General features: G+C 32.4%; 6 protein-coding genes across 8 annotated transcripts; 2 read left to right on the forward strand and 4 right to left on the reverse strand.

The window, feature by feature from the left end:
* Positions 1-5,562: 5,562 nt before the first annotated feature.
* LOC132716051 (uncharacterized) lies at positions 5,563-10,535 on the reverse strand. The gene is made up of 4 exons (XM_060699197.1): positions 10,377-10,535; positions 9,699-9,900; positions 8,481-8,563; positions 5,563-7,553 (listed from the first exon to the last, which is right to left on the reverse strand). Exons 1-4 carry the CDS (start codon positions 10,495-10,497, stop codon positions 7,366-7,368), a joined length of 594 nt encoding a protein of 197 aa, XP_060555180.1. The 5' UTR covers positions 10,498-10,535; the 3' UTR covers positions 5,563-7,365.
* Positions 10,536-10,603: 68 nt separating this feature from the next.
* On the forward strand, positions 10,604-23,346 carry LOC132716058 (dol-P-Man:Man(5)GlcNAc(2)-PP-Dol alpha-1,3-mannosyltransferase-like). Its single transcript, XM_060699209.1, has 8 exons — positions 10,604-10,788; positions 13,364-13,463; positions 14,387-14,534; positions 16,592-16,752; positions 18,269-18,514; positions 19,339-19,409; positions 20,523-20,664; positions 22,203-23,346. The coding sequence occupies exons 1-8, from the start codon at positions 10,623-10,625 to the stop codon at positions 22,366-22,368; spliced, it is 1,200 nt and encodes a 399-aa protein (XP_060555192.1). The 5' UTR covers positions 10,604-10,622; the 3' UTR covers positions 22,369-23,346.
* Positions 23,347-31,586: 8,240 nt separating this feature from the next.
* Positions 31,587-36,825, reverse strand: LOC132716052 (ankycorbin-like). The gene is made up of 3 exons (XM_060699199.1): positions 36,703-36,825; positions 34,819-35,043; positions 31,587-33,501 (listed from the first exon to the last, which is right to left on the reverse strand). Exons 1-3 carry the CDS (start codon positions 36,813-36,815, stop codon positions 32,628-32,630), a joined length of 1,212 nt encoding a protein of 403 aa, XP_060555182.1. The 5' UTR covers positions 36,816-36,825; the 3' UTR covers positions 31,587-32,627.
* A 10,308-nt stretch (positions 36,826-47,133) lies between these two features.
* On the reverse strand, positions 47,134-53,987 carry LOC132716059 (uncharacterized). The gene is made up of 6 exons (XM_060699210.1): positions 53,800-53,987; positions 52,634-53,163; positions 52,223-52,350; positions 51,449-51,488; positions 50,707-50,942; positions 47,134-48,867 (listed from the first exon to the last, which is right to left on the reverse strand). Exons 1-6 carry the CDS (start codon positions 53,985-53,987, stop codon positions 48,721-48,723), a joined length of 1,269 nt encoding a protein of 422 aa, XP_060555193.1. The 3' UTR covers positions 47,134-48,720.
* On the reverse strand, positions 53,835-65,790 carry LOC132716060 (uncharacterized). The gene is made up of 15 exons (XM_060699211.1): positions 65,513-65,790; positions 64,833-64,911; positions 63,851-64,032; positions 62,600-62,863; positions 61,824-61,952; positions 61,499-61,612; positions 61,036-61,155; positions 60,427-60,609; positions 60,097-60,269; positions 59,685-59,794; positions 58,977-59,083; positions 57,255-57,389; positions 56,887-57,003; positions 54,681-55,211; positions 53,835-54,458 (listed from the first exon to the last, which is right to left on the reverse strand). Exons 1-15 carry the CDS (start codon positions 65,700-65,702, stop codon positions 54,220-54,222), a joined length of 2,673 nt encoding a protein of 890 aa, XP_060555194.1. The 5' UTR covers positions 65,703-65,790; the 3' UTR covers positions 53,835-54,219.
* Positions 65,791-92,199: 26,409 nt separating this feature from the next.
* On the forward strand, positions 92,200-107,346 carry LOC132716053 (protein phosphatase 1 regulatory subunit 7-like). 3 transcript variants are annotated; one of them, XM_060699201.1, is made up of 9 exons: positions 92,200-92,329; positions 94,407-94,567; positions 97,488-97,553; positions 98,301-98,431; positions 100,806-100,968; positions 101,612-101,728; positions 102,994-103,098; positions 103,855-103,941; positions 104,698-107,346. In XM_060699201.1, exons 2-9 carry the CDS (start codon positions 94,415-94,417, stop codon positions 104,905-104,907), a joined length of 1,032 nt encoding a protein of 343 aa, XP_060555184.1. In that variant the 5' UTR covers positions 92,200-92,329; positions 94,407-94,414; the 3' UTR covers positions 104,908-107,346. The 3 variants fall into 3 exon arrangements, with proteins under 3 accessions (XP_060555184.1, XP_060555183.1, XP_060555185.1); XM_060699200.1 differs by having other exon boundaries at positions 92,264-92,374; XM_060699202.1 differs by having other exon boundaries at positions 92,281-92,344.
* The last annotated feature ends 3,430 nt before the right edge of the window (positions 107,347-110,776 follow it).

Below are 110,776 nucleotides of genomic sequence, written 5' to 3' on the forward strand. Positions count from 1 at the left end.
TACGGCTAGCCAATACAGTGTGTCCTGGCTAGTTGTACGTGACTCAAGTACGGCTAGAACTTTTGGCTAGCCGTACGGGCCCGTACGTCGAGCCACTTCCTTTCACCTTTCTATAACTATAATTTTGATAGTGGAAATTTTTTTTATAAATATAATTTCATCGGTGGTTTTGTATTTGGTACCTTATAGTAAGCCTTAGAGTGTTGAATTTTTTTTCAGGGTTGTAGTAGGGGTCCAGGGGCAGATAGGGGTGGGGTGTCCAAACACTGATACTGCCGCCTGTGATTAAGGAGGGGGTGGGGAGAAATGTTTGAATTAAATTAAGATGCCAATGCAAACCTACATATTTCTTTGTTCAGGCACAGTTTGCTGCTGGCTGAAACAAATATTGTGAATTTCACGGTTCTTATTTTTTAAACTCGTAAATGAGTGTATATAGATTCAATACTGAATTTATTGAACATGTTGTTTCAAATAGTAATATAACTTAATTTATACAACAGGTTAAATGTATTAAGAAATGAATCTGCATATTATTTTATTTACTGTGTACCCAGCATGAGAACTGTTTACAGTTAAAATAATCCTTTTTTTATATTTACACGCCTATATAAATAAATATAATGCAAGCTAACATTTATTTCATCTTTATGTTATGTTTGTAAAACACAAATCATTTCACGTCAAAATATCATGCATACATGTTTTTACAGAGTGGCTTAAGCGGCATGGGTATGTTATAAAACACTTTATTAATGACTTGATTTTTTTTTCTATTTCAGATCTTGGATTATACTATAAGTTGAAGTTTGAATTGCACACATATAAATATATATAAGTACATCTTATCTTCAAGCAATTGACAGATTCAAACTTAACAAAGAAAAAAGTGTTTATAGTATCAAGTATGAGTACCTGACATTGATAGAGTAAATGCAGATCAGTATTTTCTACGGTGAGAACTCAATGATCATCAGAAACAAATCTACAAATCTTTGACAAGTCACTATGAATCATATCTGCAATGATTCATTCACTTGTGGTGTTTGTAGCAAAGAATTAAGTTCAATTTGCCTGCTTCACCAGCATTTAACAGGACACAGTTCAGGTGGATCTTATCATTTTGATAATGTGCTCAGAGTTGCATTCCCAAAATATGACTCAACATGTGCGTCAACCCAGACACCAAGGCAACAAGATTACTTTCTAGATGAAAGGTTTGCAGCAAAAGTTGGTCTTCTTGAAGATATTAAAGAGAAAAGGGTGAACAATGCTAAGAATCATAGAAGCAAGGATACAGAGGCTGTTAAATTTGTGAAAGAACTAGAGAAACCTTTTAAAAATGTAGTAAGAGTTGAAAATAACAGCGCTGGCTTAAGCTCTGCAAATACCAGTAATAGAGATTTAGCTGAAAAGCAACAGATAAGGGAATGTGCTAGCACAGAAAATGAAAGCAAGTTTGCAAGTAAAGGGAGCAAACTAAGTAAGAAAATGGACAAAAATTCTGAAAAACTTATTCTTAAAGCACCTGATATTGATATGTCCAATTTTGTTAATGATAACGATGACAATACTGTTGGAGATAATGATAATGTTGATAGTGATAACAGTAATGATGAACAGAATATGTTTAGAATTCCTAACAGTTTTCCTTATAAAAGAAGAAAGAGAATGGCTGTGTCAGATCTAGTGGACAAAACAATGAGAAATAAATCTGGAAAAGAAACAGTTTTGAAAAGGTTTACTAAAAAGGAAAAGAAAAAGCCAAATAAAATTAAGACTGAGGTTGGAAGTCTAGAAACAGAGTTCTCCAATGGTGATGAATCTGATTGTGATAAAATTGATACTGTTCATGATAACAAGAATAAGACTGATTATTTGGAAGACAATAACTATTTCTATGGAAAACTCATTTCAAAAAGTTTTACTATTGAAAGACAGAAATGGGATGAAATACTAGGTAAAGGTGAGATGAAAAGTGAGCCTGACCAGATTGTTGTTGATGGTACATGGTATCCGGAATTTGAAGAAAATTATTCTTTGATTCCAATTGAAAAATCTGGTCATGATGAATTAGATCATTCAAAAATGAAAGCGTTTTATGGGATAGACACTAATGTTGATCTACCAAAAGAAGAATTTAAAAAAATGAAAAAAGAGTGGAGGAAGGAGCAAAAATCAGAACTAAATTGTAGTCAGTGTGGCAAAACATTCAAGCATGTCCGTCATTTTGAAGGTCATATGAATTTTCATGCTGGCTTAACACCTTTTATGTGTCAGTATTGTGGAAAAGCTTATGCAAATTTGACTTCACTACAGATGCATGAGAAACTAATACATTCTGATAAAAGTACATGGTTACGATGTCCTGTATGTGAGAACAGTTTTGCTACACCTGGACGACTTCGAACTCACCAGCTTACGCATTCTACCGATTATTCATATATATGTAACATATGTAATAAATCATATAAAAATCATACACTTTTAAAACGTCATCAATCATACGCACACAATAACAAACAACACAGATGTCAAAATTGCAGACTGTCATTTCATACTCTTGAGGAACGTGACATACACCAGTGTACAAAACATAATAAGGAGATGAAATGTGAGACTTGTGGAAGGCAGTTTACGAGTGAGAGAAGTAAAATCAGACATGAAAAAATTCATTTAGGTGTAAAACCACACGAGTGCCATATATGCCTACGAAGGTTTCTTCAAAAAACACCATACTGGGTACATATGGAGAAACATCATGACTTGACGAAGACCGATTTGATCAGGTTGTTTCCGGAGAAACATTTGGGCCCGAACCATCAACATCTGATTAAAGAGATGACCCCTACAGACAACTTAGACAAACCTGATGAAATTTCTGACGATTCTTTTGTTGATGAAGAAATTTCTAATGACCCTTTTGTTGTTGATGATGAAATGCTATTTGCTTCACCAGTGAATTTGACAAAATTATAGTAAACTAAATTTTGATAAGAATAAATACTAAATAACTGTGTTTCTTTCTTATGGTCAAATCTTAAGTTATTTAGATGATGTTTATTCAAAGATTTGTCAAAGTATTTTACTCTACATTGACAGTGTTGATATAGAGGTCACCCAAGAGGTCACTTAATTTATATAGACTTACATTTGCATTTATTTTTTTTTTAAAGTTCAAAAATCTTGGCGGAAGCATTAATCATAAAAAAAATTAAATGAAAATTACAGACTCGGTTTAATCGCATCTTAACATCAAAAAGTGCAACAGCTCTGTCGGCTTTATGGATGTCATGTTTATTCTAGATATCGTAAAAATTAGAAACTGCACAACATTCTGAATTATTAGAGCTCGCCAATGATTGGCTGTTTGAAAGGTCACAAGGTCCTCCTAATGATGCCCCTCAGATCCTTATGCATAGTGTTAATGAGGAGCTGATATATATCAGATTGTGATATTATATAGCATCACCCAGTAATCTATAGAAATTTGATGAATCATGCACCACTTAGGTATAAAATGTTCCCAGCTTGGAGGTCATGTAGCTTCATAAGAATAATTAACTTAAAACATTTTCCAGACAAGTTTCTTGATTTGGTCCCTTTCCTTATTGAAATGCTATTTTTTATTACTCAAACAAATGTACATTTACTGCCCTATCTATGCGGTGCTCTTGTATATGAAATAACAAATTTTTCACCTATCCGAAAATTTCCTGCATGACTTTTATATTCTATGAGGAACTGAGAAGAGTTGAATATATTGAAGTTAACCTATAGCTCAGTGCTTCTTATGTAAAATTCTTCCAAGTATAATTTCCAATAACCGTAAATTATACCATACCCAGACTATGGTATAATTTTCAGTTTTGAAGATCGAAGGAGTAAGTATTTCTGGGCGGAGCTATAGGTTAAAACAGATACACCATTGGTGGGATGACGATTTCTGGGTTTGCGTAAATTATACCATAATCACTTAACTTTTCTTATGAATCCTCACTCGACTTCGTCTCATGAGGTTAAGGCATAAGAAAGGTCCTGTGATTATGGTATAATTTACGCAAACCCAGAAATCGTCAATGCAGCAATGGTATATCTAATACATGTTGATGAAATCTGTTAAGTTAGTGACAAAAAAACCTTTATTTTCAGTTTTGAAATTTTATTACTAAAATATGTGCATTATTTTATCAAACTATAACATAAAAAAACAGTCCAGTATAAAAATGAATGAATCAAATGTAAATCTATGTGTAAAAGTGAACAGAAAAATTCTAAACAATCTGACTAGAAATATTAGACAAAAGTAAACAACCAGTTCTATTAAACATAATAAAAGTAAACTAATTATGGCATTATGTAACAAAGGGTAAAATTAGGTTAATAGATTAATAAAAATTAAGTACATGATCAATATACAAAATTCTAATGTAAAAGTGATATTGACATTATAATTTATGTTTATTTTTGTAATGTCAAGCCGAGATAAATTTGATGTATATTTTTAAAGATTGACTATTTTAATGGTGGATGTACAATAATTGTTAGTTACAAATATTCAATAGGATAAAATAGAAAAGGGACTGTGCCACTCTTTTATAAACTGAACTTTTTCAATAATTTCCAAAAGATATTTATCAATATTTTTGTTGGTCACTGGAATTATAAATTACTCAGGCAACATTTTTTTATTAATGTCAATTTATTTTAATTTTACCTGAACACTCACCTTTTACTCTTAAATAGGCATGATGTCACATGGAATTATATTGTCAATAATAGAAAAAGGGTCTGTAGATGTAGACGGAATTGAAATGTGAGGTTATAAAAATTTTACAGATATTCTCCAGGACAGAAATGTCTTCTATATGAGTTTTGGATAGTGTATAAAAGTACAGCAAAAATTTAAAGCTTTTAAGAAATAAAAAGAAAAGTAATAGTAATATACTATTTACCACATTAGTTAAGCAAGTAAGTAAATCATAAATAACTGCTGTTAGCCAAAGTAATACCTTCAATGTTACAAAAATATTAATATCAAGTTAAAAAAGTATAACACTATATAAACATGTTCAACAATATATAGAGGATATTTGTTTGTTTTGCATGTAAGATTGAAATATAATTTCACTGTAATATTTTCACAAGTGGCGTAGCCACGAGTGAAAATAGAATAGCTGGTGCTCACAAATGAAATATATTTCAATCTTATATGTAAAACAAATTAATTTTCTTTTAATTTCATGCTTTTTAAGTGATTTTATGTATTTTTCACTGATTTTGCCGCGTAACGTCCCACACGATGTATGGTGACGTCGACTTGCTTTTTCTAAAGAAGCCAAATTTACGTATGACAGCATTTATGTTTGCCTACTATTTCATTTAGTTATGATTTTTCTTTTCATACGCATTCAGATATAGTCCGGCTACAGTGAAAATGATATTTAATAAAATTTCACTAGTGGTTTATCAGAATATAATCATCTGATATATTGCAATAAAACACTAGAAAGCATGAAATAAATGTCTACAAGCAAACTTTTTATCTATTAATATGTCCAACAATATATGTCTTAATATGTCTACAAGCAAAATATTTATCTAACAATATATGTCTGCAAGCAAAATTTTTATCTAACAATATATGTCTGCAAGCAAAATTTTTATCTAACAATATATGGCTACAAGCAAATTTTTTATCTAACAATATATGTCTACAAGCAAAATTTTGATCTAACAATATATGTCTACAAGCAAAATTATTATCTAACAATATATGTCTGCAAGAAAATTTTTTATCTAACAATATATGTCTGCAAGCAAAATTTTTATCTAACAATATAATATCTGCAAGCAAAACTTTTATCTAACAATATATGTCTACAAGCAAAATTTTTATCTAACAATATATGTCTGCAAACAAATTTTTTATCTAACATATGTCTGCAAGAAAATTTTTTATCTAACAATATATGTCTGCAAGCAAAATTTTTATCTAACAATATATGTCTGCAAGCAAAATTTTTATCTAACAATATATGTCTACAAGCAAATTTTTTATCTAACAATATATGTCTGCAAGCAAATTTTTTTATCTAACAATATAATGTCTACAAGCAAAATTTTTATCTAACAATATATATCTGCAAGCAAAATTTTTATCTATCAACTAAATAATACATGGAGTATTTTTGCTATTTCTAACATACATTAGCAGGCAGTTAAGCTTGTACTGATATACATGTAAAAGAATGAAGTTCAGTTCTTACAAAAATGAAAAATTGATTTTCATAATTTTAAATACACACTACTTTGCAAAAAAATGATACAAGTTGAATTACAGAAGCTTGTTATAAATTGTACAGTGATCAGAAGTAACAGGTGCTTGTGCTCATACTTAACCATACACATTGAATTGCATAGACTCAGAATAAATGCTTAAGTTGTGTACCCACTGTTAAATAACTGCAAAATCAGAAATTTTTGTGAGGGATTTAATTTTAATTTCTTTTATTACTAAAACTTAAGAATACTTGAACCTCACTTGAGTCAACTAACTGGAACTAACCAGTACTGGTATTACAAGCACTTTACCTAGGTGCAATAATGGGTAAACTCCTATTAAATGTTATAAGGAGTTAACCAGTTACTGCATAGCCTGGGTTCCAGTCTGTCGATTTTTATGAGCTTCTGTTCAGCAATCAACATTATGAAAACACAAATGAGTATGAAATAGCGCATATGTTATGAATAAGCAAAAATATCAACGCCTGAATCCCAGGATAGTTACTGCACTAAGGTTACAATAATGAAGTAAGGTTGTATCCCAAAGTAAGGTTTCGGGATATTGATCCCTTGCTTGAGAGACAGACATGACTACTAGTAAACCACCCCCACCCTAACTCCCCACCCCACTACCCCTCCCAACCGCCCCTCGTTGTTAGTCAATGGGTAAATAAAGAAAATATAATAATGTTACAGTAAATACTTGAAGACTTTAGCAGTATCACAGCAGTAAAACTCGAAAATGGCACTCAATTTACTTCCCCTTATTTTTTTACTTTACTTTATGACAAAATTTGAAGTATTTAAAGAACTACCCTGAATCTTATCAAATCCAACAAATATATAAATCTATAAAGCTGCGTTAACTCTTACCATGCTAATCACATGTACATATAACTGAAATGGACATGAGCACCTTTCAATCTGGACAAAACCATTCATTACTTTGGGGGAAATTTTCAAAATATACACTGACTGAATAGCCTACAGTGAAGACCATGATCAGACAGCACAGATGTGCCAGATGATCTTGGTCTGCATTGGTTGCATGCAGTCTTTGTCAGTCCACTGAAAGTTAAGCTATAGCAAGTCAACAATGAATCTGGTAAAAAATGCCGAGATCGTCAAAAAACAGAGTAACAAATCTGATTGTTGTAAGCTTGTGGCCGCATCAAACACTGTGGGGTCGTATTTGAAACAGTATTTACTATTGACCACTTTGAAATTCTGTGTCTCACAAAATGATGTACCGTTTTTATATGATTCCCCTGAAATGAAAATTAAAAACAATTATACAATGTATACTCATTTCACTATTATTATTATTATTATAAGGGAGTTTAAAATTTACCATCTTCCTGGGTGAAAACTGTTTAATATTTCCTTTCATCTCAAAAATCGATCCCTAACCACTTTAAATATCTGAAGTGGACAAGTCCATCTTTCAATCTAGACATGGCAGAGAAACTGAAAGTTTCAAATATTTATTGCTGATAGCCCAGTTTTTTATGCTAAAATCCATTAAACTCCAAATGGACTATTCCAAATTCAAAGGAGGGCAAATCCTACATACAAATTCAGCAGGTTCTGGTTTGAAATACTAACTTTTATATTAAAATCCCTTAAACTCCACATGGACTGTTCCACATTTAAAGGATGGCACATCCATTACAAAAATACAGCAGATTCAAAGTCAGCCATGTAAAAGATAATTGCTGCTCCCTTTATTTTCAACTCAAGAATTTTACTTTAAAACGGGGGCTTTATTACCGTAAAATTCCTATTAAATGCCCCCGGAAAGGGGGTTATTATTACAACACGTTTTTCTTAAATCCAAAAATAATTGAAAATACATTTAGTGTAACATGGGTTGGTAATAACATTAAAATGTGTTAAGATTTTAAAGTTCATGTGATACATTTTTTACTATGAAATAAAATGAATTCTGAAGGATTTGAATAAAATTACGGATTTATTAAAGAGTTCACCACTCATGAGCAGATTTTTTTCCATATCAAAAAGCCTGGGTGGGGGGGCTTTTTTTAGGGGAGGGGCATTTATTAGGAATTTTATGGTAATTGCTTTGTGTCAATGAAACCAGTTTTTCAAGCTGTAAGTAAATTTAGGATCAACAATTCCAAATGAATTAATCATTTGTGTATGTAGTATAGAAATAAAGAAGTAAATATTGTTACCAATTCTAGTTCCATTGTAGAAAGCATCTTTGCAACTCGAGTATACTGACTGACAAAACTTCTCACATACATTTACCTTCCCACTGTAATGATAATGAAATAATACTTTTTATCAAATAATAGATCTACATTTGAGCCGCGTTTCAACAAAACTAACATAATGGGTTTGCGACCAGCATGGATCCAGACCAGCCTGCGTATCCGGATCCATGCTGGTCACAAACCCATTATGTTGGTTTTGTCATGACGCAGCTCATTTTCTTTAAACACATAGTATGCATTAGTTAGATTTTTAAACTGACAAAAAGACTTTTACACTGACAAGCACACTCAAATTTTCTCAAGGCTGGGAAGAATAATCATAATACAAGGAGCTAGATAGACTTACCTCAATACCTGCCCTTGACAGTGAAGAAATATTTCAAGTTTAAACTGCAATTCTTATATTTAGAGAAAAAGAACATAAAAAAATTAAGAAAATTCATTTCAATTTAATGTTTTGATGGTGAAATACTGGTACTCCAAGCTTAAAGTGTAAAGTATTATCTTTTATCTGTAGTTTTTAAGGGGAAAATTAAGGGGGAAATGTCATAAGGGGAAAAATTTGAAAAAAGGACATTTCTTTGCAAAAATTAATATGCAATGAACCTGAACAGTTAGAGTCAATACAAGCTGGCTAATTCCCATAAGTAATTTTCATCATCTGCCATTAAAACTTCATAGGCTTGTAACTTGCTATACTTTACTTTGCCTATGCTTATTGATGTAGTAGCTCAGTTGATAACTTGATACATTAGGTTTAATGATGTAGTCTGCTAGATAATGTAGAGCGTTACATGATGTAGATGATCAGATGATGTAGAAGATTAGAGGATTTATGTTAGATGATGTAGCAGGTTAGATGATGCAGTTAGACAGTGTAAAAATCAGATGATGTAGAATGTTAGATGATGTAGAAGGTTAGAGGATGACAATGTAGTAGGTTTGATTATGTAGTAGTTTAGGTAATGTAGTCAGTTAAATAATGTAGAAGATCAGATGATGTAGCAAGTTAGATAATGTGGAAGGTTGGATAATGTAGAATGTCAGATGATGTAGAAGGTTAAATGATGTAGAAGGTTGAATGATGTAGAATGTCAGATGATGTAGAAGGTAAGATGATGTAGAAGGTTAGATGATGTAGAATGTTAAACAGAATATTCTAGAAAAAAGACTTACTCTTTGTACCAATGGTATTGGTCAGGACTACAGAAGTAGCACATCATATAGTTGATATGATTACGACAATCTTTGCTTGCCATATACAGTGGTAGCATATTGGAGAACACAGAGGTTACTTCAGTCCTTTTACAGCATGCATTGTGTGAGTACCAGGAACAGTTTACCAATCCACCTTCAGCTTTCGCTACTCGAGTGTTTCCTAAAATCAAAATAACTGGAGATTTACTTAACCCTTAAAGCATACATGTAAGTAGGGCTGGAGGCTCCTATTATAGTTATAAAATGTACATGTAGAATCTAGTTTTCTTTTTCTTTTTTAAACTGCATTAAATATTATTGGATTGACCATCAAATGTATCTCTTTATAATTATTAATATGGTTAATGATCCCACAGCTGTTATTAAACAACTGTTAACAGTTAAAACTTTAAGACATGTAACTTACTGGGAATCAATTAAGTTAATTTGTAACTTATTTAATTAGCATCACCACTGGTGACACATGATTGTTTGTTAATTAAACCACAAAGAAACACTAGTTTTCCTTAAATTCATTATTTCGATCAGTTACCAATTGATTTTCTTTAATGTAAACTTGCCTTGTTAATATCATAATCAATATTTTTAGCCTGTAATTTTTGCATTTATTTACATAGAAAATGATCTAAAGCTTACCAAAATATGTGCACGGTTTTGTATCTTCATGGTATTCAATAACAGCATCTTTGCTTATAACGCAAGGTATCAAAACAATTATAAACAACAAAAAATATATAAAGCTGCCCCAGCCTCCCATATTTGTTACTATCGATCCCTTCTCGGCTATTTCCGTCACACTACGCTTAAATTTTTTCCGGAGGTTGACGGAAATGGCCGAACAACAAAAAGTCGGAAGTAAATTTGACACGTGACACATTCAAAATGGCAGCCTCCATCAAGAAACAGATGTGGAGAAAATTCAAGAGGAATTTAAAGCCATCAACTTTCTTTCGCTACCTTTTTGATCCAAATTTATGTGTTCCTGTTATGATTTTGCTATTCTTAGCTGAATGCTTCGTGTCAATATTTGTTATCAATAAGATAAAATGTAAGAAACGTTCTGAAATCATTTTTATTTTCTGCAAGTTTACTGTACTTTACAGTAAAGGGAGACAACCAGTACATACGTCTTTAGCAAATAGTCCAAATACCTCTTTTAAAAGTCTTGAAAATGATGTTTGGGCATCAGGAGGATTTAAGTCTATGGGCAGGGCTAGCATATTTCGAGACGTTTCGGCCCCAAACTACCCAAGACGTTTCGGCTTCTACCAAATCGGCCCCATAATAAGTACTGTATTTTAAACCGATATATTAATAGCATTTCATTAAAAAAATTAACCAATTAATATGAAATTAGGCAAAGCTTATGAGCGGGGAAGTCGTTAAAAATTCCTTTCATTCTTTCCGTTTTAAAGGTGTCATTCGGTATTATATGCATTGCTTCCGTTTTCACTCGGAACACTCGACCATTATCATTTATCCGAAAAGTTGAGATTTGTTCCGTTATCGGAATACCCTGCCTATTATCATTGCATTACATTGTAAATGGCGGCACCCGACTAGAACTGACACTGAAAATTTCATTGATAGGTATAGAATTCTATATATTTTTTAATTGTTTTTTATTTCATTTTCTTTTAAATATACACGTGTAGTCTATAGCCGGGCAAGCCAAAGCCTGGACCCGCTTCGCGGGCCCGGTCTTTGACTTCCCCGTAATATATATATTTAATCATTTTGTATAAAAACCAGATTATTATAGTAGTAGGGGGAAAGTAATCAATACAAACAGAACAGAACATAAACTTTATTTGAAAAAAATATAATACACAAACAAACAATTATCAACCATATATAGATAATATTTTATTTGAATGATTAAGAAGCAAGACACAAAACAATACCGCCAATTAGTATTAAGTATAAATAGTTAATTAGTTACACTTTGGAAAAAATTACGTATAGTTTAATTAAGATCAAAAGATAGTGTTTTCTAAGGAAAAATTGTAAGTAACTTTCTTAATCCAGAAGTTTTAGTGGTTTGTTTTCTAAGTAAGTAACCGGCCTTTATTGTTTGTTACACCTTTAAAAACATTAACGTATATCTAAATGGTTCAAGAGATCAAAAGATAATAAATAATTATTCCAAGAATTAAAGTGTCATAATTGTTTAATTGTAATTAAATTTATTGTTGTAAATCAATCAAGCAATACACTACAGTGGGGCCGAAAAAGTCTCGTGGAAAAGGGCTGAAACGTCCATGGGCCGATTTTTCGACTGGGGCCGAAACGTCCTGTTTGCGCCAAGCAGACCAGGTCTTTAACTTCCATGTATTATCATGGGGTCCACAATCATATTTCTACAAGCTCTGATTAACCAGTGTGTTAGAAAACTAAAATCAATTGAATGTCAAGAAAATTTCGCTACAGCATGTGTTTGTTACTGGTTGGGGACCTCCAACCGGACACTTTTTGAACATTTTAATTTCCATACAGATTTTATAATTTTAAAGCTAGAGATCTGAAAATTTTACACAGTACAGTTAGGTTCTTCTCCGACCAAACATATTAGTTTGTTTAATTCTGATTCTGTTGACACTTATATCTGAGGCCTGTGAAGGAGGGTATCAAATTGACCTGAATTGTCCACAATACAGTACCATGGCATGAGTCCGGACAGATATGTCCGTGATTCTGATTTAATTCAATAAAAGCTTTGGTGTTTTAAATTTTCATTTTTAACATAATTAAATAAAAGTAAAATATTTCAGCAGCAAATGCTGAAGTTTTGGATATTCTATTATTTACTCTACAAATGATTACAGCTAGTATAAGTGGTCAGGTATTGCTTAGTTCATTCATAATCATTGTCACAATTATTATGATAAAGGAGATAATCTACTGTATTTCATTTTGTGTTCATTTGCATTATTTTATAACCATATGATATTTGATGTTTTTGTATATCAGCATAGATATAGCCTAATTAATTCCGCGTGAACAATTTGACTTTTTTTTAGACACTTTTTTTCATGCTGTCAAACCGTTGGAAAAAGACATCGCCCATCCAAAATGATCTTGATGTCTCTTTGACAAGTCTAATTAGTTGGACTGTTGTGATATGATTTAGACAATCTTTAAACTGACTTAAGCGGTAAAAAAAAAACTTGAGAGAGTTTATTTTTCATTACAAAACAAGATATACAAAAAATTATTGGTATACTATGTTCATTCATGAGTGAAAAATTTTATCATAGCAATTTATTGATATCTATAAAATTCTTACAGAATTCAATATGTTTAATTTGAACAAAAAAATGAAAAAAGCAATGTATAAGAAGCTTTGTCCCCTATAACATGTCATGTAAAAGTCACTTAAGTCTTAATACTTCCTTTAAAAACAACTGCCAGTGTTTTAATGACACTTTATATTTATATTGTGCCTACCTATAGTGTATAACAGAGTTTTAAACACAACATAATTTTATACTGGTATATTCTTTGTGTGAAGTCAAAAGATGTTTATTTTATATTTACAAAGAGACTGTGTAGCAATTATCAGTATTATCCAATATCATAATCAAATTTTAGCATAGTTTATCTTTAATAAACTGTCATTTCAGACACAGAAATAGACTGGGTTGCCTATATGCAGGAAGTGGAAGGTGTTATAAATGGAACTTATGATTATATGCAGTTAAAAGGGGACACTGGACCTTTAGTGTAAGGTTTTTTATTGACTAATTTTATTTCACTTCTACTTGAAAGTGTTTACAGCAATATTATCTACCGGCTGTAGAATTTTGAAAAAGAATGATTTCAAAATACTTGTATGAAAGAGACATGTTTGACAACTCTATTAAGAGTAATTTTTGGTAGGAAATCATTGCTTTACAGGTAAAGCCCAAATTAAATAGCTTGATAAAAAATTTTTATCACAGCAGTGTAACAAACCCATTTAATAAAAACAATATTACACTTGTATTATAACACTTTGACATGACATCATTTGCCTTTAATATACAAACACAAGATCAGGTTTACATATGTACAGATCAAATTTATGTTGGTTTGTTTTGCGGGTATGCCCACTTGTAATTAATTTAAAAAGCACTTTTCTGAAAATGTCAGACAAAGTGAACAGAATCTGTTTCAGTTGATTTCAATATAAAGTAGATCTATCTTTTAAAGCAGCATGCCTCAAAATTCATGCTTATTTTCATACAAAACTGTTGAAATTTGAAAATATATTAATTAAGTAAAATATTGTGAAATGAGCAAAGAAATTAATTGAGACATAGTAATTGGCACATACAATTCACTACCAAAAAGAGGTATAAATATGCAAAATTAGCCCTAACTGTAAGTAACACAATAGAAATATTGTGATATATACACCAAAATAAGTCATTTCCGTAATCACATTTAACTTGAAAATAAATTATAAATTGACTGTTGAATCTTTTTACTGTTATTAAAATCTTAGTACACTTTTCAGGATTAATTCTTTTGAAATGTTTAGCTCATCTTGAGGCATGCAGCTTTAAAACTTGAATCCTTTTTATAGCAATATGTTTATTATGTACTGCTTTATGTACTACAATCAGAATGCCATTATTGATACATGTATTATTTTGTTTGTACAGGTACCCAGCTGGTTTTGTGTATATTTTCTCCGGACTTTACTATCTGACAGATCATGGAAAAGACCTCAGGGCAGCACAATATATATTTGCAGTGCTCTACCTTCTATCGCTCTTTGTCATATTTGATATTTACAGGCGTGTTAAAAAGGTAGGTATTAATTTATTATACTGCACATGTAACTTCATGGCACCTTACGTGGAACTTCCCTATGGACCAATAGTCTAAAAACATAAAAATTTGAAAATTTGAATTTTTAGCATAGATTATTCAGGGCAATTGAAAGGGAAATATTTGCAAAAGATGATAATAAATACCCCTATTATGCCTCAGAAATGCTTTTATTTCCATTTTTCAAGCTTTTTATTTTTGATGCCTGGTTGTATTGTCCAAAAAGTTCATCATTGGCCAATATTTCTCCTGTTGCTTTTTGGCAATAAGTAAAGTTATTGTGATTTAGTATTCTGTATGGGTGTCAAAATACTACTTTGTTTACATTTAGATACTTTTATGACCAATAATTTTACATTCAGCAATTCGTTCTTCAGGTTTAAGCCTGTAACATTCTCTTAACCCATTACTTCATATACACGCCTTTTAACGCCTTTTTCACCCCCCCCCCCTTTTTGTTGTCTCAAATGATGAAAAAATGCCTTATTTAGGCCCCAACACTTGTTTTTGTTTGAGAAATGTTGTTAAAAAAAGTGACCTTTTTTCCGGCGCGGCCCCCCGACCAAAAGATACATCAGGGGATTGCCAGAAGGGGGATGTGCCCCCTTCTGTTTGGGGGGTTTGAAGGGGGGCGGAGTCCCCCTCATCGCCAAGAAAATTTTGGACTTGTGAGAGGCTGTAAATGACCCCAGATTGATCATAAGGTAACGTGTAACCAACGCTGAAAAGCATTTGACTCTATCTCAATCCATTGAGAAGTTGCAGCACTTTGAAATCAATTTTGATGGAAAAAATCAATGCAAAATAGTGATTTTTGGCAATTTTGAGATGTCCCCTCGTTGCCATGGTAACAGAAAATTTAAGCCTGAGCATGTTGTTGCAAGGGCAATGGTCCAGTCAACATTTGTGCCAAGTTTGATTAGTGTTGAAGCAGTTTTTATAGTATTATAGCAATTTGAACTTGTAACGGGAGACTTTTCAATGAAAACAGCCATTTTTCACAAAATGCTCATGAAGTAATGGGTTAAACCATATTAAAGCATTATAAAATTCATGTTTTTCCTTTCTAAAGAAGTGAATATTTATTTGGTTCTGAGGCTTAATCATAATGTACCTTTAAACATTACCTTTATTATTTGTTTCTGAGACATAATGTGCCTTTAAGCAATATATTATACTTAAAAGTTAATTGAAAATTCTATTTTTATGTGATTAAATCAGTCTGAGAATCACAAAAAAAGTTTTCAAATTTTAATGATTTTAACTATAATCATTTGAAAATTAAAATTATTCAAATGCTTTAGTCTGGACCTACATCAAGTTGTAGACAAGGCTGAAAAAATATTTCCAGTTCCATCATTTAAAAAATGTCACTGGAGTTCCTTATAAGCTTCCATGTTATTCTGCTAGTTTAGGCAAACTTTGACTCATTAACTGTAACTATTTTTTTGTTCATTTGACAATGTTTTACTTATAAATTCATTTTAAAACTTTTCACAAAAATGAGCATTAATCTGGAGGCTTGCTGCTGTAAAGCTGAACACCTCCAGATGAGCCAAAATATTTCAAGAAAATCAATATTGAGAAAAATGTACTAAAATTTTAAGAAAGGTAAAAAAACATTCAAAATCCAAGTTATATTTTTCAAGTTATGTACAGTTTAAGACTGATTTTGACCAGTATTTTATTACCATATTTCTACTGCGTTACTAACACAGTGAGGGCTATTTTTACATAATTATGTTGACGTCTCTTTGTTAATTTTCTTGTATTGTAAGTGCCGATTGCAATATGTATATTACTTAATTTGTTCGCCTTGCAAATACCTTTCCAAAATTTTCACAAAAAATAACATAAATCTGGGGGCTTGGTGCTTTAAGTGGAGATACTTGACATGCTTGATGTATAAGAAAGTAGTATGTATTTTAAAAGATGCTTTATATGATAAATCTCTTATAATCTCTTTCCTGTAATAACAGTTATTATTGAACATATAAATTAAGATTTTCACATATTGAAATCTTTGATATTTTCAGGTACCACCTTTTGTGTTTTTCTTCATGTGTTGTGCCTCATACAGAATACATTCAATCTTTATACTGAGGATGTTCAACGATCCAGTCGCCATGTTGTTTCTATATTTAGCAATAGATCTCTTCCTTCTTAATAGGTGGTCACTTGGATGTCTGATGTTTAGGTAAAATATGGTTATTATCCAGTAGATAACTTTCATTGTTCTTAAACATAAAATTCTTGTGGGAAATGACAATATTTTATTAACAAAATGGGTAACAAATGTTTTGCAAGTGTTTGCAAGTGTATACTGTTAAGTCACAAAATGTTTACGTTTACAATTGTCCAAAAACAAACTTATTATGTGCGGAAATATTTGCGAAAGTACGAATTCCGGAACTCCCGTCATATAAGCACGGCAATTTATTATGAGCCTTTTGCGTTACTATTTCATAGTGTGAAATATTAAACAACCATTAAATCATGTTAAATGTTGCTTGTATTTATATTAACGGGATATATTTACAAAGTAACTGAAGCACCTGTGGAATGGAAAAATGATAAATGGTCACCGAAGACTTTTCTAAAGTTGATGTATTTTTTGCGGGCTCAATAATTTGTGAATTATTTTGATTCGTTAAAGTCACAAATATATCCATATCGCAAAATGAATCACTTATACAGTAACCTCGCAATATTTTTTCAACAAATTTCATTTTAATGTGAACTATTATAGTATCATATTTCATATCATCAAAATGTTAATTTATATTTGCATTGTTAAAAGATATCCTGTCACATTTTACAAACATTCCGTCAACTCTTTAAATTTTTTTGCTTATTAGGCCAAATGGGAAAAAATTATTTTTTTTGGCATATTTAAGGAAAACATTTTATATTACTCAAAACAGTTCCCATTTTAAAATTTTTATACTTTTAGTTTTGGGGGGTTTCCCTGTGAAGATGAATATAGTTGTTTCCCCCGGGCTCTTTTTGTATCTACAAATGGTCACTCGGGGAAATGATGGGAACCATTAAACTTTCTGACCAAAATGCGCTTTTAAACAGGTAATTTAAACGGACAGAAAATTTATATTTGCTCTTATCAATACCTGTCCTTTTTTGGGCCCCCTACGAAAAAAGGGTATTGCAGGGTTTTTGCATATTTTTTTGACGGGGACGCTTTTGGGTTTTTTAATAAAAATAGCATTAAGAAAACACTAAGTATTAGCGTTACACTATGGGACATCAATGAAAAATGGTTCTTTTGTAGATTTATCTTATAATAAAAATCATTGTTGGTAAATGGTAATACCAAACTGTATTTAGCATTGAACGTTTTTCATATGCTTGAATTGTCTTTAAATGGTAAATTAAAGAAGAGATTGCTAGTTTTATTATTAGTTTTATTATTATATTATATGTTACATATCTAACTATTTAGGCCAATATTTTATGATATTAGTGTTTCAAGATGAGAAAAATGTGCTGTTTTATTGGGACCTACTCCGAGACCCTCAGGAAACCATTGTTTCCAACGACTGAGTTATCAAGCTGCTTACACATTTTCTCCTATGTTTGGTTAACAGTTCTATACTGTGAAATTAGTGCAGATTATTCAAACAAAGGTATATATTGTGCCATTAGGTAAGGGGTCAAAAACACAAATGTTTTTATTTTATTGCCTGTTATTAAAACAGTGACTATTTAAATAAAAGATACATTATATCACATTTTCAGGTTGTTTTTGCATTGCCATTTTTACTGGAGAATCCCTGGGCGTACATCAAGATGTCTTTTAACCTCGGGCGCCAGTTTTTCTATAAATGGACGGTGAATTGGCGCCTGATTCCGGAGGATATTTTCCTGAATAGAACCTTTCAGATGTCATTGCTGCTAGCTCATATAGTAATACTCCTGGCATTTGTGATGATTAAATGGAGAAGGTTTGTGAAAGTTATTCTTATTTTAGAATTGATTGTGTTGAATTTGATCAAGAAATGTGTCATAAACTGATCTTGTTTTGGATTTATAATAATCAATTATCAATATAAAGTTAAAAGTATTTTTAGGGATTTTAATATATTAGAATACAATGAATAGGGATTCAAACAAGTGCTGGCATGGCTGAGTGGTTAAGGCATCAGACTAATCTAATGATTGCTAGCCTCATTGGTTCAAACCGGGGCAAGTTGTTTATTTATTGAGCAAGCCAAGAAACATTACACTCATTGCTCGATACTGGTTGGCTCCAGGAACTGATTTGAAAGTGTGCCTTTTAGCCTTTAGTTTCCTACATAAGCTATCTAAAATGAGTTATAAATATGAAATAAACCAAAAATATTGTGTCTAGTCTGACAGAATAGATGTCAGGCTGATCAGACTTTTAATTATTTTCATTTCTAGCACTCAAAGTTTTACTTGACTCTTTAACAAATCCGTGTATTTTCTTTTGAAGAGTTTACTTTTATAAATTGTTTTAAACTTTTTAGTAAATGTGAAAGATTGAATGTTCTTCAAATTTGTTGGTACTTCCATTTATCTGATTGTCTTTTTTGTTTTGTTTTTTTTTTTGTTTAAAAAAAATATTTGAAAAAGCACATGGCAAATTTTAATATTACAACACAAATTAATATCTAGTTCATCATAGTAATAATTAGCATTTTCAGGACCTGCAGAATAACTGTTTTTATGTTAAGTAATTAAATTTATGCAACAAATACATGAAATATTCCTATAAAAGTAACATAGTTTATTTTCTCTGTTTCAGATATTTACCAAAGATGGATGTCAGTAGCTTTAAAAAGCCAAATATTCACCTGCATCAGATCATAATCCTTTGTTATATAAATGCCTGCTAGCTTGCATAACTTGGGTTTACATCATCGCTTATAACGAAGTAAACCAGATAACTTCTTATATAATTTGATAGGAGTTAACCTGTTACTGCACTGAGGTGACAACATATCTATTAGATATTATTAGGATTATACATGACCCTTACATTTCTGAATTTGTTAGAGGACTTGACCTTGCTCTGTGCTAAGCAGCTGTCAATACAGAGGATTGTCAGTCACCCAGCTTAGCTCATTAGGGAGAGCGTCAGATTTCTTATGAAGAGTCGCGGGTTTTAATCTTGGGCAAGGTGCAGTGTCTATTCTAGGTGGGGCATTGGGGGATTCAGTCATATTTTTGAGAATTCCCCCCTACTTTTTCAGAGGCAGGGGGAATTTTTTTATAGAGAAAGAAGGAAAAAGATCAACAAATCGAGGGTTGACTGCAAAACTGCAGTAACTTATATGAAATAAAGGACTTACAAGTGTTTGTGTTCAACCCTGGAAATGTAATAAATTCTCACTTTTCGATAAAAATTCCCCCAGTTTTTCAAATCCTAGAATAGACACTGCAAGTTGTGATTTCTTTATGACAGTTAGTATTGTGCGTTGAGTCTTTTTATCGTTTCATCTCTCACTGCTCTATTTGGATTACAAATAGGCCACTTACAGAGAAATTAGTAATTACTGTTAAGCTGTCCAAGAAAGTCATTAAAGTGGACTGACTGTTGAGATATGATAAAAAAATGGGTTGTAATTAGCGTAAAAGCTAAACAATTTAGGGCCAGTTTCTAATTTAACTGTCTGTTAAATCCACTAATGCACTGTTAAATTTAACCATTGTGTTAAATTCAAGTGTTGTTACATGTTAAAATGGCAGTTAAAGTGAGCGTTAACAGCAACATAATTTAACTCGATGGTTAAATTTAACAGAGTTTTGAGAAACTGGTCCCTGTAGATGTTCATACTGGACAGATGTGTAGGTTGGATTAACTGTATTGGTGTTGTTTATGTCATTTTATCATTTTATCAAAGAATCTAAAACACTAACAACTTTAAATTTTCTAAAAGAAAAACAAACAATTTTTATTTAAACATTTAGTTTAGATTCCTTAACATTTATTACAGATATTATTACCATTATTTACAGCTAATTTTATAGGAATGTGTTTCAGTAGATCTTTACATTACCAGTTCTATGTGTGGTATTTTCATGGTTTACATTACCTTCTCTGGTCTACAAATTTACCTGTAGTTTTAAGGTATGTATACACACATGTACAATATATTTATATCATTTATTACACGGCAGCAATCCTTCACTTGTAAATATCAGAAATACAAAAAATATGTGATAGTTTTGATCAAGTTTGTTATACATGTTAAGGCAGTCTTACAGTAATTAATGCTTTCCTGCCAAAAAATTCTAACCGGCCAATATCTTAGCAAATCTGTTATTTCTAGAATGTTATTTTTTCAAAATCTTTGACATTAGATTATTTACAATCGCTCATCTTGTACAGCTATGTACTAAATTTTGCTTATAAACAGTTTAAAATTATTGAATACTGAAGATATGTGAAAAATAACGTTCCAGAATCACGATTTATTACGATATTTGCCAATGTTAGAATTTGTTTGGCAGGAAAGCATAACAGTAAGACTACCTTAAGTGGTAAATCTTCCAAGCATGCCCCAGGTAGCCTTACATACACAAGATCTATAAAGAAAAGATAAGATGCAAGTTGTGAATACAAAGTTTTCTTGTATCCTACTTGCATTTCTAGACATTTTTTGACAATTCTATAAAACATATACCTCTTCAAGAATTTTCTTTAAACTTGGCTAAAATGTTTATCTCAACAAACCATGCTAATGCTTTGCTGGTCCATAGTCAAGGTCACCCTTGAAGGTCAAAGATCAGATACCAAACAATTTCATATCCTCTCAATGAATCCTGTAAATCCTGTACCCCTTGAAGGATTTTCCTCAAACTTGGCTCAAACCTCAACAAGGCAGTGTGAAGAATCCATGCCACCTCTGTGAAGTACCAAGGCCATATTCACAAACAGAGGTCATATGTCCTTTACCCCTGACAGGACTTTCTTCAAACTTGGCTCAAGGTGCAAACTCAATGTCAAGGTCATCCTTGAAAGTCAAATATCAGACAATTTTGTGCCTGCTCTTTAAATCCTTTGAGACATTTTTTGCAATTTTGGCACAAATGTTAACCTCAACAAGACAATGTGCAAAACCCATGCTGTCACTGTATTGTCTCAAGGTCACCAATAAAGGTCAAAATTCAAGCATTTTATATCTGTCTATAAAATTTTTAATGTTTATACCTTTCAAATGACTTTTTTCAAACTGAACTCAAATGACTGGTTTTTATAATTTGAAGCAGCATGCCTCCGCATAAACCAAAATGTTTCATGAAAATCAAATTTGTGAAAAATGTACCAAAATTTTCAAGAAAAGTAAAAACATTCAATATTCAAGTAATAATGTTCAAGTTATGTAGCATAAGTCTTTGAGGCATGCTGCTTTAATATCAAAGGAACAGAACATCAATTTAAACTTGATGACATTACCCTAATCTTGTGCCCTGTTATGGCAAAACTTAGTGGAGTCCCTTTAAAATCTGAGTACCATACAACCTTAGTAAAATATCATCAGAATACATATATAAGATTATGATTGAAGCCTATAGATACTGCTTTAGAAAAATTAAACTTATGTTTATTTATACTGGAGGAAAAATTGAAATTCATCAAATAAGACTTTCTGTTTATATTTTCAGGATATTGTTATTAGGTGTTATAGAATTATGTTGGAACACATATCCATCTACAGAATTGAGTAGTTCTATGTTACATGTATGTCACCTTGTGACATTAATTGGACTATGGATGTCTCCAGCATATACCACGCAGAGAAAAACAACATCTGTCCAGAAAATAGAGTGATTCTTGTGAAAATTAGAAAGATAGTATTCAATATATTTGGTTTAATGTTAACACCTACCGGAAAGAAATTCTTTGAGGCAAATAACATTGTAGTCTTCAAAATGAATTTTTGCATTGAAAATCTTACTTCCTTGGGAGATGGATCTGAAAAAGTTAATGTTGATGTAGGGAAGGTTAGAAAACGAGATGCAGGCATTCTTGCATGGAGCTGTACATTACAATAAATCAAAGTTTCAGATTTTTGTTGCCATTAACCTGTTATGGAATTGATTTTGTACAGAGAATATTTCATATACCGTGAATGAGATTTGAGATCTTTAAAGATTGAAATAAGGGTACAATAAGGGTACAAGAAATGGCACAAATAAAATTTGTTTTAAGGTATTCACTACCTTTAAAATGGTTGTAACATGGACTAGAGCCATGACATAATTTATGTGAGTGCTATGTTGTCTTTGTGAAGTGATTTAGAATACAATTCTTTGTAAAGATATGTGATTGTGAATTTTCAATCATAAGATATCTTTTTGGTTTGTTTCAGGAACAAATATAAGTGTTTAAATAAGCTTATATAGCTTCCAACACAATCAAACTAAAATAAATTTGTATAAAATATAAACTCAACTAAGATATCTTTTAAATTCATATCTTAATGTAGAAATTAATTTGTTGACCTTTTGACAGGTATATTTCTAGGATATTTTTAAAAAGTAAAATTTCACTTAAAACAAATGATTCTTAGGAATGCTTTGTAAATTTTGTAGATATCTTGTATATTTATTTTTTGGAAAGGATGTAGTATGTATCAAGATTTTTCAAAGAAATCTTTTCTGTTTTACCAAATCAAAGGATTGACTTTTTGTGGTGTGCGTTTATATTCATAGTTTTATGGTAACTTGATTGGCAGTATTTTTTGTGTTTTAATTACCAGTTGTGTTTAACAAAAGAAGAATAAAGAAGTGCAATAGTATAAATTGATTTTAAATGTTGTTTATTTTTCTTTTAATACCACATCTCTTGTCTACCTTTAAGTAATATGTATTAGTTCAATAAGCCTGGCTCTTTACCATTGTGGCAACATATCATTCCATTGTGGCAACATATCAATTAACACAATTGTCTTTCTACCACTGTGGTGACAAATCACTCGTCTCCATTTTGTTTTACCAGGCTTACTGCTTGAAATAGACGTTATCAGGAACTCGGCAAATGTGGGTTTTTCCAAGCTAATCTGTACTAGGTACAAACTAACTTTTACTGTTATAGCTTCACAGTGCAATACTCGTCACAATTGATAAGTCGACTTGTTTCGCTTATATTCGAAGCTGTAACTGTAAAAAGTTTGTACCTACAGATTTGCTGGAAAAACATAATCACAATTTCAGTTATGGTCTATAACGAGGGGTTTTCAGAGTTCAAGGTAGGAAACACCAGGTTACGGTATATAAGTCATGAAGATATTTTACCATTCCCTTTTACCACACAGAATCATGATACAACAACTAACAAATACATTGGAGTTTGCACATATGGCTTCTTGCGTCATCTGCTTTAGACCTAGTTTGTATCATAAACATTATTCTATAAACTAAAGCCTTCATACTTTCTTGAGGCAAGTTATAATAGGTTTGTTTTTTTGTTTGTTGCTATTATTTTTCTTAGAATAATCCTAAGAGTCAAGGTCAAATTTTCATATTGAAAAAAATGCCTCAACAATGGTGAGTAAACTGTCACACAAGTCCACAAGTATTGGTAAGTGAATAATTCAGAAAGACTGACAAATATTTCTGTATTTTTATGTATTAAGAATATTATAACAATGCTTTATTTATAAATAAACATACAAAAGTAAATGAACAACTAATAGCCAGTACAACAATAAACACATCACAGATTTAGCTAAAATAAAACCAGTTAAAAAACAAGAAAGTCCTGATGGCCCTAGAGTGCTAACCTGAGACCTGAGATCAATTGCTTGAACTCTAGCATGGGGCAAATTTTAAACCCAGGGGCAAAATTTGTACCACTTTAGGAGAGGAACACAAGGTAATGCTACATGTCAATTTATAAGCCTTTTGCACTGTTGTTTCTAAGGAGATTTTACTACAGATTTCATTTATGTTTCACATCGGAACAATGTATATAAGATTTGTTGCAGGTCACCAAGAAAGTTTTCCTGTGAAGTTTGTCAAAATCTTCCATGTGGATGAGCAGAAAATGTTGTTTAATGAAATATCATTCAAAATTTGATGCATGTGATCACAAAAACTCACTTTTGAGCACTTTAGTGCTCAAGTGACTAAAAAAGCACTTGGCAATTATAAAAGAACACATATTGTCAAAATTATTTCTACCGAATAGTTTCTTTAGTAGCATTATTTCACTGAGTCAGCACTGATTGCTATTTATTTCTACAAATGAGGTAGCTACACATGAAAAACACAAGAAAACTTGTGTTTGAAAGAAAAAAATAACCTTGCTTTTATATTATAATTCTAAATCAATAAAAAATTGTGATTTTAAAAATCTTTCAAAATAAATAATTACATTTCTGCAAAAAATTTAATTATGTGGAGAAAATCTAATCGGAATATTCTGTTAAAAAATTTCAATGTAACCTGAAAACATTGGAATTAAAGCTATTCTTACATTAACGATGCTTACACAGGTGTTACAATAATGTAAAGCAGAAATAAGAGTTTGCATTAATTGTACAAAGAAAAACAATTTTCCTTTCCTTTTTAAGAAAGCAATATTTCTGTTATGAAAGCAAAGTTCTTGTTAAGTAAGCATATTTTCTGTTATAGAAAGCAATGTTCCTGTTCAGGAAAGAAATGTTCTTTTTTAAAAAAGCAATGTTCCTGTTTAGGAAAACTTTTTTTCTGTTACAAAAAGCAATGTTCCTGTAAACAAGAGGGCCATGATGGCCCTAGATCGCTCACCTGACTTATCAAACTCATCCAAACAATTACCTAGACAAGCATTCTGACCAAGTCTCATGACAGGTGAGTCAAAAATGTGACCACTACAGTGTTAACAAGAATTATCCATATTTGAGCACTGCAACCTAGTTTTTTACCCAGGTGACACATATTCAAACTTGACCTAGAAATCATTAAACAAACTTTCAGACCAATTTCCAGGATACTTGGATCAAAACAGTAGCAACTAGAGTGTTAACAAGATTTTTCTTTTTTTTGCTCCGGTGACCTAGTTTCACATGCGATTTCGAACTCATCCAAGCAATTACCTAGACAAGCATCCTGACCAAGTTTGATGATAATTGAGTCGAAAATGTGACAACTAGAATGTTAACAAGGTTTTTCCATATTTGGGCGGTGTGACCTAGTTTTTCATCCAAGATGACCCATGTTCGATCTTGACTTAGAAATCATCAAAACAAACTTTCAGACCAATTAACAGAATATTTGGATCACAATAGTAGCCACTAGAGTGTTAACATGATTTTTCTATTTTTAGCTCCTGTGACCTAGTTTTTCATCCAAGATGACCCATTTTCGATTTATTTCCAGCAATGACATAGACAAGTTTCCTGACCAAGTTTGATGACAATTGAGTCAAAATTGTGACCACTAGAGTGTTAACAAGGTTTTTCTATTTTTAGCTCCTGTGACCTAGTTTTTCATCCGAGATGACCCATGTTCAAACTCATATGAGCTATCACCTAGACAAGCATCTTGATCAAGTTTGATGATGATTGATGCAAAAATGTGACCGCTAGAGTGTTAACAAGGTTTTTCTATTTTTAGCTCCGGTGACCTACTTTTTCATCCAAGATGACCCATGTTCAAACTCATCCAAGCTATCACCTAGACAAACATCCTGACCAAGTTTGATGATGATTGAGGCAAAATCGGACCTCTAGAGTGTTAACATGGTTTTTCTATTTTTAGCTCCGGTGACCTAGTTCTTCATCCGAGATGACCCATGTTCGAACTCATTTGAGCTCTTACCTAGACAAGCATCTTGACCAAGTTTGATGATGACTGATGCAAAAATGTGACCTCTAGAGTGTTAACAAGGTTTTTCTATTTTTAGCTCCGGTGACCTACTTTTTCATCCGAGATGACCCATGTTTGAACTCATCCGAGCTATCACCTAGACAAGCATCTTGACCAAGTTTGATGATGATTGATGCAAAAATGTGACCTCTAGAGTGTTAACAAGGTTTTTCTATTTTTAGCTCCAGTGACCTACTTTTTCATCCGAGATGACCCATGTTTGAACTCATCCGAGCTATCACCTAGACAAGCATCTTGACCAAGTTTGATGATGATTGATGCAAAAATGTGACCTCTAGAGTGTTAACAAGGTTTTTCTATTTTTAGCTCCAGTGACCTACTTTTTCATCCGAGATGACCCATGTTTAAACTCATCAGAGCTATCAACTAGATAAGCATCCTGACCAAGTTTGATGATGATTGATGGCTAGAGTGTTGATAAGGTTTTTCTATTCTTAGCTCCTGTGACCTAGTTTTTCATCCGAGATGACCCATTTTCGATTTATTTCCAGCAATGACATAGACAAGTTTCCTGACCAAGTTTGATGACAATTGAGTCAAAATTGTGACCACTAGAGTGTTAACAAGGTTTTTCTATTTTTAGCTCCTGTGACCTAGTTTTTCATCCGAGATGACCCATGTTCAAACTCATCCGAGCTATCACCTAGACAAGCATCCTGACCAAGTTTGATGATGATTGATGGCTAGAGTGTTGACAAGGTTTTTCTATTTTTAGCTCCGGTGACCTACTTTCTCATCCGAGATGACCCATGTTCGAACTCATCCGAGCTATCACCTAGACAAGCATCTTGACCAAGTTTGATGATGATTGATGCAAAAATGTGACCGCTAGAGTGTTAACAAGGTTTTTCTATTTTTAGCTCCGGGGACCTACTTTTTCATCCGAGATGACCCATGTTCAAACTCATCCATGCTATCACCTAAACAAACATCCTGACCAAGTTTGATGATAATTCAGGCAAAATTGTGACCTCTAGAGTGTTAACATGGTTTTTCTATTTTTAGCTCCGGTGACCTAGTTCTTCATCCGAGATGACCCATGTTCGAACTCATTTGAGCTTTTACCTAGACAAGCATCTTGACCAAGTTTGATGATGACTGATGCAAAAATGTGACCTCTAGAGTGTTAACAAGGTTTTTCTATTTTTAGCTCCGGTGACCTACTTTCTCATCCGAGATGACCCATGTTTGAACTCATCCGAGCTATCACCTAGACAAGCATCTTGACCAAGTTTGATGATGATTGATGCAAAAATGTGACCTCTAGAGTGTTAACAAGGTTTTTCTATTTTTAGCTCCAGTGACCTACTTTTTCATCCGAGATGACCCATGTTTAAACTCATCAGAGCTATCAACTAGATAAGCATCCTGACCAAGTTTGATGATGATTGATGGCTAGAGTGTTGACAAGGTTTTTCTATTTTTAGCTCCGGTGACCTACTTTCTCATCCGAGATGACCCATGTTCGAACTCATCCGAGCTATCACCTAGACAAGCATCTTGACCAAGTTTGATGATGATTGATGCAAAAATGTGACCGCTAGAGTGTTAACAAGGTTTTTCTATTTTTAGCTCCAGTGACCTACTTTTTCATCTGAGATGACCCATGTTCGAACTCATCCGAGCTATCAACTAGATAAGCATCCTGACCAAGTTTGATGATGATTGATGCAAAAATGTGACCGCTAGAGTGTTAACAAGGTTTTTCAATTTTTAGCTCCGGTGACCTACTTTTTCATCCGAGATGACCCATGTTCGAACTCATCCGAGCTATCACCTAGACAAACATCCTGACCAAGTTTGATGATGATTGAGGCAAAAATGTGACCTCTAGAGTGTTAACAAGGTTTTTCTATTTTTAGCTCTTGTGACCTAGTTTCTCATCCGAGATGACCCATGTTCGAACTCATCCGAGCTATCAACTAGATAAGCATCCTGACCAAGTTTGATGATTGAGGCCAAAATTCGACCGCTAGAGTGTTAACAACTAAATGTGAACGGACGACGGACGGACGACGGACAATCATTGATCCGAAAGCTCACCCTGAGCATGCTCAGGTGAGCTAAAAACAAGAGGGCCATGATGGCCCTAAGGTCGCTCTACTGTATACAGGCCCCCCCCCCCCCCAACGTTGCAGGGCCAATTTAACCCAAGGGCTTTTATTTGCACAAACTCGGTAGACACCCATAAGAAGATGTTACATGCTAAACATCTAAGCTCTAGCTCATAGGGCTTTTTGAAAGAAGATTTTTTTTTAAAGTTTTTACTATACACATATAGTTAAAAACAATGACACCCCTGGGGCCGGACAAGTTTTGACCCCAGGGCTTTTATTTGAACAAACTTTGTAGACACTTACTAGAAGATGTTTCATGCTTAATATCTAAACTCTAGCTATTTGGGTTTTTTCAAAGAAGATTTCTTAAGATTTTACTATACACATATAAAGAAAATCAATGATCCCCGGGGCGGGGCCAATTTTGACCCCAGGTCTTTTATTTGAACAAACTTTGTAGACACTCACTAAAAGATGTTTCATGCTTAATATCTTAACTCTAGCTATTTGGGTTTTTTCAAAGAAGATTTTTTAAGTTTTTGCTATACACATATAAGGAAAATCAATGACCCCCCGGGGCGTTGCCAATTTTGACCCCAGGGCTTTTATTTGAACAAATTTGGTAGACACCCATTAGAACATGTTTCATGCTAAATATTTTAGCCATAGCTCTTTGAGTTCTTTAAAAGAAGATTTTTTAAGTTTTTAATATATGTATATAGGGAAAATAAATGACCCCCCAGGGCGGGGCTAATTTTGACCCCAGGGCTTTTATTTGAACAAACTTGGTAGACACCTATTAGAACATGTTTGATGCTCAATATCTTAGCCATAGCTCTTTAAGTTCTTTAAAAGAAGATTTTTTAAGTTTTTACTATATGCATATAGGGAAAATCAATGACACCCTGGGCGGGGCCAATTTTGACCCTAGGGCTTTTATTTGAACAAACTTGGTAGACAACCATTAGAACATGTTTCATGCTAAATATCTAAGCTCTAGCTCTTATGGTTTTTTAAAAGAAGATTTTTTAAGTTTTTACTATATGCATATAGGGAAAATCAATGACCCCCGGGGCGGGGCCAATTTTGACCCAAGGGCTTTTATTTGAACAAACTTGGTAGACACTTATTAGAACATGTTTCATGCTAAATATCTTAGCTTTAACTCTTTTGGTTCTTTAAAAGAAGATTTTTTTAAGTTTTTACTATATGCATATAGGGAAAATCAATGACCCCCTGGGGCGGGGCCAAATTTGGCCCCAGGGCTTTTATTTGAACAAACTTGGTAGACACTTATTAGAACATGTTTGATGCTAAATATTTTAGCCATAGCTCTTTGAGTTCATTAAAAGAAGATTTTTTAAGTTTTTACTATATGCATATAGGGAAAAATCAATGACCCCCCGGGGCAGGGCCAATTTTGACCCCAGGGCTTTTATTTGAACAAACTTGGTAGACACCCATTAGAACATGTTTCATGCTAAATATCTTAGCTGTAGCTCTTTTGGTTCTTTAAAAGAAGATATTTAAAGTTTTTTCTTTCGGTTGCCATGGCAACCAGAGTTCTGCATGGAATTAAATTCTTTGAACAATTTTTAAAGGTGACCACCAAAGGAACATTCCTGTGAAGTTTGGATGAAATTGGCTTAGTGGTTTATGAGGAGATGTCATTTAAAGTAAAAGTTTACGGACGGACGGAAGACAGACGGACGCCGGATGAAAAGCGATCACAAAAGCTCACCCTGTCACTTTGTGACAGGTGAGCTAAAAACAATGTTCATGTTTAGGAAAGCTTGGCAATAAAGGAACACATATTGTCAAAATTATTTCTACAGAATAGTTCCTTTCGAAGCATTATTTCACTGAGTCAGCACTGATTGCTATTCATTTCTACAAATGAGGTAGCTTCACATGAAAAACACAAGAAAATTTGTGTTTGAAAGAAAAAAATAACCTTGCTTTTATATTATAATTCTAAATCAATAAAAAATTGTGATTTTAAAAATCTTTCAAAATAAATAATTACATTTCTGCAAAAAATTTAATTATGTGGAGAAAATCTAATCGGAATATTCTGTTAAAAAATTTCAATGTAACCTGAAAACATTGGAATTAAAGCTATTCTTACATTAACTATGCTTACACAGGTGCTACAATGATGTAAAGCAGAAATAAGAGTTTGTATTAATTGTACAAAGAAAAACAATTTTCCTTTCCTTTTTAAGAAAGCAATATTTCTGTTATGAAAGCAAAGTTCTTGTTAAGTAAGCATATTTTCTGTTATAGAAAGCAATGTTCCTGTTCAGGAAAGAAATGTTCTTTTTTAAAAAAGCAATGTTCCTGTTTAGGAAAACTTTTTTTCTGTTACAAAAAGCAATGTTCCTGTAAAAAAAAACAATGTTCATGTTTAGGAAAGCTAAGTCCTCATTTAGGAAAGCAATGTTTTTGTTTACGAAAGCACATTTTCTGTGACAGAAAATAATATTCCTGTTAAAAAAAAACAATGTTCCTGTTGATTAGGAAAGCAAATGTCCAAGAAGCATTTTTTTCTGTTACAGAAAGCAATTTTCCTATTAAAAAAGCAATGTTCCTTGTAAAGAAAACAATGACTGTGTTAAATAAAAACAATCCAGAAGAGGGCCAATAATTATGCTGTTAATACTTTTGACCTAACTTTTCAAGTTTTGTATTTCCTCTTGATGAATATGTATGTAAAGTTGTACATTGTATATAAATGTATATATAATAAATATATTTAAATGAAAAAAGATAGCAATTCCAATTTTTTAAGAAAAATATAATGCCCATCTTAATGTTATATTCTTAAACAGAATTTCACTTAATCCAAATAATAATCATCTTTAATGCCTTTAACTAGTGTATTAAGATTGCTTGAACATTCTTAGGTACAGTCAAACCTATAAATGAGCCGTGTCACAACAAAACCAACATAGTGCATTTGCGACCAGCATGGATCCAGACCAGCCTGCACATCCGCGCAGTCTGATCAGGATCCATGCTGTTCACTATCAGTTTCTCTACTTGTAATAGGGTTAGTAAGCGAACAGCATGGATCCTGATCAGACTGCGCGGATGCGCAGGCTGGTCTGGATCCCCGTTGGTCGCAAACCCATTATGTTGATTTTGTCATGACACAGCTCAAATAAATGAGAGACCATAAAGTTATTTGCCTTTACAGACAAGTGGTCTTTATTCAGAGTTTGCTGTTGTATTTTGGTAAAATAGATGTCTGTATTTACATATTGGCCTTTGATCAAAGGCGGTCTTTAACACACATTAGACTGTATTCATTTAGCTGGCTTTTAATTACTCACAAAACACTGTCAAATCAGCTAAGAGAAATAACATGGAATTAATATGTGTATAATTACCATTGAAGTTTTACTAGTATTAATAAATATTTTCCTAAATAATCTAAATTACCAATTTATCATGCTTAAGTTAAATTTCATATCTACTCATAATGAATCATATCCTGTCTTAATAACAGTACTCTGTACTATGTAAGTGGAGTCAAATATGTGTGACAAAAACAACTGAACAAGCTCTCAAAGTATATTGAGCTTGGCCTATTAGGTAAACCTTGCACAGTTTGATTTACACAATAAACTTGCTCTCCAGTTTGGAAATGAATTTGAACACAAGTAGCCAAAAATATAATTATGTTTTCAGGTCAGAGGTCATATATGTGTAAGATGGTTGAACTGTAAATATATCGCATTGGTAAGTCATTATTATCAATGCCTTAATTACTGGCAATGTAGTACATGTAATCTTAATCAAGATACAGTAGAACCTCACCAATGAGGCCATTTGTGATTCTGAAGAAAAATGGTCTTAATAGTTAAGATTATATCACAATTATTTCAATCATATATTCAAATATCTGACAACAACACATTGTTATAATAGGCCATTACTTTTCATAAAACATTGGTATTATAGGCCATCAATTTTCATGCTAGATTTGTATAATGGACCTGTCCATTTTTATATCTGGGGGTTTCCATATTGGAAAGCTAAAATAGACCAGGTAATGGTATGAAGTATGGTGATACTTCACATACAGGTAGGCTTCCCTGACTTTATGCTGGTTACACTGGCATGTCTTTAACGTTGCCTCTAGCAACCACACAAGTTATGTATTGTTAATGTCATCAAGGCAAATAAACTTCTCAAGGGACACAGGAAGCTGAAGTTCTGCCGCCGTTTCCAGAATATTTCCTTTAATAGATTTACGTACAGCGATCCTACACGCCTGCCTCAATGACATAGGATTAAACACCATTTCTTCTAACATACTCTTCATCCCCGGAGATGCTGATTCAAGGAAAGTCAGAATGTTTGGTTCCCGTGCCAACAAGTGGTACTGGGCACCAGCTGCACATAACATTTTCACAGAACTTGCCTGAAGGCGGGCCATTGCAATGTAAAGTGGGAAAAGAGAGGATTGTGACCCTGCAAGATTTTTATGAAAGTAATATGGCATTCCGGCATTACTAGCTTGCGAGCAGTTTTCGATATCACAGTTTAATTGTAACAATCTTCTCACAGCTGGCAAATTATTTGATTTCACTGCATATATTAATGCTGAATTACCATAGACATCACCTTTATTAATTTTAATACCCCCATTAACGAGCAAATCTATACATTTTTTAATGTCTTGTGGACTCGCATTTCTGCCTTTCCAAAATGCCCTTTCTTGATCGACAACAACGTGAAGACATGTTATTCCCTTACAAAAATCAATACTGTCAATATTGCAACCAGCGTTAATTAAAACTTCCATTGCTCGCCAGTCTCGTAACCTTGCCGTCCATAACAACGGGGAATATCCACTACAGTCTTTTATATTAAGATCTATGCCCTTGAGATTCACAAGATATTTTAAACAATCGTGTTTGCCGTTTTCAACAGCTACGTGTAATGCTGTAGATCCATTCTCACTCTGGTAATTAATTCCGAGACCACACGATAATAGGCATTCCAACATTTCTATATGTCCATACCTGAAATAAAAATATTATACAGGTTATCTCTAGCCCTTATCATGTTTAATATTATGTTAGTTTAAATTTTTTGATCTGTTCATTATGTTTTCAATGGATTTTAATATTAATATACACTGCCCTCCAAAAATTCCTTCACACACCTTTTTTTTCACTGTTTTTCCTAAGTATTTTTATTTGGAAATCAGTACAGATGCTTCAGTGGTTAAAATTATAATAATTTACATATTATCTCCCTTTTTAAGAATAATTTAACTACTATAGTTAGTAAAACAGTAAGATGGGTCAGAATATTAAGTATTTTCTTAGGGTGGTCAAAATCATTGCAAAGAGTATCTTTTCCATAAAACATTCATCCAGTTTGACACATTTTCATAACCTTAATGAAATAACATTTTATTATTTGGATATAAGAGAATGTAAGTTAAAGATTTCAACATTGTCATCATGGTAGCTTTAACTCAAGAACAGCGGGTCACCATCAAGGTTTTACGTGATCAAGGCGTCAATATCAAAGACATTGCAGACCAAATTGGGTGCTCAAGGTAAGTTTTTTTTTCTCTCACTCCATTTTATTGTCTCACTTCAAAGTAATTTCTTTTGCTGTGAAATCTTAGAAATAAGATTTGTTTGAATGTTTGTCTTGGTCTTACTTAGATTTCTTTTATTTTCTTGCAGGCATTCTGTGTATGCTGCTCTGACAGGGTACAACAACCAACCAACATTATAGGTTATAAAATGTCTGACAGGTCATATGTTTCAGTATTAACGATTATTGGCTTATATAACCCAAGCTGGTTAGTGAGGGTTATATTGCAAACAAAAAATGACAAGGTGCAATACTAGTACCTTATAATTATGTCAAGGTATGGCTCAAAAACAATTTTCAAGAATCTAAGAGAATCCTTTTTTTAATTATAATACAAAACTCAGCAAAGGTGGCGCGATAGCTCAGTTGGTTAGACCACTGATTATCACTCCTGAGGTCCTGGGTTCGATCGCAGGGTTATAACCTTGGGATTTTTCAGAGACATTTTCAGTGTTTCCCACCTACCTAGAGGTTTACTGGTAACTTCGGGTAAGAAATCCAGGTAATCCTCGCATGCATCAGTGCTATACACTGGGCATGTAAAAGAACCAAGGGGTCTATTCAATAATAGCTAGGGACTGGTTCCCGGATTCCCTTGTATCTCATAACTGTCTCTTAAAAATGTATACAATGTATACCTGCTTAGAGTGATCGTAAACGTTCTAAAGCAGTATGATGTAGAACTAGAAGGCTAAGCCTTTGGGAGGAAGGAAAGTGTATTATATTACCTGACTGCATGCATAATTCCATTTTCTTCAAACATGCTATCTGTTGCATGAACATCTATCCCATGATTTAGAAGTATCTTCAACAACTTCACATTATTCAACAAAACCACCTGAACAAATGCCAATGACAGTTTATCCATCTCTTGTAAATGTGCCACAAAAATTTCATCCTTTAACAGGTCTTCAACTATATTCTCCTCACCTTCTTTTATAGCCTTGAAAAATCTGCAAAGAAAAGGAAAGACAACATATAACATTTTAGTAAGTTTTTCCATCCTTTTGGGAGTAAGTCCTTGGTCACCAATTCATGAATTCGAAAACCTAGCTTAAGGTATTAGGACCCTAATGGGCACTATAAGGAACTGAAAAATTGACATCATAGGTCAGATGTATACCTTAAAGTACACCTGTATGCAAAATTTAAACAAAGTTTACGGTACGGAAATCAAGTTATGGCCACTTTTCTTAACTCAAGCTAAGATGTTATGAGGGCCCTTTTTTAGAAATGAGGAACCTTTAAATAATCTGTAATAACTTTCTAATGAAAAATGTTTTCCCATTAATTTTTGGTAAGAAACAAATAGTACCATTCAGCTAACAATCCACATAAGCAAAATTATGGTTTCTACATAAAATTTATGAAATCTGTATAAAAATGTTACACTACCCCACCCATTTTTACCACGTGTCTGACCATTTTTCTACTTTGGGAGCCTAATTTAAAAAATTCTTAAAATTTACCCAAATGAGTGCCTGTTTTCAAAGTTTCCCTAAATTTTTAAAAAAGTATATTGGTTGATCTTGTAAAATATGAAATACTTTTACCGTCTAGTTTTGATTTTATTACGCTTTGAAAATATCAGGTATCATATTCATTACTAGATTTAGCATAATTTAGCCAATAAATACCTATATTAATTAAAAAATCAAAATTAAACACTTTTTTCTTTCCAAATGGGACATGAGAAATACATAAATAATGTTAAAAGAAAAAAAGAAAGAAAAAAAAAGTTGACCCTTCTGGGGATTGAACCCATGGCCCTCATTTTCAATGTAGTTAACAGTAGTTCTAGCCTATTTGAATACTCTTCAACGCGGAGGTAATGCATTAGAGTGCTAATACCTTAACACCGTTTTTCGGTACTTTCTGTACACAGCTCTAGGGAATTCATGTAAAGGGCAGGGTGTTCATTAGCCATGAAATCCTGAGGGTCATTTTGACTAAGTTTTACCTTCTACATGGTCAAATCCCCATGATTTTTATAACAAAATTTGACCCTCTAGTTAAAATCCTTAGGGTCAAATCAGGCCTTTTGGAAATTTGAAGGGTCAAAGAGTCATTTCAAGGGTAAAACGGACACTCTCAAAGGGTGTGTATGTTTTTGGCATTTTTTGGATTAAAGTGTAATAGAACAATCATTTATTTTAAGAAAATAATTAAATATCACTTATGAATAATTCAATGCAAAAAATAAAGTAAATTCAGAAGTTTATGCTGAAAATATCTCTTTTTTTACTGTGGCAGATGCAACAACGACTATTTAAATTTTCCAGATTTTTATTATTAACAACTTTTTTTTTATAAAATTTGCGATAGATCGTACAGGAACATTATTGACAATTTTCAAACACATCAAGTTTTTCAACCATAAACGGTAAAATAATGATTGGAAAAAATGGAAATATCACATAATAGTGTTATATACTTCATTGGGTGTAGGCTAATTCCTAAGAGGTAAATCCGTAATATACCGGAAAACAGTCTTTAGCTAGGTTTTCGAAAAGGTCAATGAATTATTGATATCCATAAATTTGATGTTTATTGGTAGATAAACTGATAGGTAATATTTGAAGCTTTTGAGGACTTTCTCTTACATGTCTTACCTGGATTCATCCTGTTTAAGTCGAAGATTTTCGTCAGCTCTCTGTTTTCTTTCCTTTTTAAATTTCCTCTCCATCTGGAATACACTGAATGTCATCAATAAAAATATACCCATCAAATAAAAAATGTATTCACGAATTCGAAAACCTAGCTAAACGCCGTTTTCCGGTACTTTCTGTACATAGCTGTGGGGAATGCACCTAATGGAGTGTAATAGCGAACTCGTTGTGTTCCGCCTTTTTTCATTTTAAATTGAAATAAAACAGTTATTTCTTTATAAGAAAATAATTAAATATCATTGTATGAATAATTCCGTATAAAAAATAAAGTAAATACACAAGTTTATGCAGAAAATAACCTTATTTATTATGGAAGATTCCACTACGTCTGTTTGAATTTTATTGATTTTCATTATAAATAATTTATTTTTTTGAATAATTTGCAATAGATATTAAAGGAATATTGATAATTTTCAAAAACATCGATTTATTTCACCTTAAACAGTTAAATAATGATAGAACTAGAAATGTGTCCATAGGACACGTGTGCCCCCACCATGACACTGTTCTGTCAATCTTTTTACAAAGTCAAGGGAAATAACTCTACAAATACTGGATAAATCCACAAGCAAAACCCCAGGTGCAAATCTAAAATATGCTGAGCAACCTGCCCATAAGGTTTAATGACTATGTCAAATCCTTTTTGAGAAACTTGCAACACAAGCTGAAAATTGCAAAAATTTTCTAAGTGAAGGGCAATAACTCTAAAAATACTAAATAAATCCAGACGCAAAATACCTGGTGCACAAATGCACATGCTGCTCAACATTCCTGTAAAGTTACATGACTCTAGGTCAAATACTTTTTGAGTTACGTGCGACACATGTTGAAAATTTCCAAATTTTACTAACTCAAGGGCAATAACTCTGAAAATACTTAAATTATCCAGAAGAAAATACCCAGCTGCACAACTACACATGCTGATCAACATTCCTGTAAAGTTTCATGGCTCTAGGTCAAATACTTTTGAGTTATGTGCGACACAAGTTAAATATTGCAAAATTTTACTAAGTCAAGGGCAATAACTCTGAAAATAGTCATAATATCCACACAAAAATACCCAGGTCTACAACAACACATGCTGATCAACATTCCTGTAAAGTTTCATGACTCTAGGTCAAATACTTTTTGAGTAACGTGTGACACAAGTTGAAAATTGCAAAATTTTACAAAATCAAGGGCAATAACTCTGAAAATACTAAATATATCCAAACAAAAATACCCAGGTGCACAACTACACATGGTGATCAACATTCCTGTAAAGTTTCATGACTCTAGGTCAAATACTTTTTGAGTTACATGCGACACAAGTTGAAAACTGCAAAATTTTACTAACTCAAGGGCAATAACTCTGAAAATACTAAAAATATCCAGACGAAAATACCCAGGTGCACAACTACACATACTGATCAACATTCCTGTTAAGTTTCATGACTCTAGGTCAAATACTTTTGAGTTACATGCGACACAAGTTGAAAATTGCAAAATTTAACTAAGTCAAGGGCAATAACTCCGAAAATACTAAAAATATCCAGACGAAAATACCCAGATGCACAACTACACATGCTGATCAACATTCCTGTAAAGTTTCATGACTCTAGGTCAAATACTTTTTGAGTTACGTGTGACACAAAAGTGAACGGACGGACAGAAGGACGGACGGAAGGAAGGACAGACGGACAAGGGTAAATCTAAATGCCCGCCACTAATGTAGGGGCACAAAAATAGAAATATCACTGTAACTGTGTTATGTACTTCATTTGGTGTGATTCCCCAGAGCTTAAACGGTAACATACCGGAAAACGGTGTTTTGCTAGGTTTTCGAAAAGGTCAATCTTAACAGAATTTCCAAAAATGATGTTAAGTAAACATTTGTATGTAACTGTTTTATTGTATATTTTATCATTGATTTGTTTTTGTTGAGTAAAATAATATATATGACACATATAAATGATGTATTAAATCTTTACTGTCAAATGAATGAGCAAATGTCAAAATGTTCTAATAATTAACATAGGGAATGTTGTGGACTATGCCAAAATATTTTAAGACCCTGACGTTGACCAACTCACATTTCTTATAAAACATCAGATAAAATGACAAGTTTATTAATATTAAGCTGCCGGCACGTATACTGTCAATGTCAACATTCAACTATATATTTGAAAAAAAAAAATTAAATTTATGACGAATTATGTCGTATCCGAAAAGTAGTTCACTTTGCTTTCCTTGAAACTAATGACAAACAAATTTCTGGCAATAAATATAGCTGTTCAACATCAAAACTTACTTTTAATTTTCAATTGGTTTGTCAATATACTTGCTTCAGTGAATTATAAACCTTTAATTGGAACATTTTAATCATTTTGATCCATTGCCTCGATAAATGCCGTGTCAACTTTCCGTATGCATAGCTAAACTCTGGTATCTAAATACAAAATTAGACGGGCATCCAAAATTAGTATTAAAAATTCTTTGTTGGAAAATAAACCATGTTAAATTTCATGGAAATTTTGAAAATTTATTTACAAGTAAAATCTTGTGAGGTGAACAAATAAAGTAGCAATCTGCACTTGCAATCCAATGAAATTACCAAAAAGTGGTCCACAAAAAATATGCAAAAAAGTGCTTACTGTATTAGTAACACAGTAGAAATATGGTGATAAAATGCTGTAATATCACGCTTAAACCGCACATAACATGTAAAATATTATAACTTGGATCTTCAATATTTTAACCTTTCTGAAATTTTAGTATATTTCGTAATATTGATTTTCTTGTAATATTTTGGATCATCTGGAGGCGTGCGTCGAGATCTGTAAAGCCATCATGGCGTTCTACTTTTTATTTATTCATTAAAATGGTTATAAGTGCAGTGTTATTGTGATTAGAATAAACCATAGAAATGCACGGTTTGATTTATTGATCCAGCAAAACAACCGTAAACATGCATCCAATGAAATGGGTATTCATAAAATAGATAGATAATATATAGATCTCAGCTAGTTCAGAACCCTCCATGTTCAATTCCAGAAAAAAAGCTTTATTGTGTTTTGTAATGCAACAATTCACGGATATTGACATTGATAAATAATGACTGCTGCTAAGTGACTTAAAGATGCAAAAGGTGCATATTTCAATTAATTGGAAAGGCAGCGCTTGTTATATATAAATATGTCGTAATATTAGTTAAGTCCTTATTCACCATGGACCTCTACACACTTATACGGCCTCGGAATTCATTCCGAAAAAAACTTATATGAACTGTTTTTTGGGTAAACTATTTATACACTGATAGAGAATGCTTCCAGCGGCACTACGGGTTTCGAACCGGCGAAGGCAAGATATGATGTATGGATTTAACCAATTAAGTCACAAGGAGTGAGGTCGGGACTAAGCAGGATGTAGCAAAACCTCAGTTTTGTGCTGTTTTAAATGAGCTTGAACCAAGGCTTACCGGTACGAAGGTGCATCATGGAGGAATATGATCCTGCAGACCATAGGTCTTCTCAGGCACAGCGACACAGGCCGCTATTCCATCTTAAAAATAGAGCGTACATAACTCTTGAAGCTCGCTGTTTTCACCTACCCACATTTTGCTACTGGGTTTATTGTCGGGCTAAAAAATAGCCACGTTTCATCCCCTGTGACAATTTCTCTTAGGCGTCTGGGGTCTTGATCTCTGAACCTAGTCAATAAATCAGAGGCTCTTTTCAACCCACTCTTTTAACTTTTTTCTTTCACGATAGAAAACACATATGACGCGCTAAGAACTGATATGTCACTGATCTCCTCCACAATATATCAACTATAGCTTTGACAGTTTCTTTTTTCAGAGGTAGCGCCGACATGGGGGTATCATTTTTATCATTAGTTCTAACTTCGTTAAACATTGATACCCACTTGTAAATTTTAGATAAGGAAGGGCATTTTTTCCATAGACTAAATCTAGATCTGTTTTTATTTCTGACGCACATTTTTTTGCAATAAGCTCTGCTCCTCTCCCAAATCACAATGCAAATAAGCCATGTTAACAACCAGTATACAAAACCACATGTTTTTAAATGAGCTGCTAAGATTTTGTGCACGTGCAATTCGTGGGAAATTGTAATGTTGGCTAGAAAACCCGATAATCTTTCCAACTGTATCTTATCCATGTATTTTCATATGCAAATCATTATTAAATTGATTCGTTGCCATTAATTATTAAAATATAACCCTCGTATTTATCACATGACAGCTGCTTCGTATAAGCTATCTTATTGTTTAATTTAAACTTGGCAAAGCTCAACAAAAATCTCAATAACTTAGCCGTTTGCATGTCCATATTTGATGATTGTTTAATTGTGATGCTTCCCACAATACTGTTTGCATCTTTAATAACATCTGACAACGAACAGCAAGCTAATGTAAGAAAGTGACGACGCACAAAAATAAGAAAAGACGCTATACGCAATATATAAACGGATAAGTAGAATCGTGCAACGGTTCAAACACAGAACTACCTAAATTCAAATAAAGAATGGCTGGGTTACTTTACTATTATTACAAACGCCGAATTGTTAGCTGCCAATGAAAAAATATATTCATGTTAGGGAAAAGAAGTGTTCATGTCCTCAAAGGACAAAGTGTAATGTCCTCAATGTATTGTGTATGTATGAGTCCACACTTGTCACATGACCTCATTTGACAAAAACCCCAGTGCGAAGTGTGTGAACCCGTTGTCCCCTCTGTATGGTAAAACACACGTTCTTAACTATAACATGAAGAATGATTTTAAATAGACGAAAAAAATTCAGAAAAAAATTCAATGCATACCAAAAATTAACAGCGTATATCACCTGGAAGATCGTGTCCTCATTTACACGTGTAAGTCAGATGTCCTCATTGTACACCTTGTGCACGTATGTGTGTGTTTGTATGTGTGTTATATAGATTATATTGTAAACTTAAAAAAAAAACTTCTTGTGAAAAACCACTTGTCCAATTTCAACCAAACTTGGCAGGATTGTTCCTTGGGTAAAGGTCTTCAAAAGTTGTTCAACGAATTTCATTCCATGCAGAAATCTAGTTGCCATGACAATTAAAAGGAATTATATGAATAATTTTAAAAATCTTCTTGTAAAAACCCATAAGGCCTAGAGCATAGATATTTTGCATAAGGCATTGTCTGGTAGACCTCTTCCAAGAGTATTCAAATTATAGCCGTGGGGTCAAAATTGGCCTTGCCCCGGGGGTCATTGATTTTCACTATATGTACATATAGTGAAAACTTAAAATACCTTCTATTCTTCTATTCTGAAGGTACAAGGCTTAGAGTTTTGATATTTGGTATATAATACCATTTGTAGGTACTCTACCAAAGTTGTTCAAATCTTGCCTCTAGTGTCAAAATTGGCCCCGTCCTCGTGGGTCATTGATTTTCACTATGTACATATTTTTTAACAATTTTTAATTTTCTTGTCTGAAGGAACAAGGCTTAGAGCTTTGATAATTGGCATAAAATATCATCTATGGGTCCTCTACCAAAATTGTTTAAATTTTGCCCCTGGTGTTAAAATTGCCCTGCCCCAGCCAGAGGCGATAGTTTTCCTTATATGTACGAGTATATTAAAAACTTAAAAAATCTTCTCTGAATTGAAAAAGGCTAGAGGTTAGATATTTGGCAGGAGACTTTGTTTAGTGAGCCTTTACCAAGATTGTTCAATTATAGCCTTGGGGTCAATATTGGCCCCGCTCAGAGGGTTATTGATTTTCACTCTGTACATACAGTAAACAAATTAAAAATTCCTCAAGGTGAGCTTTTGTGATGGCCCGTTGTCCATAGTCCGTCCGTGCGTTCTTTAAACAACTTGTCCTCATGACCCACATGGCCAAATTTGTAGAAACTTTGCAGGAATGTTTCTTGCATTAAGTTCTACCAAAGGTCTTCAAAGAATTAAATTCCATGTAGAACTCTGGTTGTCATGGCAAACGAAAGATTTTTTTCCAATTATCTTAAAAAATTTTCTTGTAAAAAACCGAAAGAGCTAGAGCTTAGATATATGGCATGAATCATCTTCATGTGGATGTTGATTTTCCTTATATGCATAATTATTGTGAAAACTTAATAACATTCTTGTAAAAAAACAAAAGAGCTAGAGCTAAGATATGTGGCATGAAACATCTTCTAGTAGATGTCTACCAAGTTTGTTCAAATAAAAGACCTAGGGTCAAAATTGGCCCCGCCCCGGGGGTCATTGATTTTCCTAATATGTATACAGTAAATATTTAAACAAAATTCTTGTTAAAACCTGATAGAGCTAGAGCTTAGATATGTGGCATGAAACATCTTTTAGTGGATGTCTACCGAGTTTGTTCAAATAAAAGCCTTAGGAACAAAATTGGCCTCGCCCCGGGGGTCATTGATTTTCCTTATATGTACATATATAGTGAACACTTAAAAAGATTTCTTGTAAAAAACGAAAGGAGCTAGAGCTTAGATATTCGGCATGAAATATCTTCTTGTATGTGTCTACAAAGTTTCTTCAAATAAAAGTCTTAGGATCACAATTGGTCCCGACTCCGGTCCGGTGTCATTAATTTTCTCTATATGATATAGTGAAAACTTTAAAAAAAATGTTGTAAAAAACCGAATGATATTTGGCATGAAAAGTTTTTGTAATAAGTGTCTACCAAGTTTGTTCAAATAAAAGCCCTAGGGGCAAACCGACTGGGGGTCTGAGATTTTCCTTATATGTATATTGTGAAAACGTAAAACAAAACTTCTTTAAAAAAACTGAAAGAGCTAGAGCTTAGATATTTGGCATGAAAGATCTTCTGGTGGATGTCTACCACGTTTGTTTAAATAAAAGCCCTAGGGTGAAAATTGGCCCAGCCCATGGGTTATTGATTTCCCTTAAATGTATATAGTAAAATCTAACCACTTGCCCCTCACCGCTGTAGGTTCGAATCCCAACAGGGACTTTGGATATTATTTATATGAGGAAGCTATCCAGCTAGCTTACGGAACGTCGGTGGTTCTACTCAGGTGCCCGTTCATGCCTGAAATAATACACGGAGGGGCACCTGAGGTCTTCCTTCACTAGTAAAGCATGAACGTTGCGATATAACCTATGCTGTGTCGATGTTACGTAAGACCCAAAACAAACATAAACAAAATTTAGTAAAAACTTAGAAAATCTTCTTGTGAAAATCTAAAGGAGGTAGAGCTTAGATATTTTGCATGCAACATCTTCTAATAGATGTCTACAAAGATTTTTCAAATGAAATCCCTAGGGCGAAAACTGCCCCTGTCCCAGGGGGTCATTGATTTTTCCTCATATGGATATAGTAAAAACTTATTAAATCATCTTGTGACAATCCAAAAGCATTGTAGATAAGATATTTAGCATGGAACATCTTCTAGTGGATGTCTACCAAGTTTATTCGAATAAATGTTCTATGGTCAAAATTGACCTCCCCCAGGGGTCATTTATTTTTCTTACATGTATATAGTTTAACTAGAAAAAATCTTCTTCTGACGATCCAGAAGACCTAAAACTTAAATATTTGGCAGGAAACATGTTCAAGTGTATGTCTACTATGTTTGTTGAAAAAAATCCCTAGTCAAAATTGGTTCCGCCCGAGGGGATCAAGGACGACAGTTGAATCCCCAGCCAGGTCAAATGTTTGTTTTTCCTCTCTTTTTCTATCATCTTTTTATTAGCTAACCATTCACTTAGTGACAGGCTGAATTGTTTCATAAAATGACTGCCAGAGTTAAAATTAGAAAACAACAACATCTAAACAACAACTTAACCACTGGTTCAGTTTTGAAATAATTTTACACAAACATTTCCTTGGTGAAAGTGTACAAAACATTTTCAGATTTAGCTGTGCTTTGTTTTCAAATTGTACTTCTGAGGTGAAAAGGGGCTACGCTTTGACCTTTTGACCTATTTCTCAGGTGAGGGATCCAGGGCCCTCTGGGCCCTCTTGTTTTAATAACAAAAGATTTAACTACTAATCGGTAATAAGAATTAGATAGGTCAGGGATCTATGCATTATGGCAATCTTCAATTGTAAAGAAACAAAAATAATCTGTTCCTACACTACTATTTAGTGTTGTATTAATGCGGTGGCATAGCATTTTTTTCACAAATGCAATCTTATTTTGTTTATTCATTCATGACTAACACTTTTCGGGCATATAATGCTCTGCCTAGTAACGATGCTCTTGTTCACGATGTATTGCCATGAGGATTTTACAACAGTATTATTAGATGAATTATATTTTAACTGAAATACCGTATGTATGAAATACTGGACATTTGGTCCCATTTGCTTCCTTTAATTTGGATTCCTTTCAGAACAAGATGACTTCTAACGAAGTGGAGGTATTATATATGAAATAGTTATCAAAGCTTTATCATTTTCAAATATCATCCGTAAAAAGAGCAGTCAGCTATCTCTAGAAAGGGGAAATGGAATAATATTTTTATGAGGTAAATGATTATTAATTGAGCATCAATTTCTACTGAGCTGTCAGTGAAAGATTTGAAATTTTTGTCACTGTAAGAAAATAGTTTTTACAACTATCTTAATAAATGAATGACTGACATCGGATTAATGAGTAAATATTAAAAAAAATGTTCTTTCCTCCTTGTTATCTTTATTTAATAAAAATCATAAAAGATGGCATTGAGAGAGTTTTTGCTGATATAATTTAAATTATCGCGGAAAGGATGAGGACTACACATATATGTATCACCCACTATTAGATCCAATACCCATTCATTTGTCACACACAAATTATACCTTGATGGAGGTATGAACAAGCGAACGCTTTCTATGCGGGAGGACATTTTAAGTACAAGATTTCACAAGTAGCAAGGGAAGATACCATCTTCAAATAGAGTAAAATAAAGAATCCATATAGAAAGCCCAACAAGACAAAATCGAAAATGTTGCAAGTTACCGTCCACGCCCCCTAGCACCGGCTTAACCAGAATTCAATTTAACATGAACTGGTACAATTTTGAAACATCCGCAGATGTGTTCATATGGCGGTTAATATAAAGACAGAACTGGATTATTTATATTTACGACGTCGGCAACTTTTAGTCAAACTCGGACAAAGTTCAGATATAGAAACAGATTTTGTAAAATCATTCCCATAGTTCGTACAATAAAGTATCTGTTATACGAGCTTATAAAGGTAAACAAATGATTGCACTTTGTAAGGTAAATAAATAGCTGTATTTTGTGGTCATCATTGTGATTATGGGAACAAACCATTCAATATGTTGTGTTGTTTTTCTCCAAATAAACTAGTATTCTCATTTCCCTTATCATTTGACTTTCTTGCGCCTTATCATCTTTAAATTTGCTAGGACCTTAATTGTTTCGCTTGTAGATTATCACTTCGCAGAGCCTAAATACTTAATTAATAACAAAAAAGCAACTTTGGGTAGAGCTTGTTGCTGAATACGCAACAGAGATATCTTTTAGAAGCTCATCACATGACTCGGACACGATCAAAACAAGGACATATAACTATCTACCTAACGTCGACGATGAGTGCTTGCCTTGACAACAGAATAAAGATGATACTGCTTTGTTCTTGATTGAGCAGTTTCGTATTGGTGTTGATTAATCATCAGTTTGCTCCATGATACAAATGTACAACCAATAAATGAACATTAATAGTTCCAAATTTAGAAAATTTAGAAATAGTTTGTCGAAAGATTTGTGCGGTAAATTAATTGCGCTACAATTAGTGAAATAATAGTTGTGTAACTTGACCTTGAAGTTTTTCTCTATATTTGAAACATGAGTGAAACCTTTACTCAAAATGAACGATTAATTCTCCAGAAAAAAAGAATTGCGGTACAATATATGAAAGAAATGTTGTGTAACTTGACCTTGAATTTTACCTAAATTTATATTTGAAACATGTATGAAACAGCAACTCAAAACAAACGATTTTCTCTCTAGATATCAATCTCATTCTGTTCATCGCAGTTCTGTTCATGCCATGCCAACTGACTTTCTTTATGTTCAAATAAAACAATGTAGAAAAGTACAAAATGCAACTAAGCAATATGATTACGATAACCGTCGCGATTTGACATTTCCCCGCAATAATTTATACCAGAAATTTTCTATGAATACAAGAAGAAAACATGTGTAACAATGAACTGGTTTTACTAGTAATACATTAAAACAAGTCTTGTAAACCGTATACTAAAGCAAACAAAACGAACATCTAGGATCTAAAACAACAACTGAAAAATTAAGTTATTTTAAATAGCATATGTAGGCATATACGGAATTGCTGTTCACAAAATCTTCTACAAGTATATGTACCAAGTTTACAAAGACGTAAGGACAATGAATGAAAATGCGTTTTTAAAAATTTCATTTTTTTGCATTTTTACCAATTAAGAGATTGAAATAACACAAGATGATGTTTTTTTAAGAAACGTTTCTTAGATATTTTTTTAACAATATTTATTTCTATTTTACTTTTTATTTATTTACTATTATTCATTTTTGTTGAAAAGTTGACCCAAAAGAATGAAACTTACTTTGATAATTCAACTATTAAATTGTATTTCATTACACAGAATTTGAGTAAGTTTAATGCAATTCAGCATACTTTATCAATTTGAATCTGTACCAAAGTAAATCTGTCTACTGTAATCAAAACAAGTTTTTATATGGCAAAACAAAATCTCGCACTTTCTATCTTGTTTGTTTCTTTGTGAACACGAGGCCTTGTTCCTATCATATACTCATAATAATCAAAGCATAATAAACAAATTGTCATAATTGTGAATAAACACTCATACACAATACTGTTACACATTTACTATATAACAACACATTTTTTCACATTCATCTGCGTTGAATGCATGGGTATATAATTATACTCATTTTATAACACTAAGTACTTAGGCACAAGAACAATACCGAATTGTAGCCAATGACGTCACAATGTACAATGCAGTTTGATAGAAAATCCTCGTTTGCTTCAAGAGACAAAATGTATGCAGTTTTCGAATGAAAATCATATCATTTTCAACACATGGACATTCATCAGCAAACTGTCAGTAAGCCTCATACCATGTATTTATCATTTCATTCGATAAACAAGCTATATAACCGCAAGAACAATATCTAATCTTGACAAAATAAAGTGAACATGTAAACAGGTAGTAAAATTTGATCTACGTTCGCTTTAAAGCTGCATTAGATAAATACGCAAACATATTTTTCCGCCGGCTTAAAAACCAAACATTCTATAGTTTTGTTCACGTTTTTAACAGCATTGTTGTACATCTCATTTAATATTGTTCATTAGTTATGATTTTAAAAAGAAAACCCCGCGGTATCACTAAATTTTGTAGGCAAATATTTACATGCAAATGAAGACTTATAATTAGCACGTGTATGCGCTACGTCTCAGTGATAAAATCAATTGTTACTATGTGGATCACAGCAAAGATGAGCTTTTCTTGTGCAAACAAACATTTACTGTTTTAGTTTCGCGGTGCATTAGCAAAAAAAGTAATCTCTACTCATAAAAAGATAGGATTTTGTATGAAAGTATCCGTAATATAATGCGGAAATATACGGTTAAATTCGGACTGCAACTTAAAAATGTTCAATTTTTATTGATATACAGATGACACAAAGGCGGAGTTTCTCTTGCAAATAGAAATTGTAGTCAATGAGGTTGCAGAATTGTAGGCTTACAAAACTCATTTTGGTTGTCTGGACACCAAAATAAGAAAGAAAGTCGATATCAAACACGTTTAATTAACGAAATGTAGCTATTTCTATTTTTTTTTTTGTAAAATTTATTTAATGCAGCTTTAAGAGATATTGGAAACAAAATGATAACAAACGTTTTAATAACACTTCATTTTCAAAACGTAAACAAAATGTGAAATAAGCTTCCCAAAAGTATAAGCATCATTCTGTTCTCGAATTAACGACATTCTTCAGAAGCCTCTCAATAAGTTTGCCAACATCATAGATATCGTCGTGGGCGTGTCCAATTTTTTTGGCTCTTTTTGTTGATATAGATGGTATTCCCATTATCGTAGCTTTACTTGATATCTGAAAATACCACAAATTCACATAATGTATTTATTTATTTATTATATACTCATAAAATTTGTTTGTTTGTTCAATTGGGTTTTACGTCACACCGACACAGTATAGGTGATATGGCGACGTTACATCTTTACTGATGGAGGAAGACCTCAGGTGCCCCTCCGTGCATTATTTCAGGCACGAACGGGTACCTAAGTAGAACCACATGACATATTTCTATACTGTTTATAGACATGGATCAACATTAAAATCAGGAAACAAAGTGATCCCTCTGGAGTATTAATCACAACAAATTACATGAAAATTGAAGAAAATTCATGGAGTATGTACATGAGGGATTGTGAATAAGTGCAACATCTCTCATGTCCCGTAGCACCGGCTTGAGCGGTACTCAATTCTCAATTCAATTCTCAACACTTAATGGTGCTGGCATCAATCATCTCAAAGGACCACAGAAATATAACAACACTGAAGTGAAGTAGGGGGCAACTTTTACAGCTGCCACACAGCACTTGACATGTGCTGTTTTGAAGTATAAAATCTGGAAACAAAGTGATCCCATTAGTTGTGTACAAATACTTGAAACACAAGATAAGCTTCTTGGATGTAAAATAAAGATAGTCATCTGCAAAATCATTTATTTTCTAATCATTTTGTCTATTAAAACTTAAAAAATATATTATAATACAACGTTTCATCGAGTAACATGCTGTTTTTCATTGGCAAAGCACCTGGAGAAACAATTAAACTTTAAGGATTTTTAAAATTTATTGTATTATCTAGGGACTAAGAAAAGTGTAATGAAAATAAAAATTATGTTAAATTGTGAAATTATAAATCATTGTGTCCGTTATTTGCATGTTTTATTCCTCTACTCATATACAGTTTTAGTTAATATTATATCAAAATAGTTAATAAGTTAGCATTAGTTTACAGCAATAATGGTTGTATGAACTGGATCATAAATGTTTAAAAGATACTGAATATCTGTTCATTTTCGTATGTTATCATCAAGTAAATTGTATGCATAATCTGTTTTTACAACTAGAGTTTAAAAAAAGGTATTTCAGATGTTGTTAAGCAATAATGGTGCGCATTTTTACACCAAACAACAACATCAACCTTTATTATTAAAGAGATCTCAATAGAAAACTTAAATATAAGAATAGTTAGATGTTTAAAAAAATAGATTTTAATTTGCAAATTTCGAAAGAAGGGTCTACCTGTTAGAAACTTAAACAAGCATATTTGGTAGTATTTATATTCCCCTGCCTCTGCAGTTATGATTCAAACGTGGGAGATGAATACCATTAATAACTTACTATATGAAGATTTTGTTTTCAGTTTTGAATTAAATATCCAGATTGAGCTGCCTCTGTATAATGCCTTTTTCAAGAAATTAATCTGATTTGTAGAACAATAATAGCGAACCTTGTTCTACGAGAATTTCTTCATGCGTGATATTTTGTTTAAAATTATCAAGTTTATCAAACTCGAAACTGTATATTTAGTTACCTAGAATCATGCTGTAATAGAATTTAATAAAACATCATTTTAATAAAAGAAAACAATAAAGGCAAAATAATGTCGAAGAGCATTCAAATCATCATCAATTCTAAGCCGCACAGAAATTTAATTTTTCATGTACAGGTTCCCTAACATTATAAGATAAACCATGCAAAACAAAACATGACTAGCAATGAACCAATTCCACTTCTACCGCATTAAATACATGTACTAAATAAATTTCAACCAAAGCAGCAAATTGTTGTTGTTGTTTTTTTTTTTCGATATTTTTTTATATGAATGAACGACAATTTAAAAAAAAATGCCACTTTGTACCTTTGAATCGGAGTTAAGCTGCACAACAATGTTTTCTGCAGTGATTTGCCCGTCGAAAACAAGTCCGTTCTCATGAACTATATTTGTGTAACTGGTAACATTATGGATAATGTATGCGATTTCAAAGGCTGAGAAAGATTTCTTTTGCAAAACCTCCTCCAGGATGTAGGCTCTACTAGAACGGAGAATCTTCTGTATAAAGTAAGGCAGAACGTCCATAATTACTTTTCCGCAATCTGAAGATTTTAATATAGCAGAAGGGATTAATAATACGCATATAAAATGAGATATATCGACATTATGTATAATATATTGATAATAAATTCAGTGTCAATGGTTAATATAATTGTCAGAGAAAATATTAATACTGCAAAGCATGTTTATCTGCAGAGCACTAATTTTCGTGGTTTTCGTGGAGACGTCACTCCACAAACGACTTTTTATTTCGTCTGCTGTAAGATTATTTTGTGCCACATTATTTACATTTAACCCTTAAGAAAAATAAACATTCCGCGAATTTAAGTACTCACAAAAATGTTCTTTAAGACAACACGACGAAATTTCATGTCCACGAAATTACGTGAATTCACTGTAACATTGTTTTTGTTTTAATCGGATTCAATCCCACTGGTTTAGCCAAGTATGGGTATTTCAAACATTTCTTAAACGTACATGTCAGAAAATAGTTTACACTGCAAAATATTCGAAATATAACTTAAAATAATTATAAAGCAATGTGTACCTTCCGCCTCATAGGAAACAGTCGCTGAGTAGGCAATGTTCTATTGAATAGAATAGAAAAAATACAATTTTAGAGAACGAATACTTATTTTTATAATTACTTACTTTGACGAACAATATTTCATTTAAAAAGCAACAATAAAGATGAACGTATTGCTCATTTTTTTGAAGGCCCCTTTTGCTCCAAAAATACTTAATTTTTGGAGTTCTGTTATTGCTTTCATTGAAACTCATTGGCTAATAACCTGAATCATTCTTTGCTTCTATTGCTTCTTACAATTAGGTACAGTTATGGCGATTGAATAAAATTAAAGATACTACTATATTAACATCATTTCGGCTTTCAAACCATTATTAGAATGTTGAAAATAAGGTTAAAAGTAGTTGTTTCTGAGATATAACGTGTCTTTCGGGAAGCAAATATCAATAATTGATACATTAAGAGATGCCATTGAACGCACAGTGGTGACGTAAATATAAGTCGTGTGATTTATAATCATTCATCTTTATTACATATTCAATTATATGTTTGAAAGAGCTGTCTGAACATATACCGATTCATGAAACAAGAATTATCGAAATAGTTTGACTTTTTTTAATTACACAATTACTGTATATCACTGTTAAGACATCGTTTTATGAATGTACGTGATGCATATTTATAAATAATTCATGTACGATTAGTTTAAAACATGTCGAAAATAAAATTTATAGTATCTTATAAAAAGAGAAAACAGAAAACAAGTGCAACATGTGTACGTGATTTCCTCTTTACCTTTGCAGAGATAATAGCAGAGAATGTGTACATGAACGGATTCAACGCCGAGTTAATTGGCAGGATAAGAACCGCTGTCCAAGCATACATCTCTCCGGGAATAACGTGCCCTGATAAAGCCAGCAAACCTGCATATAAATAATTATTCAAGCATAACATGATGGAGGCGGTAAATGCTGACAATAAGATCAGTTGTCCTTATTTGATTTTGTCAATTTACATACTTATCACACTACCACAACATACAGTCATTTGTTTTTTAAGTTATAGGCTCTATTGCATTTTGTTCATAAAATATTTGCAACTTACATACTTGTTAAGTAGGACCAACGAAAACAACACGTATTACAGCTGAGAATTGAAGATTGAATAGAAAGGGGGCAGGGTTATTTAGTTACTTGTCCAACTCACCCATTAATCCAATAGGAAACCAACAAATAAAGTCTGTCCCAACAATCAGAAGAAGATTTCTTGCCACCGTTAACTCGTTGTTGCGGGTCATGTTTAAACGTTTCTTTGACATATTATGTTTGCGAACCTCTGCGTAGATAAGCAGCTGACCCGCGGAGATAAGTGTAAAGGTGATCATATTGAATCCAATGAAAATGATAACGGAATAAAGCCATCCAGGTGGTCTGTCTCGTGTAAGCGGCAATGCAAGACATACGCCAGATTTGCTGTAGAACTTATTATGGAAATGGTCGGTATGTAAGACAGGAACAAGCGCAATAAGAACAGCTAAAAACCATGCGACTGCTGCAGATGCTGTAGATGTTAACGTTGAGAAACGGTACTGTCCAAAGGGAAATTTTATAACAAGAACTCTATCTATTGTTATTAGGCACATGAAAAGTACGCTCGCTTCTGATGATATTGTTGCTATAACTCCGGCAAAATGACACCAAGCACTGTTCCTCCAGTATTCGTCTACCTCAATATACCTACGTGGAAACATTAGTAAATTTCGATTAAAATGCGTTTGTACTGATATTCAAGTTTCGTTTACGTTTAAGATGTTAATGCTCAAAATAAAAATACTTTCATATGTTACTAAAATAGAATGATATTTCTACGCTTTTACTCTTTTTGACATTTCAACTTTTAAGAATGTTGAAGAACATTCAAATTTGAAGAAGTACACATGTTATGAAATTTAAAATGCAGACAACAACTTACCTGTCCATGAACAATTTATTCTGCTCCGTAGCAATTATTAACATGTAAATTGCCCATTAGCAAATCAGAAACTGCCAGATTTGGCTGACAAATATTCTATCCCCAATTTTTTCAACCTTATTTCTGTCGTAAGATGAGCGATTAAACTATAGACAAAACATTGCCTTGTTAAGGAGCCAAAACCCTATGTCCACATTTAATCCTTGTAGCGTAGTGTTTCTCATCAGGTGTGTACATTGATGAAAATTCATCTTTATATGGTAAGCAGTTTTCTTCATTCAAGTACCCAGGTCGAATACAACAAAATTTGTAAGCAGAAGTGACGAGTTTTTTGACTGCAGTCACACCGTCAAACATTCTTTTCGAAAAAATAGACACTGGATTATTTTCAATATTGATACTTTGAACAAATCAATTCAGTAAACGTTAGGTCGGCAATAGCTTTTATTCCATTTGATGCTAAATCAAGATTTTCAAGATTTAATCCTGCAAATGTTCTTGCGTCTAAACGTTCAATATTGGCATTGTTTATAGAAAGTGACTTGATTTTCAGACCGTTGAAAGCTCCAGGTTCTAAAACTCTTAACATTTTGTTTCCAGACATGTAAAGCTCTTTTAAATGACGCAAATGAATAAAAGTATCGCGGGATAGCCTTATGATTTTATTATAGCTAATATCTAATCTCAATAAACTGGTAAATTGTTGAAATGACGATTCAGATATTTCACTTATACCACATTTTGAAATGTTAAGTGAAATAAGTAGCGCTAAATGTTTGATGTCCCAATTCGTTAGAATAGTCGCTCCAAGTTTTGTTGTGTTACTTAGGTCTAAAATACGAGTGGAGGCCGGGATTTCGGATTGTCTGATTATTTGTATGAACGTCAGTACATATTATGATACCAGGTTTGCATACACATATTTCAGGGCATTTGAACTCACAAAGCTCCTCGTCGTCACCATATGGGCAATGTTGTTTACCATCACAAACTTGTTCGTGTGGAATACATACCATACTAAAACTGCATCGATACCTATCTTTACAATGAACAGGTTGACCTAAATAAAACAGAAATGATCTAAATTACTTTTTTTGTTATTCAAATATTTTTCTATGATCATAAAATGTAACTGTGCATGATTTACGAATATTAGGTGTTCCATTTGTAAACTTTCAATACATATTTCAGCTATTAAGAATTATGTGTTCAAAGCGTTTTAAAGATTTTACAGTAACTGTCTATTTGGTTATAGTCAGCTAAAAATTAATATATTACAAACCTTTGCAAATACTTGGAAACAAGGTTGCTCCCAGTGTGCCAAGAATATTTATGTCTCTTATCATCAATTGAGTAACATTATTGACAATGTCCACTTTATATGCAGTGTGTCCTACGACGACAATGCGATATTTCAAAGGTTGTCCTGAAGTATTTGACAATCCAAATAGATTGAATGTGTATTCTTCACTTTCTGTGTAGTCCGCAACATCTGTTAACCAGATAATGGCTGCATGGTCTGCATCTTTCAGTCCAAGAAAAGTATCGTTTGCCTCATTATCAATTCTTTCAAACAATTGACTTGGGTGTTCACTTTTGCTTTTGATAGTCGAACTTTCAAAATAATACTTATTGTCATCTTTCTGATCCCGTGATAAGCGAACTTGTAACGTTTTCACATTTCTGTATTTGGAGTAAAGTGTTCCACCAAGTCTGGTAGCAGTTTGAAAGAGCATATTAGCGCGGTTGTATGGTAACAAATCAGAACTTTCAGTGATAATCACAACTTCTCTCTTAATATTGCCTTTGCATTCTAAAAGAAAAAGAGCCTTAAATGGACATATCCAATGTATTTCAAAAGTCTTTATGTAATTTAAATACTTAATATAGTTTTATGCAAAGTAAAGCCAAAAAGTTACCTGCGTTAATAAGCTAATGGGGGTCCAATCATTTTTACGCCCACAAATCTTCAAAAGCAAAAGGATGTATTTAATAGCCCAACATTTACGCAGATAACGGTGCAAACATTTTTTTTGCAAAATAAAATACATTTGTATTCGTCTAATCAGGTAATTTCGTGTTTCTTTTGGAAGGAAGGAACCGGTTCCATAATGGCTTTACCGCACAAGGAATGTTTTAATAATTAATTGCAGTCAACTATTTTTACATTTTGCACTAAGAGTAATGGTATTTAAACGAGCAAACAATACGCATAACTTTGAATGAATAAAAATATCTAATATTTACATTAAAGAATATATGTATTTCTTTTATATTGTACAAAAAGATTTTTTAATTTTGTATAGATATACAGTTTTTCCTTGTTATTGTTAAATCAGAAAATAAGTATTTTACTGTGTAAACTTTGTCTGTTACCTGCTATAAACTAGACCTATCACGGAAGGTTAATGTTAACCCCAACAGCAATTTTGACTTTTTGAAAAATAAGTAGTCCGAAGAAAAATTTGAAATTAACCTATAGTAGATGAAGTATCAACTGTGTACAAAGAATTATGTCAATTTATTGTAATCCCAACCAGGATCTTCATATAAACTTGCTATACACCAAGTTTGATTACAATATCTCATTTCTAACTCTAGTTCTTGTCAGGAAACCATTTTTCTATTTAAAGTTACAGTGACCTTGACCTTGACCCCAACGGGGTCCAAATGCAATACCAAGTGGGATGTCCACATATGCTTGTTATACACCAAGTTTGATACAATATCTCATTCCAAACTCTAGTTTTCCGGAAACCAGTTTTCTATTTTTAGTAACGGTGACCTTTACTTTGATCAAAGGGGTCCAAATGCTATACCAACTTGGGTCTTCACATAAGCTTGCTATACACCAAGTTTGATTCCAATACCTCATTTGTAACTCTAGTTATTGTCCGGAAACCAGTTTTCTATTTTAGTAACGGTGACCTTGGCGCCAGGGGGTCCAAATGCAACAACAACCGTAGTTTCCACATAACGTTGCTATATACCAAGTTTGATTACGATACCTGATTCGAAACTCTTAATTATCGTCCGGAAACATCGAAGTTGACCGACCGACCGACAAGCTGACACCTTAATACCGCCCCCAAACTTAGTTTGTGGGGGTATAATTAAATTTTTTTTAATACATGTTATTGTATATGTTATTGCATTATGTATTTTATTTTTAAAGTGCGTGTGTGTTTTATGTAAGTATCTAGATAATTATGTAATTAACGGGTAATGTAGAAACAAGCATGACCTTTGACATTAGGTTTCATTTTTTTATTTGAAAGGTCGGAAAATAAAAAAAAAACAGAAATTATTCAGTTGTTGCAATTTATATACTGAAAATTATTTCTATAAATATATGTGTAGATGTCATAAAAGCGACTTTCGCCATCGAATGTATCCAGGAAATAAAAATAAAATATTGAAATTATTTTTAATTTAATAATTTGAATTGTTAAAATGTTTGAATCGTTTTAGAATCTTAATTTTCTTACCACAATATTGTTCGTCTTCGCTATTTGGACAATCTATTAAGCCATTGCAAACATACTTCAAAGGAATACAATAGCTACCTGGGCATTTAAATGAATTACGTGGGCAGGTCACATTTTCTGTAAAAAGAATAGCACATCAGAAAATATGAAAGATTTTTTCGTCCGAAATAGAAATTATCTATATTTATCTAAAACAAATATGTGTACGAAGTTAATACTGCGATTTATAAGTAGTTATTAGCAAGCAGTTAGCAAATTAATATTCTAATGTACCCATTTATTTATTTTCAATAGAAAATTTAATAATTAGAAAATAGACCACCATGAACTTATTATTCAACTGCTATTGAGTAACTTAAACTGATTACCGCATTTCTGTAAATGTGTCAGAGATCGACAGCCAGTTATTATTCCGTTTTCATCACGATCGTAAATGCATCTTTTGTCCGGGTCAATAAATTTGCCTTTTGAACAATGAATTCTTTCGTTCCATTTTGTAAGCTCTATAAAAATATTGAAAACTGATTTTGAAAATAAACCATGTTCATATTATAACAACTTTTTTGTTTTCAACAGACTCTTTAACTATTATATTCTGAGCCTATGAATATCAATTATAAAGAGCTAATCTATAATTTGTTTTTTCAAACAAGTTTAAATCAGATATGACTGTCTCAAAGAGCAGACAACTCGGAAACAAATTTCCACTTTTTCTTTGAATGCCCAAATTTTAACACACAGCGACAAAAGCTATTTCAAAGTCTTAACAATTTTAACATTACACTTAATACTTTTCTCTGTGGCAACCCAGATATTTTTTAATACAGATAATGCCACTATTTTCAAATGTGTTCATATTTGCACAATTATCAGAAACAAAACGATTTCTCTGATCTAAGTGTGTGACACTCTTTCTCTCCTCTTAATAAGACCAATTTGCTGTTTAGTAATGTTTTGTTATTTACAACATCACATTAATCAGTACTTTTCAGTCATTTTTGTTTGCTATATAATTTCTTACTTGTTATACATTTTCGTATGTTTATTTTTTCCAAATATTTATATTCCCCATTTGTCTTACTTTTTGGTAAAGTGCACAATTTGGCACATTATAGAAACACGCTTAAAAGGAGAAAATTTTATAAGACTTAGTTTTTCGCTCTAATCTTACTCTGAATAAATTGTTTGATTTGTATTGTATATTTACATGTAAATATATAAATGTATATTTTCGGGAAATAAATATGTTTAGTTTAAAGAGCAGAAAGCGTAAAAATCCTTGCACCGATAGTTATAACACTAATGTTGATATTAATTAATAATAGACAAGCATATTAGCAAATTTATGCTTCAATTTTGATTTAAATAGACTAAGTTAAGAAACACAATCCAAATAATCTTTAGATAATATTATACATGTATATAATTTTAAAAGCTATATAGACAAAGCTTAAAGATCCTGTACCTTGTAATTAAGGATGAAACAACACTTAAGAGAAATTTTATGTATCTACATGTATATGATTATTCTTCTAAAACAATTTCCAAACATCCATGTAATGCAAATGTTTATTTGCACTATAATTAATCATTAAAATCTATGCATTCATTTCTTTTTGAAAAAAATGGCACAGTCTGTATGGAAAATAGATTTCTAATTACTTTCCTTTACTTACATCAACTGTTAATTTGGTAATATCTGTACAAATAATGCGTGTTGAACGTAAAATTTTGATAAATCTTATCCTTTATGTAAACATCAGGTTTATGATATAAAAATCTGGAAACAAAGTGATCCCTCGGAAGCATTGATCACAACAAAATTACAAGAGAATTGCAGACTCGGTTTGATTGAGTCTGTACATGAGTGATAATGAATACGTGCAACATCCCTCACGCCCCCTAGCACCGGCTTGAGTGGAAGCGGTGCTCAATTCTCAACACTCAATAGTGCTGGCATCAATAATTCCGAAGGACCAGAAAAATATAACAAAACCATAAAACCATAAAAATGGGAGTTGCGGGACCTCTAAAAAAGATTTGTTACATGTAATATAAATATCAAACATTATTATTAAATAATGCCATACCTTTATAGCATTTGACATTATTAATTTGAATTCTGTTTTCAAAACTATTAAAATGGTCTTTTACATGAATCCGATGATCTACAAAGGTGAAGTTTGTTTCCCCTGGCCTGAAATTTAAAAAGTATAATAAGTGTATTTTGTTTAGTTTTTTTGTGCTTATGTGATATTAGAAAGAATATTCCTTGTTTAGCTTGCTTTCCAATTTTATACTTTGAGAATAGACAATTCCTAATTATATCTGCTATATTTGTTTCATTATAATAATGGCATTTATTAATTTAGTTTTATTTAAAAAAAATGCACATCTTGAATTTTAAAGCTTAGTAAAGAATTTCAAGAAAATAAATTTTGTCCTATATGAACATACTGAAAGGAGATGAAGATATTTAGGACGGTAAATTTTCTATAGGGCAAATTATTTTGAGAAATACATAACTTACATTAATCTATTGTGCTTGACTCTATTATTAATTGATGCATCTTTACTTTAAAGGAAACAAAGTTATCAAGGTTTCAATGATAACTAAAAGAGACCTGGCTCAATATACAATGGGTTTAATGCCGCTACAAATGCACAGTATGTAGCGTATGTTCGCATCACTTAGTTGTCACGGCTCCCAGTAACAGCGAGCGACTGTTTATATCGTGACATCCAATAAAAAATGTCAATAACAAACTTATTACTGATTGAATTCTACAAGAACATACCCTTCATATATTGTGAAATCACCATGAGTATAAAGATGTTCTCTTATTGGTATAGTTGTATTTTCTATCATCATAGCCCTTTGTCTTTTGCGATGAGGAACTTCATTAATCTATAACATTTAGTGTTAGTTAAGGAATAAGTCAAATTACTGTTCAATGAACAAGAAAGAAATTAGTAACTGAGATGTTGTCACTACGCAAAACATGTGAAATTATTTTGAATGATACTCGCCTATGCTATCATTTTGTTTTAAAACCTCTTTATGCATTAAACTGAATACCTTTCGACTATCCTTTATATTTTTTATCAAAACCATATATTTTGTACTAACTGTCAGTTGTATAACATCCTATCATTGAAGCTTGAAACATGCAACTTTGACCTTCAATTAAACATTATTGTTAAATGTACCTGTTGATAGCATTTGTATCCGTTATTGATAGCAATGTTAACTATCGACTTCCCGGGAGTATTAAGTTGATACTCGCCATTTCCTCTATTGTACCAGCCTGTATTTAGAAATTCCATCAGTATCTCCCCAGTTGTTGCATTTAACTTGCATCGTGTTCGGAGCAAATCAACACCTGTAGGTAGCAATAATGATAGATGTGAACTAGCAATAAGTAGCACAGTATTAGACTTAATCGAAAAAGTAGCTTCAGTGTTTCAAAGTGGTTTTTGATATAGCTATGTTACGCGCGTATTTATCGTGCGAATATATCGAGCATAAATCATACATACCAATAAGATAGATTCCATCTTCAGTTAGGCCATCAAGCATGACGTCGTCACAAGTCTGATATATATGTTCACATGAAGCCTCATCACCGCCATCTAAACAGTCAACGTACGTGTCACATACCAGACGCTTTGATATACATTTTGTGTCTCCACACTGGAACGCTCGGTTTTCGTTGCATTTTTCTAGATTCGACGTAAACAAGATCTCACACAACATCATAAATATAACTCATGACTACATTTTATCAATTTATGATTATCAATGCAAAAACATTCCATTTCCAGTTTTTATTTAAGTTAAACGACTATAAAGATACAATGAAATGAACACTAATAATATTCTGATCGGTTTATTTGCTTACATATTTTACAGACAATGACCTACAGGTTTTGAAACAAATGAACTCATTATGTTTATCTATCGGAGAAACACATTCTATGTTTTCATAAATAATGAAAACATAAAGCTTATAAATTATCAATCAAATAACACATTCATCTTACAATAAAATCAGATAACAATTTTGTTTAATCTTGTTATATCGAGCAAATATTGTTATGGTCATTCCGGTAGTCTTTCTACAAATATAAAAAGTGCACTTGTAATACCACAGAATTCCTCGTCAGTCCCATCTACACAATCCTTAATCGAGTCGCATCTCATTTCATTTGATATACATTGACCACTTAAACATCTAAATTCACTATCTGCAGAACAGTCTGGGAACTCTGAATAATTCAAAAAGTTTTTAAAAAGATTATAATACTTGTTTGACGAATGTTTTGTTAGCATCTACCTTAGATATAACATTCATGGTATCGTCAAAGTTCATGTTGTTTTTCAAGTTCAGCTACATAATGTATCTATTAAGTTTGAACAACTGGCATCTTCTTTTGATTATGATTCACTAATGAAATGCTTTAGAAAATACGATACAATGAGCTGTCGAAGTCATATCTTGAGTGTTTAACATAGAATTCTTTAATTTGTCATAAAACTTAGGGCAAAACTTTCATTTTAAGAAATTAAAGACTTTTGATCTGATATAACAATATTAAACAATGTATTTACCACAGAATTCATCTGATGCATCAGCACAGTCCGGTTTGAAATCACAAATTTGATGGACATATATACAACGGCCATTGTCACACATAAATTCGTCATTGTTACAAATACTCTTGTCTGGAAACGTAATAAATCATTAAAATTCTATGAGCATAATTATTTTATCATTTTACAATTACAGATTTTAAATTATTTAAATTTACCATTAAATATACATCTAGCATGAAACAAATGTGTAACAAACTGAGTGTAGAGATAATCTTAATTCGAGAATAAAAACAACATGGATGGGCAAAAGCAAGGTGTGTAATGACCATTAAATGCTTACCTGCAGTACAGTTTGTCTCGTCGGAGCTATCCAAACACTCAATATAACCATTACATTTAACGGTATAACTCATCCATTCTCCACTATCGCACTGAAACAATGTTACAAGGTCTTTCTGTGGTGCTGAAACTAAATGTAACATGGGATATTTATTTGTTTATGAAATTTGTTCTCTAAATGGTTAAATTTTTAAGTGAATAATTAAGTAGAGAAAAATAACAGAAGAAATATTTCTCATTTTAACAAAAAATGCAAAAATCTTGCCTACTCAATGTTTCATAAGCATGTAATTCAGATGCGGAAAGTTACGTACCGGTAATTGTCCGACTTATGACAAGCTATGTTATTGAATGGGATGCATTTATTTATCAACATACAACTTAAAAGCAAACATTTGCATTTCCCTACATAAAACAATTTCCTTTACAATATAACATATCATTTTTATCAACTATGACGTTTTTCTAATCTTTCTAATGATAAACAATTTCAAAATGATATTTGTTTTTAAATGAAAGCGGACTTCAAAATCAATAACATTGTAACTACTTTTACTTTGTAGTGCATTTGTATATCAAAGACATTAATGCTGATCATTTTTAAAGGAAATAAATGATGATGTTTTGGCAACAATTATGAGTTGAAATTAATACTGCTTTTATTACTTAAAAGGATACAAATAAGAAAGGTATATAAAAATAAATTATTAAAGAGAAAACTTTACTTTATTGGGATAAGATTTTCATATCGATATCGTATTTTTTTCTACAATGTACCTGTTAGACAAGAATGTATACCACAATATTCCCACGGAACTAACGGATCTTCCGTAAAACACCAAGGTGTAAGCTTACTATCCGGTGATCGACAAAAGTTTGCAGCATCTGAAATTGCTTTATCCGGAAAAAGAGCGGGATTTGTAAACTTGTGCTTGTGCGGAAACTGCGAGTCCCATCTCTGGCATTGTCTTCCATTATGTGTTACAGAAATGTTTCCATTGTAGCCCTTTGCATTTGATGTATAACACTCCTCAAAATTAACTGCATTGTTCACAAAGAAGAAAAATTGCACATCAGAGTAACTTTTTATAACTATTCTAGATTAGATATTTTATATGAAATACTATATTTTTGAGATTTTTTCAGGTAGGTTGCGTGTATAATTTGACTTGTAAGTTTGTAGTTTCGATGGTTTCAACAATAATAATAAAAAAAAAAAAAAAAAAAAAAAAAAAAAAAAAACTTTCTTTTGTATTTTCGCCTTTTCGGAGTTTCGAGGTGAGAAAGAGAAAATACGACAGAAAAGGGGCGACAGTACGACATGTAAAATATGTCGTCTATTTGCAAGCCACCTGTCGAATCTTTGCCTTTTCGCATTGTTTCATTTTGTTGCATTTTGAATTTGTCGCATTGTTGTGTTTTTGCTTTTTTGCATTGTTATATTTTTACATCTTCGCCTTTCACCTGTAGCAACCATGACTCATATTTAAGATTCACAAGTACATTCTATCACATTTGTTACAATGCAAAATAAACGAAAAATGTAACTATACGAAAATGTCACAATGCGAACAAGCGAAAATGCGAAGAGACAACTCTGTTATAATTTGTCTGATCTTTGTGTTTTCGCTGTTTTTGTATTTTAAACGTGAAACAGATGGAATGTGAATATACGACAGATTTTATGTGTTGTGTTATCGACTCCTGTCGTTTTTTTCCATATTTGGCTGCAAAAGTCAGAAACAGTGGAAACACAAAGAGAACTTTGTCGTCCTTTTGTGCGGCAAAGAAGCGAAAATACGAAATGGCGTAAATCAGTCACGATAGAAAACAGTTATGTGACAGAGATTCTGCTAGCAATCAAACCATTGATTGCTTATAACAAAATTCTGGAATCAAAGTGATCCCTCGGAAGCATTAATCACAACAAAATGACTTAAGAATTGCAGACTCGGTTTGATTGAGTCTGTACATGAGGGATTACAAATCGTGTTATCAGCTTACAGTACGTTTTTTAGGAATGTTAACCTGTTGGCTTTTCATTTTCAGGAAGAAAAGCATCCCTCTTTTTTTCGCAGATCAGCAAAATGTCGGACATTGTTTGATCACATGATACCGTCATCATATTATTCTCCTTTTCTATCGTATCTGGTATCAACTGCATCATTGAGCACGGCTTGAAAAATATTTCTGAGGGCTCATTCTCGTACCTGTTTAATGAAAGATCCAAAACAGCAATTAGAAATAATTTATCTAAACTGTTCTTTTCTAAATATGGAATTACATGTATATCAAATACAGTTTAGAATTAAACTCATTCTTGATGTTACCTTACCTGCACCTGTATAACTCCGAAGATCTATGGGTAAAAGTCGAAAATTCGAAGACCCAGTTTGATTGGGGCAACAGTGATGAGATATAATGAAGTGCGACATATTTTCTACCTTATCGGATTTTAGTAATATTCCGCCCTTCAAAAGGATCAAAAGTATAAAAAAAATTAAAATAGTACATTTAACAGTGTAAGCAGCAATTTAAGCATTACAAAGCTTTTAAATTGCTGATTTGTATTCAAAAATATTCTTCCATTCATGCAATACCAATGATTTTCAAGTAAATAAAACGTCATAAAGCAAATTAAACACGGTGAATTTGCATCACTGTATTGCTCAGGAAAAAAACTTTGTATCTCTTTTTGAGAGCTCTTGTTTCAGTTTGTCTTGTCTGATGATTCTTCCACAAAACATTATTGCACACATTTACTCAAAGTACATAAGGGGCAAGGAGACGCATAATAACATCAATATATCAAATGAATTATGGCTTTATTTTGTTTTAAAAGCATTCAAAATCAACACCTGCAAGATTGTTTTAACACAGGCAATATTTTAATATCAATAACTACTTGTAATCTCTATCCATTTAACATTTGCAACACCACTGATGAAATAATGTTATGAAAGAAGACTCAATTGAACATTTTGTCATAAGTTAATGATGAGCAACTCACCAAGCCGTATATGTTAATGGGGTGCCATCAATCCAGTGTTCATGGTGTACCCCAGTCGTATCTTCATAGCGACGCAAACCTGAAAAAGTAGCAAACTTAATTATATCCCATACTTAGAAATATCAAATATTCTTGCAACTGTCTTATTTCTACTGCATTTTATTGTAGTAACTTTAAATATCCTGTCCTACGACGCTTAGTGTTATGTTTTCGTTGTTTTATAATTCGCTTTTTGTCCTGTAAACGTTGTCTTTGCGTTGTTGATCTTTATTCTCGTCTTTAAGAACTAAATTTTTGATTCGTTAAGATTCGTTTTAGCATATCTTACATAATTAAAAGCATTTTTGAACGCTAAATGAATACAAATTAAAACCCATGCAAATGTTTGTATAGAAAAACCATAATAAAGATAACACGTTTTCCATCGGTATTTCGTATAGACACGGACATTTTGTGGTTGCTATCCGTTTTCAAAAACAGGTATATGTATTTGACTGGTCTAACTGAAATAAATACATCTTTACTACATGTGGAAAAAAGCTGTGTCCGAATTATGTTGCAAATAAAACTTTAAGGACGTATTCATTAAAAAAGTCTTAAAGATTTCATTTTCCTATTTACCAGTAACGATATACATGAGCGGCGAGTATAACAGATGTATAATAATTGCTAGTATATACCAATGAAGCTGTTGACTATCTCTGGTATGCTAGGTCTATAATATCTCATGTTATCATAGTTAACAGAATAGAGGTCGATGATAAGCTGCCTCATATAGCTGAATTCCAGTGCTGTATGTATAGTTACTAATGACATATTTTTGTCTCGGCAGGTTTGTTCAGAGTCAGTCCAGGACATGTCAACAAACATGAATTCCAGATCATAGCACTTACCAAATTCTTCTGGGCAATCTACAATAGAGTGATCGAGGTAAATACTTTTGTTTCTAAAATCTCGACATTTTCATTACAAAATATATATTAAATAAGATAAAAAATAACGAAATAATACAGACGCTTCGAGGCCGAACATATTAAGAATGCACATATTATGTAAATATGTTGTATAACATTGTATATAATATGTATATATAAGATTTGTTGTTGTTTTTTTTTTAATTGAAAGTAGATGTACAGAAAAGTCAGGGGCCTTAAAAACGAACCTGATGGAGTATGTCATTGGACGAACAATATTTAACTGTATTAAATTGTGTTTAATCGCTTTGTATTTTAATAAAGTATGAAATTTACTCAATAAGAGTATTGTTTGTTACTTGCCCTTAGTCACGACCAAAGATCCCGTTATGTCCTTCAGTTCTTCTATTATAACTTGACTCTATCATCTTTACTTACCGTTACTAACCTGTCACCCGTAGCTAGATATCCTATGTCCGAGTGTTTAGTGCGCTGCTTCATTGCACTTTACATTTTGTCATAGAATATGTGACTACGTGTATTATTATATTTTATCTTATGCTTTTCAGTGGATTAATGATTTATCCGTGAAAATTATATTTGATTATTTCACAGTGAAAATTATCAAAATATAATTTCACACTTTTCAATGACGAAACTTCTTTTTAAGATTTTCCCCATGTGGTACCTCAATTTTATTTTTCCTGACAATTCTGACAATGTCAGGATGTGTAAAAGCAAAACTGAAATTGATAAATAACTTAAATGTCAAAAGAAATTAAAAGAAGAAAACTTACATCTATTCATTCAAATTCAAGTCACCAAGTTTCGTCTCTAATTTTTTTTTGTTTCATTTTCACAGTCTGAAAAATTCATTCCTTCAACATGCAAAACTGCTCTTGATGACATTTGGGCATATTAAAGTATCCTACGAGCAATAACTGCCGTATGCTTTATGAAAACTTGAAAAAGCAATGACAGCCATCACCCGAAGAATAAGTAAACAGCCCAGCATTCCTGAGCCAGCCTTTGAAGTTTCCCATTTTCCTTGAATGTTTTCACATCTGTCAAAACTTAATTTTGTCTGTTACAATCCTCAATTAAGTTTTCTTTCTTTCTTTTAAAAAGGTGAATGACTAACAAATCTATATGATATCCCTCTGAATCAAACATAATTATTTTCCTCCCGTGAAATACACAACATTAAAAAATGGCTTTTTAATAAAATGAATAATATCACCATTACTTAACGTTGATTGTCGAACTTATTTTCCGCTTAAGACTTCGTGTATTTAATGAGAAATTCCGACTAAAATGGGCTCTAAATGGGAAAAACAGATTTTAATATTAACGTTAATATTATGGAATTTTCGTTTTAACTGGTTTGTAAGCATAAAATAAAAAAAGAAAATTTATTTCATCTTGTGAGAATACTGTTTTCAAGCCCACTCGATGAAATAAATTTTTATCGTACACACAAACAAACAAATATCCTATATTTGTAAATATTTGCTTTAAGTAAATGTCTTGGATTGCGTCCTTTAACTTATTTACATGAACCGAAGCAACAAATAGTGCCGATTTAGCTACGTCGACACATTTATCTCAAAGACATATATAAGGAGGAAAACGTTTCATCAAGTGACACATGTGATAACAATACAAAAATAGAAACATTTTCTATTTATAACAGGTAGATACCGGAGTGATGTTTTAAATAAATACTTTAACCTCAGCTCTACCAAAAGTCGAAATTGATAAATATATTTTACAGAACTACGTAGTCCCACACAACCATTTATACAAATCATTACTTATAAAAGATGTAGGTGGTAATTTATTAAACAGCTGGTAAAAATGTTTAATTAAATATTCTTAGATCTAGGATTTTGGTGTGCTTTATAATGACTTACGAAAAATCTGTTTCACAAGATATAAAAATTAATATTTTGTATGAAATATTACACATGTACTGAGATTTTTTTATAATAAAATATACACCAAAATGTATATCATACATTTCCGTAATATATATATTATACCGCATTGTTTTTTATTTGATGATAAACATTTTAGCAACATGGACGGGACTTAACTTCAGACTCATACTACTCGTAAATGCCTATAAGAATAATGACAATTAAAACAAGAGAATATAGTTACATTATCAGTATATAACACCTTTTATGACGCAAACAAACATTCTAACCTTGCTTCCGTATGAAACCCTGGCTTTCTGAAAAAAGTAAAAACAATACATCAAAAAAACTTTGTTGCCCCTGATGACCTTTTATACTTAATATCTATACTATTATGTATAATGGATGAAAAGTTGCATGGTGACAAGTATCACATAATGCGTTATGTTGACCCTAGAATTTGTGGTCAAAATTGCTGTAAACATTATCTAAAATGGCAAAAATCTGGAAATAAAGTGATGATTACATGAAAATTGCAGGCTCGGTTTGTTTGAGTCTGTACATGAGAGATAACGAATAAGTGCAACATCCCTCACGCCTCCTAGCACCGGCTTGAGTGGTTAAAGTCAACGTCGAATTGTTTTCTTGTTTTTAATATATACCTTATAAAGTGTTATTGAACTAAATTATTACTCTCACGTGATTAGCAATTATCTTGAATTATCTACTTCATCCTTAATGCTAATCTGTATGAGTATCAAGATTATTATGACATACCGATTACAGTTGCCGTAGTAATTGCTCTAGGTAACGTTTTGTACACAATATGAAATCCTTCTGGAAATACCTCAACTTCACATGCCTTTTCGACGATCTTTTGGTAGACTATGGAGAACATTTCTATTATGTAAAACTGATCTTCAAATACAACGTTTTTGTTACAGTACCTGGTATCCGTTGTTCCAGTAAAAATACCAAATACGGAATCTACAACAAAAGTATTTATATAAGAAAGATAATACAGCATTTAAAATGATAAAGTCAGTATACACAAGGCTGCAACAAATTGCTGTTTTTGTATTTGTATATTTTGAACCGGTGGAAAGAAAAACAATAACACCAAGTGATTAAATAGTTGACGTGTAGCATTGCCTTATAAATCTTTTCAAAACGTATATGAACCATTCGTCTTCCGTCTTGGGAGAATCTTAGTATAGTCAGAATCATACATGTATAGGATATGTTTTATGTAAGTTTAAACAACAGTTAAAAACATATCAATCTGTACTATTTTAAGTGCTGTATTGCAAAGAGAACAAATGTTTCTCTGATTAATAAAACAACATAGATGATTAACTGATAGAAATAGACTGGACTAAATGAAAATGATGAAGGGCCGGAAAACTGCTAGGGGCCGGAAACTGCTAGGAAACCAGTATGCAAAGAATTAAATTGATCATTTATTCACGCACTTATTGAAATATTCAAAAAATTTGGAACGCAAATAGATTAAATTAGATTTTACTCAGAAGTAACACATTATCATAAAGATCCTATAACGCATTTTTTATGGTTTTATATCATAAGTTTGATGCTCAAATGAAGAGCTATCAATATTGTAAGTTTCAAAAAGCATTATTTGTAAAGATATTAGAGAATTCCATTTCATGTGAAAAAGGGAGGTAATTAGAAATTTATTTTCAGTTTTTACAATAAAAACTGAATGTATTAAATGTAACGTTTAATTATATGTATATATACATTTGCTGTACATACATATTACTCATTTTTTGGATGTTTGGTAATTGTTTCAAAAAGAATAATTATAAACATATATAAAACTTCACTTAAATGTATGTTCGATCCTTAGTTAAAATATGCAGGATCTAAAAAGAATGCGTCTAGACACTCGTACAAGCCTCTTGGCTCCTAATAAATTACCGTAGATCATTATCAAAACTGACTAACTTTGTTATGCAAAACATATGTGTCAAAAATCTTCATACCTGCATTACAACTTATATCAAAATCTAAGATTTTAATCATGACAATGTTATCGTTAGAATACACGGTGTATTTGAACTTGCTTCCATCGTCATACATTCCAACGAAGTTAGGTGTAATTAATTCCATGGAAGGCGAGTAGCATATTGTAGAGTATTTACTTTCCGACCAACAGAACGGGAACTCTGTAAGAGATACCAATAAGTTTTAGAGGATATTGGATGAGTGTAAGTTTAGTACTGAATTGATTGAACGAGTTGAATAAAATATATTCTCCGAATATTGTTCAATTCAACGAATTAAATAAATTCAGTAATGCGCTTACACGTATTTACATTATTTATCACATACCAGACGTAAAGACCGTTTGAAGCGAAAGAGAACCATTTTTCATTGACGCGGCTATAACGCTAAATATATGTTTCTATAATGCAAATGACGTCACGTCAAAATATATGCATGGCCGTACAATACCAACTTACAGAGTCACAAAAGCGGCACGGGTATGTGATAAATTTCCTAACTTTGGATTTCTGAATATTATGTCCATCATGACAGAAATATTAAATCAAAATATATTTAAAAATATATGATTATATGTGTTTCAGTATGTTTGTACTAACTCAAAAAATCCTTTTGCATTAGATTATTAATGGTCTGTTAGTTTTTATGTATGCAAGGAGATAATCAATGACTTCTTTAACAATACTCCTTTTAAGCGAGCATATTAAAATTAAAGATTTAAGGCTTTACACAAAATTTCAAACGGAAGTACTGTATATAAAAAGAAATTACCAAAAAAACTTTTCTTTGTACCATTATTCACAAATAAAACTGCTCAAGACCAACCTGATTGTGCGACATGAATTCGGAATCCACGACCTTTAGCTAGCACATGTCCTTCAGAACAAGATAATAGTCCAACAAAGATTGAAAAATCATCTGTCTTTGTTTGTTGTACTCCGATTACCCTACCGTTATCATCGCTGTTTAGTAGCAGACGCATTTTGTTAAAGTCAGCTGGAAGTTTGGAATAAGTTTTGATAAAACTGAGTGGGTTTATTATATTGAAGTCATCTTCTCCTACAATTATCATATCTCTACATCCCATATTGTTGAGAAAATCATGTTCCTGAAATAAGTATGAGCATGTAAATGTCTTAAAATCAACACAATGTCTATCTATATGTACATTGGTACAAACAGGACTGCTCTAAATATTCTTAAACTGATGTGTCAATAAGTAAGTGTCTTAGTTCAGCAAATTATTTCGCTTAGAAGATTGACAAAATGTATGGAAAGCCGATAATGCATAGATCTCTGATCTTTCTAATTCTAATTGTCAGATTAGCAGATTAGTGGATACAGTATGAATTGAACCATAACATATTTGTTATCAAAATAAGCATATGTAATGTTTGTCGTTAAATCTATTGTTATTCAAATAACAGGTCAGAGTAGGGATTTACAACTTACTTAATATCATGAAATATTTGTTGATTAGATTACACCAAAAAGGTATACATGTATTAGTTTTCTTTAGATGTAAAAGCCATATAAAATGGACAGACTACAAAGAAAAAGTGATGATATTTTGTGTTCAGTGATGCATTGTTTCAAGAAGAAACAAAAAAATGTTACCTCATATACGCGTAAAGAGATGTCCACGAACTGTAGAAAGGCGTACCCGGTCTCCAAAGTGATGTCCCATTTGTAGAACTGGTTATGTGCATACGATGACGGGTAGCCAAAGCTTGTTATCTGTTGCGGATTGTTGATTGGTATATAAGGCCCATCAACCCTTATTGTCCAACTTTTATCAACCCATGCTCCGTACTTTTTAAGATTCTGTTGTTCTTTTGAATCAAATATCAAAACGTCCTACTTATATTTATACATAATTTCCAAAACGGAAGATATCTTATGGCTTAAGCAACGTAAATTATCTGTAAAATTCTTGAGCATACCGAAAATTAATTTATAAGTATAATACTGAATATATTAAGTATCTATATTTGATTAACTTGTTGCATAACGTCATGTTAAGTTTGCAATATAATTCATTTTCTTATAAAAAGAATAGATCTGTCAATCTACATTCTGCAGATTACAATTTTAAATTTGTTTGAACTTCAAGGAAGTTTTTTCTTTCTTTGTTAAATTATTGGTGTATTTTTATTTTAATCAAAACATGCTGTAAATTGTCTCTCTGTAGACATTAACTTTTATCTATATCATACTGATTTATTACTATAGGACATCGTACGTTATATTAATAAACATATACAAGTACAACATAACCTAATGTCAAAACAAGAATGGACAATGATAAGAAAATCATTTACCAGATTGTATACATCCAAGCAGTTCAAATCTTATACAAGGTGCACTTGTGTTCTCAAACGGTGTAGGGTATATACGAAGATGTTTTGCTCGTAGCGGTTCACTAAATAAAAAGGTCTGTGGTACTTCTGCGTCTTGCGATGTATCAACAACGAAAGGCTGATGGGATATACAAACACAAGAGTATGTTTACTATAAATTAACTTTTTTTAACAAAAATATGATGATCATTTCTATACAGTTATACCATGTTTATAATATTATTATCAAAGTGTAACCTACCATAGCCCCATGAATCATCATATTGGAAAGTGAAGTGCCAACCTGTATCTGGAAGGAATATGTGCCTTTTGGAATATAGGCCTTTGTCAACGTATTATTAATGAGAAACTCACGCCCTTCATACCAGTTTGTCACTACAATTCCATTTATAGTCAACACATGTGCAAAGTTAACCTGTAAAACATTTTTAAAAACAGTTAAAATGTTTGTCCACATTTCAGGAAAACATTTCCTTGTGCATATATCCATACACCCATATTGAAAAAAATGTTATCATTGAAAAGGACAGATGTTGAAATTCAAATTTGTAAAATGTTAACACCTGGATTCAGGCAATCTATACGTCTGTCATTTAATTTAACATTTTTATTTATTCTTAAAAACGTCAATACATATCAAATCAATTCCTTAAAACAAAATACACAATATTTTTACTAACAATTGCTTTTATTGTTACTTTTTTAATTATTTTATCATGAAAATTATATAAAATGATATAAGTTATGTATATGTTTGTAATTTGGTGTACATTTAGTATTATTTCTGGGGTTTTATTTGACAAGTAATATATTTCTAGTCATAAAACATTTGCTAGCTAAGAAATATGATATAATAAGATACTTGTATGAAAGGACGACTGTCTTCCAAATCTGCACACCATCCAGACAAATTTGGGCGCGCTTGTGACGCGGAAAATGAGGCTTGCCAAGTCGATGACGTCAACTGACTATCTACGATGTCATAATTTGCCATTCCAAGTTCCTCATTACAGTTTTCTGTTTCTTTTACTTTTGATTTAAAAAAAATCCTTAGTATAATAACATTCCTTATACGGACGGAAAACAGAGGCATTTAAATGAAAACTTATTTATCTATTTGACAATGATGAATTTGCTGCTGCCCAAGTTGAAGAATATTAAAATGGCCTTCAGACTTTATTTTTGTTGTAAAATAATTAGTCTGTATAGTTTCAAACTTAGTATTTCAGTAATTTCATCTTAGAACAGTGCATCATTATCACTGTAGGCCTTCTACAAAAAAGCTTCCCTAGAGTTATTTATAGGGCGTCAGTTTCATAATTTGCTAAAAATAGAAAGCTATGTTGTACATTACAATCCTTTAAGTTGCATACATACGCCACTCTCAAATTGTTTTCACTTAGCCGTATTGAAAATGTATTGTATAAAATTATTGTAGATTGGCAGCTATTTAATCATATTTTGTCTTTGGTATTTTGTAACTTTATTATTAAATGCGATGAGTGAGTATGTAAACATGAATCTTACATTCTTCTTCTTCTTTCGTCAGTATTAATATGAAAGTATCATTGTATACTATATGTCCACTCAAAGCTTTATCGGAGCTGAAAATCATTGTCACATACCGACCATATTGAGATCTAAAACATAATTGATAAACGTATGTGACAAAGTTAAAAGCTGGTGAAAATCCGCATAAAATGATTTACAGTTTCTTGCCTATACCGTGTGTTTCAAAACATGATTGTCCTATGGTGGATTACATTCCGCATTATCTCTTGACTGAAAGTTTATCTAGTTATACAGATAATTATCTGAACCTTAAGTTAACAAACACATAAGTTTTATTGATAAACAGATAATGATCTATTATTAAACTGGTATGTTTTGGACGTTCTGGAAGTTAGATACTTATTTGTTAATATTTATCTTAATAACAGGAAAAAAATATCTGGACAAATAAATTAGTCTGATAAATATCTGTTATTTATCGTGTTAACACGAAAACTAATTAGTTATTCAGATAGTTAACGCGATAATTATATGGTTAACTGTTGGCAGTATCATGCAATATACGTAATACGTAAGCTATGCTTAATTATAATTTTCTACAATTACTTAAAACATACGGTACCTCCAACAAGAGTACAACTCCTGGGCAGAAGATTTATACCAGTTCCAATGTTTGATCACCTTCAGTACAGAAAACAAGCAACGCAATGCCCCACCATGCAGAAAACTCCATTGTTCATCGCCAATATAAATACGAGAAACAATAGCATTTCTACCTGTGATAAAGCATAGATACTCACTTTTGACGTAAATACAAATAGTAAGAAAGCGTGTTTCGTCGACTACCTCTTAATACTCTATATTCTTTTCAATAAAGCATGTATAACGATAAAATTTTATAGAATTTCAATATTCGTATATCCTAATTCATGGCAATAATGCTTGTTCCACCTCTTTTAATACTTTTATATATTTTTAACAAATATAAAAATGAAATAACGGATTACATAAAGAAAGCCCAAAACAGTAAAATCGAAATTGTTGCAGGTTCAGTTTCATTGAGCCTGCAAATTAGGTTTTGATACATCCTTTTCTTCAAATACATGAAATAAGGGCATTTATTGAAAACATAAAAATGTATATTTAACATACAAAGCGTATAAGTGAGATTTGATTGCTCAATATCCTACATTCTCGTAGTGATACTTTGCCTACTCGAATCTTTCAAAATATTAATTCATCAGCTATTCATTTTTGTTAACCAATAATAAAACTTATACAGTTATGAAAGAATGGCGCAAAAATTACCTTCATGCAAAGCAGCTTCGTCTTGATCCGAAAGGTATTCGAATAATTGAAACAAAATAGCTGATACCAGGCGGGTTTCTCGTGCGTCAATCAGCATCCAAATTTCTACACCCTCTTGTAAACCTATTATCACAAACTAGAACTCCGCAAGTCGGATGTGTCGCCTTGTGAACAATATAGTTTAGGAGAAATGGCCAGAACAAAAATGAAATATGAAAACTAACAAAGGGCAATAACTTAAAAAATAATTAGTGCAGAGCAGCAATTTCTGTGCACTGCACTTCTTATCAATAAGATCTATCATTCTATGAAGTTTCAAGTCCATATCTTTTATAATTTATGAGAAATAGCCTGGACAAAAATAAAGTATGAAAATAAATAAAGGGTTATAACTCACAAATAAGAAGTGCAGAGTACCGGTTCTTGTATACTGCACTTTTCCTTAATGAGATCTATCATCCTATGAAGTTTCATGTACATAGCTTTCATACTTAAGGAGAAATGGCCCGGACAAAATTTAAGTATGAAAATTAACAAAGGGCAATAACTCAAAAAATAAGAAATGCAGAGTACCTGTTCTTGTGCACTGCTCTTCTTCTTAGTGAGATCTATCATCCTATGAAGTTTTAAAGCCATAGCTTTTATACTTAAGGAGAAATGGCCCGGACAAAATTTAAGTATGAAAATTAACCAAGTGCAATAACTCAAAAAATAAGATATGCAGAGTGCCGGTCCTTGTGCAATGCACTTTTTCTTAATGAGATCTATCATCCTATGAAGTTTCACGTTGATGGCTTTTATACATTAGGAGAAATGGCCCGGACAAAAATAAAGTATGAAAAATAACAAAGGGCAATAACTCAAAAAATAGGAAGTGCAGAGTACCGGTTCTTGTGCACTGCACTTCTTCGAAATGAGATCTATCATCCTATAGGTTTTAAGTCCATAGCTTTTTTAGTTGAAGAGAAATGGCCCGGACAAAATTAAAGTATGAAAATTAACAAAGGGCAATAACTCAAAAATTAAGAACTGCACAGTACCGGTCCTTTTGCACTGCACTTTGGGTTATTGAAAGAAGCATGCATACCAAGTTTGAAGTCAATCAGACTTATAGTGACTGCGTTATGCTCCGGACAAGCTTTAGGGGACGCCGACAACGACGACGACACCGCCGACGCCGCCGACAAAAGTAATCCCTATATGTTGCCTTTTCAAGGCGACACAAAAAATGAAAAATTGATAAAAAATGAAGCAACAACGTGTTCATAAATAATTGTATATCCTGGATATCCTATCTTAATTTGTTAAATGATTCAATGCATTTTTGTTGTCGTTATTTCTTTCTTCATTCTGAAACGATAATTTTTTCAAAGAATTCACCAACTTGTTTTTCATTCATAGTATTTAGTGCATTTAGTAATAAACACAAACAAATACTGCAAAAAATGCACGGAAGGGCATCTGAGGCCCTTCTCCAACAGTAAAGAACGTCGCCATATGACCAATACTGTGACGGTGTGACTAAAAACCCAATAAACAAACAAATAATGCAAATAATCCAACCTAGCAATGACAGTTCCGAAGGAGGATTGACAATCCTTAGGTGTATATACGCAGTTCCCGAACCATTAAAACCTTCAGTTTCTGAAACAAATAAGAATAACAGTATGCTTTACGCTATCTGTATTTTCATAGATTGTCCAGAAAAAAAACAACAAGTAAATCAAATCACACCCTTGTTTTTTCACATTTGAAGACTTTAGCATGAAAATAAATTGGGAATAATGATATATTGTATATCACTAAAGATTAAATACTGCAACAAATAATGATCTTTACACAGTTGTCTTTTAAGATACTTAGCCAAAGTAAACGTGCTTAAATTCCATTTAGGTTATTTTCTGATTTTTGCAAACATGAACAAATGTTAGCAAAGCTTGCTCATTAATGACAGTAAATATGTCAGTTCAATTTCTCAGTTGCTGAAAAGCTATTGTGCACACTTGATTTATAAATTTATCGAATTATAAAACACAAAATTGATGTCTTTTACTATTAGAACGGTCTTCATTGTTTTCGCTTACTTCACATAAAATTAAAGTTTATAGTCATATGCATACATGTATGTTGACAGGTCTGTTAACAGAAACATGTATATAATCATTCAAACATAGATAAATGATAATAAAATGTAGACGTCAAAAGTACAAAGTACGCAACCTTTTATTAATGCAAAACTGGTTTCGATGAAACAAAACTATGTCATCGGAACTAGTTTTGCGGTAATTTGTTTCGAAAGACTAGAGATGTTGTAAACAATGAAGCCGTAAAGACACTGCATTAAATTCATTCTATTGACATATATTTTGCAATAAAAACATAAAGAGCCTCGTCACGAAAAAACCAACGTAATGAGTTTGCGACCAGCATGGAATTCAGACCAGCCTGCGCATCCGCGAAGTCTGATCAGGATCCATGCTGTTCGCTATGAGTTTCTCTACTTCTAATAGCGTTTGTAAGCGAACAGCATGGATCCTGATCAGACTGGCGGATGCGCAGGCTGGTCTGGATTAATGCTGGTCGCAAACGCATTACGTTGGTTGTGACGTGACGCGGCTCATATATGTCTTCTGAATGACATCACTACATAATATATCAACCCTTACGTAAAAAATGAACATATAAATGACTGGAGTTTAACATACATTTTGTGATTGGTTACTTCATTGCAAAGCTTGTTTACATTTCGAACTGGTTTTGAGAGAAAAAAGCAAAGAGGTTTAAAAATTATTTTATTGCAAAACTGGTTGTAACGTGTTACAAAGTTAAACTAAATGTGTTAAAAATGAATAGAAGCAGGCATTGAAATATGAGAGATTCAGTTCGCTCTTGAACACAAAATAATAATGAAAATTGCTCTACATACCCCAAACTGCGGTTAGATTATCTATAAAGAAAAAAAGTATAAGCTGTATGCTCAATATAAAGTGTATGTTCGCAATGACTCTTATGTACAGTTTATATGTATTACTAAATATTTACATGGGCGATTCTAAATGGAAGACCATCTCTCACTGATTTATTTTGATATACAGAGAATTTTCGATATTAGATTTAGATGGGCTAGTGGTGCGTAGATTTATCTATGCTTGCTAATAATAAATAACTTTTTTCACGTCTAATTATGTTTATTATGTTTTTAGGCTTTTTTTACCTCAGTGTAGCTCCTTTAAATAATGAGTGCATGCACATTCGGTACATTGACGGAGAGGATAAAAATGCATTTAATGGATACGCGCTGTTGTATCATATTTTTGAATATGCGTAACTGAAATGGCAGTCCTGGTCATGTTATTATACAAAAAAAATGAAACCCGTATTTTACGAATCAGATGTTTACATTAAGTACATTTTTAATATCCAGTCTTTGGCTTAAAATGCTTCCTGGTGATTCTGCAGACGCTAATTCACGCAAAAAAAGACACTACACGTAAAAACAAACAATTGCAAGTTGGGTATAAAAAAAGCACACATTAATTCCGCTACAACGTCTCGATGCCAAAAAGATTCCACTTATTCGGGATTATGAATCACCGAGTTAACATTGAATATCCATCACTCCAACTTATTTTAGGATCAGTCCTAATGAATATGATAAAGTTTGAAAAATAGGTCGTATTGTCTATGTTGTTATAAAATAAGTCAATGGGAAATTGTTGCAAAAATTATGCAAATTAAAGTCTATCGTGAGTCGGTACTGCGATGACTTTTTTAAATACTTGTTGACGATATTTGTTTTATATTTTAACATTTTCTATTCCCATTGTTTGATTTTGTTGTAAATTTCTACATAGTATATGTTATCTTATAATGACGTTTTCAGTCGTTGATGTTTTGTTTACAGTATATTAGTACCGACGGGGGCGGGTTAAGCCATTTCAATTTAGAAGATACTCAATATTCAGAATTCAGAATACATGTAATTAATTTTTATTGTTTTTAAATTATTATTTTAAAAAGTTTACAAAGTTTACACAAAACAAACTTCATACTTATTTAAGCATATCGTTCTGGCTCATCAATTCATCAATAACAAAGAAATAAAATAACATGAATACATGTATATAACTCTCAGAGATAGTTTTTATGCTATGAAAATATATAATCCTTACGTTATTAATTGGTATACCTCAGTAGTTTCGCCTGATTGTAATCGGTATTACATTTTGCTAGAATGATGAAAAGAAGAAGCACAAACTGCCAAATCCGACATCAAACAGGATAGAATTTTTTTTCTTCTTTTTTTTTTTTTTTTTTTTGCATTTGCACAAAATGGAAGTTAGAATCATATAAAAGTACAATAACCCCCAAAAATATAAAGAGCTATACACCATGAATATGTCTTAAATGTTTTGAGTTATAGGCAAGACAAATAATGAGCATAAAATAAATCTGACGAAAACATCACATTTCCGATCAATTTTCTAATTACGATTCAAGCATATAATGTTAAGCATGAAGAAACAAATGTCAATAACACAAAAAAAAACGATGGATACTTTGTTACTATGTGTCATCATTGTTATTTATCACGTTTAAATCATTGTGATGCATTGCACTGCTTCTCAGTGATATATCTATAGCTATGAATTGTTTCGTTCGGTACGGTGGTACAAATAGGTGACATGCACAACTTTTTTTTGTTAAAAGAAAATTCACTGCCAACATTTTATTTGATGTATCAGGCAATATAATAAAATAGAGAGTAAAAAATTACATTCAAGCATGTTCTCTTCCAACGTCTTGTTGACATAGTAACAGTAGGTCAAAGGGAATACCTCTTCCAGATCGGGGACAGTGGAATAAACAGGCCCAGGTACTACTTCTTCTATCACGTCAAATCCTTCTATATTGTCGCATTGTTTGAGTACTGGATCCTTTCAATTAATAATTACTTACAATATTGTTTATATTTCAATACGATTATTTTTGTTAAATATTGACACACATTAAATTCTATCCAAAAAAAGAGAATGCACATGAAACCTGTAATGTGCGAAAGTTTCTGGGGCGAATGTTTCCGGCTTACATTGTCAATGCCACCAATTATGTGTAGTCTTGTCCATTTATTATCCTACACCCTCACTTAGGTGACATTATGCTCATTTTTTTCACTGTCAATCTGAGATGATTTAGTTTAGATATTTTGTTCTAAATTTATACTTTTCATCGAGACCAATGTTTGATCAAATAACTTTTCAATTTGACGGGTGTATGGCAATTTTCAGATCGTTTTTATAACAGCAAACTAAGTGTTCATATATAAGAAGGTAAGGTAGGAAATATGAAAATACATAAACATATGAATACCTGACAGATCTACATTTTGTTATAGAATGATTATTCATTTTTTTTAAAGTATTTGTCTGAATTATGTATACGTAAAGATTATGTTATAGTTTAATTGCGTGTTTAAAAAAATGAAAAAATAAATGTTCATACCTGTATTAACAAGAATGAAAAGGAAGTTCGGATGGCGCCATTGACATGATCCCGAGATGTAATGTCTCCAACAGAACGTTTACAAAGCAGGAATGTAAATACTGACATGGAATCGCAGAAATAAAACAAAATACATTATAAGTCATGAAAGTAAACATAATAATGAAATTCGTCTTAAATTGACAATGTTTGCAAATAGTATTGAAAAGTATCATATCAGGATATGTTTTATTTTAATGAAATTTATTAAATTTCATCAATTAGAATTATCGTAGCTAAATAGGATGCAATAAAACTTTGCACATTGAAGATTCCATGATAACCGCCATATGAACACATCTGCGAATGTTTCAAAAGTCCATATTTTACCAGATCATGTTAGATGATAATTACTTCTTAAGCCGGCCGATGCCAGGGGGAGTGGACGATAACTTGCACCTTCCATGACCCTCCATGAACAGGCTCAATGAAACCGAGCCTGCAACATTTTCAATTTTGTCGCTTTGTGCGTTCTTAATGGATTCTTTCTTATTTCTATCCATTTTTGTTTGCAATCAATAAAGGGTATGACAGGATCAATGGGTAAAAACGGCTTTGCTTAGTGATATTGCAAAATAACATGAACATATGGTGCCTGATTTGGTACGCTTTTATGCGTCTAGTTGGCGCTAGCGACAACACGACAAAGTGCCAAACGGCGCGTTGTCGGACTTCGTCTTGTCGTCCTGTCGCTAACGATGCACGCTAAGCGGCGCGTTGTCGTGCGGCGTGTTGTCGCGATGTCACATTGTCGCTCGGTTCAAATCGAAGGAATGGCTTATAAGCCAAGCGACAGTGCGCCATCGCGACAACGCGCCGCACGACAACGCGCCGTTTGGCGTGTTGTCGCTAGCAACAGGACGACAAGACGACAGTGCGACAACGATGTTTGGCGCTTTGTCGTGCTGTCGCTAGCGCCAACTAGACGCACAAAAGCGTACCAAATCAGCCACCATATAAACACGTAAATGATTACACTTAAAAATAGTCAAGGCATAACAGTTCACATGTAAATATACATTTACGCTAAATGTTTGTTCTAAACTGTACATATTTCAAATACGTCTTTCTTTCAGTTTTATCTTATTTTGACATTTTTTTCAATGTGAACATCTAAAATTAGCATAAAACATTTTTTGCATTCAATTTATCAATCAAGTCAATATGATGTTACCTAATGTATATTTTATCTTACGTTATATTTGTAAAAGCAGTAACAGCTCGAGATGTTGATAAATAGAGAAAACTGGCATGCCTTGTAGTAAAATTTAGACTGAAGCATATATGTTGTTTGCAGTTAAATGCATGCTTAAAGACAAAATGTATAAAGCATTTGGCTGAAGCGTAATGTTGCATGTACTTTTGGCAATATGTATTCGTTATTTTAAAAATGATGCAATTGTAGAAATGACGTATTTCATGTTTTCAAAAAAAATTGAAAATTGTTTTATTTGCTAACTTTCAATAGTTTTACTTACCTGTACTGTTAGACGTTTCTTGAATGGTGTAATAAGGTAGATAACCTTCCGCGATGTGACGCAATAAAGGTGGAACGCATAACGTTATGTTGAAAGAAGTGAATCCTAAATAAGCCAAATAATTAATTCTTACAATATTGATTCTCAAGTTTCAAATATCTTTAGTTCAATGGTAACTTCCTTATTAGAAAAAATAGGAAATGAAGATGAACTTAATAATGGAATTCTTTTGCTAGAACAAGGTGCGTTGTGTTTCTTTTTCCTGTTAAGGAAATATGATTATGAATAATAATCAGTAATTATGAAAAAATAAGCATCCTTCATATACATAAAAATAAAAAAGCACGTTTACCACATACCCGTCCTGATTTTGCGACTCCGTAAAAATGATATTGCACGGCCGTGCATATATTTTGACGTGACGGCATTTGCGTTACACAAACATAGCGTTAAGACGCGCTCTATTTTAGCTAGCGTTATAATATAGGCGCGTCAATAAAAATGGTTCGGTTCTTTTTCACTTTTTCATTCGTTCTTTTTGGTATGTGATGAACAAAATAACAAATTCGTGTATTTTCATTACTGAATTTATTGAACTCGTTGAATAAAATAATAACGTAATTATGTTCGCCGAATATATCTTTATTCAACTCGTTCAATAAATTCAGTATTAAACTTACACTAATTCAATATCCTTTATTTATTTCAATACGTTACAGTCGACGTACATGAATTAAATATAATATAAACATGATTTGCATGATTTAAAATAATATGAAATTCATTAAAGAAGTACATTCGATACAATCAATCCAATATAGTTAATAAGTTCTTCATTGCGCTCTTAGATATGTGACAAGATTCAAACTCATTACCTGAAGGGCATCCGTGTTCCGTGCCGTAAACACTATAATTCCCTGGAGGCCAACTTGACCTGGAATTATTTTCATTTCTAATGGTCTTGTAACAAAAGTTCCAACTCAGTGTCGACTTATCAAATATTGATAGCAAGTTAGATGACGTGTTTCTAGGTTTCTCGGCAGTGTCACCAGATGACAAGAGATCACTGAAGCCTTTGCCACACGATGGAGTGTATTTGTCTAATTGGTCAAAAGATATGCTTGCTGTCATATTGATATAACTAGCATGCCAGCCGTCGTCCCGGTCACCCGGACACCCATCAGAGGACATTGGTATAACAAATGGTCCCGGGGGAAATAAACTTTCCACTGCATCTATATAAGAAACAAAATTCCTAGAAAAATATTTCTTTATTTATTAATTTATTAATTTATTTATTTATTTATTCATTTATTTATTTATTTTCAAAACCGTTTTTTATACGAAATTTATATCGTGCAGGTGTATTTTTACGAAAAGGAAGCATACATTTTATTATTGATGTTGTTGTTGTTGTTTTGTTTGTTTGGTTGGTTTGGTTTCTTTGTTTTTGATTTTTATTGTTTTTGTTCGTAAAACATTTAAATGTTTAATAAGATAATAATTAAATGGCATATCATTAAAATTCCTACGAAATAAATCACTTTCGTTAAATGAGGATACTCACATTTCGTCTCACAGTGTTTGGCCACATTCACCCAAAGTAAAATCCATAAAAAGGTAAGAAAATAATTCTTTACGACTAAATGCTTCATTGTCCTTAAACAATTATACCCACTGCCAGCGTTCATATTTATAAGCATGAAATTAATCGATTAAAGTCATAAATAATTGTCTCTGTTCAGTAGATAAACCAATAAGCGCTAGTGGTTTTTTTATTGACACGAGGAGGTTTGTACATTCAATAGCTTAATATATAATTATTTATTTATATCAACAACATCAGCTACATTACAATCCCAATGTATTACATTAATATAGGCTGTAACATTGTTTCTGTGTGAAGCTATACATACATTTTGTATTAAAAATTGAAACTGTTTTATATTCAATAAAATCAGTAGAACTTTGTTCCATTGGTGAAATCCACTGCAAAGTGAATTCCTTCTAATAATAAAATTCATTTACAAGTATAGAAAATGCATATTTAATATTCAAAACACATTTAATTAAGATAAATTATATTAAATGTTATTTCAAATAATAATAATAATAATAATAATAATAATAATAATAATAATAATAATATCTTTATTTAAAGAAGGTAACACATGAAGATATACCATCGTCTAAAAAAATAACATATATTATCTTAGTAATAAATGTCGACTTCTAAACAATATATAGAAACACAAACACAAAACATCATAAAACAATAACAGTTATTCCATTAAGATTGTATCCTATAATTTTTTTCTTTGACAAATATTATACTTGTTTTCGAAATAAATATGCTGCTATGTTTGAAACTCAAATTTTATTGAGCATTTGTTACATAATTGCAGGTTCAAAACGGATCAGATATTAGACTATTATTTTATGTTGGAAATTGATCTACGTTATACCTATCCAGTTTGATGGATTTTAACATTTATCATGAATACCTTTGGGCTTTGCCAGAAATTCATATTTTTTACATAAAATTTAGACATTTTATTTTTTGCAGTTCTGCTTGTCCGACGATATATGTTCTATATGTTCCTAGCATATTTTTATTTTATTTTATCATTATTAACTTTAATTATTTTTTTTTATTTATTTACTTATTTATTTTATTATTTTTATTTTCATTTATTTTTTTTGTATTAATGAGGTAATTTGTTATAAAAACCACATGCCTTTGTAAATGAACATATGCAAGTAAAACATGAGATGGTTTACCAAAAACCAAATCGAAAGGATTCTCACAATGAAATACATATCATTAATTTTAAAGCTGCATGCCTCCAGATAAGTCAAAATATACCAAGACAATCAAAGTTGAGAAAAATGTACTAAAATTTTAAGAAAAGGACTGAGGAGAACGAGTCACGAGTTCAGCAATAATGTTCATGTTATGTGCGAGTATAGATTGATTTTGCAGTACATGTATATATCACCATATTTCTACAGCGTGACTCATGCAGTAATGGCTATTTTTGCATACTTTGACCTTTTTGGGTAATTTAGGTGGATTAGAAGTGTCTTTTGCAATGTGTATTTTTTTCTTTGTTTGTTCAATTCACAATATTTTACATTTTAATACATTTGTACATTTTCAAAATTGTCATAAAAATTATCATGAATCTGGGGGCATGCTGTTTTAAGAGTTTGTTAATTTTCTTTTTGTTTTTGCGTTTAAAAATATATAATGTAGGAAATTAAAAAGCAATATTTGGCGCTTACTGGACAAGTCTAGATTCACGTGTATATGACAATAACACAATTTTCAATGCTCTGAAAATAGAGATACATGTATAAACTACTGTATTATGAATATTCAAGAAATCCTATTGCCTATGGCTACATAGATTTTACATTGTCAATCACTTCTTTGAACAATATTATGAGTTTCATTATCATAAAGTTGACTACCAATATAATAAAGCATGTTAGTTATGCTCTATTTAACTTTAACAGCTGCGTCCTTTTCTTTCTTTTTTCGGAAAAAAAATGTATGACTATGTCATTAAATTTCTGAGTAATACGATGCTTAACCTTTTTTAGTAAGTCGAGACGTAACACGATGAACAGTTTTGAATCAAATATTTTGACAAACTCACAGTTTTATTTTGTTAATACCACCTGATTTTGATTTTGAAATATAAACCTATTCTTATACTTGTTTGTAATGTGATGGTCATATTTTAAAAAGTAAGCTATTAAATCGTCTTTGCCCTTATGATATACTAGAACACCATCTTAGTTTTTTATATAGATAAAAAATGAGCTAGAAAAGTTTTATGAAAAGTTATGAAAACAGGAAATTATTAAAAGACCTATTAAAAATTTACATGTAAACCTAAATCCACCAATCGTGTAGCCAATTATACATAGTTTGTCTATAATCTTATAGCTTCCTACACAATCCGAATCGAACTAAAATAAATTCTGTATAAACCAAGTATACATTAAAAAGAAACGAATATTGAAATCTTACAGAACAGAAGATAACAGAACGGAACATTACTTTATATTACTTTACTTGGAATGACACAGATAACAATATACAAGTATAATGTAATAAAATGTGAGCAAAGTCAGTAAACAAAATAAGATCAAATGGGTATGAACAAATGACAGTAATATTATGTAATGCAAAAAATCTTTGAAGATATATTTGTTATATGGGTATTGCAGTAAATAGGGTTTTTTTCAAATTTTAAAAGTATAAGAAAACAAGTATAGAGATTCGCACGAAAATTTCCTTTTTTATGAATGTGTATTTCAGCCGCGTGATTGCATTGGATAACGAAAATCATAGTTTGCATGGTTACAATTGATGAACGTTTATGTATGTGAATGAATGAATGAATGAATGAATGAATGAATGAATGAATGAATGAATGAATGAATGAATGAATGAATGAATGAATGAACGAACGAACGAATGAATGAATGAATTTTTATTTATTTGATTTTTTATTATTTGATTTCATTTTATTTCATCTTATTTTATTTCATTTTCTATTTTTTATTATTTTCTTTTATTTTATTATTCTATTCTATTCTACTCTATTCCATATAATGCACCAGCTGTTTCAATTCAGAAAAAAAAAACCTCATAAAATACCGTTTTTTAAAAAATGGCTATTAAAAATCGTGTTTATGTTATACGAGATTATATCGAAATTACATGTGGTGCTAGTGAAACAAGAGAAAAACATGTAAAAATATCCCCCACAGTACTCAGTGGTATACATTTCAGTTAGGCCATGTCTTTTTCTTATATTTCATTGGTAAACATTCTTTTCTTTCTTTCATTTTTCAGAAATAAGGAGAAACATTATGTTCAAAACTTTAAATAGAACAAACATGGGGAATGTACGTGCTTTGTATACTTGAACTATTTTATGCTAAAATCGAGAAGCCTGATTTATAATAAAAACAATATCTATTTTTTTTCTTTTTCTTTCGTTTTAGTGAAATATGAAGTCCAGCATATCCATTAAAACACTTAACGTTTAAGATTTTCTTACATACCATTTTTTAAAGAAACAAAATACCATTGAAACGTAGAACGTTTAAAATTGTTAATTATCATGTTTATTTTTTACCTTTAACCTTCTGAAAAAGTAAACAGTTTGAAAAGATTCAAAATGAAATCAGAAAAAAAGGTTTGATGGCAATAAAATGTAGAAATCAATGAATGAATAAATGAATGGATGAATGAACGAATGAATGAATTCACTCACTCATTTATTTATTTGTTTTACATAATCTATTCTCAACTTCTTATCCGTTTCTCCATTTTCGGGAGTGGAAAAACCGGTTTTCACCGCTTTTCATGTTGATATGAAAAATTTTGATATAGAAAAAATGCTTCAATTAAGTTCTTGTATTTCTGCCAATATACAAAATGTTCGTCTGAATCTGCAGTTTCTGGAATGGATATTCATTTGACCCAACCCCGATGCGAAACAAAAATATCGAAGATGGCGTCAAAGATGGCCGCCAAATCCCTAAATATTATAGTATATTTGCGTTGGCTAATTTCTTTTCTAAGTTTTGTAAATCAATTGAAATTTAACACGATATTACTTATTTTTCAGCTAACTCATGCTGTAAATTCTGTCTTTTTTGCATTTTTTTCTAGTTTTTATTGACTTATTTTAACGACAAAAGAAAAAAATATATTGCAAACTGGGTGACCTTTTCTTAATATGTGTAACTTATTATTTTATGTTTGTTTAAACTGAATAACATTCATGCCCTGCACGTGTGTCTAAATGTTGAAATATCTCTGTTAATATTTTTATGTTTTTTATGCACAGAATAAGGAACTTATTTACTGTCCTGCAATTTGGTATTCGTGTTGACCTTGTGCTAGCACTTGGTTAAGGATTTGTTTGCAAGTTTGTTTCTCCTTAGCCATAAAACATTCATTGTTGGACTTCAAATGTGATTTTTGATTCACTGTTCAAGACCCATAACCTAAGAATTGATTTGGAAATAATTATATCCCTTTATTTACTTAAAGAATTTCTCGGGACAAGATTTATCTCCACAACCATTGAGGTAATGCACTTGAAACTAAACACATCTTTTGAGATCATTCTTGTAGGTTTCCTCCCTCTAACATGTTTTTTTTTCCAAAGAATTATACTACTTTTTGAATAAGAGAATTCCTTTATTATGCAGGCTGTTTATTTTGAATATTTTAGCGTGCTGTCCGACATGCAGCTCTTGTTTTAAGGCGTTGCATTTACGTATGATAATTTACAATTGAATCTTATTTGGAGTTTTGTCATTATTGATGACGGATATAATATATACATTAAAATGTAGAATATGTATTTGCTAGAACATTTGAAATGTGTAGGTAATTCATTTTACAGTAAGAGACTTTCCTGCTAGCCTGGGTCTGAATTATGAATAAAACAGTTTATACATAGTGAGTGAATTGAAAGTATCTATTATGAGAGTTTCATTTTAGCTCGACTATTCGACTAAGGAGAACTATCCTAGTACCCTGAGCGTTGACGTCTGCGCAACCACTTACGTTAAAGTTTGCGTCACATCTCAAATACATGTATTTTTAAAGTCCATTGACATACTGTATGGCTTTGAAACTTGCACATTTGTTAATCATCATGCCCCCAACCTGAACACTGGGGAAGATAACTCTGTCAAGCATTTTGACAGAATTATGCCCATTTTTCAACTTTGAATTTACATTTAAGTTTGCGTACCACCTCAAATATTTTCAAAATTTCCATTGACATCTGAATTTGAAACTGTGTACACTTGTTCACAGTCATTCCCCCATTCTTCACATATGAGGAGGTAACTCTGTCAAGCATTTTGACAGAATTATGCCTCTTATTTGACTTAGAATTTACGTTAAAGTTTGCCACTTCCTAAATTTCAAAATTCCATCGACATATCGCTTTGAGACCTTGCACACTTTTTCATCATCATAATCTAAACCTGTGTACAGGAGGAGGTCACTGTATTAAGCATTTTTACCATCAAGCACTGACACTGAGAAAAGTCGAACATGCTGTCCCACTGACAGCTCTTGTATATGATTTTGAGCAAATTTATAACTTATTTCAGGTTTCTTGTTAAATTCATGGGAGGAATTAAGAAGAGCTTTCAAATGGACGACAATAGCTAAAACTTTCCCTGGCGGGTACTTAAAAGTAATACTATGTGCTAGGGGGAGGGGGCGGGCATAGACGGTAACTTACTTTTTTTGGCGTCGGTAGTTTTCACGTCGGATCACGAAGGTAAAAAAATCTGGAAACAAAGTGATCCCTCGGAAGCATTAATCACAACAAAATTACATAAGAATTGCAGACTCGGTTTGATTGAGTCTGTACATGAGGGATAATGAATAAGTGCAACATCCCTCACGCCCCTAGCACCAGTACTAGTTGCCTTCACTTTCGCAAGGAACTGAAACTTCTGTATATTCAAGAACAGAGGTACAGTGCGAATGACTGCAGAAGATTTCATGATCAATTACAACGAAAGTGACCTGCGCCGTCCGGGAATCGAACCCAGTTCGCCCGATTCACAGTCCAACGCTCTACCTATTGAGCTCATCGGACAACTTGGTCCATCAGAATCATTGATTGCAATGATAGTTGATGACTGGATACTACATAGCTGGTACTAAGAGATATGTGAGAGATGTTGCAAATAAATTACTTTGTGTCTCATGAATAGACCCAATTGAACAGAGTCTAAATTATCAATTTTGCCCTGTTTTCTTACTCTCAAAGGATCTTCTCTTTTCCTGAATTTTACAATCAAAATGCCAATGATATGTTAGTGGCACCTGATAGCTGAGTTACTTTTATATTGTTACTATATTATCAAGTTAAGCTACTTAAAAAATAAAATACATTTCATTTGACACAGAAAACGTGTGTAACATATAAATTAAACTTACGTAAATATTGTCATTCCATATAATCAGTATAATCAAGGGGTCAGATTTTCTCTAGATTTTTATTGGCATCAACTAAAAATAGTGGGTGGGGTACGATTTGAACAGTAATTCATTAAATAACCAGAAGCAAATGATCATATTCCTTGTTAATTATGTTAATATGTTACATAGACTGCACCAAAGAAGCTATAATTTGACAGAAACACAAAATAGGGGGAAATAATTGATAGAACAAATAAGTACGAGTTACAACTTTACATTGTAAAACTATTTTAATGTAGTGCCTCTCATTTTATATGTCTTACTGCTTAATAACAAACAAAGATTTCTTCAGATATGATATGAATACATTAAAGCATTACTCTCAGGAGTACATTACAATAGTGGAATAACAAAATAAGTAATAAATATTTTTCTGTTTAAGCATATACAAGAGTATTAAAGCAAGAACCTATACGTTTAGCATTATTTTGCATATTTATGTTTAAAAAGGCAAAAAAGCAATCTGTTTTCTCCAATAAAGTTAAGCCTGTTCGTATAAAACGCTTTAATTAAATGCCATCTTCCGTGCAAAATTTGACTTGAAATACAAAAGTGGAAACAAATGTATGATCCAACATTAATATTCTAGAATATTTAGGGATTTGGCGGCCATCTTTGACGCCATCTTGGATTTCTAAGATTCGCATCGGATTTGAGGCAAATGAATATCCATTCCAGAAACTACAGACCTAGACCAACAATTTGGTATATAAAACTTGCTGTTGGCTGACATAGACCACTTCGATGTCATTTTAAATTTATCCTATGGATTTGCAGCACTAAAAGTGAGTTAATCACGACACAATGTTAGCATAAATAATGTTGATAAAAGTGAAGGCGCGTGTCTTAAAGAGATTAATTCAAGAAAACGTATCCTTACGGATCGACAGAGACCGATCCTACGGCGACATTTGAAGCTACGTAGTGCGTGTCCTATCCTGTTACATGTACGACCTAATACCGGATATGACTCACATCATAACGGATATGAAAGTCATCTTCCTAATTTACTTATTTACTTTTATGCAATGTTTGTATTATTATTTTTTTTGTTTGATTGTTCACTCTTATGCCCTTAAGGGCCATGAGTTTTTGTTTATAAATAAATAAATAAAATTTTAAACGAAAATACCGGATACCAATGGACGAGCTTTTTCTTTTTTCTCTTTTTTTCAGACTCTGGTGATTTATATCATTATTTGATACCATGGACATGACTTTAACAGATCGCGCAACAAGACTGATAAACTATAGTATGGCCAATTTTATAGAATTACTGCAATCTGGTTAAAGCCATACTGTGTTTACAAAATATTGCTATTATTTTTAAAAGACAAACATCAGACGAAATGATAACTCTAGAAATCTTCGATAGTAGTATCACCCTTTTGATTATATATACTTTGGCATTCTTTAAATTATATTGAGAAAATATTTTTGTCAAATAAACTCGATTAAAAGAAAGTCCGCTTATATTTCATGTATTTAGGGTTCTTCATTATTCATTTAAAGAAGTAATTTATTGATAAAAATATACAATTGATTAATGGAGTTTTGTCAGTATATGTGATGTATTGCATTGTATTCTAAACTTGATTTGATTACTTTTTACCATAATTTAAGAATTAGAATATTTTTTTACAATTATTCTGATAAAACGGAGTGAGCAAATGATATGAAACATTTTCGCATCAAATGCAACATTAATTTCGAAAAGTAAAACTCGGAGGAGAGCCTTAAACTGCTGTGTCAGTTTCGGTATTTTTTGTCCGTTACTTACGCTCCCTTCGCAGCTCACTGACTACAAGAAAGTGAGCATAGTACGTGAAACATTCGGCCAGTGTGCAGGAGAGTAGCCGTCACTGATATGACTTTAATATAACTTTTATTACTATAAGTTATAGCCTTACCTGTTTAATAATGGGTAAAATCATGGATGTGGTCAGATTAAGCGATTTTTTTTATTCACCAGAGCCAGAAAAAAATGGTGAGAAATAAGCAAAAGCAAACAAAAAATGAAAAATGAATAAATAAAATGATGCGTTTGAATTTTTTTTCAATTTTCGGTCATGTTTTAGCGGATGTGAGTCATATATGGTATAAAGTCAAACCACATCCTATTCCTGCCATGAAGCCTTTAATAATTGCTCTAGATAAACTTAGACTTTATGTCACTGTCTAGGCCTTTATGTCTCTGGTGATACCCAATATGTCAAAGATAGAAAATAAAGTGAATAGAAATATTGAAACTTTTCATTTTCAATCACGATTGTCAACCTGGCCTCATTATCATAAGCAAACATTTTACCAATTGGGTACGTCTTGATTTGAGTGCGAAACACTCTAGGATAAATTTCCCTTTACTTTGTTTACATGTTCACCGTTTTGATTTGCACGTACGGAAATATTTTGTAATTATTTACTTCACTTGGCAAATATAAGTATGAATAACATTTTTAATTTGTTAAAATTGTTAATTTTGGTCACTTTTATCCATTACAATTATCTAGCACATGCCAAATGTATTTAAATTGAATGAAAAACTTTAAGCTGTAAAAGTATGTGGGTCGGGTATCTTAAACTTATCATTTTCATAGCGTTACGATGCTGTCCGGTAATCTTGCGCACCTAAGCACTTATCAGCTTATTTACTACGATTCAAATAAATACAAAAAACTCATAATTATTTTCCTATTTGCAAAAATCTTTAAGACATATAATGACAGAAATATTTTTTGGAAATAACTCATTGAACTTCAGGAGTGCAACAATGTAAACACTTACCACCATGTTTAATCCCAACATTTATTTGTCCGGTGATCTTGCGCATGTGTTATGAATGACGTCACGGTAGCTGATTTTTTAAAGTATGGTGTCCCAGTAATACTATCAATATAAATTTTGTGAGTCCAATTAATGAAAAGCTAATTTAAACTGTTCAAACTGTTCAAACAAAACTATAACACAAACTTATTTACATCAAGGGTTTGTTATTTTACTGTTCACTACTACACCTGGGACACCTGAAATCATCACTACCAGTCAATGTCTCAATTTCTGTACAGAATTTCAGATGCACCCATTGACTACACACAGTACAACACCAGTTAACAAATTCAATGCTCTTTTCTAGACCCTTTTACGCTTCCGTAGAAAAAAAATTGAAAAGCGCGGGAGGGGCCATTTTGACAAGATGGCGGGAATCGGCAGGAGATAACAACTGAACACACCTTAATTTGCAAAGGGAAAAAAGAAAATTTACAACATTTTATCGGTGCAATACTGCTTTAAAATGTGTGATATAGATTTATTTTTGCTGGACGTAAGATTTTGGAACTGGATGAATAGACCATGTACATAGACAGGAATATAATGGGGAAATAGGTCAGTGGGCGTGTTTATGAATAAATAATTAGGATGACGAAATAATGTAAACAAATATGTTTGACAGATATTTTTTTGAACTTTCTTAACTTGTTGTAGTTCAAAGTAAGACCAAGTCACAAATTTTGGCTGGAAATTTCTAGCGACAGCATAAACAAACAGCCAAACAAAAGGAAATGCCGAGTGCGCAAGATCACCGGCCGCGCAAGATCACCGGACATGACTGTAAATGATTCATAACATATTTTTACCAATAATCAAAATATTTTTTATTGAAAAAAAGGCATATAAATGAGACGTAATGTTATAAAATATCCAAGTCTAACTCTTTACGTATGATGAGATTTTGTAAGATTTACAGTTTAAATATATCTGCGAATAAACAACCAATCAACAGTTCAACTAGTTCTGGCTTCCATAACTTTATATGTCGCTTTTATTTTGATGTTGTGCGACAGTAACAACGAACTTGTAACTTGTTGAATAAACAAGGTGACATGCAATAAACAGATAATGGATAAAAGTGCTTTGTATAGGATCATCATGAATTAAGGACAGGAATTCTTGGAGAAAGTGGGTGAATTTATGGACCTTTATAAAAATGTGGTTTTTGAACCAGTAAAATGTTATGTTTTATTGCATGTTATATGTAAATGAGTTAAATAAATTATTACATGCTTTATTTGTTTCAGCTTTCTGAATTATTTACTAAACAAATTTTTACTCTTAAAAAAGTCTGTAAATTGACATTCATAATAATAAAGCAGTGATCTGCTCGATAAAACACTTAATAACAAGCCTTTAAAGTTTGTACCTTTTCGGACAATTTTCGTTTATGTATTTACATAGGTAAGCATTCTTATACTCAATGAAACACCCTATTGATAACTTTTTCGAATAGTCAAGCGTCGCTGTCCTCCGACTGTTCTTGTTTCTGTTATAAGACAATAATACATAAAAATTAAATGTTAAAATAATAAAGAATTTTGTTGTAAATAGTGGTACAATCATTCATACATCACTTGTATTCTTTTGTTTGAATAATGTATAAAAGTCAAATTAATGATTAAAATAATTTTATGATGGTAGGTAAAGTAATGGAAGAAGAAAATACTCCAAACAATGAAATGGAAGTTGACAGAGAAACAGGACATGATGGCTTTATATCCAGTGGTGATGAATTGGAGCCAGAACAACCAGCAGATCCAGTCGAATCCGTACAGCTTGTTATAGTCGATCCTCAGGCTCTGGTAAGATTATTGAAAAATGTCACAGGCTCATTAAAAAGTGCCGCCTGGCCTGGACTCGAACCTTGGACCCTTGGAATATCATGCTGCAGCTGTACCAGCTGAGCAAGCAAGCCCCTTACACATCTCTCCTTATTACTATATTAGTGAACAGTTCTATACATTGACATACTCCCTGGCAGCTAATGAGCTATATTAAATTTGTTATCAAATTTCTAACAGGAGCAGAAAATAATGTGGTATTAACTTTTTACCCCATGAGCATATTGTGAAAAATGGCAGTTTTCATTGAAAAGCCTCCTGTTACAAGTTCCAACTGCTATAAAACTATGAAAAATGCTTCAATACTGATGAAACCCAAGGCACATATGTTGACTAAACCATAACCTCCAGGGACATCTCAAAATTTCGAAAAATCACTATTTTGTATTGCTTTTTTCTATCAAAACTGATTTCAAAGTGCTGCAACTTCTAATTGCAATGAGATAGAGTAAAAGGCTTTTCAGCGTTAGTTACACATCACCTTAAGATCGACCTGAGGCCATTTTTAGCCTGTCACATTTCAAAAATTTTCTTGGTGATGAGGGGGACTACCGCCCCCCTTCAAACCTCCCAAACAGAAGGGAGCACATCCCCCTTCTGGCAACTCCCTGATCATTTTGATGGGGGGGGGGCGCCGAAAAAGTGGTCACTTTTTTTACAACATTTCTCAAACGCAAAACAGTGTTTGGTGCCTAAATAGGACATTTTTTCACTGGCCTCAAAGGGGGGGGGGGACAAAAAGCCGTCAAAACACGTCTATGTGAGGGAAAAGGTTAAAATACTCTGAACCATAATTATACAGTCACAGATCCAATTGCAATGTGTAGTTTGACTGGGTCTTGAACTCAGAACCATTGAAATACCATGATTTACAGCTGTACAGCTGCTTACACTTCTTTTCCACAATATGTGTAGTTTTATAGCAAGACAAAAATGAGCCGTGTCAGAACAAAACCAACATAGTCGTTTGCGACCAGCAAGGATCCAGACCAGTCTGCGCATCCGTGCAGTCTGATCAGGATCCATGCTGTTCGCTATCAGTTTCTCTACTTGTTATAGGGTTTGTAAGTGAACAGCATGGATCCTGATCAGACTGTGCGGATGCTCAGGCTGGTCTGGATCCATGCTGGTCGCAAACGCACTACCTTTTACTCACTACTCACTTACTCACTACTTTTGTCATGGTGCGGCTCAGATAATTTTTATTACGGATCTCTGAAGTAACATGTCTACAATTTTATGGTATTTGTAGACAATGAGTCTATATATTTTTGTGATTAAGAGAAATCGAGTAATTTTACAATGAATCTGCAAATTTTTACAGTCTTGAAGAATGAAAATCATGGAACTTGTATTATAATTCAAAACTTTAAGTCAATAAAGTTACTGATTATGATTTGTATGAATAAATTTTCCCGTTTTAAAACTTTCAAAGTCATTCAAAAAGGATGAAACTTACCATTACCAATTATATTTTAACAGTACAGTCGACATTGTATTAAGAGACCACTCAAGGGACTGCCAAAAAGTGGCCTCTTAATAAAGTGGTCTCTCAATAGAATTCTGGAAAATTCGAGACTTTTTATTACAAGTCATAGATATAATAACATCTTTTTTATAAAAACAAAAACTATACAATATTATGTATGTATTACCGTTTTATAATTACATTTATGCCTTTTTTTAAAAAAAAGTCATCAATATTGTTTGTTTTTGATTTTTAGTAGAAATTTGTGTACAAATGTGTTTTACGCTCATAATACTGTAAACAGGTCATTTTGACCATGATACAAAGCATATTGTCTTATATTTTTAATATGTTCATACACATCTCCTGCTGAACATACTTTAGAATCATCAGCCAGAGCTCCAGATAATTATTTATGCAATGAGTTTTAATAAACTTCTTGATTTTTTCAACAATTAGTTTTCACACTACCCCAATTTCAAATTCAATAAGATTTTTAGAGATCTAGGATTTTTTTTCCTTTTTTTGTCGAAGGGTCATATTTAATGGGATACTACATGTATTTTGTAAAGCATCAGATGAGCACCTACACCATCAGCAATGAAAGGCTCGGCTCTGTAATGTTTAGTCTACTAGGTTTCACGATTTTATTTCGACTACAATCGATGACATTTGCTATTTACTCAGACTCAATTCCATGCACAATTTCCTCATACAATTTATCCGGTCTTATTAGTTGTCTGTCTTTTTTTCGCTCGATCCGACATCATTTTTTTGGAGGATAGTGCAATTACAGATACAGACAGATGCCCCAATTCCAGAAGCTTCTCCTGGTTCTTTAACGTGCCAAGTGTTTAAGCACCCATACACGGGACCTCGATTTAAAGTCTCATCCGAAAGACTGATTAGTAATTTTAGTTGGCCAGCCCGGGAATCGAACCCACAATGTCGAGATTACAAGTCTCGCGCTCTAACCGATTGAGCTATGCGGGCTGGCACGATTGCAATTGTTATTCATTTCGTTTTTAAACGACAATTATTTGTGACCAATGACCATGAAAATTATTTGTTTGTTTGCTTGTACACATCTAACCTACTCGCTAATTACACAGGTGAGAATGCCCGCAGGGACGATTGTTTGTCACGGCCGTTTAATAGATACTTTAACACTTAATTTTGTACATTTGGGCCGACATTCAGTGGCCGCTGGCCGCGATATAAAATAGTCGTTTAATGGAATTAAATTAAATAGTAAAAATCATCGGGAGGGATTTTATGCGGCCGCTTAATAAAAAAGTCGCTTAATAAAGGTGGCCGCAAGTACGATGCCGACTATATGCTAATAGGCATTAGAATTTAAGAAACTATAGGCTATTTTTATGAATAACTTAAAGAAAAATCTTTGTTTGACAGGATGTGGATTTCAACCATGGACGCATTGCAAAAATAGAAAACCTTGAACGTCTTACACAAGTGGAGGTAATTATATGAAATTTGATTGGTTATTTGAAATCAGCTGACCTGAATTGATTAAACATGCTGGGGGAGGGGTTGGTGGGCTGCGTAATGCAAAGTTAAATTAGAAGTTTTTTATGTGTGGATTGTGAAATATGTAAATGGGAGATAAGTTTTCCTTGAAGCACATTTTTTTCAAAGATACTGCAGGGAATAAAAAAAATTCATGTAAATAAGACTTAAAAAGAAAACTGCATGATTTACAAGGGTTTTCCATGGGTATGGGGGAATCCACCCTTAAATGGCCCCTGCTATAAAAATAAAGAAAAAAACTTTCTTGGAAGGGTACATGTATGAATGTTAATGAACTCTTTAACTATATTTATAAAAAAGGTTTGACAATGACCACAAAAGCATGTAGATGAATTATGTTTGCTGTATGCATTTCTCATAGTTGTTGGTGCTTTAAGTAATGTGTATCTCTGTTTTATATATCCTCTCCCAAACTTTAAAAACAAATAACGCACTTGAAAAACTAAAGTAGCACTGTTTTTAGATATTTATGAAAGTGCTTAACTGTATAATTCCCCCCCACCCCTTCAAGAAACAAAAATTATTTGCAGATTAAAAACTGATAACGTTACTGGATATTGAGTATTCTGTATGTTTTAATGCAGCTTAACAGTAAAAATACTTAAACTTATAATTATTTATTTGAAAAGTAAAACTTTACTAACAATTAAATATTATGTATGTTGTTTTTGTTTTCAGAATTTGTGTTTAAGACAGAACCTGATAACTAAGATCGAAGGTCTGTCCACTTTGACAACTTTAGTGGATTTAGATTTATATGACAACCAGATCACAAAGGTAGAAAATCTTGATGCTCTAGTGAACTTGACGTAAGTTTTTACCATTGGAATTTTTCCTGTTCTTTTTTTCCTTAAATGTCAGATTCCTTGTTTAGACAGATTAGTGTGGTGCTCTTCTCACCATTCACCCTCCGTTGTGCATACATATTTTCTTATTTTTAGCTCACCTGTCACACAGTGACAGGGTGAGCTTTTGTGATCGCTTTTCGTCCGGCGTCCGTCCGTCCGTAAACTTTTACTTTAAATTACATCTCCTCATAAACCACTAAGCCAATTTCATCCAAACTTCACAGGAATGTTCCTTTGGTGGTCACCTTTAAAAATTGTTCAAAGAATTTAATTCCATGCAGAACTCTGGTTGCCATGGCAACCGAAAGAAAAAACTTTAAATATCTTCTTTTAAAAAACCGTAAGAGCTAGAGCTTAGATATTTGGCATGAAACATCTTCTAGTGAGTGTCTACCAAGTTTGTTCAAATAAAAGCCCTGGGGTCAAAATTGGCCCCGCCCCGGGGGGTCATTGATTTTCCCTATATACATATTGTAAAAACTTAAAAATCTTCTTTTAAAGAACAAAAAGAGCTACAGCTAAGATATTTAGAATGAAACATGTTCTAATGGGTGTCTACCAAGTTTGTTCAAATAAAAGCCCTGGGGTCAAAATTGGCCCCGCCCCGGGGGGTCATTGATTTTCTCTATATGCATATAGTAAAAACTTAAAAAATCTTCTTTTAAAGAACTCAAAGAGCTATGGCTAAGATATTTAGCATCAAACATGTTCTAATAGGTGTCTACCAAGTTTGTTCAAATAAAAGCCCTGGGGTCAAAATTGGCCCGCCCCGGGGGGTTAGTGATTTTCCCTATATGCATATAGTAAAAACTTAAAAAATCTTCTTTTAAAGAACCAAAAGAGTTAAAGCTAAGATATTTAGCATGAAACATGTTCTAATGAGTGTCTACCAAGTTTGTTCAAATAAAAGCCCTTGGGTCAAAATTGGCCCCGCCCCTGGGGGTCATTGATTTTCCCTATATACATATAGTAAAAACGTAAAAAATCTTCTTTTAAAAAACCAAAAGAGCTAGAGCTAAGATATTTAGCATCAAACATGTTCTAATGGGTGTCTACCAAGTTTGTTCAAATAAAAGCCCTGGGGTCAAAATTGGCCCCGCCCCGGGGGGTCATTGATTTTCCCTATATTCAAATAGTAAAAACTTAAAAAATCTTCTTTTAAAGAACTCAAAGAGCTATGGCTAAGATATTGAGCATCAAACATGTTCTAATAGGTGTCTACCAAGTTTGTTCAAATAAAAGCCCTGGGGTCAAAATTGGCCCCACCCCAGGGGGTCATTGATTTTCCCTAAATGCATATAGTAAAAACTTAAAAAATCTTCTTTTAAAGAACCAAAAGAGTTAAAGCTAAGATATTTAGCATGAAACATGTTCTAATAAGTGTCTACCAAGTTTGTTCAAATAAAAGCCCTGGGGTCAAAATTGGCCCCGCCCCGGGGGATTATTGATTTTCCCTATATGCATATAGTAAAAACTTAAAAAATCTTCTTTTAAAGAACTCAAAGAGCTATGGCTAAAATATTTAGCATCAAACATGTTCTAATAGGTGTTTACCAAGTTTGTTCAAATAAAAGCCCTGGGGTCAAAATTGGCACCGCCCGGGGGTCATTGATTTTCCTTATATGTGTATAGCAAAAACTTAAAAAATCTTCTTTGAAAAAACCCAAATAGCTAAAGTTAAGATATTAAGCATGAAACATCTTTTAGTGAGTGTCTACAAAGTTTGTTCAAATAAAAGACCTGGGGTCAAAATTGGCCCCGCCCCGGGGGTCATTGATTTTCTTTATATGTGTATAACAAAAACTTAAAAATCTTTTTTGAAAGAACCCAAATAGCTAGAGTTTAGATATTAAGCATGAAACATCTTCTAGTAAGTGTCTACAAAGTTTGTTCAAATAAAAGCCCTGGGGTCAAAACTGGTCCGGCCCCAGGGGTGTCATTGTTTTAAACTATATGTGTATAGTAAAAACTTTAAAAAAAAAATCTTCTTTTTAAAAAGCCCAATGAGCTAGAGCTTAGATGTTTAGCATGAAACATCTTCTTATGGGTGTCTACCGAGTTTGTGCAAATAAAAGCCCTTGGGTTAAATTGGCCCTGCAACGTTGGGGGTGGGTGGGGTTGGGGGGCCTATATACAGGTGAGCGACCTCAGGGCCATCATGGCCCTCTTGTTTAGTATACTTAAAGCTATTTTTTCGCTCATATGACTTTTCTTTTATGACTTTTCTATTTGTCTATATATAAACTTCAGCAAAGTTATTTGTCGACAAGGTAAAATTTTTCTACTCCAGCAATAGCAATTGATGTAATTACACATTACTTTTTGCATATTACAGGAGTTTAGACTTGTCGTTTAATCGATTTGGAAAGATAGAGAATTTGAATACCCTTGTAAACTTGAAAAAATTGTTTCTAATTCACAACAAGATAACAAAAATAGAAAATATAGATCATCTTACTCAACTAGAAATGTTAGAACTTGGTTCGAACAGAATAAGGGTATGTATATTTTTACTTATACAGTCTGCAATGCAAACAATTTTGTAGGAAATACTCGTAATAGCCTGATGAATATACACTTAAATATCTTTCTTTGATCATATCTAAGCAATAAATCTGCCTAACTGTTGTTGTTTTTTTCTTGGGTAACTAACCAGTAACCAACTTCTCAGCAAGTGGCCATCTACATATCCCACATGATTTCTTAATGTTGTGAGAGGCAAGCGATCATTAGGCTCAACATACTTGCCAAGGATTGAACTAACAACATTGTGATTATATTGTGATGCACTACCTAAGCAGACACACGTGTACTTTGAAAAAGACAGCATTTTTTATGTTCAGCCCAATAAAACATTAATTCACTAGTACAAATGTATTTATCAAATACATTGTTAAAGTGGTTTATATGATATGTTTGTATCTAAAGGTCAAGTTTTTTTCACAGTATCAAGATTTTACACAACAGGATTTGGTAATCTTTTTCACATGCAAAATAGTTAGCTCGATTAAAATAGTCCTGTTATACAATCCATAAATAATTATAGTACAAACGAGTGATTTAGTTATTTGTTAGTAATTTGTTATAGGAAAGAGTAGTCATAATTTTTTGAGAATGAAATCAATGTGATTTGTTTTACAGACAATTGAGAATATATCAACTCTGATTAACCTTACCAGTTTGTTCATTGGCAAGAATAAGATCAACAAGTTAAAAGGTCTAGAAACCCTGGTCAATCTACGAACACTTAGTATGCAGGTACTGTATTATATCTTGCTTGTTTTTCACATTTTTAGCTTGACTATTTATAGAGTAGGGAGAGCTTTTGTCCTCACCCTGGCATTGGTTGACAATCTTTGGATAGTGTTTGCATACATGTTGTTATCTCAAAAACTACTGAAGTGAATGTGTTGGAACTTCCCACTCTTGTTCTCTGTGATTATCTTACATGATGATCACAAGTCCAGTAACTCTGATATACCATTGTACAGAGTTATGCCCCTTATTTTACTGTCAAGCACTGAGAAGAGTTATGCCCGTTATCTTACTGTCAAGCATTGAGAATAGTCAGGTCTTACGTACAGCTGTTATTAAACAGGTGGAATGCAGGAAGTGAGATAGTGTTGAGATTTGTCAGTCTGAAACATATGTGTAAAGTTTATTGTAACCGTGATTTCCCTTGCTAGTGGGAAGTGAGCAGGCTTACCATTGACTGGAGCAGTGGCCTAATAGTTAAGGTGTCTGCCTCTTAACCCAGGGATCATGGGTTTGAGCCCTAATGGGGTCACAACCATGTTTCTTCATATGACACCACTACTGTTTGGTTCCAGGAAGCGGACTTGAAAGTGATTAATATAAGTTGTAAGAACTTGTTTCGGAATCAAGTTTAAGTAAATATGTTTAAACCAATCCAGGATAAAAGTTAGCTAAATTTCTACCTCCCGACTGCCTACAATCTGCCGGTTCAATGTTTTAGTTTTGTATTGTCACAGTAGAAGCAAGGGATATTTCTGACCTGTGTTGCATTTAGCAGGAAATTAACTATCTGACTGTCATATAAGGAAGCTATCCAGCTAGCATACAGAACATCTGTGGTTCTTCTCTTGTGCCTGTTAGTGCCTGAAATAATGCATGGAGGGGCACCTGAGGTCTTCCTCCACCAGTTTACCTGGAAAACTTGCAGTATGACCTGTACTGTGTTGGTGAGACCTTAAAACCCAACCAAAAGAATAGGAAAAAAACATTTGACTGTCCCTGCAAAGTTAGGATTTGAATTGATTTGAGTACATAACAGTCAAAGTCCTTGCTATTCTGCTACAGTTGTGGATAATAAGTGATTATATTACTGGTGCATTAGCTTCACCTGTTTTATGACTGACAAACTTAAGATGCTCGCAACGAAAAATTGTTGTTCTCATCTTTATACAATTTTTTACCATATGATATGTTATGTTAAATGTTTCATGGTGTAGATATAAATAAATATATCTCAGATTTTTTCACTGTTTTGTCTGATTTTTTAGACCAACAGAATAGTGAAATTGGAAGGACTGGATACACTGGTGAACCTAGAAGAACTCTACCTCGCAGATAATGGCATTGAGAAACTAGAAGGCTTGGATAAAAATGTAAGATACCTATATGAGCCGTGTCAGGACAAAACCAACATAGTGCGTTTGTGACCAGCATGGATCCAGACCAGATCCAGATCAGGATCCATGCTGTTCGCTTAACAACCTATTACAAGTTCAGATACTGATAGCGAACAACATGGGTCCTGATCAGACTGCGCGGATGCGCAGGCTGGTCTGGATCCATGCTGGTTGCAAACGCACTATGTTGGTTTTTGTCATGACACGCTCAATTATATATTTCCATAAGTTTTCATACGACTTGATATTGAATGTTGTAATATTTTAAAGATATGCTATGCTTAACTTGGAGTTAAATAATTCTATCACAAAAATTTATTGAATTTTTGAAATTCTTACTGAATATATCTAATTTGAATAAAACAATGTAAAAACTATGTTTTGGAAGCTGCATTCCATATTACAGGTCAAGTGAAGTTGGTCCTTTCCTTAAAAAAAACTGTCAGTTTTTTTTAATGACATTATGTATTCATATTGTGGCCTCCTATAGTGTGTAGAGTTTAAAACATAACATGTTTACTTTGTGTGAAGTCGAAGCATTTTGATTTTATATTTTCAAAGAGACAGTGTAGAAATTATCTATATTTTCAAATTTGTGTCTAGGATACATGTACCTTTCCGAGAAATGTAAATATTTCATTTCAAATGTACATCTGTATATATAGAATACAATAGTGATATGCTGATGACATATAAACAGTATAATAATACATGTGTTTTGCTAATTTACAGACAAAACTGAACACTCTAGATTTGGCTAACAACAGAATATCTCAGATAGAGAATCTTGACCATCTAGAGGAGCTGCAGGAATTCTGGGTAAATTTATAGATCTTTTCAATTTATATTTTTATGAAAAAATAATAATAGAAAAGCTGGACTTTCTTTTACAGTCTTTTTCATTGTGATTAGCTAATGTTAAAAATTTCATAATGTTGATTAAGACAAAGTTCTGTTTCTGGAGTAATAATTTGCTTAAGTGTAGTATACTATGTAAAAGAATGGATATAACTCCCTACAGTATTTGTGCATTACCTCCAGACACGTGAAAAAAATCACGATCACAAAATAGAAAAATATCACTTTGTACACCGATTTTTACATTCATTATTATATAAAAATCTGTGTGAAGTGGTGAATTAAGCATGTTAAAGTGCATTTTGGTGGGTAAAATGGCCAGATCTTAGCTTCGTATCATTTACGGGCCTAATCTGTTATATACCGGAATATGTCATTTAGGTGGTGCTCAAACCTCCAACTCATTTTTTAATCTCACTAAGGAGTGTTTCAAGGCTTTCAGTATGTCTGTTTATCTAGTGTTTTACATGAAAAATTACACATTTTAACAGAAAGATTCAGTCAATTTGGTACATGTTTTAAGTTATATTTAGTTAGGTAAATATGTTATTAATGAAATACAACATATTGAAACTGTTACCAAAAAAAAGGCTTGAACTTACAATCCCTGGGTAGAGAGTTAAGAAACAGGCATGTGGACCACTAAGCCACTACCCCTGCTAAATAAATGTTTAGTTTCTGTCATATATATTCTCAAAACCATTATAACATTTTCAGTTTAATGATAACAAAGTGAGTGCATGGAAGGAAATAGAGTCGTTAGTTCCTCTGAAAAAGTTAGAGACAGTCTACCTGGAGAGAAACCCAATTTATTACGACGCTGGCGACAAGTTGAAGGCTGATCCAAGTTATAGGAGGAAAATCAAGCTTACGCTGCCATGGATTAAGCAAATAGATGCAACCATGGCACAGAGCATGGTGGGCTGAAATATTGACAAGTGTCTTAAACAGTGTCGAGTGTGTTGTTTTTAGTATTGAATATAGTTTTATTTTAATATAGTTTCTTACAAGTTCACTAGCATCATTGATAGACTGGATGCATTAACATTTCAGACTTGTTTAAAAGTCATTATCAGGAAATATGACATAAAAATGCTGTCTTTGTAGCAGGTTGAAGGATAAATAATATTGTCTTGCAGTTTGGTATCCTTATATATTTACCATGACAGCAGTTTAGAGGGAAATGTTTCCTTTACAGTTTAAGATACCTGATGTATTTTCATAATGAAAAAAAAAACTAACTTCTGTGATGTTGAATTATTGATATTGTAAATTTGACTTATTTAACTGCTGATTTCAGCATTTACTTTAACATTTTAATAAAATTGAATATTTTGTTACTCCCAGGCCCAATAGGTATCCCATATGTCAGAATAGAAACTCTTTTCATTATCTGTTATCATTTTTTTCCCAGTCATAGAGTCATGTAAGATTTAAAATATGTTAGTTTTTCCTATTGTTTATTGAAAAGTTCGTTGAATTTGCCAAGTACATTTATTATTACATAATAAATACAATTAATTCATGTCCGCAGTACCAGTATTTCTTAACAGTGATTTTTTTCTCCATAATCTATGTTTTATTAGTCAGTTCTTATCCCAATAACCTCCAAAATGGACCCTAAAAATTGCACTGTGCAGTCTGATCAGGATCCATACTGTTCGCTATCAGTTTCTTTACTTGTTATATGGTCTGTAAGCGAACAGCATGGATCCTGATCAGACTGCGCTGGTCGCAAACCCATTATGTTGGTTTTGTCATGACACGGCTCATTTGTATACACTAAATTGTAATTCATAAATCATAACTTTAATGTCAGTTGTATAATACATTTGATTTAATCAACAAATAATTGTTCCTGTATTTTGTTATGAATGCATGTATAATTTTTAGCGTGAGTGCCATAAAAGATGTAGAAAATTTGTTTTCTTATTTATTAATAAGGGTTCCCGGATTCCCTTGTATCTTAAAGCTGTTTCTTAAATGTATACAATGTATACCTGCCTGTAACACTCGTAAGAGGGGTTGGCAGTATCCAGAGATAGATAGATAGATATTAAACCTTTAATTTTACCTGACCTATTTCTATACATGCTTAAAACTGATTTTGTGCCAAAATCTTTTGCTTCAATTTTTTTTTAGTTTATTAACTGGCAATGAACTAAGTAGCAAAAAATGAATAATGTTATTTTATGTGAATTGATTATTTATTTGTTACATCAGTAATCCTTCACTAAAATCTTGAAATCTTTACTCAAGTTCAATTATTTCATAAAAAAAAACTTGTTCATAGAAAATTTTATCAACACTATTATTACAAGTATTCAAATTTTCATTTTAGTATGGAATATATTATTCTCACATAAATATTGATATTTAATTTTATTCAGGTCGAGATTTTGATATTTTCATATGGAGTGTTCAGTCAAAATTTTGTTTGTAGAATCATTTTTTGTTTGTTCTAGCAAATTTTTCTCATCGCTACATAGTCTTTATAACTAGATGATTCAATATTGAAAATTCTCACATGAAAAAGTGTTGATTTCTTAAACGAAGGTAAACATTAAAATGTTTTCTTAATTTTTAGTGTTTTATAAAAAATGAAATTTATTTCATGTATCAAACACAAAGTCAAAATAAAAATCAGTCTGTTTGAAATATTTTTGGTGCTCTATTTCAGTGGAAACGAAATAATTTTCAAACATTTCACACAAGTTTTTTTTATTTTTTTCTTGTGAAATATAATGCATAAAAAAGAACTGTATATGATGGTTAGACCCAGGTGAAAGATTTAGTTGCAAATAATCATATTGCCTGACACTAGAGATTAATTTTACCAGGAAGTATATGAAAGCTTAAATTAGAAGCTTAGCAGTATATGATCCATAATTTAGCTTGGCATTATCATTTATAGGTTGATTTTCACCGTTTTGTTTAAAGGGACTCCACTCAGGTTTTTTTTACATGACAGGACTGGAAATAATTTTTTCAAGATAAATGTTCCATTTGATGCAGGTCTAGAGACCAATATAAACTTGTGAGCAAATTTCAGACCATTCACGTTCTCCTTTTTTTCAGAATAAATACAGAATGATAAAGAATAAATGTATTTTAATTGTGAAAAATGACCAAAAATTGGAAACCCTTGCAATGATTTTTACTCAAATTGGATGAAGAATAGCAGAAATATATAATTTTCAATATATAATTCGTAATCATTTTTTGCATACAGTATCTTTTTTTATCTATTTTTTTTTCTTTTTTGATTTTAGACCTCAGTGGAGTTCCTTTAACATTGCAACATATTTGTTGTATCTCACTGATGTAACCAAGCACTGTATTAAATATATCGGAACAAAATGTAAAACAGAATAATTATTGTATTTGCTTGAAAAAATTGTTGTATCAAATATGTTTTTGTTACGGTTTACTACTACATGTATTTTGTTAATGAGAAAAGTGCTAAACATTCATTTACATATCCAACAACTTGCTGTTCCATTTATGAACTCATGTATTATCAACTCGTGTAAATAAACTTTTAGAATTGATAAATTGTTTTTGTTAAATAGCTCGATCATTTGAAGAATATGGAGAAAATACTTACCCAGGCGTTGGCGTTTTTTTTGGTTTTCTTTTTGTGTTGAAGTTAGTATCTCCAAAACAACTGAAGGGAATGGGTTGAAACTTTACACACGTAGTTGTAAGCTTAATAGGCAGTAAATGTAAGGCCCGTTACTGGCATTTTTTGAATTTAGAAAATTCTACATTATCCAGACTCTTATTTTACTATCAAACACTGAGAATCGTCGAGCACGCTAGTGCAACAGGCAGCTCTTGTGCTGTATTGTCTTGGGCTGTTTTAGTCTCCATTGTTGAAACAAATGGATGGCCATGGCAAAAGGAATGAGCCCATCATGGCAAAACCAACATAGTGCTTTTACGACTAGCATGGATCCAGACAAGCCTGCGCAGTCTGATCAGGATCCATGCTTCTCACTTGCCAACCCTACTACAAAAAGAGAAACTTATAGCAAACAGCATGGATCCTGATCAGACTGCACGGATGCGCAGGCTGGTCTGGATCCATGCTGGTTGCAAACGCACTATGTTGGTTTTGTCATGACGCGGCTCAAATGAATTCATAGAGAGAAAACTAAACGTTTGAATGTTGGATACCTTTAAAATGCTCCAGTCTAAAAGCCTAAAATTTGATTTTTTATATCGATTGAATGGGACACTTAAAACGGAAAAGTCTGTGAATTATAATAAAGAAATAAACCCTCAACTAAATTGAAAATCGATATTTTGTGCGGTTCTAAGCTTGATACGAGTTAAAAGCGTTTAAACGCTTTTATTTAAGGGTCAATTTGCACAATTTAAATGATAATTCTCGAGAACAGAGTGAGATAATTATCAGAATTTTTACACATATATTATTAGTATAAACATTTATAAAATGATATGAAATTTTCTTTGAAATATTTTCAACATCGTCCTGTCAAAAAAAAATCTTAAAACAACGTCTCTGAAGCCACAAGGTAGAGTTTGAGAAGTGCTAAAAAAGACTTTAAAAATGATCTCCTCAAACTATAATATCAAGAACTTATATACTTTGCAGGAAGCACCATCGTGTGGTTCTCTACAAAAGTTATATAAATATGCCCATTTGGCTCAAAATTAACCCGCTCTGAAGGTCACTTACTTTATACAGATTTAAAAAGGAAAACCCATGTGAAACTATAATGCACAGAGCCTAGATATTTGACCGCATTGTCTTGTAGGCGTCTACAGAAGTTGAAGAAATCATATCCCGAGAGTCAAAATAGCTTAACCTTAGGGGCCGAAGTTTACATAGACTTGTTTGCTTGTTCTCCTTTACGAAAACCCCCAAAGAGCATAGAAATTTTGCAGGGGTTTCTTGGGGCCCCTTGAAACACAATTTATTATAGACGAGGCCCTTTTCAAATTTTTAAAAAGAATGACGGGGTTTTCCTTACTTTTGGGTTTAAAAAAATTTGCCCCTTTTTGTAGAAATTTGGTTTCTCAGGTAAATGACAAAAGGGCCATCAAGGTACCATTGGCTACATCTTAAAATCTGTAGCTGCTGCCATTGCATTCATCATTTGAGCCGCAAAAAACCAACATAATGGGTTTGCGACCAGCATGGATCCAGACCAGCCTGCGCATCCGCGCAGTCTGATCAGGATCCATGCTGTTCGCTTTTAAACCTTTTAACAAGTAAAGAAACTGATAGCGAACAGCATGGATCCTGATCAGGCTGCGCGGATGCGCAGGCCGGTCTGGATCCATGCTGGTCGCAAACGCACTATGTTGGTTTTGTCGTGACGCGGCTCATTTGTCTATTTAACATTTGAACGATTTCTTTAGATACTCCAGTTTGATCTATACCATTTTTCTTCCTTCTAAGGGATTGAAATACAATTTAAATTCATATTTTTTGTCCAGCTGTTATTTAAAAATATGTTCATTGACCTTTTCAATATAAAAGTGCTAGAATTAGCAACACGCAGCCCAGGATAATGTCACATCGTATTGAGGCATAGAAACAATAACTTTAATGATCTCAGTGTTGAACACCACTTTTTATTATCCTATAAATTTATGTCACAATTCGGACCAGCCCTCATATATGTATGAAAATTCCGTACGAATATGTCAGATTCACAGATTTATGAACATTTCGTTCTTTCCCGTCATGAATAGTAGAAAACAGTTTTAAATATATACTTTATATAGTTCACAAGACAATGATCCTCACTACCACATATATAGTGCTATATATAGATGTCATTTGGTTTTAGGTCAAAATATCCAACAATTCCTTCTATTAACATACGAGTCTTTTAATCTAGTACCTCAAGATCGAATAGTACATTACATGGTAGATAGATAAAGTATGCGGAAAATATATCCAATATCCTATTTTTTACGAAGAAACACACAATTTGTGTGTAAAACACTTAGACCCTAACACAATATAACACAACATCCATGGAAAAGGAAATGGTTCTCATATTCGGAGACTGGATGGTCGATCGTTTTGATAACTTGGTTACATATAATAAGATTTCAAGTATTACAATAGACGAATTAGTGTTTTATGAGCACCATGTTTAAGTTTAGTTCAAATGAAGTTCAGGTTATTATCTTTAATAGGTCTTTATCTTTAGTAGGCTAGCAGTTTAATGGAATCTAAAATCCTCATTAAAATCTTCATATAATGAAGCTTCTTATGTTAATTAGTTAGTCGGAAGTTATTGAAAATGTCATTGCCTAGAACATTCGTTCAAATAGCAATTCCTCAAAGAAAGTAATGTAAACATTGTCTGTTTGTAAAGAAAAATAACCGAGATCATTTTACATTATACAAATGTTATTTCAGCCCGATTTTGAACTACGAAGTAATTTATAAGCTTACTGACAAACGAGTCCGTTCCCTGAAACCATCTAGAATAGTTTCTTGTTCTAGGGAACAACGGCCGGTCCCTAAAGGGGTCTATACCCACGGGGCTAGCGATCCTCTCAACCACTCGGCCATGCAGCGAAATACATCTTAATTTGGTTTATTATCTTGAAAAGCTCAAACATTTTAAATCATTAAGTACGTAAATTCTTGTGGTATTTAATGATACATTCATAGTGATAATTTAAAAATTACAACCATTAATGAAACATTTCCATTATAACAAAAGGACAACAATTTTCCCTTATAAGTTAGAAGTGCACACTGCTAAAGGTCACATAACGACTTGCCAGACTTCAGATGCCTCTT

This window comes from Ruditapes philippinarum, unplaced genomic scaffold, assembly GCF_026571515.1.
Source record: "Ruditapes philippinarum isolate M1 unplaced genomic scaffold, ASM2657151v2 ctg1970_1_1_1_1, whole genome shotgun sequence".
In the NCBI taxonomy this organism is placed as follows: Eukaryota; Metazoa; Mollusca; class Bivalvia; order Venerida; family Veneridae; genus Ruditapes; species Ruditapes philippinarum.

Excerpts from the sequence above, each read along its gene's own strand:
- LOC132716060 (XM_060699211.1), bottom strand. The coding sequence starts at position 65,702 with ATGTTTGTTGACATGTCCTGGACTGACTCTGAACAAACCTGCCGAGAC. Across the intron at positions 61,953-62,599 it reads TATACATTCTTGTCTAACAG|TTTCAGCACCACAGAAAGAC; the intron begins GTACATTGTAGA and ends TGTTACATTTAG. Across the intron at positions 57,004-57,254 it reads GACACATTTACAGAAATGCG|AAAATGTGACCTGCCCACGT; the intron begins GTAATCAGTTTA and ends TTCTTTTTACAG.
- LOC132716059 (XM_060699210.1), bottom strand. The coding sequence starts at position 53,987 with ATGTTAAGAGTTTTAGAACCTGGAGCTTTCAACGGTCTGAAAATCAAG. Across the intron at positions 50,943-51,448 it reads TGTTTCCTATGAGGCGGAAG|ATTGCGGAAAAGTAATTATG; the intron begins GTACACATTGCT and ends TAAAATCTTCAG. Across the intron at positions 48,868-50,706 it reads AGCTTAACTCCGATTCAAAG|ATATCAAGTAAAGCTACGAT; the intron begins GTACAAAGTGGC and ends TGGTATTTTCAG.
- LOC132716053 (XM_060699201.1), top strand. The coding sequence starts at position 94,415 with ATGGAAGAAGAAAATACTCCAAACAATGAAATGGAAGTTGACAGAGAA. Across the intron at positions 97,554-98,300 it reads AACGTCTTACACAAGTGGAG|AATTTGTGTTTAAGACAGAA; the intron begins GTAATTATATGA and ends TTTTGTTTTCAG. Across the intron at positions 103,942-104,697 it reads AGGAGCTGCAGGAATTCTGG|TTTAATGATAACAAAGTGAG; the intron begins GTAAATTTATAG and ends TAACATTTTCAG.
- LOC132716058 (XM_060699209.1), top strand. The coding sequence starts at position 10,623 with ATGGCAGCCTCCATCAAGAAACAGATGTGGAGAAAATTCAAGAGGAAT. Across the intron at positions 13,464-14,386 it reads GGGGACACTGGACCTTTAGT|GTACCCAGCTGGTTTTGTGT; the intron begins GTAAGGTTTTTT and ends TTGTTTGTACAG. Across the intron at positions 16,753-18,268 it reads CTTGGATGTCTGATGTTTAG|TGACTATTTAAATAAAAGAT; the intron begins GTAAAATATGGT and ends TTATTAAAACAG.
- LOC132716052 (XM_060699199.1), bottom strand. The coding sequence starts at position 36,815 with ATGGGTATATTTTTATTGATGACATTCAGTGTATTCCAGATGGAGAGG. Across the intron at positions 35,044-36,702 it reads CTTAAACAGGATGAATCCAG|ATTTTTCAAGGCTATAAAAG; the intron begins GTAAGACATGTA and ends TTTTCTTTGCAG. Across the intron at positions 33,502-34,818 it reads GGAATTATGCATGCAGTCAG|GTATGGACATATAGAAATGT; the intron begins GTAATATAATAC and ends TTTTTATTTCAG.
- LOC132716051 (XM_060699197.1), bottom strand. The coding sequence starts at position 10,497 with ATGGGAGGCTGGGGCAGCTTTATATATTTTTTGTTGTTTATAATTGTT. Across the intron at positions 9,901-10,376 it reads AAAACCGTGCACATATTTTG|GAAACACTCGAGTAGCGAAA; the intron begins GTAAGCTTTAGA and ends TTTTGATTTTAG. Across the intron at positions 7,554-8,480 it reads CTACAATGGAACTAGAATTG|GGGAATCATATAAAAACGGT; the intron begins GTAACAATATTT and ends TTTTCATTTCAG.